Genomic DNA, 144,179 nt, shown 5'->3' on the forward strand with positions numbered 1-144,179 from the left:
CAGGTGTGTGTGTGTGTGTGTGTGTGTGTGTGTGTGTGTGTGTGTGTGTGTGTGTGTGTGTGTGTGTGTGTGTGTGTGCTACAGCATACAGTAGTACAAACACCGCAGTATTTCCTCCATTTGTCGTGAATGTCACACTAGGCCTCACATGCACACACACAAACACTGAATCAAAAATGAAAGAACATGAATGAATCATACGAGCGAAAGAAAAGTTTGTGGTAAGGCAGGAAATCTCTTGTGTCTGACTGAGCGGGGATTTCACAAGTGCACTGACACAAACAAACAGAAATGGTGTGTTGTTGCATGTGTAAAAAGCTTTAGAAGCTTTCCAGTTGCCTATATTTTTTATTATATATATATATTTAAATATATAAATATATATATAATAAAAATTTTGCAGGAAACTACACATACAACCTGATTGCTTGCACAAAAAAAAAGTTGATAATGAAATAGGTCTTCATGAAAGTTGTGTAAATTGATGAATTTGACTTGCTGACAATAACAACTAATTATACTTAGCAATTCAATGTATCTCAATATAACTGTATTGGTTATGTGGCAAAAATAAAAATAAATAAATAAATAAATAATATAAATATATATAAATTATCATGCTAAACCATATTCTTATTATCTTTGTTACCATTGTGATTTTTATTTTATTTTTAATATGTACATTTATGTAATATTAGGCTAACATATTTGTCTTATTTTTTATAGTGCATCATGAGCTTTTCATCAGTCTAAAACCATGTGTGGGTGAATTTACTTATGTTTCACTTTTGAAATGTGCAGCACATGGGGCCGTCCCCTCATCTTTTATATTCACTGACCTTTTAATTGCTTTCATAACAGCACATGTTAGCAATACATTTTGGGTTAAGTTATTACACTAATACTGACAACACGGGAAACAGCTTTACTGCAGATACTAAAGATTCTACACCCTGACTCCAGTACTGGCAAAGATAAACAAAGGTGGGCCGTTTTCTGACTGTCTGTTACTTTGACACATAGCAAAGTTGTCTGTCTGCTTATATACCTATGTTGACTGCAGTAGTCCATCAAATGGTGTGTGTGGATTCAGTCAGCAGGTGCAAGTATCACTGTGAGGTATGTTTTCAGCTTCTTATGACAGAGAAATGATGACTGTCTTCTGTTGAAGATTTTATTATTTAGAAAATAAGTAATTTAACTGTATTTTTGTACACTATTATCTCCTTCTGTGTGTCTTTTGATTGACTTTGGATTGACTTTGGAAGCCTGAGAGCTGTGCTGCTGCAGCAGTAAATTCTATTTCAGTAATGTCACATGGTACAAAACTATTTCTCAAAATACCTATAGAATGTATTACCATCATGTATTACCATATTTGGGAGAAGGATGTAGGTATATACGTTTGCTGGACAATCGTGCAGGAGGCGTCTTTCTGCAGAAGGACGTTCAGACTTTGCTTGTGAAATAAAGTCTAATCTTTCTGGCATCTGAGATCTTTGAGAAGTCATTTCCTCGATTGCACCTCAACATTGGCACTACAACATTTGGCACCCCAGATGGGACCCCTTAGGAGCTGGTGACGAACTGCGGCGGGCTGTGTTGGGACGAGCGGCACAAACTCTATTCTTGGCCAAGGTAAGCAGTTTTTGCTTAAGTTTGTGTGGTTCGCCCAGACATTTGTCCGTTACGGTGAGGCACTTAAAAAAGCTTCTTTAAATTTAACGAACTAAAAAAGAAAATTTTTTGAATGAAAAACTCAGACTCCAGAAATTATGCATGAAGTGTGATTTCTAATAAGAAGGCCTTGAGGATATCAAATGATATGGTAAAAGCGCAGGGAGCTCCAATAGACTTTGCCAGTGCTTGGAGTAATTCTGTGTGAATTATTTGAAGTACTGGTACTGCATATTTAGCGCTGAGAGTTTTTGACGTACGTACGTAAAAGTTTTGTGTTTGTTCATCAAGTGGGCCTTGAAGGATGATGAGCAAAAAGCATGCACACAGAGGGTTTGAATTTATTGATAAGGATATCAATTATTAGACTGTGGGTTCTTGTAAGTGGGCCTTGATGGATACAAGAATAGCATGAACACAGTAGAAGTTAGGTCTTATTTCACTCTGTTGTGTTGAGGAAGTGAATCACAGAGGTTTATGGAATAGGATAGTTATGTCTTACTTGTCAAGTGGGCCTTGATGGATGACAAGCGTACTGATATAAGGATATCAGTTATTGATGTTTTATACCTGTAAGTGGGCATTGATTGATACAGGTGTAGTTTAGCTTATATAGATGGTTGATCTGCAGACATTTGTAAGAGGGCCTTGAAGGATACAAATGAGCATGATTGCAGATTAAGTCAATTTCCGGGTACCTTATTACTCTAATAAGAGTTTGCTCAGGGGAATTAAGATCATATATGACTCTTTTCTGTTGAGGGAGTGAAGAGGTATATGAATAAGATAGTATAAATAGAGGTTTTAAAAGTGTATTGTTTTTCACTGTTTTAAGTAAGGCTGACAGGGAGTGGAGTAAATATTTGTGTGTGAGTGGGCTTTGGATGCTTGTGGTTAAAAATAAGCTCTGTCTCTTGTGGAGCATGACCCCTTGCTGACCTCACAGACTGTGGTCTGGTGGTGAGGGAGTTGTTCACTCGAGCAGAGATAAAGGAATGAGTGTATGAGTCCCGGGGATGAACAGCAATAAGCCCTGAGGAACAAGAATGAAAGAATAAAAATTGTCCCCAATCAATAAAGGACTTTTGGGAATGAATGAATGTTGAATGACTGTGAATGTGAGAGAAATTAAGTTAGAAAATTAGCTTTGCAAAAATAGATTAATATAATAAAGTATATAAGATATCCAATTCAGTGGTGTTAAATAATTAGTTATTCTGTTTATGCAAAATTTAATAGATGATAATAGATAAATACTATAGTCGAAATAAAAAGGTGGTGGTTTTCAATGATTGGTGATATTTGAATAAGAATTAAATAAATACAGAAAAATTTGTGTATGAGTAAACATTCAAATACAAGTTAAAGAAGGATAGAGGGAAAATAAATTAAACAGTATATTGGGTTCCTGTTGAGAGGAGAAAAGAAAAAAAAGATTTGGAACTTGGAATTTGTTTCTTAAAATAAATTGATTAAAGAAGAATTATGGCCTCTCCAGTGGAAATGCTGGGGTTAAAATACCCTTTGTGTAAGGAATTAATTGATAAAATGTCAATTAAATGGCAAAAGAGAACTCAAGATATGATGACAAAATGGCCAAAAGAAGGAACATTTGACGTAACATTATGCGAAGAAATGGAAACTTTGATAAAAAATCATAAGATAAAGAATAAAAGCCTAAAAAGAAAAAATAGAGAAGCTAAACGAGAAAAAGAACAGGCAGTGCTGGCATTGTTCAAACAAGAGGGAGAAGATTTATTGAAAAGCATAAAGCAAGCAAGGAAAATAATAAAAGAGACAGACAAAGAAACAAAGAAAAAAGAGGAAATCTTTGCCAAACCACCTTCAAAAGTAATACCAGAAGGTCAGTTTCCAATACTTAAGGGAATAGTAGAAGTATTAGGAGAAATGAAAATGGAGGGACAAGTGGAATTAGAAAAAGAAAAAGGAACAAAACAATATGTAAGACAAAAAATGACTCAAAATAAAACATCTAAGCAAAGCTTGCCCTTAGATTGTTATAAACAAGCACGGACAGCATTAGAAAAAATAAAAACACAATATGAGGGAAAGCAAATAGAAAAGGAAGAGGAGGAGATAGCACAAATAGAGGATGAAATAGAGGAAAGAATTAAAGAAACAGAACAATTAATAGATGATACAGATAAATTAGTCAAAAGCAGAAGTAGACTATTGGACAGTTTAAATGAAGGAAGTGAACAGGAGTTATCATTTGATGAGGAAAGGTGGACACAGGGAAGAGAAAAAGGAAGGCTTAGACCGATGGCAAAACAACTCCCAATTCTGATTAAGGGTACAGAGGGTCAATATGTGCCCTGGGCCTCACAGGACCTTGAGGGGTTAGTCACTCGCCTCCCAAACATTCATGAGGGGGCTGGAAAGTGGATCAGAGTGTTTGAAGAAGAAACAATGGGCAAATTGTTATCTGTGGGGGACATTAAAGCACTTCTGGCAAAAATCATAGGAGGATCAAAAATGGAAGAAATCCTCCAAGCGTCTGATTTAGACAGAGCTGTTGACTCTTATTACATGGATGGGACTGTTTTTGATGCATTCCGTCCAGCAGTATGGCAATCGCTGCGTGACGAGTATCCAACCAGAATAGACCCTAAATCACTAAAGGGGGAACAACTGGGAGATACAGAAAGCCCAATTGAATACATACAGAGACAATTAAAAAGATGGAAGCAAGAGACTGAAGGGAATCCAGAAGGAGACCCATTAATGGCTACACTTTTCAGAAATGCTGTGGTAGATGCTATGCCGCAAACAGTAAAGAGCAAGCTGGAGGATGTGGTCGGTCTAAATTCCAAAACACACAAGGAGTTTTGTGATTATGTGACTCATGCTGTAGAACAATACAGAAAAAATGAACTAAGACTAAAGATTCAAGAAAAAGAACTGCAAAGAAAACTGACTCAGTTACAGATTGAGCAGCTGACAAGCAATAATAAGAAAAAGATTCAAGCTACTGTAAAAAGAGAAGAGTCAGATCAAATGACAGTAATGGCTCCTATGGCTCCACAGACACCTATGCAGCTGCCCCCGCCTGTAGCAATACCTCCAAATGTACAACAGATCCCTGCACCCACTGTCAATGTCTATGCTCCACAGCACCAGCCAATGGGATGGAAAAGATATCCACCACAAGGGGGACAAAGAGGAAAAGGCAGGCCTGATAATATCCAAGTATGCTGGGGATGTGGAAATCCAGGACATAATAGAGACAATTGTCTCATCAATCCATGGTCACAGCCACCGAGGAGTGGAAGGGGGGGGAGATGGCAGCGCCCTTTTCGGGGTCCGAGTCAAGGCCCAGTAAACCCTTGGGGAGGTCCAAATCAGGGATATTAGGGGTGCCCAGAGAATCCTAAAGGGGATAATCAGCTGCCAATTTTGACAACTAATGCTGATCAAGAACCAATGTTAAAAATTAAAATAGAAGGTAAAACTACACCCATGCTAGTAGATACAGGAGCTGTTTATACATGTGTAAATTCAAATTATGCCTCACATCTCCCCTTGTCTGGAAAATTTGCAAAGACAATAGGATTCTCGGGACAAACGCAGCTAATTCCTATGACTGCTCCAGTTTGCTTACAAACTAAAAATAAAAGTGTGACACTACCTGTCCTCGTATCAAATCAGACTCCTGTTAATTTGTTAGGAAGAGATGCATTATGTAAATTAGGGCTACAAATTTGGTGTTCTCCAGAAGGAGTATATATAGACCTACAGGGAATAAGAACTCAAATGATGATCTCTGAACCAAAAGCAAATGTATACTGGATAGGACAAATAGAAAACGAAGTGAGACAAATAATTAATACATGGGGAAAGTTCATTGAAGCACAGATTTTTGAAGCACAATTTCCAAAATCAGAATTTCATTGCACTATGATATATGACCCCGAAAGAGATGAAAAGATAGAAAAAGCATGGCAAGAGAAAACTGAAAACCAAAAGATTGAACTAAACGTAAAAGACATTATAATTGGTAAACAGGGAGCAGCAATGAGTATAACAGAAAATGAATTTATAAAAAATTGGTTTAATGTACCAAACTCTGTTCCACATGTGTCCTTGTATGCAGGAAAGAATTGGGAGACAAAAGATTTAGGGCCAATGATGAAAAAAGCAGAACAATGCCAGTGGGAGCCAACAATAAATCCGTCGATTTTTCATTCGGTTGACAAAGATTTCATTAAAATTTTGTATACAACAAAATTAATGGGGTCTCCTCAGGAGATTGTCATTGATCAAGAAATACAAAAACAAATGATAACAACCAACAAATCGATAGAGACTATTGATGAGGAACTATTTAAGGAAGTTGAGCAACAAGTACCAACTGAGTTATGGTCTCAACATGACACTGATGTGGGATTGGTAAAGTCAGCTAGCCCAATAACAATACAACTCAAGCCAGGTGTACACCTGCCTCGTAAGTCACAGTACCCTTTGAGGCCTGAAGCAGAAGCAGGCATTAAAGATACAATTGAAGGTTTAGTAAAAGCAGGAGTGCTAATAGAAACAAATAGTTACTGTAACACTCCAATTTTGCCTGTAATTAAAGCAAACAAATCAAAATGGCGCCTTGTACATGATTTACGTGCAATTAATGAAATAACAGAAGATTGGCCAGCTGATGTTCCAAATCCACATACGCTGTTAACAAATGTGCCTCCTGATGCAAAATATTTCACAGTAATTGATTTATGTAATGCCTTCTTTAGTATTCCCGTGGATGAAAACAGTAGATATTTATTCGCATTTTTATATGCCGGAAAAAAATATACTTACACAAGAATGCCTCAGGGATTTAAACACTCTCCACATATTTTTAATCAAGTTCTTAAAGCTGATTTGGAAGACCTTGAGATAGATAGCACTTTGCTGCAATATGTAGATGATTTAATGATTTGCTCAACAACACGAGAACAATGTCATAAAGATTCTATAAAGGTACTTACAAAATTAGCCCAAGGAGGTCACAAAGCATCTAAAACCAAGCTACAATATTGTCAGCCTCAGGTTGAATATTTGGGTAGGTTAATTTCATATGGAACAAAAGCGATAGCTCCAAATCAATTAGAAGGCATAAGTAAAGCACCATTGCCACAAACAGTAAAACAAATGATGACTTTTCTAGGAATGACTGGCTTCAGTGCAGATTGGATAGAAGATTATGCAATAAAAACAGCTCCATTGAGAGAAATCATGAAACAAGCAGGACTACAAAATTTAAATAATCAATTGAAATGGAATACAGATGCTATGATAGCATTTGAATCTATAAAAAAGGAATTACAAAGGGCACCTGTAATTGCAAATCCTGATTATACTAAACAATTTCATTTATATGTATCAAACAGGACTGATGGCTATGCCTCAGCTGTTCTGATGCAAGAGACTTGCAGTGGCAGGAAAAAACAGCCCATAGCTTATTATAGCACCAAACTGGACAATGTAGCTCAAGGCTACCCACCATGCTATCAACAAGGCCTTGCAGCAGTGTACTATGCATATGAAAAAGCATCTACAATAACTATGGGGTACCCAATAACTATTTATGCACACCATAAGATTGTAGAATTAATCGAACAAGGAAAATTTGTGTTAACTCAAGCTCGTATTCTAGCATATTCATCATTACTTACGTATCCAGATGTTACCATTAAACGATGTGATACAGTGAATCCAGCAGAGTTAATTCCTTTGGACTATGAAGGGAAGCAACATGATTGTGTGGCCAATTCATTGGCATTCACCAGATTAAGACCAGATCTTGAATCTACACCAATAACTGAAGTAGAAGTAATTTACTTTGTAGATGGTTCTAGTTTTAAAGATTACCTGGGAAATCATACAGGATATTCAGTGGTAAGAAAAGACAAAGATGAATTTGTACCAGTAATATCCCAACATTGTGTACAGCCTTGTTCTGCTCAGTTAGCAGAATTAAAAGCTCTCACAACTGCATTTCAATTAGCAAAGGGACTGACAGCAAATATTTTTACAGACTCAGCATATGCTCATGGTGTATGTCATTTGTTTGGTGCAGTATGGAAACAAAGAGGTTTCAAAAAGAGTGATGGAACTCCAATCCAACATGCAGAACAAATAGGTCAATTAATTTCTGCTATGATGCTACCAAAACGATTGGCAATCATCAAATGCCAGGCTCATAAAAAAGGAAATGACTTTGTCATTAAAGGTAACAACGTAGCAGATTTAGAAGCTAAAAAAGCATCAGGATGTCAAGTAGCAATATTAAATCCAGTAGTTCTAATAGAACCACAACCTCAACTGGAAGATATTGTTCGAATTCAACAAGAAGCAGGCCCTTATGAACATTCAATGTGGCATCAGAGAGGGGCTAAAAAAGATGCACAAGATATTTGGCGTTCACATGAAGGACAAATTGTGGCACCAACTGCATTTTTAAATATTCTCATGGCGGATTCGCATGGTTTTGACCATTGCGCGAGAGGGGAAGTGATTAGGAAGATTAAACAGCAAGGATATTGGTCTCCATATTTGTATGCAATGGTGGACAATTTTCTGTCCACATGTGAAATTTGTGCCAAGAACAATGTTAGGAAAGGAACAGCGACACCAATAGGCCACATACCAGTACCAGAAGGACCATTCAGACACTTGGTAATGGATTATGTGGACATGATAAAGCGAGTACAAGGCAAAAGGTACATGCTTGTGATAATAGATCGATTTAGCAGATGGGTAGAGGCAGTACCATCAGCGGATGAGGGATCCGGAACAGTGATTAAATTTTTGACAAGAGAAGTAATCCCAAGATTTGGAATACCATCAGAAATAAGTTCTGATAATGGGTCAGCATTCATTCAAAAGACTGTAAAACAAGTTTTGCAGCAATTAAGAATAAAACAAAGATTAGGCTGTATTTATCATCCGCAGTCGCAAGGGATAGTTGAGAAAATTAATGGTACCCTCAAGACCAAACTCAATAAAATATGTGAAAGTACTAAACTTAATTGGGTTGATGCTTTACCAATTGCACTAATGAGCTACCGCATGCAAACTAATAGAATCACTCATCTAACACCGCATGAGATGCTTACGGGTCGACCCATGCCTGTGCCGTATTGCAGAGGTCCCTACAAAGGACCGCCGTTGGAACAATTGCAACTGGAATTAAGATCCTATATGAAAAAACTAACTGCAATACATAAAGCTATATATTTACAGGAATCGAGAAAGCAGCCCAGTGAGGAGACAGAGACACATTGTCCGGTAGTTCCAGGTGATCTAGTGTATCTAAGGGTGTTCAGGAGAAAGTGGAACGAGCCCAGGAGAGAGGGTCCCTACAAAGTAGTGACAGCTACTCCGACAGCAGTCCAGGTGGAAGGAAAGACCACCTGGTATCATCTGAACCACTGCACAAGAGTTCCAAAACAAAGACAGGAAAGAGAAGAAAATACACGTGGAACGGAGAGACAGGACGAAAGCGTGCAGAATATTGAAAGCTCAGAACAACAAGTCGGTGAGCAAGGTAGAGAAAATCATCAGACTGAAAGAAATGAGTCCGATAATGCGTCTGATAATGATCCTCACATGCTTACTGTATCTGATACTGCAAGTTCAAGCTTTAAGCATCAGCACCCAAACCTCCTTTCAAGTTCAAACTATAGACAACACCACCCAGACTTCCCTACAATTGACTTCTTATCCCTCAATAATTAGTGACAACTTAGCAATAACCTCAACAGAACAAGAAGTTACTGAAGAGCAAAAGCTATCAAAACAACGTAGAAATATTGAAGATGAAAACATTGAGGGAGGTAATGAAGGAGATATTTTATGGGAAACAGCGCAGAATAATGATTGGTATAAATGGGCAACGTTTACAGCAAGAGAAATAGGCATGAGCAATTGCTTAATGTGCTCTAAATCCCCCTTGAATAAGGTAATAGTAGTTCCAAATCCACATGACTACGTAAAATGTGCTGTGTTCAATAGTCACTTTTGTCATACAAATGACTATTTTAGACCTTACTGCTCAGCTGAATGTTTAGCTTTTTCAGGAAATTCTGAATTGCATGAACAATTTAATAGACCACATTGGGGAACCTGGTGTCAATATTGGGATGTAAATTCAAATATTAAAATAGAAAAAGGAAAAGTAGAAATCCCAAAATGGTACAGTATAGACTACACTCAAGAATATGAGTGCTTTAATAAATCTACAGGAATTCATAATTTAGGAGAATTTGATGGAAAGTGTGATACAATATGGAACCTAGACAAAACAAACGCTTGGCAATCAAATATACCTGTAAGAGCCCCAGAACTTCAAGCACTAGGAACTAAAAAAGGGAAAAAGATAAATCCAGAACAAGAATGTAAAAACCAAACTATAGCATTACCGTCAATAGAGCTATATGAAGATCAAACATTGGTAGTAGCAGATTTCTTTTGGGCTTGTGGAAAAGGACGGCTTTTAGCATCCTTGCCGCTAAAATGGAAAGGAATATGTGCTAGGGTAAGATTAATTCAAGAAATTACTATTGCACAGTGGGAACCAGAACAAAATGTAAAGGAAGACAAGAACAGAAGTAAGAGAGCTTATCAACCAGATCCTAATGTAAGTTTAGATTCAATAGGTCAACCTAGAGGTATCCCTAATGAATTTAAAGCTAGAGATGAAGTTAAATCAGGGTTTGAATCAATATTTATATGGATCACGCAAAACAAAAATGTTGAATGGATCAATTATATTTACTATAATCAGCAGAGATTTATTAATTACACTGATGATGCATTATCTGCATTAGGAGAACAACTACGTGAAACAAGTAAAATGACATGGCAAAATAGACAAGCCCTTAATTGGCTATTGGCAGACAAAGGAGGAGTATGCGTTATGTTTGGAGATCAGTGTTGTACTTTTATACCAAATAATACCGCTCCAGGAGGAAAATTTACTGAAGCTATGCTTAAGATAAAAGGATTAAGAGCAGAAGTTAAAGCAAATGCAGGAAGAGATAGCCAAATGTGGGACTGGTTTGATTTAAACTTTGGTGCAATAGGAGCATGGTTTGCAAAATTAGGAATGTTTTTAGGTGCTGCAATATTAATAGGAGGATTATTATTCTGTTGTGTACTTCCAATATTACGATCGCTTGTAGTTAAAACCACAGTTAAACAAATGGAGGTGCTAAAGTGTCAGGATTGTCCTGAAAAAACAAATTGGATCTTACAAGCATTGGACAATGAATCAAGTACCTCAAATGAGGACGAAGAAGATGATTGATGAGCCAGACCCTGGGTGTATGTGCTAGCCTAACCTCTGGCCCAAAAAGGGTGACCCTCTACGATGCGCAAAGTGTCTGGGTCGAAGAGAAAGTCTACACCTCAAGAAAAACTTTGGATAGTATAATGCATGATTTGATGTTTGATGTGTTCTACATAACTGTGACAACCACAGGCAAGGCTGAACAAAATACACGCTCACGCTTATAACAATGTTTGATGTTTGATTAGGGAGGATTCGGGTCTTTTACTTTCTCCATTGAAAGAAAAACAACTGAAAGAAAGAAAAATGTATGGAGAAAGATGTTTGGCTCGATTGCTCCTCGGAGTGTGGTGGCATAATTTCAGTCATTGGAAATAAGAATGAGTGACTTAATTTAGTCACTAGGTAGTATAACTGAGGGGACTGGATTTTGAAACTACACTCTGGAAAAGGGAAATGATTGTGGGGCTTGAGTAAGCCCCAGAGAGGGGAATGTTGAAGATTTTATTATTTAGAAAATAAGTAATTTAACTGTATTTTTGTACACTATTATCTCCTTCTGTGTGTCTTTTGATTGACTTTGGATTGACTTTGGAAGCCTGAGAGCTGTGCTGCTGCAGCAGTAAATTCTATTTCAGTAATGTCACATGGTACAAAACTATTTCTCAAAATACCTATAGAATGTATTACCATCATGTATTACCATATTTGGGAGAAGGATGTAGGTATATACGTTTGCTGGACAATCGTGCAGGAGGCGTCTTTCTGCAGAAGGACGTTCAGACTTTGCTTGTGAAATAAAGTCTAATCTTTCTGGCATCTGAGATCTTTGAGAAGTCATTTCCTCGATTGCACCTCAACATTGGCACTACAACACTTCACACACATAAACTCATGTTAAATGTCAGATATTAGCTGTTTCTGGAAGCCTGGGGGCTAAAATATTTGCAGCGTGTGCAAATGTGTGGGCAGTGCGTCTGAGTGTGTGTGTGAGTCAGAAGCGAAGCTCAGAGCGGCTCTCACATGTGTGTGGGCAGCTTCCAGATGGCTCCTCCAGCAAGCACACAAATGTCACTCTGATAACAAGCTGAAAGAGAGCGAGAAAAACAAGTTGTTGGAAGCATACAGACATCCCAACACATTCACAACACTGAATATGAAATATTAGCACACAAATATATGGGTACAGATATAGGTGACACATATAAATTATACACATCCTGAAGTTCAAACACAACTGATCAATTCAATATTTCAATTGCTTCTCCAAGCAAGCAATGGCATTAAATAAAGAGCAATTGGAGTTTTTTTAATTAAGTGGTTTGCTCCTCAGATGTTTCTCCTGACAAAAAAACAAAACAAAAAAACAGTGTTGCATCAGAGTTTGAGAGGATATTCCAACAATATCTGTGTGCTCATGCTTGCCCAGAGAAAGTCTGCAAGAAGGAGTAAGAAAATCTCAATAAGCTCAAACATTACAAACACTGTAAAGAGAACTAAACAAACACAGATGCATGCAAATATTTAAAGAATGAGATTTGATATGAGTATATGTGCATAATCTGTTTGTATGTCTTCCTATGGTCAAATGTAATTAAAGGATAATTAGCTATCCATGTGTTCAGTGTTATATTCAGTGATGCTGAGTTTGAGAAAGGCAAACAGTGTTGAATGTGAAATGCACCTGTGTTAATGCTGACACAGTCTCATGGCTCCTAGTGTTACACAGCGTGTTCAGCATGATCTGTGTGATAGCAGAAAAAAACACTTCATCCTGGGGGGAAAGGAGAGAGAAAGAGATGGTGTGATTCAGCAATAATTTACTAGAAGCGCCTAGAAACATGGATTAAGATGTCTATTATACTGAGATGCTAGTGCTTGAAGTGGAAAAAGTAAAGTGCCGGTGCTCCCCCTTGAGGGGGGGGGGGGGGGGGGGGGGTGTATGATTTAAAAACATTTAATATATTGTCATATTCATTCAAATTAATTTAGAATATAGACAAACCTTATATTAGTGTAATTGTCTAAACTGGCAATATGTTTAATATGCCCTATATTAAAACATTCCTTTTTGGTGGGTTTTCAAAAAAAAGAAATAATAGTACATGAATCGATTTGCCACTTCTATAATTCAAAGTGACATCAAAAAACACAAAACCCTTTACTCTAAGGCTATTAATGTCACAATCAGCTGCTGGGGCATTATTTAGTACAACAAAATAACTACATGTTGTTTCTCTGATAAGCAGTTTAAATCAGTGCGTTGTCTGAGTGCGGTTTGCCACTGCACTGTAAAAATATAAATATTTTAATGCTTTGCTATCACAATTTTTCACAAATCTTTTGTCAGTGCAGCTTAGGTTCACAAACATTCAGAAAACACAATATTTGTTTCTGTTGAATAAACTTATCTCGTTCTTTGTATCAACTCACGTTTGTTTTAACCCAACCAGGGGCCTCATGTACAAAGACTTGCGTTGAATTCATACTAAAACATTGCGTACGGACAAAGCTGTAAATATGCGTACGCACAAAAAAAAAACAGATGTATGAATCTCTGCGTACGAAGGATCCCACGCATATTCTCTTTGTACATCCCAATTAACGTAAAATTGAGCGCACATTCACGAGCACAACGCCCCACCCAGTCTCCTCCCTTAATTAAATCAATTTAAATATGGTAATGAGTCCACTTTGGCAAAAGAAAGCAGTAAGAAAATGGATAAAGCAATCGGCAAGAAACGAAACTTTACAGAAAATGAATTGGAGGTGCTACTGTCGGAGGTAGAAACGAGAAAAAATATTTTATTTGGAACTTTGTCCTCCGGAATTAATAACAAAAGGAAAAAATATGAGTGGGAGAGTTTGGCTGATGCCATCAACGCGGTATTATTATTATATATACAGTGTGTATATATATATATATATATATATATATATATATATATATTATATTATATTTTATATGCCTTAATATTTAATATTTTTATTAATATTATATTATATTATATTTGATATTATTATTTTATTTGACATTATTTTATTTATAGACTAAGGGTTGTATCAATTTGCATATGCTTTTATATGTTCTTACTTAATTGCGTAATTGATAGAATATTCCCATAAGGCTCATGTGACAATATATGTCAATTATTTTATAAATTGCAAATTAATAGCAATGCTTCCCACAGGTGGTGGTGCGATAGACTTGTAGAACAATTCGTTGTGTAATGTTTGCAACTTCACCTCATTGCCTGTGAGAGTCGCCAACGGACAAAAACAATGAGAAATGTACGTACGCCAGACATGAAATTGGCGTGGAGGAACACATTCTCACGTTATTCTCACTGTTAGTACATCCGACCGTGAGCGTGAAAGCTGGCGTACGCAAGATTGATACATGAGGCCCCAGGTTAGGCAACTTTATGTTAAACCAACAAATCATTTTTACAGTGTGATTGTGTCTTTAATTTCTGTGCATGATGTTAATCTAATGCCACATTCACAATAATACGTTTTAATTTAAAAATAAAACTTTCCAATGAAAATATTTTCTAAAGTGTCTTCACATTCGGTTATCACTGGAGGAAAACTAGTGTGATGAGGTCAACACAGCGAACTTTACAGTATCTTTACAGTATCGCTCCTGTATCATGCAAATGGCATTTATGACAAAGAACTGTAGATGCAGATATCATGACAATCTATCGATAAACACACACCTTGTTCTCTGCTTCTGAACTGAATGGACTGAATAGTGCCGACACACGTCAGCATGAAGCTCAACTTCCATAGGAATGAAAACGCTTGCTTTGCTTCGTGACATTGGACATGCACTGCGAAAGACGGGCCAAATCCTGCCGCTGTTTTCATATGAGGCGATCACAAATTCATGTACAAGTTGAAAAATGGCCTAGTGACGCCCCTGGTACCGGCAAAATGTGAGAAGTGCCGGTACGCAAGAAAAAGTGAGGGTATGCCACAGCTTAAAATAGAGAAGTGCCGTACCGGCCCTTCAAGTACAGTTTCTATTATAATATAACTGTTCAAAACCAGCAAAAAAAAATGTCTTGGTATGCTGAAGATTCTGACACAAATTCATCACACCAAGAAAACCCACTATCCAAAGAATAAAATACAATAAAAATAGAGACAAAGTTGTCAAGTCAAGCCCACCAGTCTTATACAAGTATAGAAGGGGTTAAATACTGTTTTTCTAAAGCCCAAAGTATACTAAGTGACATCATTTTTGTCATCAGGAGGGTCCACGGCGCACTTTTTCTGTGTGCAGCCCAAGTTTTGGAGAAGGACCTGGCTACCGCCCCACATTGCTCTGATTGGCTGATGTATGCCTATTGAAGACGAATGAGCCAATCAGAGTTAGTGTGGGGTGGGTCGATACGTGCAGCCAGGTGCACTTGAATTTTTGTGTCTGTGCAAACGGTGCGCGTACAACAGCGCTTGTATAAGTGACTTTAGCGCTTGAAAACAAAGTCCACTAGAGATCGTGTCTTTCTGAAATAAAATAAGGGTTAATAAATGTTGTAAATGTGCCTATAAACAATAGTTTAATGTGGGAGGAGTCAGTTGCACACTCAGGTACATTAGAAATAGCGATTAATATTAACCTCCTCATATTGGAGAGATAAGAAATATGAAGCAAAAGACAGAAGACTTGAGACACATTTTGGAATAGCTCAGAAGATAACAGAGAAATTGTCTTCTATTGATGAGTAGCTACCCTGATCTTTTTGAAAATGTACTCATGTTATAATCCAACTTCTTGCACTTTGTTCACCCTAGCTCGGTGGTTCTCAAACTTTTTTGGTCGCGCCCCCCTTTAAACCTTTAAAAAAATCTCACGAGCTTAGCTTCTTGTTGGTCTTTTCACCGGAACACGCACAGCGGCGGAGTTGCTTGCGCGTTCACAATAGCAGCTTGTGATTCAGTCCGCTGAAGAGGTGCTTTTCTATCATTTCTATGTTGGGCTTGTTCCATTGGTGACAAGTCAATGGTCTGAAGAAGAACGATTCAGTGTAATTGCCGTTCGATGCCACTTTAAAGGCATAGCGTTATTCACGCACTTGAACGCCGTTGCAACGGCTGTTTTGTTTTTACTGCAGTATCTGTGCGCCCCCTCAGGCAGAACCACTGCCCTAGCTAGGCTAGTGGTGATAAAAAAAATAAAGTGAAAAGGTTGTTTACTGTTTGAAACCGGTATCATTTTCAAAAACTTGCACTTGTTAAACAGTTGCTTAGACCGTTGCATCTCACCTGCTTTTTCAGTTTCTTGCGCAGCATTTAAGACGCTACGTAAAAAAATCCACCAAGTGCACGACTATAATGGAAAGAGCAGTAGCGGAAGATTAGACTAGCCTTTCTACAACACATCCTGACGTCACGTGTCTTTACGGGATGTGTGTGAACACACTCACAGATTCCGGAAAATCACTGGCAGTGAATGAACCAAAATCAAGCGATCCCAGGACACATTATCCATGTATTTTCTGGAATCTCTGTGTGAAAGGGGCTAGTAGTGATGTAGTACTCGAGTCCGGTCTCGAGACCGATTTCTGCTTTCTCGGACTCGACTCGGACTTGTTCTTACAAAGACTCGGTCTTGACTCGGACTCGACTCGGACTCGACCCTTCAAAGACTCGGTCTTGACTCGGACTCGGCATAGGCGGTCTCGTCCCCATCACTAGGGGCTAGACTGTGAACGCTCTCCACAACAGAACGGTTTATGTTCAAGGGAGTGTGAAGAAGAAGAAGAAGAAGAAGAAGAAGAAGTAGTTGTTTTATTTATATAGCACCTTTCCGTAGCTCAAGGTCGCTTTACATTATACATTACAAAACATTTACACATTACAATCACATAAGGACACATATAGTCACATTATCCAAAATCCACCTGTAGTAGACAACCGGAAACGAGGGATGGATAATAAACCAAATTCAGCTGATCTAAGGGACTGGGCAGGGCAGTAAGAGTAAAGCAGATCAGAAAGATATGGAGGTGCAAGACCATTTAATGCATTAAACGTTATAAGTAATACCTTAAAGTGAATGCGTGATGCCACGGGTAGCCAGTGAAGGTCGTGAAGCAGAGGAGTAACGTGAGAGAACGCCCGGTGGAGGAGAGAACTCTTGTTGCAGAGTTTTGAACATACTGTAATCTTGCAATCAGTTTTTTGGGCAGACCAAGAAATAAAGCATTGCAATAATCCAGATGTGATGTGATTAATGCCTGAATTAAGGTTTCAGCATCAGCTAAAGTGAGAGAGGATCGAAGACGTGCAATATTACGAAGATGGAAAAAATAGTTTTTAACAAGAGAGTTGAGTCGATTAAGACACCAAGGTTATGAATAGATGACGGAGGCTTAACATGAACTCCATCAATATCAAAGGACAGGTCCATCCTTTTGACTGAGGCAGTAGAGCCAATAGGGTTGGGTATTGGTTGGGTTTTATCCGATACCAGTACCTACTCGGTATTTTTCAAACGGTTCCGGTGCTTAAACGGTTCTTGAAACGGTACTTAAGAAAACTTAACCGTACACACTTTATCAAAAAAATAATACCTCTGTGTGTGTGTGTGTGTGTGTGTGTGTGTGTGTGTCTGTGTGTGTGTGTGTGTGGTGTGTGTGATTTTCTGAAAAAGATTTTCTGATTTCTGATTAAATGAAAAATTGTGCCCTTTAAAAGGCTACTGATGTAGCACAAAACACTTGAGTTAAGATCAAAATTTTGTCTTCTCATATTATGACTTTTACAAAACAGAGAAATATCTGACACTGAGCAGAAATATTTAACACACAGTATAGCCATATAAATATACTTGATAATGATATCCTTCATACTTGATATTTAAGATTTGCAGTTGGCATTAAAATACTAGACTTACCCGAAGAGGAACACTGGCAGCTGAACTTGAACTTTAGTCAAGTGAGTCAGAGGTTTTGGGTTCTAATCCGCATTCGTAGTTTTTTATTTTATTTTTTATTTTTTTTAAAACCGATTATGCTCATCAGTGGTTGTATATCAAGCAGGGACACTTTGTGTCCATTATATTTTGAGATTTCACCAGAACGAATAGATATGAGGCGCCGTCTAGGGCTTAAATCAAACTTCATTCACGCACATATGAAACCCTTGCATACACATGTACTAGGTAGTCACACATACATGTATACTACTGAATGCTCAAACTAATACATATGAAATGCACAACTTCCAAAGTCGCTCACGCACACACACGCAAACTCAACACACACGAGACGCGCGGAACTCTCCGCGCACATACTCATCTGAGACGCGAGCACACACACACACACAAACTCTCCACGCACATACTCATCTGAGACGCGAGCACGCACACACAAACTCTGCGCGCACATAATCATATAGACGGCGCCTCATAAATAGATCGATCTCCGCAACGTATTGAAGCGCGCGTCCGAGTGAAGCCAAGTGTGTGTGCGAGCCACACGAGAAAACACTGTATCCGCACCACTGATCGCAGCGGCAACGAGCACTTTGATCACTTGATTTAAAAAACACATTTCAGCGCTAGATCTCTTATTTAACAAACGAACTAAATGAATGCTCTGCTGGTTAACTGGAGATGTTTTATTATTGGATCATTCGTGCCGCGAGATGTTTTATAGGTGGTGGTAAAAAACGCCAGGCACCGAAATCAGGCACCGAAAGTTTCATTCTTATTCGGTCTGGTTACTACCGTTTACGTCGGAACCGGTTCCCTATTGGAACCGAGTTTCGGTACCCAACCCTAAGAGCCAATCACCAATATCTCAGTTTTTTTGTTATTTAATTTGAGTAAATTCAGGGACATCCAATGCTTGATGTCCCTGAAATACGCAGTGAGTGAGTCAGGCAGGGATGGCCTATTGGAGCTGGTGGTAAGATAAATTTGAATGTCATCAGCTTAGCAATGAAACTGAAGTCCATGCCTGCGTATGATGTCACCAAGTGGATATATATAGATGATAAACAATAGTGGGCCAAGAACTGAACCTTGAGGAACATCCTGTGTAAGTGAAGTGGCAGATCTAGGCTATATTCTTGTATGAGTATAGTACTTTGTATATAGTACTTTGTCAGAGTAACCAGTGATGCCAATATCAGAAAACCGAGAGAGTATTTCATGGCAGACTGTGTCAAATGCAGCGCTTAGATGGAGAAGCATCAAGATGTTTATTAACCCTGAATCCACGGACATAAGAATGTCGTTAACCACCTGAAGAAGAGCAAGTTTCAGTGCTATAAGATGATAGCAAATGCGAAGCCACAACCTTTTCAAGGATTTTGCTTAAGAATGTTAAATTAGATATTGGCCTGTAATTGTCCATGTTTAGATGGTCAAGGCCTGTTTTTTTAACCCCCTGAGGTCGGCAATCACGCCGGTGTGATCTGCTCACTTTTTTCCTTATCAGTGCAAAAGAGACTCAAAATACTCTGTTGATTTAGATCTTACATGTGTTATACATCAATCGATCATGTTAAGTGTGTATTTTTTTGTGTATACTCACAATAAAAACAAAGTGTTGTGCTTTTCGCCAAACAAAGAAAAATAAACATGATGCGAGTTCTGCCTACTCTCTGTCAGTGAAGTCCATTCTGAAACGCGTCCGAAAATGAACCGTAACTCAGCGAATACTCAGTCAAACAGGCATTCAAACACACAGGCATAAAGCTTGAATTATCTTCTTTTAAATGAAGTATTTAAAAATATATATATATATATATTCTCAGTTTATGTAATATGTATGAAAAGAGAGAGATGTCAGTCGTTCTCTTTCAGCTCATTATGTTTTAATGTGACCCCGCCCACGGAGAGCGTGCTATTCAAACGCAAATGATCTGAGGCGATCCACGCAAACCTGTGAACGCCCACATCAGCTGGATAACACACACAGCGAGTATTCAGAGTCATGTACTTTACGATGCTGTGAGGAATAATACTATCTTAATAATAATCCTGGAAAATTTACCTCAGAAGTGCTGGAAGTTTCATTTCGAGGAGCAACGGATCCAGCTGAGGAATAGGTCAGTTCTATATTTGCTTTGTTCTAATCGCAAGTGTCTGTACACGCAAAACGACTGTTTAAATATGAATCGCGTTTCTGTGTGTGAATGAATGAACAGCTTTTACCAAACTCTATTGCTATACTGAGATGAGTAAAAATCGACTACACAAATCGGATAGATTATAAAGTTTTAACTGTAAAATACTGCCACATCTATATATATATATATATATATATATATATTATGTTTTGTCAAAAATAAAGTCATCAACTAAGATGTTATTATAGTGTTTGTTCCAATGAAGGCTATATTCAAACTAATGAATCCTTAACTTTGAAATACGTATGATAAAATGTATAGTTTAGTTTTTACAAAGAAAGATTACACTGGAAATATTGTTAACATTTAAATGGTTAAAATAGCAAAAAAGATATATACAAGGATAGAACAAAATCTTAAAAGGTCAATATAAGCCTTCTCTTTAAATTATTTTTATTGTGTTTTATTAGTGACACATTTGGGTAGAGAATATATTCCAAAATTTTTCTGAAAATACAGTATGAGAACAATTAACTGCACAATTCCTAGAAATGTTTACCTTGGATTAGGGCTGAACGATACATCAAATTTTCATCGTCATCGCGATATGAACTCGCGCGATGAACACATCGCAATAGACAGCCTGACACGATGAATAACGCCTGGTTCAGATTACATGATTTTGACTCCTAAAATCTTGTTGTGTCGTGGACAAGAAACATGTCAGACTACGTTGCTTTCCGACCAGTAATCGCGTGCCGTCACACGTACACATTCACTCGCACGCACACACACTCGCTCACTCGCACACACACACACTCACTCACTGTCCCTCGCTCACTCACTCGCGCTCACTCGCACACACACACACAGACTCGCTCACTCGTGCGCACACACACTCACTGTCCTTCGCTTACTGACTCACTCCCGCACACTCACTCTCGCTCACATACTCAACCCGTCATGGAGGACCGTTAAAAAAAATAAACATGCTAGTCTCCACGACACCCTACGTCAAACGGATCGTGCCAAAATCGTGCTAAAATCATGTAACCTGAACCAGGCAGGTAATAAACGTTTGACCTATCACGCAAAGAACCTATTAAAGCACTAAGACATGGGAACAGTATAGCATTCACATTTGAATATTTATCGCAAGTCATATCGTCATCGCAATATTAAACAATGTTATCGCACATTGCAGCTTTTCCTCATATCGTGCAGCCCTACCTTGGATATTATACAATTTGCAAGCACAATTTGTGAAAAAAACAACAACTGTGTTATTTAGTCCTTGCATTCTTTCTTGTGGCTCAGTGACACACCTGAATAGAAAGGCTAATTATGAGTGAGCTGAATCAGATAACATCAAATGAACATTTGAGTCACTTGTATGAGGGGTGTGTCACAGGCAGGGGGCGCTATTCACCACTGACTCTTCCTTCTTCCCAGAGGAACAACACGTATCCCACCCACAAATACCAAGGCAAACGAATGTCGTTTAAAACAATGAGATTTTCTTTATTAAAGGTATAGCGGAGGATTTTCTTTTTCCGGGTGGATCATCAAGACTATTGGTCCTCCTAAGTGTCAATCATTCTGGTGATATGTTTATGTAAGGCTGTCGTACGTGCTCGTGCACACGATTCACACGATGGCGTGCGCTCAAAACACAGGTTGGGCTTCCCACTGATGCCTCAGTTGCGAAGTTTCTACTTGACAGGTAAAGTTTGGCATGCTATTTGGAGAAATCCATTTAAAATCACTGCTAGTAAAAGTTAATGTAAGCTATGATTAGCTCGTGCATGCTCTCTCGTGCACACGTTTAATAGGCGTTCCCTCTCTGGAGCAGGTAGAGTGTTGCGCATGTGCATTTTTTCAAAAAGTGGAGAGGGCGGTTCTTTTCTAAAATTCGGGAAAATCCTCCGCTATTCCTTTAAATAACTTTGCTTAAAAAAAGTCTGTGGGGAGTTGAAGGAAGGCGGAGCAATAAGGGCGGTCGGCCTGTGGTCGGATGGGGCTTTGGGTTCCGCAGGGGTGGGACAGTCGACTTGGTACCCCAGACGGGCTACTGGACTCACCGGGGGTGAGATAACAACAGGCAAGTTGGCTTGATGCGGTAGACGGTTCGTTGGGCTCCGCTGATGCAAGACAACAATGGACAGGTAGCTTGGTATAATAGGAAGGCCGACCGGACTCCGCTGGGGTGAAGCAGCAATGGGCAGGTGGGCTTGATGCAGCAGGCGGCGCTCTAGACTCTGTGGGTACATGGCGGCAATGCGCAGGTTACAGGTCAACTTGGTGCGGCGGACAGACTCACCAGACCGCTGGAGCGTAACGCAATGGGAAGGTCAACTTGATGCAGCGGCGGTTCTCTAGACTCTGCTGGTACAGGGCGGCAATGCGCAGGTTAACAGGTCAATTTGATGCGACAGGCAGACTCACCAGACCGCTGGGGCGTAACAGCAATGGGAAGGTCGGCTTGATGCAGCGATGGCTCTCTAGACTCTTCTGGTGCAGGGCGGCAGTGCGCAGGTTAACAGATGTGTTCAGTGTGATCTAATTAACAGACGATAGCAGGGATGGCTACTAGCCAATGCTCTCCTTTCCAGTATGGGTTCGCTAACGGGAGATAGCAAGGATGGCTACTCGACAGTGCTTACTTTAATAATTACTCCTGGGTACGTGACTCACTGTACAGTGGGGGAAACTACTCGAGTTAAGTGTCACTCGTGAAGAAAACTGCACTCAGAATGTTCATTCAGGGATGGCACTTCAACCAAACGTGTACGGCATACAACCACTACAAACAAAGCTCAATGCGATGCACACAGTGTAAACAAAGTATGGAGTAATTTCTCACACAGGGCTGAGTCACGTGGCTATCCTGTCGTGTCCGAAGTAACCAGCTAGACATAGGGAATCCCGGCAGACCGTCACACAGGGGCAGCTTTAATCACATGCCGGGAGAGCCAGAGAGCAAGGAGAAGAGGACAAGCCGGGTGTAGAGTGTTGGGAACTTTTATTCCTTCATCGAAGCAAAGACCAGGAGATGTTGGGATCACGTTCAAACAGAAGTTCTTCTTTATTGAGCGTGGCTGCAGTCCAACAATCTAAATCTAATACAGTATGCATTGTAGTTATATACATTCCAAGGGGGAGGGATTACATAGAGGTGGAGACTCTGAACAAAGCATGCAAATGAAGTAGGAACACACCCTACTCTGAGAGCACTACCAGTCCAATTGAATCAGCATAACTATTCAAATGCTGATACTGGCCAGGAACTCCGGTTCCAAGAGCCATCCCAGAGCCATTAAAGACAAAAGGTGAAAGTCTCCCCTACAGCTAATCCAATCAACCTAACGATTCAACATCTAGGCTGAAAGGTGAGAATCTCAGTGATCTGACTCATTTAAAAAACCATAGAGAAAACAGGACTGGCAGGAAAGGAGACTCTTGCTGGAGACTCAATAATCATCTGAAATCAGTCTACTAAACTGTATCAGTTTATATTCTATTGCAGTGGAAAAACTAAATTAAACATTTAATAAATTTGTAATCCTACAAGAGCAACGTTCAAAGGAATAATAGCTTCCTAGCGTAGCCTAGCAGTCACATCGGTATATAAAGTAAAGCACTTATCTGACGGGGGTGCTCATTCTCAGCCTCCTGGCGTCCACAGGACAGGTCGCTACAGGTCCAGTTCACAGGCTCCACATTTAGTCATATGTCCATACGTCTTCATCTCGTCCCAGCTCAGGGTGGTCCAGATATTTAGCTTCGCGACTTGCCAGCTCCACGACATCCTTACTCCAACTGATTATCAATGCCTGCCGCGCTGCCGTCTTCCTTCCAAAATCCGCGCCGTACTGCTGATTCCTGGGGTATTTAAAGTGCTCCAAACAGCATAGTCACCAATCACAAGCGTGAATCGATTAACCCGTACACCTGTTCCCGTTTCTCATTACGAGTTACTCGTGACTAGTTTGTTTACCAAAAAACAGAAGTTCAGCCATCTTGTCGCTGGCTATGTTTTATGCCAAAACGTTCCCCCAGGGACACATGTCTACATCATGGTTCCACCCCCAATTAACATAGTCACCCCGTGACAGGTGTCTTTGGTGATTGACTTTAATTTGTCTGAAAAGAATTGGAAAAATCTATTCACAAGCACCCCAGAGCCCGAAATAACATGTTGTGGTGGATTAGTGAGTTTGTTAACCATAGCAAAGAGTGATTTGGGCCTGCACATGGAATTCCTCAGTTTTCATCTTTCGTAGTTCAGGAGTGAAGCAGGGTGGGGCACGAGTAGATGGAACCAGTCTAGTTTTAACAGGAGCATGCCTCTCAAGTATTTGAGAAAAAGCATTATTGTAAATACAGCAGATTTCTGATGGACAGTTAGATAGTAAACATTCTGACAAGGTTGAAGCCCTTATTGAAGCAGAGAAAGACGATGGATTCACAGAATTGATATTACGATAGGTGAGCATTTTCTTCAGTGGTGATATAGATATTGGAAAACTCATGAAGTTTATGAGTTTGTGATAAGAGAAAGCAAAATCAGAGCCACTAACAAGACTATTATATAAGCCAGATGTACATATGAGATCCAGTATATGACCCCTGGAGTGAGTAGCAGAAGTTACATGTTGAGTTAAGTTGAAACAGTCCAGCACAGACATCAATTCTTTGTATTGTGCAGTGTTTTCATGTATATTAAAATCATCAAGCAAAATAACAGATGAATGACTACCACAGACAAGAGTGAGTAACTAATCTCAGAGAAAAAGTCAGAGGGAAATTTTGGAGGTCAGAAACAGGTTAAGATTACAGCCAGTGACGTTTGGCCAGTCATTTTCAGCGCTAGGTATTCAAATGCTGCAACATCATGAAACTCGATCCTTGATATTTTAATAGTTTCACGCAAACTACAGCTAGCCCTCCACCTCTTTGCTGGAGACACGGTTGAGAGAAATAGATGTACCCAGGTGGTGTTAAAAGGTTAAAGTTGAAAAGGTCATTAGGCACTTGCCAGGTTTCCGTCAAAAGTAGCATGTCTAGGTTTGTGTCAATGATTTTGTCATTCAACATTGATGCTTTATCAGTTAAAGAGCAAGTGTTCAACAGTGCACATCGCAAGTCTGAAGATGCACGTCTGCAGGTTCCGAGGTCGGGATCAAAACACAATGATCTTAGATTTCCAAAGTTGATAAGTCGATTTTCCTGCTGTGTTTTACCCGAAGCATGGGTGTTGGTACAGACAACCGGAATATTATTTGAAGACGAGCAATGATAAATCCGAAGTTTCTTCCGCGAATGATGTATGTAACGAGGTCGGCGTAAAACTCCAAGTCGTTCACACCATTTATAAGTGTCCGGAGCCAAGCGGAAAGATCCTTTTAATGTTCTGAGTTGAGCAGCAGAAAATTGTAAAGCCATGTCGGGAAAAGTAAGTTGATTAACGTCATCCAAAAACAGCACAAAAAGACCAAAAAACAAAACTTGCAACGACATGACCAGTGATGACCAATGTGACCCACATAACATTTTATCGGTTTAACTACGTTAGCCAGAACCGTATCAGATCCACAATCCACAGAAGGGAAGGCTACCCAACCATACCAAGGATTGACACCACAAAAAGATAAAGAGAGTGGAGACTCACTGTATCAGACGTCGAGAGGGATATAAGGATAGGAATGGAGAGGGCTCGCAGCCGATCTGTGTGACAGGATCACGGAGACTGCTGGGTCAGTTATCCAAAACTTTTGGGTGTGTAAAGTAGTCCAGGAAATAATCCAAGAATGTCGATTCCCAGAAAAAACATATCCAAAAACAAACGTAACAGTCAACAATAGCAGACAGACAGGTACCAGCGTGAAGCGGCAGCACAAGCGCACTTAGCGTTCTCACACCAGAAGTGTGGGTGACACAGGTTCTCCTGAAGTCAAACATGTCTTTCATTTTGTCGACATCTAAAAGCACATTTTGTTGTCGCTGCACCAGTCCACCAGCCAACTGACCTCTACTCTGTATGTGGTCTCATATTTGTTGCTGATAAGACCAACCACTGTTGTATCATCCGCAAGTTTGATCTGATTTGAGCTTTGCAGGGCAGCACAGCAATATGTGTGAAGGGTGAACAAAAGAGGAACGAGCACATTAACACTAAATGATTGATCTGATTGATGACACTATTGTCTTCTGTTAAGCTGATTTATAGCTGAATCTGCAACATCAACACTGTTATTGAACGTGTGGCGAGCGGTAAGTTTGATGACAGAGAGAGAAATTGGCAAAGAGAGGGAGACAAAGCGAGAAGAGAGAGAGAGCAAAGGAGAAAGAGAGTCGACTACGCCACCCTCGCCACTAAGCCAGGTAAATATCCTAGTGAGGACACACAGGTTCGATTTTCCCCTACACAGAGACTCTGAGACGTGGATATAACAAAGTGAAAAAAGATTCTTTATTGAACAAAGATAAAATGCTGGAGAGCAAGTCAATTAGGTTCGAGCATACAAAGGCTCAATCCCACTAACATAACCACAACACAATAACAATTAACAAACTCACAGGGCTCGTGATTATCAGAAGCAGGACAAGCTAGTGCCAGACTCGGTTAACGTCAGCGATGGTCAAGGAGCACCCACACGTGCACTACACTTCACACACACGCACACTTACGTCAACCAAAGATCAATCACTATGGGTTGTAGACCACACACTGTGGCTCATCTGGATCAACATCAAAATAGAGCAACTAGCCCTCCTGCTCCGGACTCCTGAAACACAAGAAATACATATTGAAAAGAAAAATAATTGTTCTTAAATGTGGGTACCCAGTTTACAAAAACACAAAATAACCAACGTAACTAAAAGAAAAAGACCGCAATCCACTCAAACCTGCAATCATCGGTTTCTGTGATTGTGAATAGTCCACTGTCACCAACCTGTCCAGGCTTCACAGGCCGGTTACAACTCACAACCCCTCTTTCCTTGGACAAGCCGAGTATCACTCGCAGTGACAATTGATGAAAAGAAAGACAATATTATTCATACACAACAAGAAAACAATACAAAGACAGCACCCAAAAATAAAAAATAAATCAAAGCAAGCAAAATACAGGAAAACAATTAATTAAACAATAAAAAAATAAAGCAAACACAAGGAGCAAAAGACAAAGCAAACAAAATATCAGAAATACACATCAACCAAACAAACAAACTAACAAAGCAAAATAACTAAAACAAACAAGCTAGCGAAAACAAACATCAACAATACTCAAGCGTACTCAAGCGCTCCTAAGCATGTTGATGAAACAAAATAATAGAAACCCAGCATTGAAATAGTAGGAACAAAACAGCAGCGGTAAAAGTCCTAAGCCAAGCAGCACAGTCTTCAAATGCCCTTAAAGCAACTTAAAATAATGTTTTCAAAATCGTTTCAGTGGTTCATCAAGTCGTAACAGGGTGAAAGGCACTTCTGCATTCGCTTTGCAGCCCTATATCTGCTATAACCACACTATGCAAGTTTGCCAAACCGAGTAGCGTTTCTGTAGTTCGAATGAGACATGAGAAAACTACAAATTTGACTTGCTTTACGTCAAGCGTTACAATAGTCATTATTTCGTTTTTCTCCGTTTCTGATGTCGCAATACATCATACTTTCATGAAATCATGCAACATACTCTACCTTGTCTGTGGACATCGTTCATTCCAAAGCCGGCGCTGGATAAACAGCGAGCGTGTGTGCGACAGTCGGCTGCGGTGTTTTACGTCTATATTATTTACGACAGCGGCAATGGACAATTCCGCTTCCAACCTGTAGGGCGACCGAAGAGGAAAAGTTCCTTAGTGTTGCTTTAAACATGCGGATTAATTCACCTGCAAAAGCCCGAATGTGAGCTAGAATATACGTAACATTAATTCATCATTGTTGTACAATGATCACACATACCAAACATGCGGAGATCGCGCCAACCAAAAGAGTTCACAAAGCAGAACTTGTCTCATATTTGATGAAGTTTGCATCATTATTTGTTATTTTCCTGTTTATTACTGAAGCTGCTTTGAAACGATCTGTATTGTATAAAGCGCTATAGAAATAAAGGTGTCTTGACTATACTGACAGACTAGGGCCTGTCTGTTAATAGGTTACTATGCAGAACAAACGAGTAGTACTACATTACCACTTCAGCTACTACTTTAACTGCTCGCGTCTCAGGCACATATTAATGTTGTGATTAGTAATTAATTGATTAATTGGAAATTCCTTATCATTTGTCATTTAAATAGTTCTTACTGAGGCTAATCTCTTTCAGTAATTATTGATTAATAAGAAACTACCACAGTCCTAAATGTACTATTACTTACTGAGTAGTTAATCTTGTTTCCAAATTAGTAGCATCTTAACTGTTAATATTGTACTACTCATTTGTCTTGCATTACGTCCTGCATAGTTACCTATTAATGACAGACCACTGTTCTAAAGTGTTACCGGGTGTGTTAGTCAGGAAGTCCAGGATCCAATTACAATCCAATTCCCAGCAGGCTAAATTTTCCTACCAGCCGTAAGATAACTACCTAATGCTGAAGTGAAGTCTATGAACAGCATTCTGGCTGTCCATGTGTGTGAGTGTGAAGAGATGGCACCACCAGCAGTCCGGTAGGAATGGTTTTACAACAATAAAGTGTTTGTTGTGGTTAGAAATTATACTGCTTTTTAGTTATAAGTTATAAACAACATTTTGGAATAACTAGCTGTGTGGTTGGGTCATTCTCATAATCCCAATCTCAAGGTCAGGATGCTCAAATCACAGCCTCAATACATTCAAACAGCACATAAAATGTAGACATGGACTCATCAGGCAGATGTCGATCTCTAAGCAAACGCGAGAAAAAAAAAAAAAAAAAATCGAATTTTTTTTAGGATCGCTTGAAAATTATAAGCAGGTGTGTTTGATTAAAGATAGGGCTAAACATTTGTTTTTTAACTGATTAAACAATTCATCAATTAACTGAAAATATAAAAGTATCACTGTACAGGAGCTAGTGTATGAGTGAACACCTGGCGTGTGAGAGAGAGTCTGGGCACATGGCTGGACTACCTTAGTATCATAGTACTATAAATACCACACCACTGTCAGAGTAATTGATCACTCCTGAAGAAGTCTTTGACTCAGCCACAAATACCTGACTGAAGAACAGGAGGGATACGTAGTGTGTTTGCCAAGGAGGCAACGAGGAACAGATCAAACAGACTCCTGTAAATTATTCATTTTCTTGAAGGAAGACAGCATCTTTTTGCTTTATTGTGCTTGTTCTCATTGCTCTGTGAATGCAAGACAAGTGTAGGATCTGAGGTCTAAGTAGTTGATGACTAGAGGTAAGGATGGAAAAATTAAGCCTCTTAAAGCTTTGAAGCTTTTCTATGATCGTTTCGGGAAAAGACTCAAAGCATCAAGAGTGTTTAAAATTATAGCAGCCATAAACCCGAGAGCGCAGCTCCGATGTGTTATCCATTAAGCACAAATAAAAGCCTGACAACGCTAAATGCGTATATGGAGAAGACCGAGTCCATGTAGAATGATCGCATTCTTTTATGCATCTGCTTACACATGATCTTGTTTGTTTCTGCTTCTTCTTTGCCTGTGTTTTGATCAGAAGATTCAGTACTATTTCAGAAGACGCGTAATAACGCCCCCTACCATATTACAGTGAAAACACGGAAAGCCGGAAGTTTCCGTCAATGGAGGGGAACGAGTTGAGAGTAATTCTCAGCTGTTGAGTTGACCTCAAGGACGAGGTCTGCAACACTTTGAGTACTAGACACTAGTCTCCTAGACAGACTGCGCTTTTTTTGAAGCCGCTTACCTCGAGGAAGGTAATCAAAGGAACAGGAAACCGGTGCGGCACTAATCAGGGACTATGGCAACTAATCAATCAACTAGAACTAAGGCAAAACAGACAATGAAGACAATTAAAACTAAACGAGACAAAAGCTAAGCATGACTGTGACAGGCTGTAAATGACTGAATTGCATCGTTCAATATACATGGCAAAGACACATCAACATCTCAGGAAAGGTATGATTTCCTTTACCGTGGTGTTGGGGATCCACACTGTAGAAATGATTTGCTGCTTGTTAAATTGATTTGATTAAATTGAGCACTGTTGTCACGCATTTGTTTTGCAGGAGGTGAAACTTCCATGGCGGCTCCGGCATGTTGTTCGGCTAGCGTTCCAAGCAGATGTTAGCTGTGACTTAGATGTGAACAAAAAAGGTCAAATGTGAGCCTACAGTCATTTTCCTCTTTGTAGAGTAATAATTTGATAGGAATACAATGTAATACAAACCTTAATTTCCAGAGGTGTCAAGAAACGAAGAACAAATACTTCGTTACCTTACTTAAGTAGAAATTTGTGGTATCTATACTTTACTGGAGTAATTATTTTTCTGACGACTTTTTACTTCTACTCCTTACATTTTCACGCAATTATCTGTACTTTCTACTCCTTACATTTTAAAAATAGCCTCGTTACTCCTATTTAATTTCGGCTTGTTTTCATTCCGGCTTGTCGTCGTTAAAAAAAAAAAAAGGCCAATTACACAAACGGTTTAGATCTGAGTCCCGCCTCCTGAACACACATCGCTAAACTGATTGGCGTTGTGTTTTCTTTCTAACTTGTGAGAGGCTGTAGTCACATTTGGTTGTGCGCAGCGCCAAAACTCCTCCGAAGGAAACCTAGATGCGGCAAGCGAGGGAGAAATCGGGGCAAATCGCATCAAATGATTCAGAGAGAGAGAGAGAGAGAGAGAGAGAGAGAGAGAGAGAGAGAGAGAGAGAGAGAGAGAGAGAGAGAGAGAGAGAGAGAGAGAGAGAGAGAGAGAGAGAGAGAGAGAGAGAGAGAGAGAGAGAGAGAGAGAGAGAGAGAGAGAGAGAGAGAGAGAGAATTAATTGCATTTTTTTCCTTACATAACTTTTACTTTTATACTTTAAGTAGTTTTGAAACAAGTACTTTTATACTTTAACTTGAGTAAAAAGCTTGAGTTGACACTTCAACTTCTACAGAAGTCTTTTTAAACCCTAGTATCTATACTTCTACCGGAGTAATGAATGTGAATACTTTTGACACCTCTGTTAATTTCATTCAGGAATTTCCCCCAGAACAGAACACAAAATTACCAATGACAAATGTATCCAGTTTGAACCGGTTTGACACAGACTACCCAACAATGGGTTGCACTGACCCAGTGCAGGGTATGTGATGACCCAGCAGCTGAGTTACAGAAAACCTACCCAGCATTTTTAAAAAAAAAATGTTTATAACCCAATAAAATGACAAGCAGGCTGAACCCAGCACTTGGGCTGAAAAAGAAATAACCCAAGATTTTTCAGAGTGACCCAGCACATGAGTAAAATAAAAATAAATAACCCAATACATTGACCCAGCAGGCTGAACCCAGCACTTGGGTTAAAAAAATAACCCAGCATTTTTAGAGTGTACAAATATACAATCAGGATACAACAACATGAACAGGCAGACAGACAGTTATCATATTGCATACGAGACAAAACCAAATCAAGCATGTGTAAAACTGAAGTTTACTTGATGCATTTGTGTTGAATTAACTGAAACTGGGCAGTGGATTTTCAGTTTCCAACATGCTTTGCACAGATCAGGAGAGTAAATGTTGGAATTAAGTGTTATTTTATGTGTTTTGTTTTTTTATTTAAGGGAAATGCCTGTTAGTGTTTAATGTTCAGTTATTGGCATTTCTGTAATGTTAGTTCTTGTGGTTAGCATTGTGCAGAAGAGGCTGTGGGAGGCTACAGTACATGACAACCACGACGCTCCTCTCGGCTCTAACTGTGCTCCTGCCAGCACTGAGACTGCTCTCTTCTTACATGCCCACCCCATTTACTTTACATTATTCACCTCTCTGGGTCACATTAATATCTTTGTAACGCATGATCCAATATTTCATATTTTAAGACTGTCAAACCACAATTCTTGTTTTCTATCAACTTTTCTTGTTATTATGCTTCATTCATGCTGTTTTATGAGTCAAAGAGTCTTATAAAAGCCTTACTGCTTTCACTTTTTGTCATGATTTTTCTGCAGTTCGCACTTAATGTCATTACACAAAATGAGTCATTCTGACAGATACCATTAAATAAAACATTAAATCCATTCATTTTTGTCGATTTATCATTCCATCCAGTTTCTGTAAACATACTTGTTTGTACACATGGCATATACTTTCAAAAGAATTTGTTTAAAATACTTTTTCAAACTAACAACAACTTTAATTTGTCTACTAACATGTTCAACAGTGAACCACTTTATCCCTTTGAAAAAATCAACCCATGTGGGATTCACAGAATTAATGAGAAAAACATTATGATTTTGGGTTATAAAATATGTATTTAAACTGTTGGCCATTGCTAGTAGATAAATAAAATCCTCTCGCTAGTTTATTTTCCCACAGTGCGCATACCTGAGGAAACAGCTATTTTTAGTTTTCCTTTCTCGGTTTAATAGGCTATAAGCAGTCATGCGTATACAAGCTGTATTTATAAGTGTGGTAACAGAGCGATTTTTCTGTTTTACTTCCAGCATTAAATGTAAGAGAGAACATCTAATGGACAGAAAAAGAGAACATACAGCACACAGCAATGGAGGAAACCTAGTTCTGAAGGAGATTGAAAAAAGAGTGTGTCTGTGTGTACTCTTCCCCATGAGAATATCAAGGTCAGTATCTTAGTCAAAGTGATACTTAGATCAGCCTATCTTGATACTTTCATTCTGAGTCACAGCCTTCGTTGTCAAAACAAGTACTGGGCCCGTGCACACACACACACACACACACACATTCATGCATGCTTGTTTTACTCTATTAGTAAGGACATCTCATAGTCTACTGTTGATTTTCTCTTAGGTTAATGATATGTTCTATGTCCTAACCCTACCGCTAAACATAACCCTGTGCAAAACACAAGGGTTAAAGAAACAAGCCCTTTTAACTAGTGAAGTTCAGCTGAAGTTTTACTATATTAGTGAGGCCATTTTGCATCTCACAGTCAAACCTGTATACACACACTCACATTGGGTTTAATGGGACTTTCCGTAGACACAATGATTATGTTATTTTTTACTTATACTCTGTTATCCGATTTATACTTAAGGCTATAATATGCTATACTGTAATGATTTACACTGTACAAACTGTATATTGTGTCCCATAAGCCTAGCCCAACCCCTAAACACAACCGTTACTCTGCTGCGGTTAAAGTCATTTTCCCTTTTTTTGTGCGCAAAAGCCTGAGAATAACAAGCTAAATTAACAGCATTTATTTAGGAAATTTAGCAATTAAATAAGATCTGGTTTTCTCTGAAATTCTAACCATGGATTGTAAAAAAAAAAAAAACCCTACACAAGGTAATGTTTCCAAGAAAAGTCACTAGATTAGTTCAGCAGATAATAGCTCACAGTGCTTTTGAGTCACTTTGAAGGGAACACATTTGGTCCACATACACTGATACCCTCTTTACCCCAATGTAAACAGCTTTATATAACACCGATCACTGTGCATGCACTCCATATGCTGAAAGAGCATGATGATGGTTCTGTGTAAAGGATGTCTGCTCAGCAGTGAGAATGAAGTTCTGATAAATTCAAGGTTGTACTGCCTCCTAGTGGTGTATTACACAACTTTAGCTTAATAAGAAGAGTCTGATCAATTAAACTGAACACAGTAACCTAAAAGAGGTTAAAGCTCCTGCAGAGAGCTCACATTCATTCAAAACACTGTATTATGTAAACACAAGTACTTCTTCATTTAATAAAATATTAGTAATATAATTATCTTACTAAATAATGATATTGTACTGTTGACCTTGCACTGATATTTTTAATAATCTGAATAAAAAGAATAGAAACTAATTATTTAAATAAAATAATCTGAATCAAATTCAAAATAAAAACATTATTGTATTATCATTTAAATGGAATTCGAAAGCAAATACTATATAATTTTACCCTGGAGTTAAACAGTCATTACATTTTAAATCAGGATTCGTTTAGATGAACATAAAGTAGTTATTTGACAAAACTCTTTTGTCACATTATAAATGTCTTTACTGTCATATCTTAAAAAACGTTTTAGACTCAGAACACATAATGAAGATCTTCTGTGATGCTGCTGAAAGAGGAGAAGATGGAGAGCATGAAGAGATGTGCCTATACAACGAGTTTGCACTTTCATTTGGAGTGGTAATTATATGCGTTCATATTATACGCAAAACCTTCCCTTTAACTTCCATTGATGAAAAATGAGTACGCATTGCATGCAGAAGTTTACTCTGTCAACATCATCATCGTCCCGCGAAGGGCCGATTTTCTTACGAAGATTCACGACTTCATCTCGCGCAGGAGCCGAAGTCGCAGTCACAACGGCATATGCAGATATATGTATTTCCATTCTTTTTACAGCAACCTATTGTACATACAAGTAAAAAAAACCTCTTTATCTATAATAATAATGTCTATTATAGTCGGGCGATTGGTTTTTATTGTTTCATTCTAAACAATCCATTTTAAACGGGAAACAAAAGCTTTCAGAACCTTCATTAATTCAATTTGAATAACTGATGCTAGTTATACTAGTTCTATATCTCTCTGCTTTGTTTAATCTGTGCTCTGCTTTGGTCTTTTTGACTTTACGTTTAATATTACACTTTTTTATCTTTAGAATAATAAAGGTATTTACTTTATATTAATAATAATAAATTGCAGTGCCCTGATTTTGTTGTCCTTCAGTCCTTCGCTTCAGGAGCCGCCCACTCCCGCTTGGAAACCAATCAAATACTGAAACATCTTCAGAATTTTCCCGCCCACTCGTTGTGTGAAGCTCGAGTTGCATGTGCTGTGTTGTGAAGGGACAGCAATGGGAATGTGGGTACCATGTACAGTGTCTTGATAAAAAGAAAATTGAATTGTGTACTGACTGTAACTCTGTTTATCTTTCAGTGAAGCCTCACTCATTGGAGAATTGGCCCATATCTTTAATGGTGAATGAAGTTGGCCTGAAGAGGTGTCTTTGGCCACAACCTGGCAAAAGTAGAAATCCTTAAGCCATGAAAGATGGAGGCCATGGTAAAGAATCTTTTGGCAGCTGAATATGTTCTGGAATCTGCCAACACTTTCCAACTAGTCAGGCCATTGTATGCCGTCTACCTAGTATTTATGCACCACACTGGAAAAAAGCCCACTCCAAAAATAAGCAAAAAATAAAATAAAAAAGAATACAAGATATTTTTGCTCGTAATAAGCAAAAAAAATCTGCCAATGGAACAAGTGAAAATTCTCATGGTAAGATTCCTTGAAATAAGACATTATATGTAAGCCTTACAAGATAAGAGTGATCTTGAAATTAGCTGGGAAAACTCATTTTTGAGTATTGTGATGTTTTGTGTCTCATAATGTAACGTCAACGGGTGGATGAAGAAGACGAAGGTCAAGCGAAGATACAAAATACTCAATATTTATTTCCATAGGCAAAATCCAAACAAACACGAAACAGTGTGCAAGCGCACAAACAATAACCGAGCATGAAAAGGAGTGAGAGGGGAACTTAAATACACAGATCATGACAAAGACAACAGGTGACGGTGATGATGATGATGATGAGGAGCAGGTGACGGTGATGATGATGATGATGATGAGGGTGATGAGGAGCAGGTGACAGTGATGATGATGATGATGAGGAGCAGGTGACGGTGATGATGATGATGATGAGGAGCAGGTGACGGTGATGATGATGATGATGAGGGTGATGAGGAGCAGGTGACAGTGATGATTATGATGATGAGGGTGATGAGGATTCTGGGAAGTGTAGTGAAGACACAGATGATGAAGAAGGCGGTGAATGTGACACGTAATAAGCTCAAAAATAGTATTTTCCCCTTAAAAGTAGCATCTTTTTTTTTGTCATCCTGTTTGTTTCAAGTGTATTTAACTAATTAGTTCTACACTGTTCTAGATTTAAGTCCACCACCTACTTGAAATAAGGTTAGAAACTGATTAGAAACACTGGTTTTATTGGCCAATCAAAGCTTTCCACTCAGCCATGCTCTTCTTGTAAACCGATGTGAGATCTCTCTCATGGATTCGGGCTAATGCTGCATTCACACCAAACGCGAATGTATGGCAGGCGATCGGGGTCAAAAGACTTTAAACGAAACGCGTAATTTTTGACCGTGTCAACACGCACCGTTTGTCCGTGTTAACGCGACAACATGTACAGCAGCCAATGAAATTGTTGTATTTGAGGCTACATTTGCATATGTGACGTGATGGTACGTTGGTATATATGTATACAAACATCAGACGTCATGTTTATTCATGAAGGATGTCGTAATGGTATACTGGTATGCACGTATGCAAACATCAGTTTGCAAACAAACACTTTTTTATGTGTTTTTATGTTCCTGACTTTTGTAATACCTAACAAAGGAAAGTAAATATCTTCCGGGAAACTCGTGTTTATTGAGTGTCTTCGTATGGTATCACATGGTGCCTTGTTGTACTTGGATCTGTCCTAGAAGGAGAGGGATTACTGCCGCCGGCCTGCTGAAAATTTGATCTGCTGAAAGATCCAGGGGAATTGGAAATCTACTCTGTCTTCTGGATGGTCTGGGCTCGGTTTGTCCCCCACGCCTGGATGGTAGTGATGTAAAAATAACAATAACTTGGATTTAGCGTGCCCATGCTTTTCCTGCAAGGATCACGGATGCTGTATGCTGGTTAACACATTGCATCTGTGAAGCGTCTCAGGATGGATTAAACCATAACAAGTTTCACGGATCACCGAAAAGTTTGCGTGTTGGTCAATATATTTGGACAAGCGAAAGCGTCTCAGGATTGTTCTACAAGACTCACAAAACTCTGCAGTGAGCCCTTGGAACCTTTTGTCTGTTCAGCCTATGTTTTATGTTTTATGAAAGTAAAATGCATCTTTTACTATTTTTACAGTAACACTTTAAAATACGGATTCTTCATTAATGAATAACTACACAGGAACAAATGAGTAACACAATATTAACAATCTAGTAACTACAGTTAACTAACAAGTAACTCTGATTAACGAATTAGTAAGTAATAGCACACAGATTTAAGTGGTAGTTCACTAATAACTAATCAATAACTACTATTTTTTAATACTTCACAGAGAACTACTGAATTTTTTTACAGATTTAAGTGGTAGTTCACTAATAACTAATCAATAACTACTATTTTTCAATATTTCCCAGAGAAATAATGAAAAAAATTCACAATTCATGCAAAACTAATTAATAACTAATGCAGGACAAATTACTAGCACTAGATTAACATTACTGCTAGATACTGTACACTAATTATAAATATGTAATAGCGTAGCAGACTTATGATTTGGGAAAGCTGTCAATAATAATGCACACTTGTCTGGAACACTTACCCTGTGGCCGATTTTCCGGCATTCCTCTGGACTGGCTTTGAATAACTAGACTCATCATGGTGAGTACTGGAACATACTGAGTCATCAGCCATCCAAATACCAGTTATTTTATTATAGCTGGAGTCATTTGAGACACTTGAGTCATTACTAGTTAGTTAACATGATCTTCACTTTAGAATACGGATCCAAATAATTTGTAAGTCCTATAAAAGTATGCATTAACACTTGAGTCATTACTAGTTATCATGATTCCATGCTGTAGTTACTAATGAAGAGCCAACTCGAAAGGGTAGAATCATCTAATCATTCACAGGATATATATACACACACATATATATATACATATGAACAAAGAGACATACATAAAAACAATTTTGAGAGGTAGGTTAAATAATAAAATAACTGGTATTTGGATGGCTGATGACTCAGTATGTTCCAGTACTCACCATGATGAGTCTAGTTATTCAAAGCCAGTCCAGAGGAATGCCGGAAAATCGGCCACAGGGTAAGTGTTCCAGACAAGTGCATTTATAAAAACAATTCTTAAAAATTATTTAGTTTATGAATAGTTCTCTAAAAGACAGCAGTGCATAGGCTAATTATTGACAGCTTTCCCAAATCATAAGTCTGCTACGCTATTACATATTTATAATTAGTGTACAGTATCTAGCAGTAATGTTAATCTAGTGCTAGTAATTTTTCCTGCATTCAGTGGCGTAACGAGCCAACATCGGGCCCTTAAGCAGGATTATCAAGGCGGGCCCCCCTACTACAACACGTGATGACGTTACGCGCACCAAAAAAATAAATAAAAATGCTGGGAACGGCGCACCATAATAACACATTGTTCCTGTTACTGTCACTGCTAATACACATAGGCCTAGGTCCAAATACATAAAAAAGATGCTCACTTACATTATAGCTGCATTTTCCGGGCTTTCCTCTGTGCAAAGTTGTCGATCATATCCTTAAGATCCAGATAGCGCGCTCGGGCATTCTCAATTGACAGTATGGCAAGTCCAGAGAGACGACTCTGTCCCATTGAGCTCCTGAGGTAGCTTTTTATCAGTTTCAATTTTGAAAAAGAACGCTCTGCAGAGGCTCACTTTTCTCAACCGAGTGTTCTCAAATGCAGTGCTCACTCTCCACTTCTCTGAAAGGCTCTTCGCTGTTTGTTTGGCATCTTCAAAATTTTCTCGGAACGCAGTTAGGTCTCTGATGGCACAGTCCAGTAGCTGGACTGCTGTAGCCAGATCCATGTCTTGGGATTGTAGAAGTTTTGATATCACATTAGTTCGCTCCAGGATTTTGCTTTGGAGGACAACAAGACAAACAAATGAGAATTTCTCCATTGCCTGTTTCAACGATGCAGCCTCGTCCCGTTCATCTTTCTTTCTGCTTGTCAGTGAAAGTTTTGCCAATGCTGTCATCACATCATTGTACCGATATCTCACAGCGGTTACTGCTTCGTAACGTGAGAACCACACTGAAAAAAGTGAAACATCAGTGCAATTCATTCAAAGTATATATTTGCATTGGTCCAATGGAAAATTGTGATTTTCAGTTTATACCTTCTGTTTTCACTTTGCCTCAAAGTAAGTGTTACACCCTCTAAAATGATACTTTGGATTAACTTAAAAAAATTGATGTAATTTGTTACAGCTAATTTTTTTAGTTTTTCTCAAATTGTATTTATGATTTAGTTAAAACCATAAATTTTGATTAATGTCAAACCTAAATTTTAATTTTTTCCAACTCAACGTTTTACCTTTACCCAAAGTACACAGCAAAAACTCCAGTGTTAAATTAACACTCAAGAGTGTTAAAGTTAATGAGATAATTAAGTGATTAATTGAGTGATGATTGACCATTATTGAAGACACCTGATGTTAACAAGCAGAATCACTGAAGGAGAAAATCACAAATTGTAAGTTACCATTATGGTGATGTGTGTTTGCTTTAGTTGGGCTCTAGACCATTATATGTTTACTTTAATATTTGTTTGGCTGTTATATCTGAATTAAAACTGCCAGATGAACAAAGAAAAAAAAAGTGATCTGATGGTGTTGGTTATATTATGACAATCATCATTTGAACTTGATCACTGAACTCATTAAGATCCTTATTTCTGACATAGGTTTATGTTGTTTATTACAGAATAACTGTGATTCTGCATAAATACCCAGAATTGTTGATATAATATAAAGGATTTCTTAAAAGTTGTTTTGGGAAAAAAAAAAATCTTTCTTTTAGGCACACGCAGACGTCAAGTTTCAGTCTATGCATCTCAACAATGGTGACAAGCAAAATATTCAATTAGGAAAAGGAAATTACATAGACAATTCAGATCATAATTTATTCATACCGCAATGCATGATGGGAGCCATTAATGAGTTGTGATTGGTGGCAGCCGCTGCAACATGCTTTATTATTGTCACCATTGTTGAGATTCACAGGCTGATTATTGATGTCTGTGTTTTTAAGTAAATTAATTCGAAAGTCTTTTGATTAGAAAAATGTTTATTAAATATTATGGGTTATATGAAAAATTCTGAAAATCATATGCTGTAGAATTACAGAGCTGATATAATTGACAAGTTAAACCAAACTATCTCAATAAGTTTCATTCTTCAGATCACAGCATGATTATGTCAAAACATAACCAACACCACACTTTTCTTTGTTCATCTGACTGTTATAAATCAATAACAGCAGACAAACAAAATTTAAAGTAAACATATAAGGGTGAAGAGCCCAACTAAAGCAAACACTATTCTCCCTAATGGTAACTTACAATTAGTGATTTTCTCCTTCAGTGATTCTGCTTGTTAACATCAGGTGTCTTCAATAATGCTCAATCATCACTAAATTAATCACTTAATTATCTCATTAACTTTAACACTCTTGAGTGTTAATTTAACACTGGAGTTTTTGCTGTGTACTTTGGGTAAAGGTAAAACTTAAAATTTTGGTTTGACATTAATCAAAATTTATGGTTTTAACTAAATCATAAATACAATTTGAGAAAATCTAAAAAAATTAGCTGTAACAAATTACATCAATTTTTTTAAGTTAATCCAAAGTATCATTTTTTTCAGTGCATCTAGTCGGGCATAACTTTTTCAGTGTTATGTTGGAGTCATTGTTTGTCTCGTCATTTGTCTCGTCACTGTGTGTTTTATTTGAGAGCATTGCCCATCTCTTTATGCTGTGCCCAAAGAACACATAAATGCGCTCAACAATGTCAAAGAACTGTCTTACTTCTTGTATCTTCACCGCATCATTAAGAATGAGATTCAAATTGTGTGACGCACAGTGTACATACACGGCCGTTGGCTCCTTTGCAGCTATCCTGGCTTGGACACCACTGTATATGCCGCGCATATTTGCGGCACCGTCGTACCCTTGCCCTCTGCACTTGGAAAGGTCTAAGCCGTTGTCCTCCACAGACGCAACAATCTCCCGAGTAAGCTCGCTGGCCGATGAGTCGCTAACTTCACGAAATCCAATGAAGGACTCTTTGATCGTCACATCAGTGGCAACACCGCGAGCATCTCGTTCAACTATGACATATCTGAAGATCTGGCTCATCTGATCAACTTTTGCCACATCTTGTGTTGTGTCCATAATCACAGAGAAAAATGGAGCTGATCGTATTTCGTCTAGAATGTCTTTCTGGGTGTGTTTTGCTAGAATTTCTATTAGCTCATTTTGTATGAGTGGGCTTAGGTACTTGATCGAGCGAGCAGGGCGGCTAATCAGATCTTTAAGTACTGGGTCGTACATTGCCAGGAGCTCAATGACAGAAAGGAAATTACCATTGTTAATTTCCCCTATTTTTTCCCTATGCCCTCTAAACGGAATGTTGTTCATTGCTAAAGTGAGCGTAACATTAACCACACGGTGTAGTACCTGTCTCCAAAAGCTGGCCTCATGAAGTATGTCCCTCTCCATATCCTTATCCATAGTTCTGTTCTGACGCCAAAGGTCGCATATCACACATGCAGCTTTATGTAGAGTGGATGACTCGTGTTGTTGAATTTTCTTTGATAAATTACGCCAGGTATTTGTCTTCCATGTTGACTTGGCAAAAAGCCAACAGGGCTCGCAGTAGGCTACATCTAGTGTGGGGGAGTAGCACAGCCATGTCCTCGGTATCTCCAAACCAGACTTGGTTTTGCAAACGTAATATGCCGTTGTAAAGGAGCGGTTATCCTGTGCGGGATCCCGTGGGAAAGGACCAGTAGGTTTGCACGACCCCGAAGATATTATAAATCGTTTGACATTTGAGTCTAGATACTCAGGAAAATGACCCATGTCGGTTGGATGCTCATGCAAGGAGATATTAGCAGTGGTGGGCATATCTACCTCGTTCTCCTCGATGCTGTTGGATGACCCGCTGGTGTTAGCACAGGCCACCGAGCGCGCAGTGAATGCCTCACTCCCTTCCTCCTCAACATTTTCACCTTTTGCATCGATGTTGCTTGATCCACTGGTGCTAGCATTAACCACGGAGCTGCTAGCTTCAGGTGCTTTACTCACTTCACTCAATTGCTCCATCTCAATCTCGATCTCCCCCTGTGTCATCTTTTTAAAGAAGCTTCCTATTTTTGGCAATTTATTAATTAATTTATCAAATTCCTCTTTTCGTTTGCGCTTTTGAAAGCCACTTTTGTGTTTCAATTTTGACGACTCCATATCTGTCTCAAGTTCAACGTTTTTTACTGTTTTGCACGCAATGCGCATGTTCACCCGGGGATTCCCCAGTCCCAATTCGAAACAAATTACACCAAATTCATCATTGTTCGTTTCAAACATTTATTTAATTATCAGTCAAATATGTTGTTGTCATTATTTATTCAAATCAATTCGCAAAAAATTAAAATGCGATCAGACTAAAAGTAGTAAAATGCGATAGGTGGACCCGGCTGTCAATCAATATCTTCCAGTAACGCGGGTGGCCCCTGATTGGTCCGGGCCCGTAAGCAACCGCTTACCCTGCTTACCGATAGTTACGCCACTGCCTGCATTAGTTATTAAGTTTTGCATGAATTGTGAATTTTTTTCATTATTTCTCTAGGAAATATTGAAAAATAGTAGTTATTGATTAGTTATTAGTGAACTACCACTTAAATCTGTAAAAAAATCAGTAGTTCTCTGGGAAGTATTAAAAAAAATAGTAGTTATTGATTAGTTAATAGTGAACTACCACTTAAATCTGTGTGCTATTAATTACTAATTCGTTAATCAGAGTTATTTGTTAGTTAACTGTAGTTACTAGATTGTTAACATTGTGTTACTCATTTGTTCCTGTGTAGTTATTCATTAACGAAGGATCCGTATTTTAAAGTGTTACCATTTTTACTACTCACAGCATTTAATGATGCGGCCAACCCCATTTATTGACGAGCAAAATCGGGTGAGTACATTGCAAATATCTCACTCCTCAACTAAGGAGGCATGCAGTTATCACCAGTTTATCCATCCTGCACAGCAACAAATACTCTATAATCATCTACTACAAATGAATCCCTCATTACACCTGCTAATAATGAACTTTTTAAATAACTACTCTACTGTGCAACATGGACTTTCATCACTCTTGTCAGCCAGTGATTGTGATGAAAAACACACAGTGAAATCTATTGTCTTACTACTTTTGCTGTTATCTGGGAACGTACAGCCAAATCCTGGGCCTGACTCACTACAAATGATATATTCCCCATGCGACTTCAAAAACAGATCCGGTCTTGGAATTATGCATTTTAATGTTAGAAGTCTTCTTCCAAAAATGGACATATTAAGACTGTGGGTTGATGCAACGGATATGGACATCATGGTCTTATCAGAAACCTGGCTAAAATCTACAATAACAGATAATATGATTGCTATTGATGGCTATAATATTTTCAGAGCAGATCGTTCAGGTAAGGGGGCGGAGTTGCTATATATGTTAAATCAAAATTCTTAAGCTCAGTGACTTTGTCAGTAAGTAGAGTCAAACAATTTGATTTACTGGCATTGAAAGTAAATTTATACAAGGACACATACCTCACTGTTGTTGGCTGCTACAGGCCACCCTCCGCCACAAAATAAACTATTTTCTCTCTTCATGATGTATTACTCAGCCTTAATGACTCTGAGGTAATTCTAATGGGTGACCTAAATTGGGATTGGTTTTCCCCTGCCTCTGAGAATATTAAAGACCTATTTGTCTCTTTGAATCTCACACAACTTATTGACACCCCAACTCTTATCAACCCGAGAGATCACAGCAAATCAACGCTGTTGGATGTCATGCCACATGCCACATAAATACACATCGACTGCTGTTTTTTGCAATGATGTCAGTGATCACTGTGCGATTGCTTGTATAAGAGACACAAAACTACCTAAACATAAATCTCGTTATGTTAAAAGGTGTTTTAAACGTTTTAATGAACAGGCTTTTATTCAAGATCTGTATAACTGTCTTGGGAATATTTTCATGATGCCTTTTCAGCTATTTGTAATAAGCATGCTCCTGTAAAGAAATGTAGGATTAGCCAGAGGAATAACCCATGGTTTACTGAAGAGTTAAGCTTTATGATCAGAGAAAGAAATGTTGCATGGGGTAACTTTAACTCTGGCGCGGCTCTGCTGGCCACAGGGAGTAGGGCTCTTGCTGCATTTTGTTTGTCTGTTTGTTATGGCCTCTGTTATGTCCCTCTCTTTTATTTTGTACTGGCGAACTCAGTGTGCAAATTTGCTGGATATCACTTGTGTTTTGAACTGTATGCTGCGTGTGTGCAAAGTGAATTGGATGAGAATGGCACCACTAGCACTAGCATGGCTAATCCTGTTTGGCCAAGTCGTCCAGAGCTCCGCTGACGGGTTAACCAGCGGACCGATATAGCCGGACCGAGCTGCTGGGACTGCGGGACAGCGGAGTGCTACTGCCGCCTGATCTGCTACACGAGGTGCCTGGGGAGCTACGACAACATCATGGACCGGGCCTCCGTCGAGGCAGGAAGGCCAGGAAACGGGGTAGGAGAGGCGGCCTTAGACAGCGCATCCGAAGAGCTGCCAAGCTGCCGCTACCACCAATGCTTCTCTGCAATCCACGATCCTTAAAAAACAAACTGGATGATCTGCGTCAACAGGTTGGAGCCTGCTACGAATATCGTGAGTCTGGTTTAATGGCTTTTACAGAAACCTGGTTCAGCGACGAAGTGCCAGAAGTTTATTCAAATTGAAGGTTTCTCCCACCTACGGTTAGACAGAGATGCGAACTCGGGCAAGACACGGGGGGGGGGTGGGTGGGGTGTGTATGTATATTAAGGACAGTTGGTGTCGTAACTTTGCAGTGAGAGACAAAATATGCAACCCCAACCTGGAGCTGTTATGTGTTACCTTGCGGCCACATTATCTGCCTAGAGAATTTACCAACATATTTGTGTGCGTTGTGTACGTTCCACCAAGTGGAAACGCCAGTATGGCAGCTAAGGCAATTACAGACTGTGTCCATCAGTTCCTACAGAACAAACCTGATGCTCCTATGCTGATACTTGGCGGCGATTTTAATCATTGCAGCCCGGATTTGATCAATATGTTGAATGTAACACTAGAAACAACAATATACTTGATAAATGCTATGGCAACATCAAGGACGCTTACACAGCCAGAGCCAGACCCCCCTTGAATAACTCTGATCATAATGTTATCCAGCTGCTACCCACATATCGCTCAGTTTTTAAGTCCAGCAAACCGCAAATCCAGTCTGTGAAAGTATGGTCTAGTGATGCTTTCTCTGCACAGACTGGAATATCTTTTTTAAGGATGCAGATATTGACAGTGCTACGGAATCAATTACAGCCTATATTTCTTTCTGTATCGACTCTGTCATACCCCAGAAAACGGTTAAACGGTATCCTAATAACAAACCCTATATCACAAAAGGTATTAAGGATTGTATTAATAGGAAGAAATTAGCTTTTAGATCTGGGAACAAAGCAGAAGTCCGAGCTGCTCAAAAAGACCTTAATTTGCAAATGAGAGCAGCCCGGCAGCAGCACAAGGAGCGGGCAGAGCAAGAGCTGTCAGACTCAAACACACTTTGGGACTCTATCAGAAAAATGACTAATATGGACACTAAGAAGAAGCCCCTGTTTGCCCATAATGAAATTGCAAAAGCAAATGAATTGAATACTTTTTATATGCGTTTTAATTCAGATAATACTAGGGAATGTGTTGCGGTGCTAGAAAATGTACTTTGTAATGTTGATTTGGATAGAATTGTAATTGAACCACACACTGTTATTAAGGTGTTTAAAAATATACAAACAACTAAAGCAACAGGCCCGGACAACCTGTCTGCCTTTCTTTTAAAAACTTTTGCAGAAGAACTGTCACCAGCCTGGCATCAGTTATTTCAGCTTTCTATAGATACATGCACAGTACCAAAACTTTGGAAGAAATCTATCATTATTCCAGTACCCAAAAAAGCATGCCCCCAGGAGAATAATGACTATCGGCCAGTGGCCATTACCTCCAATGTTTTTAAATCTTTAGAGAGGCTGATGATAGAGAAACTCCACACAGATGTGGAAAAAAACGTAGATAAATACCAATTCGCTTATACAAAAAAACGTAGCACAAGTGATGCTATATCAACAATAATGCACCTGACTTTGAAGCACCTTGGAAGTCCTGTTGCATATGCTAGACTGCTTTTTGTTGATTTTAGCTCTGCCTTTAACTCAATCCAGCCAGACATCATCCTTAGGAAATTAGCTCAGTTAAAAGTAAATCCTTTTTTAATCAGATGGTATCACTCCTTTTTGTCGAACAGGCCACAGCAGGTGAAGTTTAATGTGTAGCACTGGCGCCCCCTAAGGGTGTGTCAGTTCTCCTCTCCTGTTTACACTGTACACCAATGATTGTATCAGCTCTGAGCCAAACCAATATATAATAAAATTCTCGGATGATACTGTCCTTCTCAGTTAAGCAACACAAACATTCACCAATTTGCTGTGGACAAGTTTGTCAATTGGTGTGATTCACACCAACTTCATATTAACACAAGCAAAACTGTGGAAATGCTGGTAGACCCCAAATCAGCTGGAGATCAGAGCCCTGTGGCCATTCATGGTCATGACATCAGGCAGGTGACATCCTTTAAATACCTAGGAGTGTTTATTGATAATGACCTGAGTTGGCGCACATGTTACAAATGTCTGTGCCAGAATCCATCAGCGCCTCTATTTTTTGCGCAGACTTAGAGTGTTTGGGGTCTGTAAAAATATTATGTTAATCTTCTATAGAGCAACAATAGAGTCCATTCTTCGGTATGGTATCACCAGCTGGTTTGGAAATTTAACAGTTAAATCAAAAACTCAGATTTTTAATCTGGTCAAGACGGCAGGCAAAATCATGGGTACTCCAGCACCCCTCAACCCGCAGGAGCTTTTTGACCAGACAACAATCAGATAGGCTAAGATCATTATATCTGATAACTCTCATGTGTTGTTTTCAGAGTTTGAGCTTTTGAACTCAGGAATGAGGTGCAGGGTTCCTCTGTGCAAATATAACAGGTATAAGCGCTCATTTGTTCCTCTCTCAATTAAGCTTATAAATGATAAGTGATGAACGTGTGATCATGAATTTATTAATGTACTGTATATCTGTGATTGAATGTTATGTATAGACATGACATGATAGTACCTTTCCACAAGCAGTTTCTAGTAAATGGTTATTTGCAATTTGCACAGCTCTTTGAGTAGCCTTAATGTTCTATGTACTTTTTGTACTGTATATCTGTGATGGAATGTTATGTATGGACATGGTATGATATTACCTTTGCACAAGGCAGATTTTGGAAAATGGTGATTTGCCATTTGCACAGCTCTTTGAGTAGCCTCAATGCTATATACTTTTTTGTCTTAACCGTTTAAACCCTGTATTTGTTTTTGTCTTTGTTGTAATACTTTTTGTAGCAATCTCCCTATATCCAAAACGAACTTCTCCTTGGGGAGACAAATAAAGATACTTTGACTTTGAAGAAATAAATGCACAAGCATGACCAGAAAAGCAAAATCAGATTACTATCTAAAAAATGTGTCTGAAAATCTTAATAACCCCTCTAAATTCTGGAAGCAAATTAAGTCTCTGTCTGGTTCCAATTCTTTTTCAGGTCTTCCACAACATATTTTTGTAAATTCAGTTGAAATTAAATTAAACATAATTGGACATTTTAATAATCACTTTGTATCAGCTGGCTGTACTTTCAATGAGTCCAAATCAAGTTATCACTGCTCTGACTCCAGCACTGAAGCACTACCGGAAACTTTTGTTTTTAGACCCATTTTAAAAGAGGATGTCTGTATTGCTCTTAAAGCTATTGACCCAAAAAAATCAATAGGACCAGACAACCTAGAACCTTTCTTATTGAAGGTTGCAGCTGAAATTATAGCTAAGCCTATAGCATATATTTTTAATTGTAGTCTGCAGACAAATTTAATTCCCAAATTATGGAAAGCAGCCTATTGTGCTTCCTTTGCTAAAGGGTGGCGACCCTTCAGATCTTCATAATTATAGACCAATTTCCAAACTTTCTATTCTTGCAAAAATTTTGGAAGCTCAAGTAAACTGTCAATTAAAAGAATATTTGGCAGAGCATAACATTTTAACTGATGTACAGTCAGGTTTTTGAGCTGGACACAGCACTGTTACAGCAACTTTGTTGCTATTAAATGACATTATAAATGCCTTGGACAAAAAGCAACATTGCGCTGCCTTATTTGTGGATCTGTCCAAAGCATTTGACTCTGTTGACCATGAGCTATTGCTAAATAGATTAAGTAACATTGTGTGGCAGCTTAGACTAGAGGTATACTAAAGATTTAAGAAAGTTACCGACTACGCCACCCGGGGGACTCTTTCCGGGAAATGCCCTTTAATTAGATAAGGCTCAAAGGTTCGTTGTATCAGAGTCAGGTATCAGACATGGAGTAGAAAAATAGTACAAAACTTTATTTCTTCAATAAAACATATCAAATTTTATTTAAGACAACACCAATAAAACAAAAATAATCTGAACACAAAATCACACGGACGCTCACTTCAGAATGGGGCGCTGGCTCTCTTTTAGCAGAACGGATATAGCGATCATACGTGCACACTCACTGCACACTCACTTCACACCTCACTGTGAACACAGCATTCAAGCAAAAGAACCCACCACCACAATCGGGAAAAGACGCTTATTTTCTGCTACTGGCTGCCCCAATTCTGAAGAGAGAAAAGAAAAAAAGAAAACACGAAACACACACACACAATATCAAAAACATTGACAGAGCAGCTGGCAATTTAAGACACAATTTTAAAAGAGTTCACATCAGTTTGGCTCATCAACTCGAGGTGCCGCGTTCGGTCACCCCTACAATGCTGGGTGGACAAAAATGGGCACGACAACCAACAATGTTAAAGTAGAGAAACACCTCTTTTGGGCTGCCCTCAAGGTATCCACACAAGAAACATACACATACATAAACTTGGTCACACACCAAATATGTCACACAAAGTCCATACATATACATATGGGTAATATACCCAGCAAACTCAAAATCAATCGAAAAGAAAATATGTAAAATTAATCCGCTACACAATAAACAAGAAAATTATATAATGTTTAAAGAAAACAAAATGTAGAAGAGCTGGTGACAGTTAAGTGGTTGATCTAACACTTGAGCACCACTGAAGGTTTATGACTCAATTTATTTACTCACAGCACAGTTGATAAGGTACCATGCCAACGACCCACAGTCCTCGGACCAGCTGATGAAACACGCGCTGGACGTAAACAATGGATGTGGCGAGGGGTCGAGCAGCAGCGCGTCAACACGCGAATTTGAGCTAGAGTTGTAGCACGGTAACAAGTCGGATAAAGTCGGAAAAGGCAGCAAACACAATGCAGACAGCAAAAGGGAACATCCACACAGCGGTTTAGCTGCTATAACGTTATGAACCCAGAGAAAGCCCACTGTAACGTCTTGCGCACGTTGGCCCACACCTGTAGTGCGATTCACACACTCATTAAAATCACGACATCCCACAGAGTTCCTCTGTCCAACCGTGCAACATTCACGCGTCCCGCCGGAACACGTGTCTCGCTCAAATGACGCAGAGAGAGAAAGAGAACGCACACACGTAGCGACGCCCCTATATACACAGGGAACGTAATTAAAGGACACTCCCCCTTCACATGGAGTAACCCGACAGAAATAAACAATACTGCTACAATTGGAATAGGAAACACAGCTATTCATTGGTTCAAAAATGATCTTACAGAACGAAAGCAATGTGTTTCTATAGATGGTCTTAAATCAGACTTTTTAGAGATTTCCAAGGGTGTTCCTCAAGGTTCGATTTTAGCCCCTTTTTTATTTTCTATATTTATAAATAATATTGGAAAGGATGTGCAAACTGCTAAACTGCACCTTTATGCAGATGATACTGTGATATATTCAGTTGCCCCTTCATTGAGCCAAGCCATAAATTACCTTCAATTAGCCTTTCAACAGAGACTATATATATTCTGTTAGATGGTGAGATCATCGGCAATTAGATCGGCTGCTAGCGCAAACACAGACATGTCAAAATCAGTTGCATCTTCATAGGATTCGTCCTCCCCCCAGTACGCAACAACACACCTTTTTCCTTTCGCTTTCATTTTTACAATTCTTCCATTGTACACAATGCGTTTCCCTTCTTCACACCAAACATGGCACATGTTCCTTCCAACTGCTTTGCCAGACAACAGCTCTGTGATCTTTTCGAGTTTTGACTTTTCAAGCTCTGGAAATTTCTCTTCGAGATCTTTAATCTGGATATTCTTTAGTTTTCTTTCCAGCTTGTTTCTTGCGGTTATCTCCTTTGCTTGTTCTTTCATAGCTTGCCTTTTACTCAGCTCCTCCCTCAGATCATTTTGCTTTACTCTCCTCCTCTGCCTCTGGACCTGTCCCAGCTTCACAGCTTTTTTCAAAATTGCATCTCTCTTTTCTGTATCCATGTCTTCAAGGAATCCAACAGTTTTGTTCTTTTGAGCCCTCATCTTACATGAGAGAAAACAAAGGGTGGTATTTGGAGATCTTTTTTTAGATGCACTAAACATTCCCATGATTTCCTCTGCATCAATGTTGTGTGTTCTGGCGGACTTGGTTTCCTCTAAGTTTTTCGGTCAGAAAGACTATATAAAAAATATTTTGAGATAGACCTAAGACCTCGACAATGGCACCAAGACAAGCTTCCATCATGACCTTGAACAGGTCCTCATCTTTTGGAGGATCTCTCAACTTCTGTAGAGTTTCATCTGAGTCTTTAAGAGCATCTCCAAAAAAATCGTTGCTCTGTGTCAAGAGATCCAAGGGGCTCCTTTGCTCCTTCAGTCGGGTGACCACCTCCTTAACCACAGATATTGCTTCCACATGGTCAATTTGGTTCACTGCTGCCCTGTAGAATTTCTTCATCCATGGACCGGTCAGCAGTTTTCCCAAAAGGCCCAAAACCTGCATCTGAACGTGGCCTGTGGTTGACCTGAAGTCGGAGAGCAAGCTTGCTCGCAAACCGCCACATGATGTTCCTTTCTCCAAAAACTTCATGAAAACAGTGTAATGCTGAATGAAGACTCCACAGATGTGGAAAAGAATGTGAAGCCGATTTCCCCTATAACGAGGAAGTATGCCTCTGGGCAATTTCTGGTTGTCCAGGAATGTTACAAAGCCACGTGGATCTCCTTTTCCATCTTTGTATCTTAATTTATTCATTGCCATCACAATGTTTCCAGCAGAACAGTCGTTTCCCCATAGTTTTTTCAATGCCAGTGTATCCTCACATTCTTTTAAAGCGGAGCGGGTTTTGATTGCTATCGAATCTAAGGGATGCAAATGGCAGTTGAGCTCATTTAAAGTTTTATCCCATGATTCATTTACAAGCAGTATTGCAGCGTGGTTGGCCGCGCACCTGTCAGTTAGTGTGTTTGATATGTTGTCAATAATTTTACTTCGTGTGTCCTGATAATCTCCGTTGTAGAAATAGGAATGTACACTGGCCAGATTATCAATTGTTTCTATTATATGGGTACAGTAATCCTCAGCAGTCCCCCCAGGAAGTTCGTCAACAGCTGCAGCATAACACTTTGTTTCTGCTGTTTAGGCACACTATTTACATGGACCCCTTCTTGTGTGGTTGCGTCAAATCCAAGGGTGGTGTTTTTATTTTCGAGTATTTCCTCGGCTGTTTGAAGCTCAGCAATTGCACCAAGTTCACGGGTCATCGCTTCCACAGTGGACCTATGAGGCACATCAGTCAAGGCCACTCCAAAACGAGCAGAGAACTTTTTAATAAGCCTAGGGACATTGCTTGTGGCATTGCTTGGTTTCTTTCTGTTCTGCTTCCAATTCCTTAATTTTCTCTTCAAGCATTAGCTTTTTGTTTTGTAGGTGTATGATTTCCTCTCCTTTCAGCTCCAACTTTGTCTCCAGCTCTTGGATTCTCACTTCACTAGACGACTCTCCCTGTGCATGTGTTTTCTTCTTATATTGTCTTTTCAGTCTTTTGTATTTATTCCTCAAACCTGAAAGGGCTTTCATGGTGTCACTTAAGTTTTGTGCATTGGCTGAAGTGTCTAGCTTTTCTTTTAGTGCAGTAATTTTAGTGTCCTTCCGTTAAATTTTTTGGTTAAGATTTTTCACAGCCTCCCTTTTTTTTGAAAATGAAAAACGTCTAATTGTTTGTAGCTTTTCCCTCTGCATGGCAAGCTGGCGCTGTCGCATGATTTGCAGACTTTTCTTGTATACTTTACAGGACTCGCATTTTGATGTCCTCCTTGTGTTTTTTACAGGAGAAATTACAGAAACCTTTGCAGGAGTAGGTGATGGCTCAGGCTCCATCTCACTTGCATGACTGAGTTGCTTGGTTTCAGATTGCTCCAGTAGGAAGGAAAACTTCTCACGACACATTGAGTCAAATTTTTCAAACACAATCGGCCTCGAAAGCCTTTGAAACTACCTTTATAACCGCAGCTTCCAGGAGTCTTACTGGTCCCTGCTCCTCAAATGAAGACAGGAACTTAACAGTCTTTGCCCGGTTACTCTCATATGAGCAAAGATAAAGGTAGACCACATGTCCATTCAAAAGGTCATTTAATGCACCAGGCAGGGAGGAAAAATTGTCCATAACATGTTGCTTGGCTTTTCCTGGTCTGGCGTTGAGATTTGCATTTTGGCCTTTTCTCTTCTGAGGCATCTTGACATCTAAAAGGTAATAGAAAATCATTAACATTTTGTATTAAATACAGGCAATGGATAAGCACGGAAGCACAAGCCAATTAGTTTAAATAAGATGCAAATAAATGGCCCAGAACCTCATTATCTACAGGAAAAGACCACATTTTTAATAATTCAAATGATAAATAATTATGTCTTGTATTTTGGGCATTTTAGACAGAACATTTTCAGCTGGTCCTTTAGCTGTTCTAAAAAAAATTATTTGTGCTTTTGGAGTATTGACTTTTTTTTTAGCTGAGTCACAAATCAAATCCAAGTCTCTCCTGTTTCTCTGCTGCCTCATTCTCCTTCTCCGCTCCGCTTTCATTCATTCATTCATTCATATTTCATCAAAAAGGAGGTGGCCTTGTTTTACAGTCCATTGCTAAATCTTTTGTAAATTAGACACTCAGTTAATTAACCCCTATATTTCACATCAATACATTTCTGGCCCGATTAATACATCTTAAAAACTGACAGTGAGCAAACGATTCCGGCCACCGGCACACATTCTCCGCTCCTGCCTGCAGTGCGACTCGACTTGTGTAAGTATATACAGAGTTAACAATTCTAACGCCAGTGGAGGAAAGAAAGTGGAGGAGAGCACACAAAAAGTTGAGCGGACACGACGCACGGCATTTTGACAGCTCTTCTACAGGTAACGTTCAGTCATAAAAAAAGTGGGGGAGTTTAAATGGCAATGAAACTTTGTACAGCACACCACAAACATATGTTCTTTATGTCCACCTACCTCTGAGAAGTGTCCAAAATGAGTGAAAATAATTTCTTGACAGTTGAATTCTTCCGTCTTGTTTAAAATCGCCGTTCAGGAGGAAAATGCAGCCTGACTAGCAAAAATTGAAAACAAATGTGACCCGTCACGGAAACCAGGGACACAAGTCGGCAGCACAACTTTCGAGCAAAATGAGAAAGAAGCTTTTTTTTTTAAAATTTGTGATTTTCGTTTTTTTGCAGAATCTGTTAGTTGAGATCACGAAGAAGCCTCTGCATGTTTGAGATAGCAGTATTGGTATATTTAAAAGCGTATATTTTGAGTTTGAAATCGGCTTGTTTTTCTGAGATTCTAGCACACAGTAGGGGCGTGTCGTTGTCGGTGTGTATTTCCATACTGAATAAGCCGGCGTGGCTACTTATTATGCAGCGCTCTGGCCGGCTCTATCTGATTTCAAAATTCAATGAACATGGACGCCAATAACATTACGATGTCCAGCAATCGATTTAAATAGTAGGTTACATGGGGTTTAATTTGTCGTTTAATGAGATGTAGCCTAATACATGTTGTCAGTGCCAATATATAGATCCGCCAACTTATCTAACATGTATCTTAATGGTCCAGTGGTAGAGCTTTCGCCAGCCATGTTAGAGGGTCTGAGTTCGAATCCGCCCTCGTATAGATTATTATTTTTTTTTTCGTATAGTTTTTTTCTCTCATCAAAACGATTATGTTCAGCAGTGGTTGTATATCAAGCAGGGACACACAAACGTTTGCATTATGCTTTGTGATATTAAACAGAACGAATAGAGAGTATCCGCAACGGATTGAAGCGCGCGTCGAGTGAAGACAATGGGGTGTGTGCGCGAGCCACACGAGAAAACACTGCATCTGCGCCACCGCCGCGGCAACGAGCACTTTGATCACTTGATTTAAAAAAAACACATTTCAGCGCTAGTATCTTATTTAAAAAACGAACGAAATGAATGCTATAGCCTACTAATAGCCTACTCATACTATATATATATACATATCACATAGCACATCCTGTTTTTGATTTGAACATTGTCTAGAGTTTATCTTATTTTTTATTCAGTGTACACAAGAGTTGCCTATACAGTTTTATCGGTAGATGCTAAGAGACATTTATTTATATATTACCTGCAAACTTTATTTTTTATTTTTTATTTGATGGCACATTTTCCTGGCCTTTCTGCTCCCCCCGTGCTTACAGCTTTACAGGGGGGTATGGCTTATCTAAATGAGATGTAAATGAGCCCTATTGTCACTCCCAGCAGGAGAGAGGTGAGAATCTTTAGACGCTGTTTTCTCCCCTTTGTGCGTTTGTGAGTGCCTACCTTTAAATGGCCATAACTTCTCCAAATATTATCAGATTTCCATGTGTTACACATCGTTGGAAAGCTTGGAGACTACACTTTCAGAATCTGTGAATAACTCAAAATGCCCCAGAACCGACTTGTGTCCCTACTTTCCGTGACTGGTCACAAATGTTCAGCCGAAAACCCTAATGACATGATTGGCTAAAAATAATCAAGGATTCCCACAGCGAGCCAATGAAAACAACGCATTTTGAGGAGACCCGCTCAGAGTGATGAGGGAAAATCCGCACAGAGATTTGGGACAAAATGGCGGCCGCTATTTATTGATATGTCCACATACCTAATTTTATTTGGTGCTTTTTGTGCATTCACGCGTTTGACACGAATTCGCGTCTGACGCCCGAGTTGAAAAATCTGAACTTTGGCATCAGTGAAAACTGAAGTGATGTGATAAACGGGGGCAGTCCCGCTTTTCAGTTTATAATGTTATTTGATGTTTGGCCTCAATAACCTATTTTATATGTCTGGCCTCAATACATTATTTTTGTAATATGACTAATTGTAAGTTGTGACTGTAACTGCTGTCCATTCTTGGCCAGGACTCTCCTGTGAAAGAGATTTTTAATCTCAGAGAGATTTTCCTGGTTAAATAAAGGTAAAAAAAAACCTCCGGAGGGTCTGGTGGACCCAAGTACGGCGACGATGACCCCTACACCGCTGTTCTGCTCTCCAGAGCAAATCCGAGCGGTGACTCTCTCGATGAATGCTCGATCAACATCAGCCATATTGCAAACAGACAAGCACTTGCCCTCCCACAAGAAGCGGATTTCGCCTCAGACACGCGTCAATTTCGCTTCAAACTTTTGCTATGCGCATCAATTTCGCTTTGGACGCATGAATGGATTCAAAATGTTAAAACGTCCAAATAGATGCGGTAGACGCGAATTTGACGCTCTATTAATGTTTGGTGTGAAAGCAGCATAAGAGGACCTCCGTCTGTATGACTGAAACCAGAGTGGCTACACACTTTGGATCAGTCAGGTGTAGGGTATAATAGTAGGCCATAAGGTATAAAGCAATCTCGGTAAGCTTGTCTTTTGGAAAGGTGGCTATTGCCACATCTCCTTCCGCTAGGAGGCAGTTGGACGGACCGACAATCAGCACTGGCCAGGAGAGAGGGCGTTTCTTCAAGTAGAAATTGGGGTCTTCTGGTTCCTGTAACACATAACACAGACATCCTTCTGTCAGGATAATGCATTTTGGTCATTTGGAACCTTGGGTAGAGGATTGTTTACAAACACATAACTTTACAAAGCAAAATTCTGACAAAAGTTACAGTACTGAGAAAGCTCCATCTGAAAGTGCTGTTTTTAACTATCCCCAATGCATTTACTGTTTACACACGTCTAGCCTTCCAAAAGAAGTAAAAACCAAGGCTAGGCTAGTCTTTGTTGGTTATCATTAGGGTGATAAAACCTGCTACCATGTAATGCACCCATTGTACATACTGTGACATAGCCAAGACATCTACCCACTGAAAATCCTCTTCCTAAAAACAAATGTTTTAGGTGTCTTTGAAGGCTTAGAACATACAGTATGTGAATAGGAAATACATTGGGAGTCGTCAGGGGCAGCACCTTCAGTTATAATTTTTTCCGATACTGCAGTCAAAATGATCCTGCAACATTTTACACGGCTCACCTCGAGGACATGCCTCACTCGCATCTCGTACCCTCTGTGGAGGAGCAGACGTGGAGGGGAACAGTGATGGCAGCACACGTAGGATCTCAAGAGCCTGTTCAGCTGTACAGGAAAAGATTCATTACTTAAACACTTGGACAAAGTGCACAAGGTCAAATCTGATTAAAAGGTATACAACAGACACAATGGGACACAAACAGCAAATAATGGGATAGCCATCATAGATGAAAAAGAAGGATGACAAATCACCAGCTCATGTACTTGACAATTAACATGCCTGAAGGTCCACCCTAAACCCTATTCACTAATAACACCAAAACAGCATTCCCTACCTTTGTCCATTCCCATTGGGGGTTTCAGCCATACACCAAAAAACTGCACCTTCTGGCAGAAGTCATGCCATCTTCCCTTCAGTTCATCGATGAAGTTGGTATTATCCTCCTCCAAAATGCATTTAAGCTCCTCCATCACCTATGAAATATCAAATATACCAATACAGACATTTGAATATATCATTTAAGAGGAAATTGGTATTTTAAACATTGTGTGTGATACCATGGTTTTAATCATGCACAGTCAATAATGACTTACATGTCCAATGTCCTTGAAACAAGGATATGCTTCTAGAACCTTCTTGTGTCTGGCCTCCTCGCGAACAGTATTTGAATCAATGCTCTTCTGGCTACAAATTCCAAACCCAAGTGATGAGAGACATCCTGGTGGTTTGGATTTTTTCTTTTAGACAAAGTTTGTAGGGTCTTTTGTAGTGCTTGGCCAAGGTTGCTGGACTGGTGTCAACATCTGCAGACTTGTTAGCTGTAAGACACAAAAATACATAATTAATATGCCTCAGTTTAAAACAAAGTTCATCTCATGTTGTTGCATGACAAAAAATATGTCAAAAAACTGCCATAAAAATCATATTAGATTAAACTTTCATCTAATTTTCAAACTATCAAATATTTTTTGTATAATAAATGCATGAGAACTAAATGCTCGAAACGCATATGGTCATGCAATCACATACAATTGCATGTAGGCACACAAGTACACCCCTACAAAGATGCGCAACAAATTTCTACAATAATGTTAATAAATTGATAATACAACAGTACAAATGTAGTGTAAATACCTATCCTCTGATGTCCATTTTGTCATGTCAGGACTGTCATCGTGACCAATAAAGTGGGTTTATTAGTTTATCTAAAATATAAATACCTCACAAGGGCAAAAATGTAAATGCAAAGTTGAAACTCACCTTCTAACTCACTTTCTTTACTCTCTGAGCCTGGAATGATTGTTGAGTCACTTGAATCCATTTCATCTGTGTCTGTTGGCGACTCAAGACAGCGCCTCTTTGTAGAGCTACAAAGATTAGTCAGTCAATCAATTAGTTGTCAACTACTAAATCAATCAGTCCATCTGACTTTATTTGTATAGCACTTTTCATACAAACAAAATGTAACACAAAGTGCTTCATAATAAAAAGCAATATCCCCCACACACATCCAAAGCAATTACTTTGTAGTCAAACACTAAAGTAAGAGCACTCATTAAAACCGAGAAGTGAGGAAACACTAGAGACAGATCACCCAGGACATTGACATGATTGATCATTTTGAGTATTTTTTTTATTTTTATTTTTTATTGTCCAAATATGATTTAAGCTTCTCAAATGTGAATATTTTCTAACTTCTTCCTCTATGACAGTGAAATTAACATCTTTAGGTTGTGGACCAAACAAGACTTTTGAGGACATCACCTTGGACTTTATATTGACCAGACAACTGATCAATTAATCTTGAAAATGATTAACAGATGAATCTTTGATGAAAATAATCATTAGTTACAGCTCACCTCTTTGAATGTCTCTCACATTTTGCAATATTTTGTATAGCTGTGTGTACACAGTGACCTGCACAAGACATTTAATCTGTAATGTCTTATGGTAACTCCTAGCTAGCTGTTTAGGCTTAACACTTAGGAAAACACAAATATAATAAAGAGAAGACACACCACGAGTTGTTCACTGTCAATGTCATTCTTGTTCTGCTTTACTTGTGATAACAAAGATATATGTACAGGTCTCCACCTAGTGGCAAGTAACAGCATACATCACATCTTCCTTTTTTTTTTTTTAAACACAACTATAAACTTGAACTCTTATTTCTAATTAGAAAGCCAGTATTGCAAACTTGAGATCTTTGAACAGATCTCAACCTCTACTTTACTTTAGGTAACTACTTGCTTACTTTAGCAAGAATAACGCTTTGGAGGTCTAACCACTCAACCAGAACGAGTCACCTTCACAGTTTCTTCAGCAACACCTTCAGACACCGAAGACATCTTTGCAGGAGATGGCACAGGCAGCAATGCCTGCTTTGATTCAACGACATCAGGAACACAGTCATTTATAACTGGATCGAATGAGCCCTGAATGTGTGAATTCTGGAAACTCAGCTCTTTGGTCTTTAGCAGGTGTTTTCGATTTCTTCTGTAGATTTCTCCACCCTGTGTTTGAACCAAGAATGACCTCGGTTTGTCAAGACTTTTCACCACTACAGCTGGCTGCCAACGATTCTCAGCTCTCAGCCTCACCATTTCTCCTTCACTCAGAGTAGGCAGGTTTCTAGCCCCACGATCATAGTAGAACTTTTGCTTCAGCTGCCTGTCTTTTAGGCTTTGCTGAACACCTTTGTGCAGCTGCGGCTGTAACAGTTTACTCGCTGTTGGTATTCTGGTTTTCAATCTACGGCCCATAAGAAGCTGTGCGGGAGATAACTTCACTCCACCTAGCGGCGTATTCCTGTACTCAAGAACAGCAATGTACGGATCTCCTTGACTTTCTTGCACCTTCTTGAGTAGGTTTTTGATGGTTTGTACAGCTCTTTCACTTTGACCATTAGACTGAGGATACCTTGGACTTGAAGTCGAGTGTTTGAACTCCCTGTTATCTCTGAAGTTGCTGAATTGAGCACTGACAAACTGTGGTCCGTTATCTGAAACAACTTCATCTGGAATCCCGTGTCTTGCAAATATTGACTTCAGTGCTGTTATCACATGCTGGCTTGTTGTCTGTGTCAACTTTGTAATTTCAGGAAATTTTGAGAAGTAATCCACACATACCAAGTAATCTGCTTTGTTGAAGTGAAAAAGATCAACTCCTACCTTTGCCCACGCCCTGTCTGGTAATTCATGACTGACAAGAGGTTCTTTGGTATTGTTCCTTTTGAAAGTGTTGCACACAGCACACTTTGACACCACACCTTCAATTTGTTTTCCCATGCCGTGCCAAAACAATACATCTCTTGCTCTCTCTTTACACTTAACAACTCCCAAATGAGCTTCATGAATCCTCTCCAGCATTTCTGCTTGAAGACTTTGTGGAACCACAAGCCTCGTGTTTTTGAACAGCAGTCCTTCTGAAATGGTCAGCTCTTCTCTGAATGTCCAGTACTTTTTCACTGCATTTGGCACATGTCTGATTTGTTTAGGCCATCCTGTCTTGACTACTGCCATTACCATCTGCAGTTCTCCATCTGCTTCTGTAGCTTTCTTGACTGCTTCAAGTTTTTCTTCTGAAATTGGTTGACACTCTGACAACTGATGAACTTCCAAGTCACTGTCCAGTAACTGTTCTGCTTCTTCTTCCAGGTAGGCTCTGCTAAGTGTATCTGCAATTTTCAACTCCTTTCCTGGTTTGTAGGTTACCTGCAGATCATACGGTTGAAGTTTCATCAACATCCTTTGCAGTCGTGTTGGCGCTTTTTCTAGAGGCTTTTTGAACACTGTCTCCAGTGGCTTGTGATCTGACTGCACTCTTACTGGTTTACCATAGAGGTATTGGCTGAATTTTTCACAACCGTACACAATGGCTAAAAGCTCTTTTTCAATCTGAGCATACCTTTTCTGGCAGTCAGTCAGTGATCTTGAACCATATGCTACAGGATGTCCATCCTGCAAAATGACAGCACCTAAACCCTCTGAACTTGCATCCACAGAAAGAGTCACGTCCTTGTTGACATCAAAGAATTTGAGAACTGGGGCGTTGCTCAGTTGTGTCTTCAGCATCTCAAAACTCTTTTGCTGTGAAGTTTCCCAGTGCCACGCTACACCATTTTCCAGGAGTTTCCTCAGCGGCGCACTGATCTCTGACAGGTTTGGAACAAATTTTGCAAGATATTGAACCATGCCAAGAAACCTCATCAAGGCAGCTTTGTCTTGTGGCTTAGGCATCTCCACAATTGCTTTGACTTTGTCTTGGTCTGGCTTCAAACCTTCTCCACTCAGTACATGGCCTATGTACTTTATTTCAGACCTTCTGATTTTGCATTTCTCCCGATTTAGTTTCAGATTTATACTCCTGATTCTCTCTAAAAGCCGCCTGAGCCTTTCATCGTGCTGTTCCGCATTTTCTCCCCACACGAGTATGTCATCCATGATATTCACGACTCCCTCCAGGTCTTCGAGCCTTTGTGCTATGCACTTCTGGAAGACTTCTGGGGCTGATGATACACCGAAAGGTAGCCTCTTAAAACAGTACCTACCAAAAGGTGTATTAAATGTACAAAGCTTGGAACTTTCTTCATCCAGTTGAATTTGCCAAAAGCCATGGTTAGCATCCAACACAGAAAAAACTTTTGCATTTGGCATTTCACTCACTACTTCTTCAACTGTCTTGAGTGGAAAGTGTTCTCTTTTTATAGCTTTGTTCAAATCTTTGGGATCAATGCAGATTCGAAGTTTGTTCGGCTTCACAACCGTCACCATACTATTGACCCAATCTGTTGGTTCTGTCTGTTTGACGATCACTCCAAGACTTTCCATTCTGCTTAATTCAGTTTTTATTTTGTCTTTTAGTGCGATCGGCACTTTTCTGGGTGGATGTATCACTGGAGACACTGTCGAATCAATATTGATATGATGCACCCCAGGTATGCACCCCAACCCATTGAACACATCATCAAATTCTTTCAGAATGTCAGTGTTTTCTTCACAGTCCACCTTGTAGACTCTCTTGACTAGTCCTAACTCTGTGCATGCTGACCTTCCCAGCAGGGGCGTAACTTTCATCTAAATGTTGGGGGGGACAATTAACATAACTTTCCTCAAGATCAATTTTTGAAGGGGACACCAATAATATAGGCAAAATTTTACTTTCTATGGATATGTGTAGTACACAGAGGAAAGTCTTACTACTATTATTAGTGTAGCTAGCATGGAGACCGTGCCATTATCCTTCTTCTCAAAGTTTCTCTCTGGTTCATTGAAAAAGCTGACTAAATTGACCAAAATATTCTTCATTGGTGTGCGAAATTGACAAAAAATTATATTTTCAGGGATTTTATCGATAACGATAGGCTAATTAGACAATATTTTGCTGCGTGTGTTATTGTGCTGGTAACTTGGCATGTTTAGGACTGCCGAGGACAGCCGATGATGCATGCATCATCTTTTGTGACAATTTCATACATTTAATTAAATTGAATTATAATAATAAGACACAATAGGGCTGTTACCAATCAAATTAAATAAGTATCAACAAAATCTTTGCAATGGAGAGGAAACACAGAAGCTGCATTTGAAATGGCATTTAGATGCTTTTGCACATATTAATATTGATACTATATAAAATGATTTAAAACATGAAAAGATCATTTAAATGTGAAATTAAAACCGCCAGTAGATGGCAGCAATTCATTGTTAATGAGTGAGTCATTGCGATTAAGCTGATTCATAATTCAGTAAGGAAATACCTCGTGTGTTTCTCAGAGACGCAAATACAGTGCTATGGCTTAGTTTTCAACTATTTTCGTAGGCGAAATAGAGTTAAAACAGGCAAGATGGTGTCTAAAAGTAAACTTTTCATTTATCAATTTATTAAATCACATTTATTATCATGTTAATATCTGGAGAAAAACTGCACTCTTTGTGTGATATTATTATTAGATTAACTATATTAAATGATATAAACTGACTAAATCACACAGTGAAAGTGTGAAAATCTAAATGCGCACCTGCACTTGTCTAACAGTTAATCTACAAGACTAACGTTACACATAGTGTATGCGTACACTTTATGGCTGTGTGTGAGGGAACGGTTTTAAACGATCGCGGTAAACGCACAGACTGTATAAATTTAAACAAGGTTATAATCGCCAACATAGCGAGGCGGACTACATCGGTGACAAAAGTAGGCTACATTGGTTATCATAAAAAAAATTGTCATGATTTATTAATGACACAGCATAATCTGTATTAAAGAAAAAATAATCACTTCATCCTAGGTTTAAAGTGAATAAAATAACCTTGACTTACTGGAGTTTCACAACTGAAAAACCTTGTTCTCTCCCACAGTGGACCAAAGCACTGTGAGGGAAGGGAGGGGGACTCAAAATGTAAAAACGTTTTTTGTTGTTGCCCCGTTTGCATTTTTATTGTTTTTACTACTTGAACAATTATTTTAAGTATATATCATTATATTATTTACAATACACATTTTAATTATATTTTTAGGAGGGGACAACCCTCAGTTAGGGGGGGTCCTGACCCCCCCGACCCCCCCGCGATTTCCGCCTATGCTTCCCAGGATAGCAGGTGAGTCTTTCTCTAAAATCTGGAACTCAATTTCAGCTTCATTCTCTTTGAACTGGCAGATGAGCTTTACTTTGCCCTTTGGCTCCATCTTGTGGCCTGAGTACGCTACTAACACACAGTTAGACTTGCACATTGACATGGACTTTCCTGCAACTGCTCTGAAGTCTTTATATGAAATCACGTTGCACTCCGCTCCAGTATCCAGTTTAAAAGAAAGTGCTCTTTTGTTTACTTTAAGTGTTTCTGTCCACTTGTCTTGTCTTCCAGTTGCTTCGCTAACTTGTGTCTCCGTTTTCTTTCCAGTCTGCTTCTCCTCAAGGGCACCCACGAACAGTTCTGTGTGATCCTCTTGTTCAATTTCATGAACTTTTCTCACTGTGAACCTTGTTTTGTCGTTTTTAGTCGAACCCTGCATTTGCGTTTTGCACATCCTTCCGAAGTGATTTTTTCGACGACACACTTTGCATATTTGTCCATATGCAGGACACTTCCTCGGTTCATGCCTGTAACCGCATCTGGTACATTCCTCTTCTTTCTTTGACCATGCGTTCGGAGCAGAACTATTCCCAGGTGACTTCTTAGTTAGCTTTAGTTTGCTAATTTTGTTCACAGTCACTTCATTTTCCTCGTGGAGTGCTTTGATTTGACTTTTTGTGACTTCACTCGCCCTGCAGATATCCACAGCTTTGTTCAGATCCAGATCCGGTTCCCTTAAGAGTCGAGCTCTAATTTGATCATTGTTAACGCCACACACTATGCGGTCTCTGATCAGTGAATCAGTCAGCTGTGCAAATTCACATTCTTTGGCTTTGTTTTTTAACTCAGTCACATAAGCATCAATCAATTCAGTTGGTCCCTGAGCTCGAGTGAAAAACATGTCTCAGATATGTTAAGTTTTTCCTTGGTTCACAGTAGCGCCTGAATTGCTCTTTCAGTGTTTCATTATCATTCGCTTCCTCCTCGTCAAAATCCATGGTATTAAATACCTTTATCGCTTCATCTCCGGCAACATGAAGAAAAGTAGCACATTTTATCTTGCCTGATTTCTCAGATGTTCCACTTGCAACGAGATACAACTCAAACTTCTGTATCCAGGTTCGCCAGTTTTCTGCGGCATTTCCTTCAAAGCTCAGTTCGTTTGGAGGTTTTAGCTGATCCATTGTGAACTTCTGACACCATGTAATGTCTTATGGTAACTCCTAGCTAGCTGTTTAGGCTTAACACTTAGGAAAACACAAATATAATAAAGAGAAGACACACCACGAGTTGTTCACTGTCAATGTCATTCTTGTTCTGCTTTACTTGTGATAACAAAGATATATGTACAGGTCTCCACCTAGTGGCAAGTAACAGCATACATCACATAATCAATTTTTCAAATCGCTACTAAAAATGTCCAACATGAAACACAGTCATCACCTTGGGTGCATTTCACTTACCCATGTATGGAGGCCTTGGTCCTGCAGCATGGGGTAGTACAATACTATTCTCTTTGCCATTGCTGTGATTTCTGGCTTTGATGGGTATCTGTGTGATTCTCCATCCCCCTTTGCCCTCAGGATCGCAATCATACTGGTCATGGTGTTTCGAAAGAGCCGGCATCTGAGCTCCTATGACATCTGGCAGTTGCGCTGTTCGCCTCTCTTCGACAACTCAAAGTACTGCTGTCGGACTTGCTCAAGGTCTGTGTCGGTGTGCAATACATATTCTGGAAAGGATAACTTCACAACCTTTTCAGGGGTTGTGTACTTTGCAGGACTTGCGTTCACAGGAGTGGATGTCTGTCGCATGGGTGATGCATTAAAGGAGGAACTGCCCGATAATTTTGAGTGTTCTTGGCCAGACTCCTATAAAATAAAAGATAATGAACTACTGCAAAAAGCAACATTTTTGTTTTTTTGTGACAACACAAAATACAATGTAGCATTGACAGCTCTGCACACGTATAAATAAGCAATGTTCCATTTTAGGGGTGAAATCTATAACTAACTGAACACCTATCAATTAATCTAAACTGAATTAACCCTAAAACAGGCAACGTGACTCAAGAGTCACATCATTTTTATTGTCTTTTTTGAGGCAGAAGAAAGATTTTTTTCATCAAATCCTTGTATCATTTATCACAGCCTGGTCTGTCTTGAGTATGCTGGTCACATGATTTGCTTCAAGTTTTTTGTGATAAATTAGTCAGCCTGACCTAAATCCAACATGGCTACCGGTGGTGCAGGACATTAAGATTTTGAGGAAAGTAAATATATATTAAACTTACTTTTCTTCTGGAAAAATAATAATAATAATACTGCTAACATTAATTGTGAACATTGTCTTAAGGTGCTGAAGAAGAAAATTAATTAATATGTTGTTCATGTTGTTATTTAGCACGTTTTGAAATATATGTGACTCCTGAGTCCTGTTGCCTGTTTAGGGTATAAAAAAGGGATTAACCCTAATTTTGACTATCTGTGTATTTTGAGTTTTTAATTCACTATATTACAATTAAATCCTAATCTAATCATGACAAACTATATATCGTTGGAAAGGTCTAAGACTCCTAAACAGATATTCTAGCTCTGTTTTTTGTTTCGAATTATGTAGGAACAGTAATAGATGGATTTATGACAAGAGTGCGCCTCAAAAAATCTACATCATAACAGGAGTTCTGGCGTTTGTCACAAAAAGTCGATGCACACACTTTTAATAATTGAAACTTTGGTTTTCATGCTAAAAGTTCATATTAAAACATATAATCTAGTATTTGTCAATAAAAAATGATAAAATAATGTTATCCTCTAAAAAGCATAACATATATATATATATATTATTCTCTAAAATATAATATTATCTTTTTATCACCTTTTTTATTACATCACATATTTTAGTAGTTATCATAAATTAGGTATCATTTGAAAGCTTACAAACTCAGAATTCATCCTGTGAAAACCGCTTTGAAATTGGACGTTGCGTTACCATAGAAACGGTAGTCTAAATTCTTTTCTCTGGCTCCACCCCTTTTGGGCGTAATCATGTTTCATAATTTATGATCAAAACCTTTTCTAATCTTGACAAAATATTGTCAGAAAGGTCTGAGTCTCAAGGTTTGATATTTTGTGACAGAAGTGATATTTGGACAGAAATGTATTAATTTGTTACGGCAGAATGCATACAATTAAATTCAATGGAATGTATGTCACCTGGTGGCTATTTCTGGTATTACGCCTAAACAGAATCTCAGTTTTGTGATATCAACTTCAAATTTGGAACAAAACATGGTTAGATATATGGCTTTGATTTTATATTAATTTTAGAGTAAATTTTTTTTTGTAAAATAGATATTTTATATAAAAGAATATTAAGTACAGTATATTTGATTTACTGTAAATTTTAACTTCCATAACTTTTTCATACGTTCATTTTTTAAGTGCTTTCACTTCAGTAATAATCTGCTGAGTGTTTTCTTTAAAACAAGACCAAACTTAGGTCTACACCCAAAAAGCATTCTTGAATTACAACCATTTAAGTTTGAATAGTGCATTTTAATGTCCATTCTCAAAAAGGGGGTGACAGTTAAGGGGTTAAAGTACCATTTTTATGGTATCGCAGGGTCCGATTTCAAAACAGTTATCACAGGCTGAATCTTGAGTTTGTAAGCTTTCGAATGATATATAATTTGTCAACATTAGATCAGGAGAAGTATAGGATATAATTGTTTTAAACATGCAATGGCAGTTACAGTTATAGATTTGGTCCTTTTTTATACCCTAAACAGGCAACGTGACCTGGGAGTCACAACTCATAAAATCCAAAATATATCAAATATTTCAAAAATTCTTTTGGATATGTTTTACTTAAGTCCAGATGATATAAAAACTTACATGAAATTATTTTTTGCTTATCATTTTCTACTCTTGCCTGTTTAAGTGCCAAAAACACTGTGCTGTTAGCTCAATGTGCTGCTGCCAGCTTAAATAGGTGGTTAGTTTAGGCCACTTAACTGAGAAACTGACCTCCTCCGACGCACCATGACAGGCACGCCAGACTGCTTTTCTCCGTATAAAGTTCTCTGGGCCTGGGAAAAGATCCCGCAAGTCTTCACGAGACAGGGTGCTCATCATTGTCTCTGTGATGTTTGCAGCTATGAAAACATTGGAAGACAAACATAGCAAAATGAAACAGTGCCCTAGAAATGAAACTGCATGAGATTATTAGAAGTTGACACTTCATTCAAATTAGGTAGCTAGTGCTAACCAGCTTAGTATAGAAATGTAGATACCTCATTGGCTACTGTTGTATGTCATATAGACGTTATTAGTATAACTAGAGCTACCACCAACTAAGAATTTTTCTAGTGACCAACAATTGTCATTTGTCGCCATTAGTTGACTAGTCTTCATAGTTTATGAATTTAGTGGGAACAAAATAGCGCGAGTAACGGGGGGCGAAAATTCACTTTGCTTTTGGTCTGAACACAACATAATATACAACATAATCCACAAAGCGCATTTCAGTTCCTACAGTTCACAGACCACACATAACACTTCACACTTCACACAACAGGTGACAGGAGCGTGATGTGACAAATGGGAGAAAGAGTTTGAGGCTGATTGATTAGCTTCTTTTTTTTAGCTTCAATTAGGCTTCTGCATTCGTACGTTCATATATGATAAAGAATAATATTTGCATACATTACCCCTTAAAATCGACACTGCGACATCATCCAATTCTTCCATGCTGTTAGCTGACTTAGCTAGCTAGTTAGCTCCGCTAACGTTAGCTCGCCTCGCTGTCTCTGTTCGGCTGCAACTATACACAATAAACACTGAAAACACATTGAAACATTGATAACATTCAAAGGGTATGCGATGTGAACTACAAAGAATGAGCACTGGATACAGCACTTTACTTGCAATGAGACACGTCAATCCTAGTTCAAATCCAAGTCGGTCCCATATACCGTTAGTTTACGCCCACATTCTCATTTGCAGCAGCTAGCTGAGGGGTGTAACCATAGTAACGAGTTTTAGAGAACTGTTTAGAGAGTTTTAGAGAACTGTTAGAGAACAGTCGTATGAGTTATCTTCAGCCATGCAACAACCAGATCAGAGTGAAAGAGGTATTTGGTCAAGTGCCTAAACCTCAGCATTATCCAGCACCAACCTCCACCCATGGCTCAATGATGCTCAGACTGCTTGGGGCAGACTGTCTTTGTTCGTACTCCCGACGACCACAGACTCGCTCCATCCATGGAGGATCTAGAGTTTTTGAAGATAATGGAGGCTGAGTGCTATCAGGACAGCTCCAAAAGTTGGCTTGCACCTTTACCCTTTTGGTCGCCAAGACAGCGGCTGCCTAACAACAGGAAACAGGTTTTCGACCGTCTTGTCTCACTCCGGCGCTCATTGGAAAAATGACCACAGATGAAAGCCAATTTCCTAGAATTTATGGAGAAGATGCTTAAGAAGGCACACGCAGAAGTTGCCCCGCCAGTGCAGCCTGGACAAGAGTGCTGGTACCTGCCCCTGTTCGGTGTGTACCATCCTAGGAAGCCAGATAAGATACGTGTGGTCTTCAACAGCAGCGCGTCATGTGAATGAGTGTCGCTCAACGATGTCTTGCTCACTGGCCCTGACCTTAATAATAGCCTGCTAGGTGTTCTTATGAGGTTCAGGAAGGAACAGGTGACGATCACCACCGACATCGAGCACATGTTCCACTGCTTTGTCGTTAAGGAGGACCACCGTGATTTTCTCCGCTTCCTGTGGTATAGGAACAACGACCCTACCTCCGACATCGTGGACTACAGAATGCGAGTTCACCTTTTTGGGAACAGTCCCTCGCCTGCCGTTGCAGTGTATGGTCTGCGACGGGCAGCTAAGGAAGCAGAAGCCGACTATGGCAGTGATGCAAGAAGATTCATCGACCGCGAGTTCTACGTTGATGACGCTTTAAAGTCCTTCGGCACAGAGGAAGAGGCCATCAGCGTCCTTGGGCGAGCACAGAAGATGCTTGCAGCTTCTAACCTCAGGCTGCACAAAATTGCTTCAAATCGACTAGCAGTCATCGAAGCATTTCCAACCGAAGATCGCACCAAGGACGTCAACAGCCTAGATCTCTTTGTTGATGATCTGCCCATTCAACATAGTCTTGGATTGTTCTGGAACATGCGCACAGACACCTTCATGTTTCAAATCAAAGATGATCAGAAGCCATTCACTCGCAGAGGGGTACTCTCAACCGTGAACAGCCTCTTCGATCCTCTAGGGTTCCTTGCACCCATCACGGTTCATGGAAGACTGATACTCAGGGAACTCACCACACAATCAGAGGACTGGGACTCACCTCTTCCCAAAGACATGGAGATTGAGTGGACTAGATGGAAACAGTCACTCCAAGACCTAGAAGGGCTCCAGATACCACGCCCTTATACGTCCTTCTCCACCACAGGTGCGCTAAGAAGAGAACTCTGTGTCTTTGCAGACGCATCAGTCAAGGCAATAGCAGCCATTGCCTACATCAAGGTGACAAGCCACCAAGAACAGACTGAGATTGGCTTCGTCTTCGGGAAGGCAAAGTTGGCCCCCCAGCCTGGCTTAACTCTCCCTAGACTTGAGCTCTGTGTGGCTGTACTCGCCATCGAGATCGCCGAGATGGTAGTCACAGAGATGGACACAACATTCGACAACATCACCTACTACACAGATAGCAAGGTTGTATTAAGGTACTTCCAGAACCGGTCGAGGAGATTTTATGTCTACGTACACAACAGGATCCAACGAATCCATCAATCACCTTGTCCCGGCCAGTGGAAGTACGTCCCAACGCACCTCAACCCAGCTGACATTGGGTCAAGAACTGTGACACCAGCTTTGCTTAGCAGCACAACTTGGCTCAAAGGACCAGCTTTTCTCCATGATGCATCTTCGCATTCACCTGAGCTTCAAGAGACTTATAACCTTATTGACTCTGACACTGACTACGTTTACATGCAGCCAATAACCTGTTCAAAACCGGAATATTAGCAATAACCCGGTCGCGCACGGCCATGTAAACACCGGCAAAAACCCGGATATGCTCATATCCCGGTTTTTAAAATCCCGGATATTATACCTGGGGTACCCCTTTTCTAACCCGAATATTTGGTCATGTAAACGCGTATCGGCATATCCCCATCAAAAGGAACATTGATTTGTGTTCTGCGCATGTTCTATTCGCAAGGAATCTTGGTCTTTTGAGTAGAGACGGCGCATACAGAAACCCGTGTGCAGTATACCGGAAGTAACCAAGAAGTAGAGGTTAACATGGCGAGACGCAGCACAGCACCACACTTTTGGAGCAAGGAGGAAAGCGCAAACAAAGGCGATCGCTATATGCCCCGAACTATTCATTATCCGCGTGCTGCTGCTGTTGTTGTTGCCTTTGGATACAGGAAGAAGAATCGGAAATGACGCATATTGCGTCTTAAGGTTGTCCGTACGTCCAGACGCTAACCGTGCGTCGCCGTTTACATCGGGATATTGCCAATTGATTACAAATTCCATGTATACAGGAGTAACTCTCTCTGCTCACGCATGTAAACGGGTTATTCCGAATGTTTCAGAAACCCAAATAGTGACCTTAACCCGACCATAACCCTAATTTTAACAGCTTGTAAACGTAGTCACTGACTCTGAAGTGCGTCCTCAGGTGGTGACAAGTATCACACATGTTAACAGAGATGTGGTGCACCCACAACGCTTTGAACGCTTCTCCAAGTTCAGCATTCTCCTCACAGCTATAGCGCACCTCATCCACGTGGCTCGTTCCTTTGCCCACTCCACCCAGAATGAATGTCAGGGCTGGCACATCTGTCGCTCTACAGAGGAAGAGTTGCTAAGGGCTAAAGTGTGCATTGTGAAGAGTGTCCAGAATGAGTGCTATACAGAGGAACTTAAGTGTATCAACTCAGGATCCAACATCCCATCTTCCAGCAGTCTGTGGAAATTGCACCCCATCATGGACCAATATCAACTTCTTAGAGTGGGAGGTTGGATAGGACAGTCAGATCTGAGCACGGACGAGACTCACCCCATCATTATTCCTGGCCGACATCATCTCGCAACCCTGCTTGTGTCTCACTATCATGAAGCAGTGAAACACCAAGGAAGACATCTGACCGAAGGTGCCATTCGAGCGGCTGGGTTCTGGCTGGTGGGAGCTAAACGCTGCATCAGCAGTCTGCTTCACAGATGTATCACTTGTAGAAGGCTGAGGGGAAAGACCGAACATCAGCAGATGGCAGCTCTGCCAGCAGAACGGCTACAAGTAGCACCTCCTTTCACCTACGTAGGTGTCGACGTCTTTGGACCATGGGACATTGTCTCACGCCGCACAAGAGGAGTCTCCAACTCTAAACGATGGGCTGTGATGTTCTCATGCATGTGCTCAAGGGCAGTTCACATCGAGGTAATTGAAGCAATGAGTACCAGCAGCTTTATCAACGCCTTGAGGAGGTTCTTTGCAGTCAGGGGCCCTGCAAAGCAGATTCGCTCTGACTGTGGAACTAACTTCATCAGTGCCTCTCGTGAGCTGGAGATGGACAAGACTAATCTAAGCTTCAACAGTGTGGAAGAGTACCTGAACACACAGAGCTGCACCTGGGTATTCAACCCGCCCCACGCGTCTCATATGGGTGGCGCGTGGGAACGAATTTTGGACTGCATGCTGCTTGAGCAGAGGAGGTCTCACCTTACACATGAAGTTCTGACCACACTTATGGCCGAGGTAGCTGCAATCATGAATGCTAAACCGCTCATCCCAGTATCATCAGATCCGGAATCGCCTCTCATCCTCACCCCAGCAATGCTCCTGACCCTCAAGACAGGCTCTGCACCTCCTCCTCCGTCAGGAAGCTTTGAGGAAGCGCATCTCATCAGAGAGGAGTGGAAGCGGGTTCAGGGCCTAGCAGACATATTTTGGAACAGGTGGAAACTTGAATACCTCAAAACATTGCAGCTTCGGCACAAATGGCAAGGAAAAAGGCAGAACCTCCAAGAAGGAGACATAGTTCTCTTGAAAGACAATCAGGCAAAGAGAAATCAATGGCCTAAGGGCATCATCACAAAAACCTTTCCAGGAGAAGATGGATTGGTCTGGAAGGTTCAAGTGGAAGTCGTCAAGGATGGAACCAGGAAGACTTTTTCTTGGCCCATTAAAGAAGTGGTTCTGCTTCTCTCTCCAAAGACTGATTCTGTTAATTAATGTGAGTTGTCATGCCACTTGAAAATGTGTTTGTTTCAGCAGTTCAGTGTGGTTTGTTCATCTTGTAACCATAGTAACTTAGTACTAGTGCATGTTGGGAAACAGGAAGTAAAACTGCCATGCGGTAATCAGTTACAGGAATGTGTGAGCTCTATCAGTCGTCAGTTTCTGAGTCGATGGCTTTTCCTTCTCCCTTTTTGCTAAGGCAACGTCTGTAAGTATTTCTCATCGTGTAACATTAGGTTACTGCTTATTTTTAATTTTGTAAGATTATTGAGACGGCTAAATTAGCTTTGTTTATTGCTGCTGGTTGTTTTTACTAGCTTGATTGTGTTTATCATATAGGCTACACTACTATGTTATCTAAGTGGTGCTATTTACACTGTTACTGTGTATTTGGGTTTGATTAATAATCTCATTGTACTGTATTGCAGTTTCACAGAATTCCCAGTAAACTTCATGGAAATTAATCAACTATGTCCTGGAGTTTATTGGGAGTGTTTAAGCTGAATGGAACATAGCCCATGACACAAAGTATCAGCTCTGTTAAGTTTCTTCTAGGGAAAGTGTGATTTTTTTAGATGTAAACAGTCAAAAAAATGTGCACAAGCTGTTTACTTTTATAAATAAGTTCCTATGTAAATTCCTATTCTGTGTACTCTGTAAGCATACAAGAACTATACTTGCCATATACATGTAATTACTATTATCTGTGAACTGCAAAAAGAACATCGTTTATGTATAAGCTCTAAAAAAAAAACTCCAAGTCAACTGGTTTAACCAGATGAATCCAACAAGAGCAGACATACTTTAAAGTATTGAACATGCCAGAGATGTGACGCATTTTATGGTGAGTGCATTATCATTTTGTCGCTACATTCACTCTGCATTATGTACAGTACATATTGAACATTTAAGTTAAATTGTATCACTCGTAGTTCATGAGGTTTTTGCTTGTTTCACAAAGGCATTTATAGATGATAACATGTTAACAATTGAGAGAACCACAGAAATAGACTTTTATTAACTAACTACAGAGTTACAGCTTTTGATTGAGTTGTTTTATTTGTTACTATGTGTCAGACATAAGTCACATTTTTCTTAACAAACATGTAAAATCAAAGAATTTACTGTATTTTCATACATTACATGTTAAATCTGTTCTTTTCAAATTACCTTTCAATCATACAATGTGATATAACCATAGTTTGTTTCTGCTTTAATTTATAGAAAGCAGTTTTTGGTTGTGTAAAGTACATAACTATGAGTTGGAATGCCTGGAAAACTTTAATCAATTCACAGAGATAGAAAGAAAGAAAAAAGATTGATTGTATCTGCATCTAAGGGAAACGATTGGCAGATTGTTGTTGTGTAACTAGTTCTTGTTTCTTTTCTGGCTTCTTCTCAAAAATGCCTAAGAGGAAATTGACACAAAATGGAATCATTTTAAATTCTCTATCATTTTATACTGTATGCTTTTTTTATTTTTTTATCAGATTTGGTGTTGTTGGTTTTTTGGGGGGGTGGATTTTTCCGTTTTCACTAAATGTTCAGAGTAAATGTGGTTTGTTACAAAGGATTCAGTAACTTTGTTATAATAATAATAATAATAATTCATTACATTTATATAGCGCTTTTCTCAGCACTCAAAGCGCTTTACATAGAAGGGGGGGATCTCCTCAACCACCACCGATGTGCAGCATCCACTTGGATGATGCGACGGCAGCCATATTGCGCCAGAACGTCCACCACACACCAGCTTGCTGGTGGAGAGGAGACAGTGATGAAGCCAATCAGTATATGGGGATGATTAGGAGGCCATGATGGACAGAGGCCACTGGGCAAATTTGGCCAGGATGCCGGGGTTACACCCCTACTCTTTCGAAAGACATCCTGGGATTTTTAATGACCACAGAGAGTCAGGACCTCGGTTTTACGTCTCATCCGAAGGACGGTGCTCTTTGTTATATAATAACTTTCTGATAATGTCTACATTTTATAAATGTGACATTACTTTTATAACGTGGAATGTGAAAGGCATGAACAATGCAACTAAAGGAAATACGATTTTTTCTCACTTACGGCAGTTAAGCGCAGACATTGTTTTTCCTCAAGATGCCCATATAATTAAATTCAGGCAGAGTTGGAAAGGACAGGTATTCCATTCGAGCTTCAGTGCAAAAGGGAGAGGTACTGCTATTATCATCATCAGGAAAAGCATTTCTTTCACCAGTGAAAAGGTTAAAAGTGACTCTCCTCGTTCTGAGCGAGTCTCATCGACAATAAAATCAGCCTCATCCAGCACATTTACACATAATGTGTTTTAATAGGTCAGCTGATCATTTATTCTGATAATAGCTTGTGTTCATGTGTGCCAACAAATTTTTGAAATCCCGACCGGCTGATGTTTTATGGCCATGTCTGGAATAAAGAGTAGGCCTATGTATGGTAACCCTAAGTGAGGGTGATATTAAAGGACATAAACCGTGACATAAGATTTTGACCATATTCCCCATCTCGAAGTCATTAATTCCCTGCATAACCTGTACAGGCATGTCCACAACCCTCTTGTGTCACTGTGGCCTCAAAGCTTCAGCACTGCCACGCTGAGCTGGATTGCTATGCCTGAGGTAAAACACGCCCCCTTATTAACATACAGAGGAAGAAATAAATAAATGTGGAAAAAATACAATTATACTGTAACGATTCCACTGAAACAGAGTCCGTTTTCTGAGCCCAAATGCAGTTTATTCCATAATAGTGTATCAACATATTAACTTAAATATAAACTTGAGTAGGTAACGCATGGCATGAATAAGAAACTCACAGCAGTAGACTACAGCATCAAAAGAGGACAAAGCTAGATTTACACACATGGTAAAATCAGGGGTATAAATACACAAACTACTAATGAGCAACACCTGAATATAATGAGACCAATAAACTAATGAGAAAGTAACACAAATGAAGACAAAAGGCTTGTTCGACTTGAACCGGCACTGCACAGACTGATCGGTTTATGACATCAAAATACCGCAAGAGCAATTCAAAAGCATAAGGAGCCGTCTACTTTCTATTCACTCTCGCGGTACTTTGATATCATTAACCGATCGGTCTGTGCAGTGCCGGTTCAAGTCAAACAATCCTAACAGCCCATGGCATGAACACTAGGGAAACGTAGGGATCACATGACACATGAAAACAAAGAGCTCAACCAAACACCATCCTTACATATATATAAATAAGGAAATAAAAGTATAAATACTTATTTGTTTTAGTTTTTTTACATTTCTTTGTATATTTATTTATTCATGTATTGATTTATTTATTAATATGTCAGGTCTGGCATTCCATATCTGGTTGCTATGTTATCGTCACAGGCCGCCTTCTAGACAGACAAGTTATTCTTGTTAACATTTATGCCCCAAACCTTGATGATAGCAACTTTTTCAGTTAAGTATTCACATCTACTCCACCATCCACTTGGGGACTGTGGGGACTTTAACTGTCTTCTGAATGCATCTCTGGATAGATCCTTTTCTAAAGTCATACAGCCTTCTAAGGCAGCTATAAACTTTAAGGATTTCAATTAGACCCCTGGAGATTTCTTTTCCCCTCCTCTAGAGCATTCTCCTTTTTCTCTCCTGTTTATCACTCATACAGCCGCATTGATTTTTTCTTAGTGGATAAGAGGTTCATGCCCTTTGTCTCATCTAGTATGTATCATAGCATTGTTATAATTGATCATGCTCCTTCCTCTTTTGTGCTTAGTTTACCAACTCAGCATTCTTCCTTTAAACCCTGGAGACTAAATCCTTTGCTTTTGGCAGATGTATAATTCATTACTTATCTAACCGAAGAGATACATATCTACCTAGAGTTAAATGACATGTATGATATGTCTAGATCTTTATTATGGGAGGCATTGAAAGCATACTTGCGGGGAAAAATAATCTCTCTTTCCTCTTATGTTAAAAGACAAGATCTAAGCTCAGAGATATTTCAGAAGCTATCGACATGCTGGATAAACAGTACATGTATCCTCACCCTCACTTATTCTTTCTTTATACAAGTCTTCAGTCCAAATTAGGGCTGCACGATATTGAAGAAAAATGTGATATGCGATAACTCATTAAATAATGCGATATTCGATAATGCTTTAAGTGTGTAAAATAAACTTGAATTATCTTTCAGACGAGACCACTTTAGCAAGTTACTTGAGTTTATTGAACACAATTATCTTTGGTGGTATGGTTCCTTATGGGGGTTCTTGCTCCATAATTAATGACATACATAGCTTTAGCATTAACCCCCCTAGAACAGTTTAATAATGTCTTTAAGCAACAGTTTTAACATGTAGACGTAGCAGTGAAATCCGGGACGTCTATACTGTAGCTTGGCTATGAGGATGAGTGTCTCTCACGATGATGTCCGTGACGCTAGGACTTGGAAACCTTGATAATCTGAAACAAAGAAGACAACAGCCAGAAGGTGCACAGAAATATGCTTGATGATACTTATAGTGGTGAGGGTGGGAGGGTTGCGAGCAGCTTAAGCATATTTCCTGGGCAGTAGTGTCACGTATATATATCCTTCCCGTCTGACAGGAGAATGGTAGTGGTTGGAGCATTTTGACAGCTGACCGCATCAGCTGATCGCAGCCTATGCCTACGTGGCCTGTCTGTACTAACGCTGCGCTCGATTTAAAATACATTTAAAATTATATAACCTACATACGTGTTTCACATTCTTTTTGTGACAAGAAAACATCCCTACAACTTCTGAAAGTGAACATCAGTGTTTTACTGTAGCATAAGAAGTGTTATTTTAACATCAGTATAAACCACTGGGTTTAGGGTTTCAGGTAGGCATACATTAGGTTAATTAGGTTTAACAGAAACTGAATAACCAAATGTAAAATAAAACACGGCTTAGTTTTTACAGTATGAACTAAATATATACTGATTCTTATTAAAGCTACAAAAGTTATTCAGCCAAGAAGAGCAGTGAGTGATTTTCTCTTTGTCTTGTGTTTATGACCCCAGTTATTGCAAGCCGTTGCGATATGCATATCACAATATATACATTTGCGATATTTCGATATATTGTGCAGCCCTAGTCCAAATATAACTTGCTGTCAACTACACATGAAAATAAGAGGTTGTTAAAAACCCGGCATACATTTTATGAATTTGGGGACAAAGCCAGTAAATTACTGGCTTTTCAGTCTCGTCATTAAATAATTTGAAAATGATAATTCATTTTAAGGCCCCATCAGAATCCATGGTATATACTATGAAACAGAGGTATTCAATTAAAGTTCTAAGAGATCTGGTCTCTGTATTTCCTTCCCAGCGGAGGTCTTTTTTGTAACAGTTATACATTTCCATGAGGGCAGCAGTAGTACTACAGTAGTGCATTCAAAATAGTCAATCTTGGGCCCCAGAAGCCAAAGCAGTGATGTCTAAGAAATTTTACCAATATTTACCAAAAAAAGTAAATATTTCTCCCAACTGGATATGAATACCAAAGGTTAGATCAGATGCTTAATCAGGTGGTTAGATCAGATGTTGAATTTTTTTACATTTAGACACCTACGTGAATGGCTGTAGAAGGCCTTGGGACTGAGAAAACATACTGGGGGTGCAGGGTTTACCTCTTAAGAAAAGTATGTTTTATATTTCTCTCACAGGGGGGATATAATATGAAATGTAATATAATATGACAGGGGGGGATTAGTGAGAATGGTATAGGAAAAGAACCTGATGAGCTGAAATGCAAACTCTGTGCACATGCATCCCAATAGGCTGCAGCCCAAGCATAAAAAGTTAAGAGGGAAAAACCACAGGGTGTCATAATAAGGAAATGACCATGGCTCATTTTCCTTATTTTTTTCCTCTCTTTTTTTATTTAGATGTGATTTTACCCAAGTATAATAATTACAGTAACATACAGAGTCAAGACTACACCCAAAATGAATCTACATGAGAGGAAAGAAGAGGGGGGTGCTGTCAGCGGTGTCTCTATGAAGAGCAACTGTTCTCGTAAACAACCTATTGGATTTAATGATAAATCAGGATTCAGTAAACCAAGGTAAGCATTGTTGAATTGTTTTTGTTGAGGATTTTTTTTTTTGAATAAATATAGAGTAGTAAAGTGTTTACAAATAATTTACAAATAGTTAATTAATAGTTTATGAACTGTAGTTAATGCAATAATAAACTATATAAATAGCGAGTTCTTCATTTATTGTCACTGTAATTAACAAAGTGTTATTGTTTAATTAGCTCATATGTTAAGAGTTAAATAATGCTTTGTTAACAACGTATTAACTGTAAATAGTTATCACTATCAAAATAGTTATTTACATTAGGTCACGGTGCTTTAAACCTTTATTGGACAGTAATTGCGTTATTATTAAGAGTTCATTCAAATGTTTACAAATACATTAAAGGGGTCATGACATGAGAAATCTAATGTTCCTTGATCTTTTGGCATATAAGAGGTCTTTGTATTAATACATCCTGGAAGTTCCATAACTTAAAACGTCCTTGTCATCAACAAAGTATATAAACAAGCTGTAAAAAGCTTCGTTTGAATCAGATGTGGCATGTGACGTCAAAGGCACAATCATTTGCATACGACTGCCTCTGGACCAAGACAACAATGACCACTTTTACATAATCACATCGTTGGCCCCGCACGCTGGTGTTCAGTCGATGAGCAGTGAGTAGATCTAAAGTAGTTGTTTACAATAAGATTGTGATAATAACAAGATTGCGATACTATGCAGACGTTGTGCTGTTCCTGGCTGTGGAAAAACATCCTCTTGACTAAAGTTGACTAAACGGTCAACTTCACATTGTTTTTCTTAGTAGGATTTAAAAAAATTAAATAAAAAAATCTGTTATTTAATCTGTGGTTAAATTATACTGTACATAGAAAGTGATCCCAAAATGCTCCCTTTACAATCGCTGGAGCTGTCAATCAAATAGCGCAAGTTTATCAGTGGCTGAGTACTAGACTCTCGCCAAAACTCCTGTTATAACAAAGTCCCTTTTGTCTATAGTAAAAATCTAAAAAACTGGATGACTAGTTATTTCCTACTACTTAATTCTGAAAAAACAGAGATTCTAATTATTGGACAAAAAACGTTCTCACGCTTAACAAACTACAGCTGGTCCAAAATGCAGCAGCTAGAGTTCTTACTAGACCCAGGAAGTATGACCATACTTCTACATTAGCCACGTTCCCTTTCAGTCACTCACGTTCGACATAGCCTGTCATTTTCGAGTATTGTAAAAACGAGCCAGTGCACATTGGCGTGCGAGATTTGCATCTCACGCTCCGCCCCGCAGTGTGGGTATAAATACGGAAGCTGATGCATGCACCAGTTGTCTTTCGTTTCGGAGCCTATCATTTTTAATGTCGATGTCTCTGAAGAGTGTGTTGTATTACAACGAGCGAGTGTGTCGGTGCTTCTTCAGGAAGTCTCTCCCGGCGCTGGTGGTTCTACAGCGCGAGTGCAGCGGTGGTCGCGAGCTTTCTGAGCTCTCAACTGCTGTTTTAACATTATCACATTTCTGTTTGTGTTTGTTTGTCTGACGGCCGGTTGAGGGCGAAGAGAGTGAGTGCTTCACTGTTACAGGCTGCACCATCCCTGTCAGTGTTGCAGTGATCATTCCCCTGTGTGCTCCGGCACTGGTGAGAGCGTTTCATTTCTTGAAAGAGCAACACATACTGTGTACTGGTCGCATGTACTGGTCCATACGGACAACACTGCGACCGTTGCGTACATTAATCATCAAGGTGGTCTATGCTCCCGTCGCATGTCGCAACTCGCCCGCCACCTCCTTTTATGGAGTCAGAAGCACCTGAGGTCACTTCGTGCCATTCATATCCCCGGCGTGCTCAATCGTGCCGTCGACGAGCTCTCACGGCAGCATGTGGCCCCCGGAGAGTGGAGACTTCATCCCCAGGTGGTTTAGCTGATTTGGGACCACTTCAGAGCCGCACAGATCGATCTGTTTGCCTCTCTGGACTCGTCCCATTGCCAGTTGTTTTACTCCCTGACAGAGGACACCCTCGGCACGGATGCACTGGCACACAGCTGGCCCCGGGGACTTCGCAAATATGCGTTTCCCCCAGTGAGCCTTCTTGCACAGACACTGTGCAAAGTCAGGGAGGAAGAGGAGCAGGTCTTGCTAGTTGCCCCTTATTGGCCCAACCGGACTTCGTTCCCAGAACTTATGCTCCTCTCGTCACCACCTCCCTGGCCCATTCCTCTGAGGGAGGACCTTCTCTCTCTCCCTGGCCCATTCCTCTGAGGGAGGACCTTCTCTCTCTCCCTGGCCCATTCCTCTGAGGGAGGACCTTCTCTCTCAGGGACGGGGCACCATATGGCACCTGCACCCAGACCTCTGGAAACTTCATACTGGTCCCTGGACGGGACACGGAGGTTCTAGGTGATCTACCACAATCAGTCGTAGACACCATCCCTTCTGCGAGGGCATGCTTACGCATTGATGTGGAACCTGTTTGTTGATTGGTGTTCTTCTCACCGAGAAGACCCCCGAAGATGCTCAATCGGGACCGTGCTTTCTTTCCTGCAAGAGGGGTTGGAGCGAAGGCTGTCTCCCTCCACCCTCAAAGTGTTTGTTGCCTCTATTGCCGCAGACCACGATGCAGTGGATGGGAAATCTGTGGGAAGGCACAACCTGATCGTCAGATTCCTTAGGCGAGTGAGGAGATTGAATCCGCCTTGTGCTCCCTCTATACCCTTTTGGGACTTATCACTGGTGCTGACTGCACTTCAGAGACGTCCCTTTGAGCCTCTAAAAGACAGTTCTCCTGCTTGCATTGGCCTCCATCAAGAGGATAGGGGACCTGCATGCATTTAACAGATAAATGTGCCCAAGGTTCCTACCACCCTTTCGGGACCAGGTGGTGAACCTGCAAGCGCTGACCCCAGAGGAGGCAGACCCAGCCCTGGCTTTTCTCTGTCCTGTCCGCTCCTTGCAGATATATGTGGACAGAACGCAAAGCCTCAGAAACTCAGATCAGCTCTTCATCTGTTACGGAGGCCAGCAGAAGGGAAATGCTGCCAGAGGTTGGCCCACTGGATAGTGGATGCCATCATCTTGGCGTATGAATCCCAAGATGCACCTTGTCCCCCAGGACAGCGAACTCACTCTACACGAAGTGTAGACACTTCCTGGGTGTTGGCACAGGGTGCCTCGCTGACAGATGTATGTAGAGCTGCGGGCTGGGCGACACCTAACACGTTCGCTAGATTCTATAGCCTACTTCTCGAACCAATTGCTTCCCGTGTGCTCTCTTCACATAGAAGCCAGTTAACACCGTAAGCATGCTCTGTGTCGGCTTGCTGCGCCATTCCCCTCCTATGGACTGGATACGTGCGCCATTCTTGCTCCAGTTTAGTTCTCCTTATTAGAACCCTGTGAGTTCCTCCACACCTCTTCGGCATTGGACGTGGCATAACATCCGATGCTAGGCCTACCAGTTGTAAGCTTAGTGGAACTTGTGCTAGGCTGGGTCCATATGTTGTGATCCCTACGGTGATCCCATATGTGTGTTTCCACGGTACAGCTCCCTGAGCCGTGTCTTCCCTTGGCAGAGTTTGCTCTGCCGTCGCTGTCGGTTGGGTCTCCCCCCTGTTTGGCTGGAGCCACCTCAGTGACATTCCATATGTTGTACTGCCCGATAATTCGCCCAGTCAGTATGTGTATTCTCCACTTTACCTCCTGCTGGCTGGTTGTGGGCTACTTAGTGTCCCTCCTTCCATCGAAATGGCACGCTTTCCCAGTGTTATCCAAGTCTACTGAGTGGGTTTTTGGAACAGCAGTGAGTTCCTGGCCTAAGCCCTGTCCTACCTCCGCCCCAAAAAGCTGCGGGAGGATTAGGATGCTTTTGTCTAGGCACTGGAAGGTGGCAGCTTTAGTGGTGTTTTAATTGGGATCCCAATCAGTCGTAACGTACGACTACGTCGAACGTGAGCGACTGAAAGGGAACGTCTCGGTTACATATGTAACCCTCGTTCCCTGAAGGAGGGAACGGAGACGTAGTCCCGTAGCCACTGTTGCTGTACCACCGCTGACCCGGGGTCCGCTCGGCTCCTCAGCGAAAAACAACTGGTGCGTGCATCCGCTTCATATTTATACCCACGCTGCAGGGCGGAGCGTGAGATGCAAATCTCGCACGCCAATGTGCATTGGCTCGTTTTTACAATACTCAAAGGTGACAAGCTCCCTAGCGCGATCCCAATCAGTTGTAACGTACGACTACGTCTCCGTTCCCTCCTTCAGGGAACGAGAGTTACATACGTTACCGAGACGTTCTGTCAACACTGTATTGGCTCCCTATTAAAGGGATACTTCACCGCTTAGCATTAAGCTTTGTATCAGTAGAAACCCGGTAGTATTTTCTAATGACCGTGCTTCCCTCCCTCATGTCCCCCTGAGACAAGAGATTTCTGTATTTTCTGTCTGGAAAAAAACCTCAGATGACGCAAAAATTGTAATTTTGCGTCATCTGAGGCTTTTTTGGCCAGAGGCTAGAGACTACAGCCAGTCGGAGGAGCTGGTTTCCTCATGTTTTCAACCCACCCATAGGGGGTGGGATCTCACTCACAGAATGTACAAATAGTGTCAGCCATCTAACAGGCTCTTGCTCTGTGGAGAAAGCTGAGTATACGTCCATACGTCCTCTTTTTCCCTCATGTCCGGCCATGATTTCGAGATCGCCCAGAATGTCTGGGATTTGGCTTTTGCTTTCTACAGTCGCCATTCATTATGTTTACATGTACACCTTTTGTTTCAATCAGACTGAATTCATTCCGATTGGTGAATCTGAATGTAGTGTTTACATGAACGCTTAACAAGTGATTGGTTGATGTGCGTTTTAGCATTACCAAGAAAATTCCAGTGTTATCGTCTCGGTCGGGATCCATGTAAAGTAGAATGCATGACCTGCAAAGCTGACACGTACGTGTCAGTGTCAAATAATATAAACATAATGAATGCCGACTGTAGAAAGCAAAAGCCGAATGCCTGACATTTTGGGTGATCTCGAAATCCCGGCTGGACATGTCTGAAGAGCCCGGGCAGACTCGAGCGATAAAACTCACGACTCATGATAAAACGGTGTCATTTCAGTTTCGAGTCAATTAGTAGCCTAGTTGTATTATGTCTTCCGATACTGCTCTCTGTAACCGGTGGGCGTGGCTTGGGAGTGGCCTCATAGGGCAGCAAAGCAAGTGCATTCTGGGAGTTGTTGGCTTTTTTCAGTCTAGAAGGCACCAACTTCTAAAATAATTTCACATTTCTACTACATAAATGACCCAATTTAAATACACATTCATCTTTCCAGCGGTGAAGTATCCCTTTAAACATCGCATACATTTTTAACTATTTCTGATTACTTACAAAGCACTAAATGGTTTAGCTCCGCAGTACTTGAGCGAGCTCTTAACGCATTATAGTCCTTCACATCTACTGCGATCACAAAATTCTGGCCAGTTGATAATACCTAGCATATCAAAATCGACTGCTAGCGGTAGATCCTGTTCCTATTTAGCACAAACCTTTGGAGCAGTCTTCCTAACATTGTCCGGGAAGCAGACACACTCTGTCAGTTCAAAGCTAGACTAATAACACATCTCTTTGACCTAGCATACACATAACACATTATAAACTTCTATAATTCAATGTTAGAATTATATGTACAGAGCAGTTATACTGAAGTATACTGAATATCAGAGGGCTAAAATCAGCGTAGGAAAAAAGGCCTTTTATTTCTAAATTATGACAATGTTTTATGTAAAACTCATACTAACATTATAAGTGCACGCCAGGAAACATTATAAAATAATGCAGTTCCTGACCCTTTTTTGCCTATCCCCAAAGCTAAACATAACCACTTAAAAATAAACGAATAAATAAAATAATGTGAATAACTTACAAAAACTTTTTTTTTTTTTAACAAAAAAAATAAGAACACTATGTTAAAATACATTAGTAAGGATTAGTGGTAGGTTTAGGGGAAATAATGTACAGTTTGTACAATATAAAACTCATCATTTCTATGAAAAGTCCCTATAAAACATGGAAACCCACTGTGTGTGTGTGTGTGTGTGTGTGTGTGTGTGTGTGTGTGTGTGTGTGTGTGTGTGTGTGTTAATGCATTTTTAAACATTTGTAAACAACACTGAGTATGAATGCAATTAATGTGCAATAAAGGTTGGTTTAAAGCATTTAATTAATATAATTTTCCAATTCATTATTTCAATCGTTTTTTTCAATGATTCTCAAACGACTTTTTAAACTCCTCCTTTTGGAAAGCTTTTTCTGCTCTGTTTGGCCAGATGGCACAGTCTGTTGTGATTGGTCTACCGCGTACAGCACGTGTCGGAAGCTACGCGGCCATTATCATAACTGAACGACAGCTCTGTCCGGAGGCTTCCTACAGCTCAGCGATTGTACACATTGTAAAGACAGTAAAAATGGCATTGATTTTACCATATCAATCAGAGAGCAGGTCGATGATGATGCATTGGAAGAATTAGTAATTCAACCCGAACCTACATCGCAAGAACGACTTCAGCAGGACGTTTCTCAGTGATATGCTACTCAGTTTGAGGGACATTATGAGATGTTGCAACTGTAATTCCTCACCATTAGCATTAACAAGTGCATGTCCATCAACAAACCAATGTGTATATTTATCATTTATTGCGGTGCACATGCAGGAACTATATCAAGAACAGCGCATACATTAGCCCAGCACTAACGTGAATGACTGATGTAACATTGTAAAACAAATCTTGCTTCACCCTTTATCTTTCCTCAAAGTAGTAAGAATGACGGACAGTCTGTATTAATGGGCACAATTTGAGGTAATATTGGCCCACAGCTGCTTAGCAGAAGTATTTCAGTAAGACTGGTTCAGCTGATTACCCGGAAACTTACACAATGTAAAACACAAAACTAAGTATTTTGAACACTAGGTAGAAAATATATTATATCAATAATTATTCACACATACAGGTTGTGCTTCTGAAGAGCAAACTGGTCCAAACAAACTGAGTACTGACCCATATTTCAAGAACAAGCGTTTTGCGAATCCCATGTTGAACTCCCACGAGATTTGAGAAGTAGTCGTCAGTAAAATGACCCGGGCTGACAATGTACAACATAGGCAGGCATTGTGCAAATATATTTTCTAGTGACATAGAACCGTAAAGCAGTATGATTCTAAACACAAAAGATTCTTTAAGGCTGGTCAGAGTCGATTCTTTCTTTTGGGAGACAATAACTTTATTTATTGTGCACTTTCGACTTTACAACTTTGCAGAACGTTTACATTCACAAATAGCTATATTACACACTGCATGAAAGGGAATAATAAAGGGGCACTTGAACTACAGTTTATAAAATATGAATTGACTTAAAAATAATAGTTTGCAAATGATTTGTAAGTACTTTATTACACTATAGTCATTAAAAAAGTGTTACTGTTTTTTGCATGCATACAACAATTGTGGAAAATCTTTTTCTGGGTTTCTGCAGTGTGGTGAGGGAAGATCTAATCCAATGTCAGTCCAGATGTGGAGATTGTGAGCAAGTTCTGACAGATACAGTCTATTTTACCTGTGGCGAGGGATTAAGCAGACTGTGTGTCAGCTGCTACTCAGACAGAAACAGATCTAGAACAAGCCCTGTCATGGAACAAGCCCAGATTGAGGAGACTGGAGATCTGCAGCAGGATTCTCACCAATCAGATGGTGTTCTTCAGAAAGTGAAATACCAACACAAAATCATCATGAAGAACAAGTATGAGAGCTTATCCGAGGGAATCGAACTGCAAGAGAATCAAACCCTCCTGAACAGAATCTGCACACAACTCTACATGTTACAGGGAGAGAGTAAAGGTGTGAATGAAGAACATGAGGTTTTACACATGGAGAAAACATGGAGAAAACAGGCACAAACAGACACTCCAATCAACTGCAGTGACATCTTCAAAACCTCATCTGAACCAGGATGTGAGGAGAAAGAGAAAATCAAGACCGTTCTTACTAAAGGCATTGCTGGGATTGGAAAAACCGTCTCTGTGCAGAAGTTCATTCTGGACTGGGCCGAGGGAAAAGACAATCAGGATGTAGATTTCATGTTTGTGCTTCCATTTCGAGAGCTGAACTTCATTAAAGATGAGCAGTACACTCTTCACAGACTTCTGCTGGACTTTCATCCTGAACTTCAAGATCTGGACTCAAAGATTTATGATGAGTGTAAAGTTGTGTTCATCCTTGATGGTTTGGATGAAAACCGAATTCCACTGATGTTATCAGACAGTGAGACAGTTTCTGATGTGACTGAGACTTCATCAGTGGGTGTGTTGATGTCAAACCTCATGAAAGGAGAGCTGCTTCCCTCGGCTCTCATCTGGATCACCTCCAGACCAGCAGCAGCCAATCAGATCCCCTCCAAATACATCCACCGTCTGACAGAGATTCAGGGATTCAATGAGCCTCAGAAGGAGGAATATTTCAGGAAGAGAATCAGTGATGAGCATCAAGCCAGCAGAATCATCTCTCACATCAGAAGAGCAAGAAGCCTCCACATCATGTGCCACATACCCCTCTTCTGCTGGATCTCCTCCACTGTGCTTCAGAAGCTCCTGGAAGAAGATCTGAGTGCAGAAATCCCTCAAACTCTGACTGAAATGTACATCCACTTCCTGCTGATTCAGATCCATGCGAGTCAGAAATATCAAGAGAGAGATCCAGAGAAACCCTTGCATTCCAACAGAGAAGTGATTGTGAAACTTGCTGAAGTGGCTTTCAAACAGCTGATGAAGGGCAATGTGATGTTCTATGAGGAGGACCTGAAAGAAAGTGGTATAGACATCAATGATGCCTCAGTGTATTCTGGGATATGTACTGAGATCTTTAAGGAGGAATTTGTGATTCATCAGAGCAAAGTCTATTGCTTTATTCATCTGAGCTTTCAAGAGTTTCTTGCTGCTTTTTATGTAGTTTACTGCTATTTATGTAGCACTAGAGAAGCACTTTTTGATTCACTACATAATTTGCATACACGTGTATTCAATAAGGTTCGAGAAAGAGAAAATGGACAGTTGGATCTTTTCCTGCGATTCCTGCTGGGCATCTCACTGGAGTCCAATCAGAGACTCTTACAGGATCTACTGACACACACAGAGAACAGCTCAGAGAGCATCAAGAAAACTTCACTGTATATTAAAAATGCAATTAAGAACAACAATCTCTCCACTGAAAGATCCATCAATCTGTTCCTCTGTCTGCTGGAAATGAAAGATCTGTCTCTGTGCAAGAAGATTCAGGAGTTTCTGACATCAGACAAACACTCAGAGAAACTCACTCCTTCTCAATGTTCATCAATCACTTACATGCTTCAGATGTCAGAGGGGGTGCTGGATGAGCTGGACCTGAAAAAATACAACACATCGGAGGAGGGTAGAAGAAGACTGATACCAGCTGTGATGAATTGCAAAAAAGCTTTGTGAGTGTTAATTATATATTACAATGAATAAAGTGTACAATAAATAGCGTGTAGGGAGACATAACCCTCCCTGAAAGGTTTAATCTTTTGAAAATGTAGCTGCTAGCAGCACTGCTGAATTTAAATCAGCAAAGGCACAATGGTAAGACTAGATGAAGCAGGGTTTGAACTAGAGATGCACCGATTGATCAGCTTGTGACCAGAATTGGCTGATTTTCAGGTGATCGTTCATGACCGGCGACCGGCCAGTCAGTCTGACATATGCCGAATTTATGCTGGTCAAATGCACTAGGGCACCGCATGATTAACATCGCGCAACATCAGCATCACACGTGCACACAGAACGCACATGTAGCATGTGAGCGGAGCGGTTATATTTCCTCCAGAGCGGAGAGCGCCTTTCTGAAGAATCTGCTCCGCTCACTCAAACATAGTGCAGCAAAAGGTGAGCTATAGGCCTACGATAATACATTAGATAAATAAGCTATTGTGTTGTATGCTAAAATTAGTTTTTACATGCATATGATATACGCAGTTTTCGCACTTGGACATAAATGTGTGTTGGCAGTGTGTGTACACAATCAGCCAATAGTGATAAAAATCCACTCACTCCTTTTTTATTAATCCCCATAAATCATCAGCAGTGTCTCCAAACGACCTGTTTTCAGAATGCTGTTTCAGTGACGTCACTTCGCAAAGGCCCCGCCTGGTTTATTTATATTACTATAAATACTATACTATACAACCATTTATATTACTATAAATTACAGCAACACCTCCCCCTTTGCCCTTTCAGACGAGGTTCATGTTTATAACAGTAATCTTGCGGGGTGGACTCATTTAAAGTAATGTCATCGTTTGGTTTTAGCCAGGTTTCTGTCAAACACAGCACATCTATAGTCTGTAATCATATCATTAACAATGAGTGCTTTTGAAGTAAGGGATCTAATATTCAGCAACCCAAGCTTTATCATTTGCTCATTTGTATTATATATGTTTTTTATTTGTTGAACATCAATTACATTTTTACCCTTAGATTGGTTTGGAAGTTTTTTGCATTTCCTAATTCAGGGAACAGACACAGTCTCTATATGATGATATCTAGGTGAAAGAGGCTCTATGTGATGGGATTTATCTGACCTTGGTGACGTGAGACAGCTAGCAGACGGTCGGTTTAGCCAGTCTGTCTGCTTCCTGACCTGAGCCCCAGATTGTCATGTTTGAGCTCTAAGACTATGTGCCATATTACTAGAGAGAAGAGCAGCACCATCCCAGGAGGGATGAATACCATCTCTTTTCAACAGGTCAGGTCTGCCCCAAAAACTTTTCCAATTGTCTATGAATTCTATATTATTTTGCGGACACCACTTAGACAGGACAGTCTACTAACTATCTCATCACTCCTGCGAACAGGAAGGGGGCCAGAGCAAATTACAGTGCCTGACATTGTACTTGCGAGTTCACACACCTCTTTAACGTTAATTTTGGTGATCTCCGACTGGTGGAGTCGAATATCATTTGTGCCAACATGAATAATAATCTTAGAGAATTTCCGATTAGCATTAGCCAGCACTTTTAAATTTGCTTTGATGTCAGGCGCTCTGCCTCCCGGCAAACATGTGGTTGGTGTCTCTATTTTCACGTTCCGTGTAATAGAATCGCCAATAACTAGGGCACATTCAACAGGATTCTCAGTGGGTGTTTCACTGAGTGGGGAGAATCTGTTTGATGTTGTAATCGGAACGGAAGAGCAGTGTTTTGTCCCGCGACTAAAGCGTCTCATCCTCATCCAATTGCCCTGCTGCATGGGCTCTACCTCAGCCGGAACCGAACAATGTAAAGAGTTCACTAAGCTAGTCGCATCCAAAGCAGTATCTAAAAGCAGTATCTACAATTAACCTCCATTAAAGCTTGGATGTGTGTCTCTAGTTCTGAAATCTTCCCTGTAAGCTTTACTATCTCCCTGCATTTATCACATGTAAATCCTGTGCTGACAGAGAAGGATATGCTAAACATGTTGCATGAGGTGCAAGTAACAATAAGAGGAGAAGATGACATGACTTACCGTGTTTGTTGACTGATCTTATTCACCTAAGTTGTTTGATGGACTCGTAAAAGGCGTGCGAAAAATAAATAAATAAAAATAAATATATAAAAAAATAAAGAGCGCAAAAATTAATGGTCACTTGTCTGAAACAATCCATTTGGAAAGAGGAACACGTCAGGGCTGCCCCTTAAGTCCGGCTTTGTTTGCCCTGTTCATTGAGCCTTTGGCCCAAGCAATAAGAGAGGATTGAGAAGTAAAGGGGATCTCGATTAGGGGAGATGAACATAAGATCTGTATGTATGCAGATGATGTCCTGTTGTTTCTGACTAATCTAAAGTCGAGTATTCCTAAATTGATGACTCTTTTAAAAACATATAATTTATATTCTGGATATAAAATAAATATACAAAAAACTCAAACCCTTATTTATAATTTTAGACCCAATCTGCATATAAGAAGACAATATGATTTCAATTGGAAATCTCGGTCAATAAAATATTTGGGGATAACTTTAACAAAAGATATAGCGAAACTCTTTGAAAGTAATTATGGTCCTATTAATAAGGAGATAAAATCTGATATTTCTAAATGGACCCTGCTCCCATTAGATATGAGTAATCGAATAGAAATAATTAAAATGAACATGCTACCACGGATACTTTATCTTTTTCAATCACTGCCTCTGGAAGTATTGCAAAAACAATTTAATGAATGGGATGGTATGATTTCAAGGTTTGTCTGGAATGGTAGAAAACCTAGAATAAAGTTTAAAACTTTGCAGTTGACAAAAGAAAAGGGAGGGAGAGCTCTACCATGTCTTCAAGACTATTATTATGCTGCTCAATTGAAACCCTTAGTAAGTTGGTGTATACCCAGCTATGAATCAAGATGGAAAACCCTAGAAGTCTCACAGATAGATACACCTATACAGTCGATACTTGGAAATAAAAAACTAGCTGAAAGGAGCTATAACAGATTGAGTACTTGGACTGTATTTTCACTGAGGGTATGGTTCAGAGTATTGAAGAAACTGCAATTAGAGGATCAAACTGGAGTTTTAAGTTGGATAGCATTTGACCCAGGTTTTGAGCCGGCTAGGGTAGATGAGAGATTTAAACAGTGGGTTTGGAGAGGTATCACATCTTACTGTTCAGTCATCTCTAATGGGAAATTACAGAGTTATCAGACACTCTCAAATACATTTGGACTAGAAAAGCAGGATTTTTATAGATATTTGCAGGTCAGAGATTATTTTAGCAAAAAAATTAAACGTACATTGCCAGAAGATCATAATCTAATTACAATATTCTCAAATGCGTACACATTAAAAGATAACAAAAAGCTGGTTTCTAGATTGTATGGAAGTATGCAAGCTTCCAAGAATCATTCATCAATATACATTAAACAAAAATGGGAGAAAGAGTCTGGCTCACAAATAACAGATGAAGACTGGACAGATATATGTGTGATACAGACAAATACCACAAACTCAAGATCCTGGAGGGAATTTGGATGGAAGAATTTAGTAAGATTCTTTATAACTCCCAAATTAACAGCACTTCATACAGGCTCACAGAGCCGTGGCTTTTGCTGGAGACAATGTGAAACCCCGATGGCTAATCACTATCATATTTTCTGGGCATGCCCAAAAATAAAATTATTTTGGCAAGAAGTCGTGGCAGAGATTGGGAAAATATTGGGAGTAGAGGTTGATTTTTCGTTCACTACTATATATTTAGGTAAAATACCAGGAAATGTTTTAGACAAGGATAAATATTTATTAAAAATATTGCTAGCAAGCAGTAGGAAAGCAATAACCCGTAAATGGTTGCAGATTGACCCTCCAACTAAGGATCAATGGCTAGGGATCATTAACGAAATATACAGTATGGAGAGACTTACATTTATATTAAGGCTCAAACTAGACAAATGTAACAAGTTGTGGGAAAAATGGATTATGTATGTAAACCATTGAGGAAAGTGTGATATTGTATATCAAGATGTTGGAATTATTTTGTGATACTGTCTGATATTGTAGCATCCATGATAACTTTGTGTTCTTTGTTCCAATAAAAAAAAAGTAAAAAAAATAAAAAATAAATAAAGAGCGCACAGATGGCACGCTAACAGCCAAATCGCAATCGCCAAATCGCAATCAGTCCGCCGTATCCAGATCCAATGAAGGACCTGCGCCTGGACACAATGACAACGCAGTCCTGAAGTGTCAACCAGTCCCTCTCCTGTTTACTGAAGTCAGATGGATCCCGGCCGTATCCAGATCAGATGGTGGACCTGCACCTGGACCCATCCATGACGCATCCCTGAAGTGCCAGCCTCATCAGCCCTGTGAAGGCTTCATCGACACGACAGGCATCGGCACTGATCCTCAAAAAACTCGTCTCCATACCGGCGTGATGACTCCGACTTCCAACCAGATAGAACTGGATGATATTCTGAATGTTCTGATCTGTAATGCTGCCAGGATCATAATCATACACTGTTCGCTCGTTGGCCAGAGGAGAACTGGCCCCCGACTGAGTCTGGGTTCTCCCAAGGTTTTTTTGTCCATTCTGTCACTGATGGAGTTTTGGTTCCTTGCCACTGTTGCCTTGGCCTTTGGCTTGCTTAGTTGGGGACATTTAATATTCAACAATACAGCGGGGGAAATAAGTATTGAACACGTCATCATTTTTTTCAGTAAATATATTTCCAAAGGTGCTATTGACATGAAATTTTCACCAGATGTTGGTAACAACCCAAGTAAGCCATACATACAAAGAAACAAGCAAAAATAAGTTCAGAAATTAAGTTATGTGTAATAATGTGAAATGACACAGGGAAAAAGTATTGAACACATGAAGAAAGGGAGGCGCAAAAAGGCATGGAAAGTCAAGACAACTGCTGAAGACTTACAGTAATTAAAAAGCAATCCAGCCCCCTGTCAGTGGAAATTAACAACAGCTGGTTCAGTCCCAAATGATGGCCTACAAAAAGGTCTCATTGCCAAGGTGTCACACAAGACACATCTCATGATGGGTAAAAAGCAAAGAGCTGTCTCCAGACCTTCGCAACCTAATTGTTGCAAAACATAATGATGGCATTGGTTATAGGCGCCATTCTAAGCTTCTGAATTGAGCACTTTTGTGGCCATAATACGGATAATAATAATAATAATTATTATTATAATCAAATATCATTATCATGATCAATAATCATTATAATAAAAATAATAAAAAGAAACCATAATAATTTCACCATAAATTTGCCTCGACCAGGTGCTCCTCGCAAGATTTCTGATAGAGGAGTGAAAAGAATAATCAGAAGAGTTGTCCAAGAGCCAAGAATCACTTGTGGAGAGCTTCAAAAAGACCTGCAGATAGCAGGTACTGTTGACTCAAAGAAAACAGTAAGTAATGCACTCCACCGCCATGGCCTGTATGCACGCTCACCACGCAATTCTCCATTACTGAAGAAAAAGCATGTTGAAGCTCATTTAAAGTTTGCTGCACAACATTTGGAAAAGCCAGTGAAATACTGGGAGAATATAGTGTGGTCACATGAGAGCAAAATTGAACTGTTTGGATGCCATAATACACACCATATTTGGAGGAGAAATGGCAGTGCACATTACCCTAAAAACACCATACAACTTGGTGTTGGCTCTTGGACAACTCTTCTGATTATTCTTTTCACTCCTCTGTCAGAAATCTTGCGAGGAGCACTGGTCGAGGCAAATTTATGGTGAAATTATTGTCTTTCCACTTCCGTATTATGGCCCCAAAAGTGCTCACTGGACCATTCAGAAGCTTAGAATGGCGCCTATAACCAATGCCATCATGATGTTTTGCAACAATTAGGTTGCGAAGGTCTTGAGACAGCTCTTTGCTTTTACCCATCATGAGATGTGTCTTGTGTGACACCTTGGCAATGAGACCTTTTTGTAGGCCATCATTTGGGACTGAACCAGCTGTTATTAATTTCCACTGACAGGGGGCTGGATTGCTTTTTAATTACTGTAAGTTTTCAGCAGTTGTCTTGGCTTTCCAAGCCTTTTTGCGCCTCCCTTTCTTCATGTGTTCAATACTTTTTCAAAGTGTCATTTCACATTATTACACATAACTTAATTTCTGAACTTATTTTTGTTTGTTTCTTTGTATGTATGGCTTACTTGGGTTGTTACCAACATCTGGTGAAAATTTCATGTCAATAGCACCTTTGGAAATATATTTACTGAAAAAAATGATGACGTGTTCAATACTTATTTCCCCCGCTGTATTACTGATCTGCCTTACTTAAGGTGGATGATCACGCAATTTTCTTCAAGAAACAAACTTTTTTTGTATTATTTTCATGTTATCACTGTGAAGCTGCTTTGATACAATCAGTATTGTAAAAAGTGCTATATAAATAAAGGTGACTTGACTTGACTTGACCGAAGGAAAGAGAAACAACAAGAACAGAAAAAAGAGAAACACAAGAACTACAACTGATTCATTATCTTTAATTCTAATTCAGAGTTATTTTAATTCTCTGTAGAGTGGGACCAAATGTTCTCTAAGCAGAGCTAATTTAACTCTGGGGATTTTGCTGTGAAAGAAAGTGTTACCACAATTGTTTCCATTCCTTATTCTATAAATTAGTTGACATTTGACTTTGGTGGCCATCTCAGTGATACAGCAGGTTTTCTAGTGTTGTCTGAAAGTGGAATTTGTTCAACGTCACTGGCAAACTTATCTCCAAACATAGTTCTACAGATGGCCATTGCTGCTGGACGAATGAGGTTCTCTGCAATTGTATGAGGCTTTTTTGCCTTGGCAACTAAATACGCCACCTCATATGAAGCAGTAAGCGCTTTGACTGCCACAGTAGTTTGGCTATTCATAATTTTTGGGGGATTTGTTAATCCTGATTCTTTACGGCGAAAAAAGTCAACCAGTTTATCTTTTAATGTCGGGTCTTTGGTTTGTAAGTGATGTCTTAGTTTCACAGGTTTCAAACTGTCATTTGCAAGCACCTCAGAACATCCAAAACACTGTGGACGTGGTTCGTTATTAAGTGTGATGCACGTGAATCCGTATTTTATGTACTGTTCATCATACTTCTGTAGTTTTGATTCACCCAGGTCTTTGCTTTTTGCAATTAATCCCCTCTGTGTGGAAAGGCCCATTAACGTAGAGAGTTCACCATCAGTCACTATTGGCTGTAGCTAAATTTACGTTTCATGAATGACACACACATACAAGCAGGTTGCAAGATTTACCAACGTTAAAAAGAAATCGCTATACTGCTTAGTGCGATTTTAATTAGATAAATATGTTAGCATTGTGTTTCATGAAGCGCACGCGTGCGACTATACGCGTGATTACAATTTTCAGCGTCTCAGAGCGGTTTGGTTCATTAAGCGGTTCGGTGCGCATTATTAACTAGAAGAAACTCATTTACTCCAAATCAATGCTCTGCATTCTGCATGAGATCGCATTGCATCGGAGAATTGAAATGTCACGAAAGGCTGATTCAAGTGTGGGCTGCGTTTCCGAAAAGCATCGTGAGCTAAGTTGATTGTTGAGACCATTGGTGGCAATGGTTCTACGATCTACTTAGGCATATGATGCTTTTGGGAAACGCATTTATCTCTGTCGTCTGTTCAACACAGCGCTGTTGTCTTTCAGAGATATGGTCGTCGTAAAAGTGCATTGTTTGCGTTCCCTAGCATGCATTTTGCAAGGAAAGTATAAATGTAATAAGTATTTCACATGTACACACACAAGCACAAAAGTGTTTTCTGCGCTGAACAACGCGATGAGTTTAACAACACTCGCAGGATAAATTAGTTAGTTAGTTAGTTAGTTAGTTGTCACTTCCAGTAACATCATTATAACTGGGTACTCTTTCAGTCCACCTCCAGCAGTGCAGATCGTGGTTGAGGCTTTATTGGAAAATGCCTTCCTAAATTCTGCTCTTAATTCCGGAGTGACTTTCGCCAGGAGCTCTTCTTGCTTGCTGGTCAGTCCGAGGCCTTTTCTCTCCACCCTTTTGGTACCTTGCACCTCTCTGCCAGCGTCTTTCTCTTGAGCGATGGACTTGGGGCAGAGCAGATAGTGGTGAGGCTCTTCTTTGCGGCAGTCCATTTTACTGCAGAGGAACTTCGGGTTGCAACGGCCATCCTTTAGGTGGAGGCACAGGCAACGATTGCAAATCCCATGGGTATTTAGATGGGTCTTTCTCCTCTGGAGATCCATCTCCCTGAAGGTTTTGCAAGCAAATAGCCTGCCAGCGTGAGTCTCATCAGCACAGGCAGTGCACGAGCCCAAACGTAGCTTCGACTGAGCCTCTCTACGGCCTGAGGTAGCTTTGGAGAATGCTTTCTTGACTCCTCTTTCTAGTTTGTCTGCCGGGCCTTTCACTGAGGAGCTTCCCTCCCTAGGGCTTACCTCCAGCTGATCCAGCTCCTCCAGGATTGCCTCCTGCTTCTTCAGGAAGCACAGTAAGCAGTCGAAATGATTATGTGGAGCAAACCCATTCACAGCCTCAGTCTTGTGTGCAATCCATTTCTCCTTCAGAGAGCTTGGTAGCTTGCTTTCAAGGGACTGCGCTACCCAACGGTTCCTTATAACATCTTCTTCTCCCAGGATCACAAGGTTACTAAGGGCCCGCTCCACTGCTTGGATCAGCTCAATTGCTTTCCTAGGGTTGTCACCCTTTACAGGGGGTAGGCCCTGAACCTCCTCAGATATCTTCAGGACGATTTTCGCCTTGTTCCCGAAACGGTTGTCGAGGCGCCTGAACATTTCATCCGCCGACGCACAGCTGGACAGAACCAAGTCTTTCTTAACCCTGTCGCTGAGACTTGCCAGGAGGTGGAACCTTGTAACACCAGCCGTTCTCTGTGGGTTTCCCAGCTGTTCCAGCTCTTCCCACTCAGCCTTCCACCGATAGTAATCGGTCATGTCTCCCGAGAACGTTGGCAGGCGTGTTCTTTCAAGACTGATCTGTGGTCTGAAGCCGTATGCTCCGGGATGCAGGCCAGAGATGCTTTGTGGTGGTGCATATGGAAACGCAGCTGCTCCAGTACTGGATACAGGTGTTACACTGGGGATTTGAGGCTGCGTGCCAGCTCTAGTGGGCCCCTCTTCGGACTCGCTATGCTCTTCATTAGCACCTGCTTCTTCAACCTCTTCTCCTCCGTCGACCTCTTCTGTCCGCTTCAACTTTTGCCAGCTCCGCACCCAGTCATGCAGTTTGTTGACCAGCTTGTATAGCTGCTGCTTATACACTGTTGTCTTGGCTCCAGGGACAAGACCTTCCCATTCAAGCACCTTCTGCTCAAGCATTTTGATTCTCTCCACCAGGCCCTCTCTCAGGACTTGAAAGTCTTCATCTGCCAACTCCTTCAGATCAGTGTTCTCCACTTCAGCACATTTCTCCTCTGCACCATCGGCGTACAATTTAAGGTCAACATAGGCGAATTTGGACCATAACGTCTCTTTAGCGAGCCGGAGCGTTTCTGTATAGGTGGTAAGGCACGTCGCCATTTTCTCCTCTACATGAGCCGCTTCTTTTTCTGCTTTTTCTTCCTCACTTTCCACTTCTCCTAGAGCATCAACATATTCGAGTCCAGTGTCGTGCAGCTTTCCAAAGTCCACACCAAGTGCTCTGATCTCGTCGATGAGCACCTTTTTTTCTAGGAGGTCTACAGTGAGGAACAGCTTTTTGGCTCTCTTGCTGAAAGAGCTCTGTGCTGTTGAGCGCTTTCCTTTTAGGGACACTAATTCTGCCAAATCCATCTTCCTTTCTTTGCACTGACCAAGGCGCTATTGACAGAGGGGTCTATTTGGCCTATTCCTCTTCCCTTGGTGCTCCTTCACTGGTCAATGCTGATATGGCAGTGGCAGACTTGGCTTAACGCTCTTGGGCCGTTTGGTTTATTACTGTTCCGTTTTCTTCCCACGGAAAGGGCAACCCCGTGTACAAAGAGGATATTACTCGGTATTCCACATTTGTTTGTTTATTTCAAAAAGGATAACCAGGTAATAAACCTGAAATAACAAGAAATGCAACGTTTCAATTTCCATGTGCATACTACAACCAGCCCCAGTTCTTTACCTCAACAGCCCAATAACAATAAGCAACACTAAATAACATTAATCAAATACAAATAGAAAATAATATTAATATACTATAATAATAATAATAATAATAGTTTCATAATTTAAACGTACACAATTCACACTTTAAACATTATGCATCATACTTAAGTCCTACCACAACTCTATGCAAAATGCATACAATCCTTTCTGTAAGCAGGAAACTACAGCTCCCAAAATGCCCCGCGGCAAACCAGGAAGTCCGCGATTCCTACTTCATCAAACATTATAAAACGAAATAGAGTAAATACAAATGAATACGTATAGTAATGTTATGAATCAAAATGTTAATCCCACGACTTCGCCACTTCGCCAGTTTATAATTTATACAGCGCATAGCGTTATCTCTATCAGTAAACTAATCTGCTTTGATCTACCGGAGAATAGCGAAATAGCGTTATTTTTAACGTGCAACGGACATAAACACAGTACAACAGCATAGCATGGCGACAGCAGACAACATAAAGCATACATCATTAAAGTAGACAAGAAAACATTTGAGATTAAGAGAGCTTACCAAGTGGCTGCACACCGGGTTGAAAGTTACTACAAACTGAATGAATCTCACGCTTCCTTTTCACGTAGTAAATACCGGTCACATGTGCTCACAGCACACTCCTCTCTTAAAGAGGCACTACACTATTGTGCTGCTAAAGTGTTACTTGCAACATTGGTAGCTCTAGTTTAAAGCAAATTTAAACATTAAACATTTAATTAAACATGTAAATAACAAAACTTCACAAATGACAAAACTTCACAGAAAACACAACAATTAGTATTGAAATTCTAGGTCCTGGGCCTACTGTTCAAAAAAATGATTAGTCTATTATTTTATTTATATTCAGATTTTTTTGTCATATCAAACCTTTGGTTAAGGTTAAGCTTACTTAATCTTTGTAATTTCTTTAAATTTGTTCTGCCATGTCTGGGTAAATCAGTTGAGGCAGCAGACAAAAACTATTCAGTATTCTTCACATTATTTCAACAGCCATTAGGCTGCTATTTAAATTCTCAACATTTTTGATAATGTACCATATGTTTGCATTGCAATTAAACTTATATGTCATTCATACTATGACAAGGAAAAAACTGCTCCAAAGAGAACTAACGCCTCCCACCCCACATTCATGCTTCAAAATTATTTTGGTGGGTCTTGAGATAGATTATTCTTGTCTAGGTGGTTCCTGGAATGGAAAAGTTTGGGAACCCCTGCTCTAGTGGATGATTAAAGATTTGCTAGCTTACATTCACAGTCGTTTTACTTAAGCCTCTGAATTAAAAGGTGCGTCCCACAGGTTGAAAACCCCTGTTGGGTATGAACCAGTTGTTGTAGTTCTGGTTGTTTTCTTCTTTTGTTTTTGTAGGTTTGATTGGTGACTGGGGTGTGACTTGAGCGCACCTGAATCTCTTCATGGCACCTTATTTAATTGAATGATTTTAAATTCTGATAAAAATAAATAAATAAAAACTTTTTAGATTTAATGTTCGGTACGCCTGCCCTGCCCAAGTTGGCAGAGTGACTGAGCTTGAGCTATGCTAAATTTGTAATATATAGGGCTAACTGAAACAAGCCTGGCTTATTTGGTAAACCTGTTTTACATTTACATTTACATTTATTCATTTAGCAGACACTTTTATCCAAAGCTTCTGGAACAGTTTTCCAGTGTCTGGAACCTGTTTTATGGAACAGACCTCTCAATCATGTCAAATGTCAACAGTAAAATCCATATAACCGAGTATGAAGATGTACGAAGAATGGGCTCCTGAAGTGGATGTGCCAAATCAGAAAGACAATAAAATGTGTACTGTTGATGTGCCACCAGGCAACAGTTTTTAAACACTTCTGTAGAGGCTTTGGGTTGGGGACTCTAATGTTGGGCTGCTGAGAGTCCCATCATCATGGACTGACCTGAATCTTTGTTTAACTTAGAGCACTTGTAAAGAGAAATCAAAAAGGCAAAAGCCAGCAAATGATAAAATGATGAGAGCACACACAGAAGGCTCTTCTCATTGTCCTTCTTTTTCTGATATGAACATTCCAATATGTATTTGATATTTGTTTCATGTGTCATGTGTGGGCCTGAAAATAATGAAGAGTTTCCTTTGTGCTAACAGTGTCCAGAGAGTGTCCAGAGCTAGCAACCTTGTGCATTTGTTCCAAGCTTGTCAGTTAATGAGTTATATGTGGAAATCAATGCAATAACAAGACAGATATTAACAATATTTGCATAAAAATAGTTCCTTAAAAGCAGTCCTCAAATTTGCATGCTTCCTATTAAGTTTACACTCAAGTAAAAAACAAGAAAATCTAAAATCAGCCAAATATAATATGAACATGATGGATAAAGCAATAAAAAAGATCCCATTATGGAATACTGACCAACAGGCTCCATCATAGACTGTGCTTAAGAAATAATAGTAAAGAAACACTAACAAATACAGTAGTATTTGTCAGTAGAATAGTAAATTATTAAAGGCGAGACACGGCAGTCAAAAACATAGATTTTTCATGCAATGGTCAGTTTTGAGATTTTGGGCTAGTTTACTCCTTCATTATGTGTTCTTTCAAGCTGCTATAAAGAAAACGTTGAAAATATACATTAAAATGTTTATTGTATTACATTTTGTTTACTTGCGGCAGTAAGTTTCTCCCGAATTTACCAAGAAGTTAGCATTCCAACGCGACATGGCGAGTTCTGTCTGTTTATTGAAGTCTGTCATGACCGGTATTCGTTGTAAAGCTCTGAGTCTCCTGCACAATGCTATGTAACCCAAATATGGGCATTTCCTTTCTATCAGCAACCAATCGTGAATGTCCAAAGGGGGATTTAAAGCTAATGACGAAATCTCATTTAGAGCTATTTAAATCTTTAACTGCCGTTTTCTCAAAATTAGTTTTTTGTCATTCTCCAGTACAAACATCTCAGCCTATGTAACGCCTATGTAGCACCTATGTACACACAACTTTCCAGTTATACACTTAGCAGTATTCTGAAGATATTTTCAGAGGGATTTGTTAATAAATCATTCCTGGCCTGATTTATGTGACATTTTAATTAAAAAAGAATATATTTTTTTAAGGCTATGGACAGTATATTTTGATTTCCTAGATAATGAAAGCATATCTCCTGAAATCCCTCTGAATTTTTTTTTTTCATCTTGTGTGTAAACAAAATGAAAAAAGAATTTTGCACCTGGCTTTATCATATTCAGATCTATCTACCGAAAATAAATGCAAAATCACGCATATTTAATGAGATAGTGCATAATTTGCATAATGAAACATACAAATTTCAAAAACTTGTAATACTTTTTTTTATATACTTGTGTAAGTAATCAACTGAGGAAGTTTAACCCTCTGGGGTCTGAGCTGTTTTCTGGGCCCTGGAGGTGTTCTGACATGCTCTGACATTTGTGCTTATTTCTGTTACTTGTGACATTTTCATGGCTAAAGTCTAATTACACTGTATTCAGCACAAACTCTGCTACAATAATATATCAACAGCATGTGTGTAAAAGTTTGTAGTTTTGAGATAATGACATTTATGCGTGGTTTGTGAAAATACAAAAAAAAAATCTCACTGAAATAAGGTCATGAAACCCATACTGATTATTTCTTAACAAGACTTTTGAAAATTGTATGACGTAGCCTAGAATATTTGCTCTAAAACTATGTGAAAATCACCCTGACTGCTCATTCAGAGAAGACAATATATTGATTTAAAATTTTTACGACGTGTTTTGTGTGAAAAAGCAATATGCGAAGGGGCGGATCATCTCATTAGTATGTAAGGCTTTTTACACCTGAGAAAGACAAAGACACACCCTAATGGCCCTATTAGGAGCTTATCAGGGCCCATCATTCTGACCAACCTTGCACAAAGAATGAGGAGATTAAAAAAAGAATGGCTTTTAAAATTGTTTGGATTTATTTACAACATAATCCAAAGATACACAACAAAAAAAAAAACACTTATTGATAACAATGATCCAAAGAAAGAGACCTTTGTGCCATTCCTAAAAACATTGTACATACCTTTCATTTCCAAGGTGTTTGATTTTCACTTTACCATGTTCATGTACAGAGACATGTACTGTGAATGTTGAAGTCAGCAGGACTCAGTGGCATCTGGGCCCTGAAAAAAAAGAAAAAAAGGAAAAAGTGAACATACTGATATCAAGAGAAAGGCCTGCACGATTTTGGGAATACATTTGAGATTTTTCTGGTTAAAATTGCTTTTTAAAATTCACAGAATACACACACACACTCACACAAATGTTTCCAACAATATATTATATAATGAACACAGGTTTGTTGTGCCTTGTAGGTATAGGCTATGCGCAGTGCTGCATAAAATAATAACAATATAGCAGCCTATATACATTTTCAAAAAGATTTCAGTAACAACTAAGCTAGAGAAAAATATATTGATTATCATGTTACTTCAAATGTTTCCATTCGTTATGATGATATGAAATGAGATAATAGTAAAACATGAAGCCGTTTGGAGCGTTTTGCTTTTCCAAAATATGATGCATTCAAACGCGATCGCGTTTAAAAATATGATACATTCAAACGCGATCGCGCTCAAATATAATTATGGTTAGGCCTACCATATACATATCTACGTTTGAGCAGATATCCACAAACACAGTAACAGTAAACACGGGTCTAAATATTATAATATTCACCATATATCTAGCAACAGTTCAACTGCAATGTGAAATTTATGCAACAATAACAAACTAATATGTAAGAATTTCTTACCTTATCTTTCTTGTCTTGAAATCGCATTCTTCTTCTGGGGTAAAGCCAATGTAAACTCACGTCTTTCAAACTCGACGAAAAGCAGAGACTGATGAAGTGTTTTGTTTTTGAGGTAACGAGCGCGTTCGCGTTCCATGTGGAGATTTGCATGTGAATATCTTTTGCGCGAGTAGGCGTGGCCAAATTAAAAATAATTAGGAAGCGTTTGAGAAGCTGGACATCTTGTTGGTTTTATACAAATTACTTAAACAGAAAATATTTGTTTTCAGTTTGAGTCCGATCATTTAAAAGTACACACTTAAATGTTTATAAAGGTATATGGCTCATAAATGTGTGACAAGTATTCGCTGAGTTTTGTTTCAGTTTATAGACGTGCTCAAGAAAAAAAAGTTCACCGCGACGGAGAGGCAGAACGCACACCCTGTTTATTTTCTTTATGTTTCAAAAGCACAATGTTTTGATTTGATTGTAAGTGGACACATACAAAAGTAGAAATATCACAGATTCTTTTTTTATATTTATTTTTTCTGTATGACCATAAATGACGGAGTAATTTAAGTTTAAAGTGCTACAATGTAAAAAAAGTCCAGCAAAACGCGGGGGCGCGTTTGCCGACCTCAGAGGGTTAATGGTGATATCTATTATTTTACAAATTTTACTCTATTCACCTGTAGTGTCTTGCCTTAATTATACTTTAAATATCAATAAAAGTTCCAGAGTCAGGATAGGAATTTATTCTCTTCTAAAATTGTATTTCATTGTCTTTCAGTCTTACTTACTCTAACATCACTGGTCAATGCTGTGAAATTGTAACTTCAGCTCTGCAATCTTCAAAGTCCCTCCTAAGAGAGCTGGACCTGAGTAACAATGACCTACATGATTCAGGAGTGAAGCTGATCTCTGAAGCACTGAAGACTGCAAACTGTCCCCTGGTGATACTGAGGTACTTAAAAGTATTAAAAACCTTTCATTTTTTGGACTCAAAAGTAGGCACGAATTGAACACAAATATAACATCTAAAGTAAGTTACAAGGTCATGGTCAAACCCGTCATAAAAAGTGCAAAGGGGAAATGTTGGTGCCCAATTCAAAATCAAATTACTTTGTTTTTGAAGATTATCTGGCTGTATGGTGACAGAGGTCGGATGTTGTTATCTGGCTTCAGCTCTGAGGTCAACTTCACACCTGAAAGAACTGGATCTGAGCTACAATCACCCTGGAAAATTAGGAGTCAAGTTACTCTGTGAGAGACTGAATGATCCAATCTGCACACTGGAAAAGCTCAAGTATGTTGAACATAAGTGAAATAATTTACAGTGTAAGGACAATGGTAGACATATTATTCATAATAGTTACAAAGCCATATGAAATGTACTTAAGTCTGCTCTTGCTTTTTCAAACCGTTTTCACAAACTAGCAATATCTTGCAAAATGTTTGCATGTGTACTCTGTACCAGAAAAATAACAGCCAAGGTGTTGCCTGGTGCAGATAGATAGATAGATAGATAGATAGATAGATAGATAGATAGATAGATAGATAGATAGATAGATAGATAGATAGATAGATAGATAGATAGATAGATTCATTTAACTAATCATGACCCTTTTCTGTCATTATGTGTGTTCCTTTAGTCTGGACCACAATGAACACTTTAGAATCACACCAGGGCTGCAGAAATGTAGGTACTCTTTGTTTCTTTCTTTTTTACAGACACACATCGTTATTGTAGTTTTAGGTTCTAATTGCTGTTCTTGTGTTCAGATGCCTGTGATCTCACACTGGATCCAAATACAGCAGATACTCGTTTCTGTTTGTCTGAAGAGAACACAAAGGTGACATATTTAAAAGAAAATCAGCCATATCCTTATCATTCAGAGAGATTTGATAAATGTTCTCAGGTTCTGTGTCGGGAGTGTCTGACTGGACGCTGTTACTGGGAGGCTGAATGGAGCGGGAAGGGTGCTTATATATCAGTAGCATATAAAGGAATCAGCAGAAAAGGCGAGAATGATGACTGTGTGTTTGGATGCAACGAGAAGTCTTGGAGTCTGGACTACTCCTTTGACAGATTTAGTGCCTGGCACAACAATAAGAACAATTACATACCTTGCCCGTCACCTCCCTCTAATAGAGTAGGAGTATATATGGACTGGTCAGCTGGTACTCTGTCCTTCTACAGCGTTTCTGACACACACACACTCACACACTTACACACATTCAACACCACATTCACCGAACCCCTCTATTGTGGACTTGGTATCTATCCTTATTCTTCAGTTTCTCTCGTCAGACTGAACAAAAACAACTGAGAAACTGACTTATGACATGTCCACACTTTCTTCAGTGCAACCATGTCTTTTCAAAGCTGTAGTGTTCTATGTTTTAACCTTGTAAAATGTGTGGAAAGACTTGAGGACAGTGTATAATAATGCAAAATATATATTTTTAAATAGCACATTTCTGTCAAGCTCCTGCAGTTTACAGATGACACTGCACTATACACTGATAAACATTTTGAGATTTTGAAGCAAAAGCTAGTAACAAACATTGCCAAAGGTGAAACATTTTTTAGAAATGATGAGGAAGAGGGTAATTGAAATACATAAATAAAGAAAGAAAATAAACAGGGTGTGCTTTCTGCCTCTCCGTGAACCTTTTTTCTGGAGCACGTCTCTAAACTTAAACAAAACTCAACGATTACTAGTCACACAGGCAAGAGCAATATACAGTATCTTTAAATTTATTTAAGTGTCTACTTTTAAATGATCTAATTCAAAAAGAAAACAAATATTCTCTGTTTATGTAATCTTTATGAAAAGAGAAAGATGTCAGTCGTTCTCATGGCAACTCATTATCTACTAATGTGAACACGCCTACTGAGAGTGTGCGCTATTGAAACGCAAATGATCTAAGGCAATCCATGCAAACCTGTCAACGCCCACATCAGCTCGATAAAATCATCAAGTTTAATCAGTTTCATGTACTTTACGTCATCTTGTGACGCTGTGAGGAATAATAATAGCGTAATAGTAATAATAATCCTGGAAAAATGTACCTCAGAAGTGCTGGTTTCAGTTTCATTTCGAGGAGCAACGGATCCAGCTGAGGACTGTGAATAGTAAGTTCTTTATTCTTAAGTGCTTTGTTCTAATCGCGATAGTGTCTGTAAACCGCAATAAGATGTGTCTATGTGTGAATGAACGGCACAGATGAGCGCTGTTGTTTACTACAGGCACTTACAACATGCTATTTTTACATGAACATGAATACATCTACTTTAGCTTTTCCCAAACTATATTGCTATACTGAGATGAGTAAAAATCGACTGAAATACTGTATGTTGAAATAAATTGTCTTTGTATGTACAACGTATTAAACTGCAAATTAACATTGATATGCCCTATATTAAAATATCATAAAAACGATATGTTGCAGACGAAATATTAATGTTTAAACAAGATTTCGTTAACTAGTTTTGGATAATTATAAAGGTTTTACAGTAAAATAGACTACTGCCACATCAAATAAGCTTTGTTCGCCAATTTCTGCTCATATGCAGTTTTGTCAAAAATAAAGTAAGTATATTGAATTATCAACGAAGATGTTATTATAGTGTTTGTTCCAATTCAAACTAATGAATCCTTAACTTTGAAATACATATGATAAAATATATGCTTTTTAAAAAGAAAGATTACACTTAAAAATATTGTTAAAATTTTAATTGTTGTTGATTTACATGTGAAAACTATTTAATAAAATAGCAAAAAATATATTTACAAGGTAGATGTAAACAAAATCTTAATAGGTCAATATAAACCTTCTCATTCAATTATTTATAATTGTGTTTTATTAGTGACAAATTTGGGGAGAGGATAAATATTCCAAAACTTTCAGAAAATACAGTAGGAGAATTAACTTCACAATGACTAGAAATGTTTAATTTGGATATTAGACAATTTGCATGCATACAAAATTTGTGGAAAAAGACCACACATGTTTTCTAAACAAAACATTTCTAGATGTTTCCAACTCTAACTTTGAACCCATTGTCTAGAATTGCCCAGATAACATATTTGAACAGGATTTGTTTCCAGGTATGACTGTATACTCAAAATGTGCTTTTGACTTCCATTTATATTTGGATTATAATGTTAACTATATTCTAAATAAATTAAAAGCAATATATACATACCCCACGCATATTGCATTTCTAAACAAACAGTGTCATGATTCCTGTATTGTGTTCCTCTTGTTATTTCCTGTATTGTTTCCTGTATTGTGTGACTCTTGTTATTTCCTGTTCTGTGCCATGTTTTGTAGTCCTTTGTAGTTTTTCTTGTTTATTAGTCTTCCTAGGTGTTTCTAATTAGCCACGCCCCCTTGTTATCTTGTTTAGCTTGTTTGCCTTGTGATCATGTGTCTCCGTCAAGGAAAACGTCCCATTGAGGAGTATGTGAGAGACTTTATCGAACTGGCAAATTTGACTTTGATGGACTCTGTATGCATCATGATTTTTTTTAGAGGGGGGCTATCTGAGCTGCTTGGTTCAACCATGCCACTGCACAATCCTCATTGGACTTTAGAATTGTATATTGACTTGGCCCTGCAACTGAGCGGCTCAACTTTTAGTGTGGGTTTGGTGGACGAGGAGCCCTGCAACCCCACAGTACCTGCCGAACCGGAGTCTCTTCACGTCATGCCTGCCAAACCTGAGTCTTTTCACGTCATGCCTGCCAAGTCTGAGTCTCTTCACGTCATGCCTGCCAAACCTGAGTCTCTTCACGTCATGCCTGCCAAACCTGAGTCTCTTCACGTCATGCCTGCCACGTCTGAGTCTCTTCACGTGACGTCTATCGAGCCAGAGACTGTTCACGTCACGTCTGCTGAGCCAGAGACTGTTCACGTCACATCTGCCGAGCCAGAGTGGGTCCCTTGATAGGACCATGGAGGCCACAGCCGGTTTCCGCCCTGGCCTCCCGTCCTGCCGCAGTCTCCAGGTCCTCTTCCACTCCACGGTAGGCCCAGTAAGTATAAAATAATAATAATAATAATAAAAAATGAAGATATACATCAATATAATTAGTTGTAAATTAAATATTTCAAACATTAATACAAAAAGGAAATAATAATTTATTTCCTGTGCAACCTGTGCAAGCTTATGAGGAGAGGAGTGACGTGTGCTCTCTTCGTCTTGTTAAAGACCACTCTTGCTGCAGAATCCTGGATCAATTGCAGAGGTTCGACAGTTGATGCTGGAAGGCCTGCCAAGAGAGCATTACAAAAGTCCAGTTTGGATATAACAAAAGCTTGGACAAGGAGTTGTGTGGCATGCTCCGATAGGAAGGGCCTGGTCCTCCTAATGTTATAATCTGCAGGTCCGGGCTGTTCTAGCAATGTTGTCTGTGAAGTGAAGCACTATAATACCTCTAGGTGGCGGCGCAATAATCACAGATTTTGAAAAGTGAGTGTGTCAGATGTGATGGATTTAAAAAAAAACTGTATTTTAAACTAATCATAATTATTATAACTAACATTTATTTTCCTTGCAGGAATTACATTTATATGCTTTTGAAACCTAAAAGTTTCCAAACACTGGTCAAAGTCAGTCAGTGTTAGTGAATCATCTCAGAATATAACTCAAAGGGGAAATGAAACTGGATAAAATGAAAATTCTTGAGTTGTAACTGTCCACAGAATCAGTCACAGGAAGCTCAGCAGTATAGCTAAAGAGCAACTGGGGATCAATGTTCTTGATATTCCTAAATGTTATGACATGCTCTTTAGAAGCTTTTAAAGAGGCAGAGGGGGTAAATTCACAGGTTAATAAATGATGATCACTTAAGGGTAGCTCATCATTTCTAAGTTGGTCTACATCTATACCAAATGTGCAGACCAAGTCCAATGTGTGTCCAGATTTATGAGTGGGGAAATCAACATGCTGATTAAAATTAAAACAGTCCAATACATGCATAAAATTAGCTGTTTGAGAACAGTCTGGGTTATCAACATGGATGTGCATGTCCCCTATTAGCAAAATATCTGAACAATTCAAACTCAACAAAGTCAGTAATTCAGCAAGTTCAGAAAAGAAGACTGAATTTACCTTAGGAGGACGATAAATAAGTAGGATAAATACAGGAGAGTTGCCATTAATTTTCACCACCAAGCACTCAAAGGAAGACATTTCAGATGTAGTGATTAGAGCAACAGACAGTTCAGATTTGTATAAAATCGCAAGACCACCACCTTTACCGGTAAGTCTAGGTTTGTCAGTAGGGGTGGAACGGTACATGTATTCGTATTGAACCGAAACGGTACGGGCTGTAACGTCTGTCAGAGAGTTTGAAGTCTGCCCAGATGAAGAATACAAGACAGTGCAAACGAACTGGTAGTTCCACGAGACTTTTATAGATGTTTCCTCTCAGTTAAGCATACTCTTCACATACAGATGGTACTCAACCAGAATAATACTTTTACCGCCGCGGTAAATTGCGGGTGTGTATTTGCAACCTCTTACCGCTAAGTGGTGCTACAATCACAGACCTTGCAAAGTGTCAGTTTATTCTCTCTATTGCGTAATCTGCCGCCGCGCCGTGGCTCATTGAGAGCGATTGAAAGCTGGTAGCAGATCAATTCAAATGAAACATTTAACGAATTCATAATCACAATACTGAAATTACTGAAATTGAATTGAATAAATTTAATAATGAAAACATTTTCAACATAAAACATTGCAATAGAAAAATATTAGGCTACATCAATGAGGCTTTGCACGACCATAAGACGTTATCATAACAGCGTTTAGACGATAGCTCTGTGGTCAACACATCAACATGAGCCTCTCGGAGCTTCAAGCGATTCAAGATCGAATCTCAGTGTAGCCGACAGCGTGTACATTTTACCATTCTTGATGCTTAAATATGCATCTGTTTATTAAAGTCAAACGTTTTGTTAAATTATCGATTGTAGGCTACACTACAACATACATTTTCTACATTCCAGTAGAGCCTCACAGACGACAAAACTTATGAAGGAAGATTGTCAGCCGATCGCACCAGAAAATGAAGATTATGAAGCTCGTCTTTAATCTGAATCTGCTAAATTATTGTTTTGTGAATCATTCACGAAATTGAGATGACTGACAGTGATACCCGGCCATAGCAACGGAAGACATTTTTCAGAACAGATTGAAAAAAAGAGAAGACTTTCAATCCTACAGTATTGCTTTCAATAAAAAAATGAAAATGTAAGAGAACACTAAATGAATTAAGTTTGAAACCCCATCGAATATTTCAAGGTATAAATAAAGTGTCGGGACAGTTTATTTATTTAAAACAGGGTTGCATCAAGTTTAGAGTTTATTCCCTTTGCGATGCAAAACACGGGATCTTATTCTTGCAACATTTTAAATTTGTATTGCCAAAGAAATTGCAGCCAAGTTAACCCTCTGGGGACCAAGCTGTTTTTGGGGCCCTTGAGATGTTCTGACATGCTCTGACATTTGTGCTTTTTTCAGTTATTTATAAACATGTTAATGGCAAAGGTGTAAATTCACTCTATATAGCACAAACAGGCCTACCATAATATGCGAGCAACATGTATGTAGATGTTTGTATTTTTAAGAGAATAATGTTTATGCGTGGTTATTTAAAAAAATAAAAATGAAAGTTGCTGAAATAAGACCACAAAACTCATACAAAATATGTGCCCACAAGACTTTTGACTAATGGATGTTGTCTCTTCGAGTTCTAGCTTCAAAATTATGTGAAAATAGTCTTGCTTTATCGTTCACAAAAAAAAAATACATTGATTTAAATGGTGTAAAACAGGTTTTGCTTGGAAAGCCAATATGCAAGGGGGAGGAGTAGTTTACACCTTAGATTACAGTGTCCCACCCACTCTGCATAATGACTCTGCATAATTAGCCATTCATTCAGGTGTGACCCTGACTGAGCCACAATGCAAGGACAAAATATATATTTTGAAGAAGACTTATATTGACCATTTAAGATTAATTTGCTTACATCTATCTTGTAAATATGTTTTGCTATTTTATTAAAAAGGTTACAATTACAACAATAATTACAATTTCAGCAATATTTCTGCAAAAAAGTACTCTTTCTTTGTAAAAAAAAAAAAAAAAAAAAAGATTATAGGCCTACATTTTATCATATGTATTCATTAGTTTGAATATAGCCAACATTGGAACATCTTAGTCTATGACTTTATTTTTGACAAAATAGTATTTTATATATATGAGCAGAAAAGCTTATTTGATGTGACAGTATATTCTACAGTAAAAACTGTACCCAAATCTAGTCAACAAAATATTGTCTTTCATACTTCGCCTGACTGTAACGTTGTTTTTATGAAATATTAGGGCATAGCCTATAAATGTTAATTTGCAGTTTAATACGTTGCTTATACAAATACATTTTATTTCAACATATTTCAGTCGATTTTTACTCATCTCAGTAGGCTATAGCAAAGCAGTTTATTCTTTCACACACAGACGCGCGATTCATATTTAGGCTAAACAGTCTTTACAAATATGTACCCTTCATTCATCTCACAGAAACGCGATTCATATTTAGGCTAAACAGTCTTTACAAATATGTACCCTTCATTCATCTCACAGAAATGCGATTCATATTTAGGCTAAACAGTCTTTACAAATATGTACCCTTCATTCATCTCACAGAAACGCGATACATATTATAGAAACGCGATTCATCTTTTTGTTTACATAGGCCTACAACGTTATTCCATAACGTTTTTCCACATTAACACTTGAGAAAGGATAACTTAGCCTACCTCACTCCTCAGCGGGATCTGCTCCTCATACTGCTCCTCATATCAGCACGGAAACTTTTCTCCATAAGGTAGGCTATATTATGCCTCTTTGTTTACAGCTGATGTGGGGGCGTTTCACAGACTGAAATGGTTCTCAGAATTTGCGTTTGAATAGCACGCGCTCTCCGGGGCGTGGTCAAATTACTGTGAATCATCTCGTAATGAGCTCGACTGGAGTCGCTCTCTTTTTATACAGATTACAGAAGCTGATAATATTTGTTTTTTATATAAATTACTTCATTTAAAAGCTGCGATCTCAAGCTTTATGCCCGTGGGTCTGTTTGCCTGTTTGCCTGAATTTTCGCGGAGTTATAGATCATTTTCGAACGCGTTTCAAACGGGAGTTTACTGACAGAGAGAAGGCAGAAATAGCATCATGTTAATTTTTCTTTATTTGTCAAAAAGCAAAACACTTTATTTTTATTGTGAGTATACAGAAAAAAAATAGAAACTGAACAGGATCGATTGATGTATTACACGAAAATGAAAGATCAAAATTAACAGAGCATTTAGTGTTTATTTTCATTGCTAAAAAAAAAAACCGAGCAAAACGCGCAGGCGCGTTTTTGGTCCCCAGAGGGTTAAGCAGAGAATATTTGTTTTCAGTTTGAATCAGATCATTTAAAAGTACACACTTAAATGATTATAAAGATATATGGCTCATAAATGTGTGACAATAAATGTGTGACAAGTATTCACTGAGTTTGGTTTCAGTTTATAGACGTGCTCAAGAAAAAAAGTTCAGCGAGACGGAGAGGCAGAAAGCACACCCTGTTTATTTTCTTTATTTTACAAAAGCACAATGTTTTGATTTGATTGTAAGTGGACACATACAAAAGTAGAAATATCACAGATTCTTTTTTCATATTTCTTTTTTCTGTATGACCATAAATGACAGAGTAATTTAAGTCTATTGTGCTACAATGTGAAGAAAATCCAGCAAAACGCGCGGGCGCGTTTGTCAACCCCAGAGGGTTAAGGAAGGGCGAGTATGGTGAGAGGCACACATTTATAAAACATGGGTTATTTTCAAACCACTCACGAATTCTAGGACCACGGTGAAAGTTCACATTGTCCCAGATTACCACATACATGGGATGCTCATCACCTCTCTCTTCACGTCTCAGTAGTGCTTCCTGTAGAGCAAACAGAAACATTATAAGATGGGCAGTGTTGTAAGGCCCTAAAGTCGCATGGCGGTGAATAACCCTGTAGCTGCTGATGGCAGCACATATGGTCACGTTGCCACCACACTGCCCTGGCAACTCTACAATGGCACGTTGACCAATAATGTTGCGGCCTCTCCTTCTCCTCTTGGTGAGATTGAAGCCAGCTTCATCCAAGAAGATGCACTCATGAGGTCTCTCCCTGGATTCCAGTTGAAACATTCTCTATAGAAATGAACAAAAATACATTTTTGAAGTAACGTAAATGACATAGCATTCCAGGCTTCATGCCTCTGTATACATGTGCTGCATTACATTCAACACAATAAAGATGTACAGTAACTCAATAGTGCTGTATAATCTCTGGACATGATTACTTACTTGTGCATATTGATATCGTAGCTCTTTTACCCTTTCAGAATTTCTCTCAAATGGTACTCTGTAGGCTTGTTTGAGACTTATCAGGTTGCGTATCAGGACACGGTCAATTATGGAGAGACTCACACTGTTGATTCCTTCAAAGTTCATGTTGTCTTCCTCAACTCGCTGTTGTATTTCACGCAGACAAATGAGATTATTTTGAAGGACCATATTGACAATAATGGTCTCCTGCTGTTGTGAGAACATACCTCTCCTTCCACCGGCATGTGGCAGTCTTTCAATTCTAGCAAATAAAACCTCTTGTTAGAATTGTACAGACAGGCCTAATGCATTGAAATGTCACCGAATATGTACAATACATAATATACTATTCATTTTAATACTACTATTATTTTTAATACTGCAAGAAAAGGGCCAATTTTTAGAGATATGTTACAGTAATTTACTGAGACGTTCCACAACTGTACATACTGTACTGTAAGTTTGAGGGACCCAAATGATAGTACACTTACCTGTTCTCTTCTCTGAATGTCCTGACAATGGAGGCCACAGAGAACCTGCTTATATTTGGTTGAACACGTAGTCCTGCTTCCATCATACTCACTCCATGAACCAGAACATGGTGTATGATTGTTGCTCTAATTTCATTGGAAATTATGGCTCTTGTTCTTCCTCCTCCTCTGTCTCCTCCTCCTCTCTCTTCCTCCTCCTCCTCTATCTCCTCCTCCTCCTCTGTCTCTTCCTTCTCCTCCTCTGTCTCCTCTGTCTTCTCTGTCTCTTCCTTCTCCTCCTCTGTCTCCTCTGTCTTCTCTGTCTCTTCCTCCTCCTCTGTCTCCTCCTCTGTCTCTTCCTCCTCCTCCTCTGTCTCTTCTGTCTTCTCTGTCTCTTCCTCCTCCTCCTCTGTCTCTTCCTCCTCCTCCTCTGTCTCTTCCTCCTCCTCCTCCTCCTCTGTCTCTTCCTCCTCCTCCTCTGTCTCTTCCTCCTCCTCCTCCTCCTCCTCCTCTGTCTCTTCCTCCTCCTCCTCCTCTTCTGTCTCTTCCTCCTCCTCCTCCTCTTCTGTCTCTTCCTCCTCCTCCTCCGTCTCCTCCTCCTCCTGTCTCTTCCTCCTCATCCTCCTCTGTCTCTTCCTCCTCTGTCTCTTCCTCCTCCTCTGTCTCCTCCTCTGTCTCTTCCTCCTCCTCCTCTGTCTCCTCCTCTGTCTCCTCCTCTGTTTCCTCCTCCTCCTCTGTCTCTTCCTCCTCCTCCTCCTCTGTCTCCTCCTCCTTCCTCTCCTCCTCCTCCTGTCTCCTCCTCCTCCTCTGTCTCCTCCTCCTCTGTCTGTCTCCTCCTCCTCCCTCTGTCTCCTCCTCCTCTGTCTCTTCTGTCTTCTCTGTCTCTTCCTCCTCCTCCTCCTCCTCCTCCTCTGTCTCTTCCTCCTCCTCCTCCTCCTCCTCTGTCTCTTCCTCCTCCTCCTCCTCCTCTGTCTCTTCCTCCTCCTCCTCCGTCTCCTCCTCCTCCTGTCTCTTCCTCCTCCTCCTCCTCTGTCTCTTCCTCCTCCTCTGTCTCCTCCTCTGTCTCTTCCTCCTCCTCTGTCTCCTCCTCTGTCTCTTCCTCCTCCTCCTCTGTCTCCTCCTCTGTTTCCTCCTCCTCCTCTCTCTTCCTCCTCTGTCTCTTCCTCCTCCTCCTCTGTCTCCTCCTCCTTCCTCTCCTCCCTCTGTCTCCTCCTCCTCCCTCTGTCTCCTCCTCCTCCCTCTGTCTCCTCCTCCTCCCTCTGTCTCCTCCTCCTCTGTCTCTTCCTCCTCCTCCTCCTCTGTCTCCTCCTCCTCCTCCTCTGTCTCTTCCACCTCCTCCTGTCTCTTCCTCCTCCTCCTCCTCCTCCTCCTGTCTCTTCCTCCTCTGTCTCCTCCTCTGTCTCTTCCTCCTCCTCCTCTGTCTCTTCCTCCTCCTCTGTCTCTTCCTCCTCCTCCTCTGTCTCTTCCTCCTCTGTCCTCCTCCTCTGTCTCTTCCTCCTCCTCCTCCTGTCTCCTCCTCCTCCTGTCTCCTCCTCCTCCTCTGTCTCCTCCTCCTCTGTCTCTTCCTCCTCCTCTTCCTCTGTCTCTTCCTCCTCCTCCTCCTCTGTCTCTTCCTCCTCCTCCTCCTCCTCCTCCGTCTCCTCCTCCTCCTCTGTCCTCCTCCTCTGTCTCTTCCTCCTCCTCCTCCTCCTCCCCTCCTCCTCTGTCTCTTCCTCCTCCTCCTCCTCCTCTGTCTCTTCCTCCTCCTCCTCCTCCTCTGTCCTCCTCCTCTGTCTCTTCCTCCTCCTCCTCCTCTGTCTCTTCCTCCTCCTTCTCTGTCTCTTCCTCCTCCTCCTCTGTCTCTTCCTCCTCCTCTGTCCTCCTCCTCTGTCTCTTCCTCCTCCTCCTCCTCCTCCTCCTCTGTCTCTTCCTCCTCCTTCTTTGTCTCTTCCTCTGTCCTCAGTTCTGCAAACTGTGATTCAATCAATAAAGTGGTTTGTACACTTGCAACTTTGGTTTTGCAAAAGAGAAGATAAGGCAATGTGAAAAAGTTTTTTTTTTTTAGCACAATTCATACCCAGCGGTAATTCAGGATAAAAATATCCAAATGCTCCACGTGAAACTCCCGGTCTCCTGGGTGTGTTTGCTCAGATCCAAAGATGGCGGTAGGTAGCGGCAGAGTGGCAGGTACTGCTGTCTTACCTCTCCTAAACCATACTGGGAGACCGCCAGGTTATCATAAAATACGACATGAAACTTGGGCGCCTCGGCGATATAAAAACTTTGTTAAAATCAGTACGTCCTTACGCCATGTTACCTTGCTGTTGCACCTGCTTTTTCTGATGGGCACACAAATGTGGGGGAGCTGGTGTTCTACTTCTAAACGTGCGCTTATGGACTCGCCTGGAAAACTTGCTATCGGACTGCCGGTGGATTCGTGGAGCCAGTACATCCTGTACTCAAATATTCTAGATGATGGTCGATCGAGGCGTGTGCAAAGTGAGCTGCATGGACACTCTACAACATCTGTGTCAACAAAGCCAAGCCCAGCCATCGTGCTTTGCGCATTTCTCCTTTTGTGCGGGGATGTCCACTCAAATCCTGGACCGAGGTCTTTGGACATTTGCCAATCAGCTGATCCTGACATCCCTAGACCGGCGAAGTGTGCTGCTTCTACCGGAGCAGGAATTCGAGGTAATATTCCTCCAACAAACAACATTAAGCCTGATAGCAATATTGGCCAAATGGCAACAGTTCCTGTTGCAGTACAATAACAAAGCAGTGACTGGATACAAGCAGTACAAGGATAGTCCACCCAAAAAATTAGAATTCACCTTCATGCCATTCCAGATGTATATGACTTTCTTCTTCACATAAACATAGACAAAGATTTTTAAGGAAATAATCCATCTGTGAGTCCATATAATACAATTGGATTGTAACCCATGTACGTAAGACAGTTGGTCGGAAGTGATTTTTAATAGTTAAAACAGTTTACAATATTAGTATTTTTCTTATCTAGCCTATTGTTGGACTTCAGAAGGCATTGACTCATCCACTGAGGTTACATGGATTCCTGTCACGCTCACTGTGTGTGGTTTTTAAAGCGTCTTTAGGACTCGCAGAGATGGATTACTTTCCTAAGAGTGAGTAAATAAGTGAGAATTTTATTTTTGGGTGAACTATCCCCTTAACATTCATATGCTGTTGGTGTGCTAATCCATGATCAGCATAGACTAATAAGAATAAAGTGCAACCTCTTGTGTACTTGTGAACTGTGTTTGTTTTAATCTAGAGGAAATATTTGCTAGTTTATATTAAAATAAAATAAATCAGGTGTCTGAAGATCAAGATCCCAGTCATTCAAAGATGATGTGTCTGAACAAACTAAGATTATTGTCTGATAGGGACAGTGGATCTCTGGTACTATCACTCCATCCTCTGTGTCAGCATCAGAATTTTGTTTATGAAAAAGTTGCTCCACTCCCTGGAAAATGAGAGAGGAAATGTATTATAATCTAACAATACAAACTGCTTTGAACTCCCACATAAAGTAACAAGTTGCAGACTTAAAATATTTATTTCAAACAAATTATACAAATGTTTTAAAGGATTTTACAGTACTAAATATTTACCTCGGAGTCATGCAGCATTTATCATCTGTAATACTGTTGTGTAACCAGTAGATGGCTGTATAGCACTATATATAAACATATATCCATGGCTGTGTATTCCCTAGTTGCTGGATGTTTTCAGTCATAAATACTTGCATGTATTAAGTTTTTAATTTGAACATATATTTATTAAGACTATTAAACATTAAACATTTTTCTCAGAAATGTTCATTTGAAGTGCAATTTTTTGCATTATTATTAGTCAAATATGGACATAGAAAAAGCATTTTGTTACTCATACTAGCTACATATAATAGCTTTATCAGTCATCTTTATCACACAAAAGTAATCAGAACAGTTAAATCAAGACAACACTGCTGTATAATGTTATGGGCTCTCACTGAGCTCTGAAATGCCTCTCCACCTCCACCTGAAAAAGTACTGTATTATAAATAGTATTATTATAGTATTAATAAAAAAAAAAAAAAAATCAGACTAGGCTATCCAGTATCCTGATAGCGACGATGACTAATGATAATGATATCATTCGTCTGTACTATTCCTTCTATAAGAAATCATCTCAACAATATAGTGTAGCAGCAAATAAATACAGATATAAACTTAAAGGATTAGTTCACCCCAAAATGAAAATTTCCTAATCATTTATTCACCCCAATGCCATCCAAGATATCCATGTCTTTCTTTCCTCAGTGGGAGAGAAATTATGTTTTTTGAGGAAAACATTTCTGGATTTTTCGTCAACAATTTTTCGACTTCACTGTTTACAATGCGACCGTACGTAGGAGGATAGTTCAAATAGTATTGTTTGCTATTATATATATATAGTAATAGTATTCAGTGAATATGAATATGAATAGTATATGAATAACATTCTGATGAATATGAATAGTATCAAATAGTATTGCCGGCGCCGGCGTGACCTTTCAACGTGATGACGTAGTTCCCTGTCCGTTTGTTAGATGAAAAATCCAGAAATGTTTTCCTCAAAAAATACAATTTCTCTCCCACTGAGGAAAGAAAGACATGGATATCTTGGATGGCATTGGGGTGAGTAAATTATTAGGACATTTTCATTTTGGGGTGAACTAATCCTTTAATATCACTCAAATGAAATAGAAAGCTGCACTTACAGACGCTCACATCCACACATGTAAACACAACACTGACGTCTTCCCTTCCTGGGGCCCGTTCTTCGTACGTCGCTAACTCAGTTAGCTGGATTTGATTGTTGGCGATTTGGCATGATCTTGGATTGTTTGGTTCTTCGACGCTCATCCTGGACTTGCTGTCATAGCAACAGGTGCGTAAGCTTAAACCTGCTCGTGAGCAGCTTATTTCATGTTATCAGGATTAGACTGCGGCTTTATAAGCGGAGCTGATACGGGAAGTCCAGCGCAGCGCGATAGTGCACTTTCTGAGATATATATTTTTTCTCGTGACTCGTGAGATTGTCGTTTACATTATTAATTTGTTGGAAACGCACATTTATTTTCGACTTGTCGGAGTCGGGCTTTAACTACAGCACAAACTGTTTGCATTGCCCTAAGATTATTTGCGAGTGGCCCCTAACTTTACGCTATTGAAGATGCAGAAAACTTGATGGAAAGTGCTGTCTGTCGTGTCATTCGGAGTTTACCTGGCGCTTTTAGGTTTAAAAAACAGTTTTAGTTTTTTTTTTGTGGCATTTCCAAGCCACTTAAGACCCAATGTTGTAAAGCAGTTTTTTTTTTTAAAGCAGTTTTTATTTTTTTTCTAGGCTATCACAATTTTTTATGAAGATCATGCAATCATGACCATGCCTCAATGAAGGGGATTACAGTATGTGAACAGAACGGGGGTTCACAATGTAAATGTGCAGCCCAGTTACTATTGTGATTCTTAATATTCCAGATTAGTAATATTATATCAAATAAAAAAAAAGGCAGTTGACTAAAATCTTCCACAAATGTGAAAGCAAAATGGCCAGGATCTGTGCATGACTTAAGAATATTCAGAGATTCAGATTTATGCACATTATTTGAAAGTGGTAAGGAAAGTTCCACAATTAAATATCAAGCTCACTGTATTACATACACTTATGCTGATCCTAACAGAACTGCATTTTTTCATAGGTGATTATGACATGTTCCTGCAGACAGGTGTTTTATGACCCCATTCCCTGACCCAAACCAGTTACAATGCAGCTGTAGCCAGGACAAGGGCACACAATGAAATGAACTTTGGCTAACTAAAGGGAAGATGTCAGTGTCTGAAAAGTCTGAGGGTTGCAGGGCCTGTGACATTGTTGCATGTGCCATATTACACAACATTGCAAAAAAAAAAAAAAAAAAAAAAAACACTTTTCATTAAATGTTTAATAAAAGACAAATATGCTTAGTTCCTTGAGTTTTATTTCAATTGTTCTTTGTAAGAAAAGCCAGTGGTCAAGTGCCTGCAACAAGAGATATTAGACACATGCCTCATGCAACAAATAAAAAGGAAAAGTTGTCTATACACTGCCCACCTGTAGGCCTATGTGTCCTCTGTCTGTGCAGACTCTTCTGTAGGCCTTTCTGTAGATGTGGAATCCTGCAACTTATATTGCAGCCATAAAGCATACAAGTATAAATGAAGTAAAGTTATTTATGCACTTGCAGGTAGGCTAGTTCCTCCATATGACAGTTATCTGAGAGGGTTTATTCACTGTCCAGTGCAATGGAAACAAATGGACATTACAAAGTCTTATACTTTCTTTCCTTTGGAAAGTTAGAAAATGTCCACTTACTGCACATATTTCAGCTCCACTTTCTTGGGAACAGATACAAGTGTTGGTGTATAATGTAAAAGTGCACAAAAGAGGAAAACACAATGTCATTACAATGAACTACACTCGGGAAAAATGTGATCAATAACTCATGGCAAAATATTTTTACATTACCATAAGTTTATCAGTTTTCACTTTCACAAGTCAGAGCAATTCACAGATGAAATGACTATACGGCCTCAATTTAATGCAGAAATTTTTTTTCTATATTTTAATATTTTACAGTGTAGGCTACTAAGATCTTTATTTATTTTTTCTCAGCCTTTTTCTTGATTGCTTTTATAATCAGACAACCATTTATTTAACAGTGCCTTTTATAGAAGAGACTATAATATAACAAAAAATTACCATTATGTAGAATATTTGTAAAATACTTTTATTTGTTCCCATGTTCTAGTGTGGTGACTCTGACATTACAATGAACAAAGTAATTATGCAATTATTAAAATACAAAAATATAGGCTAATAAGTGATAAATATCTAACATGGCCACTTCTAACGGATTTAAATTGTCTGCCTCTCTTTGCCAGCCCTCTCTCCTGGCTTTTGCAGACTTTGAGGTGTTCCCTGGCGTTTTGATTAAACATTAAAATTCCGATAACTTCATATAATGACCTTGTCTTGATGTCTCTTCTGCTTTCTATGCTGACTATGAGTTTTCCTGGGAATATGGATTAATAATCGAATAGACTTTAGTTCTTAGCTCTGCTGAGAGAAAAACTGTGCGCGCTCTTTGGCCACGCTGAACAGCCAATAGCAGTGTTGCTGATCAATGTTTCTACTATCGATACATATCCCCTTTAAACCAGCGCATGAACGCGCAATTATCTCAGATAACTCAATCCAGCGATACTAATCATAAACAACACCTGTGTGTTCGAAGAACCCAATTAGCCAGATCATGATTAGCACGATGATATCATCTTGGATGTCTCATTTGATCTCAGATGTTTTAAGCAAGGTACGAAGAACGGGCCCCAGGTCAAGAAGCTGTCAATCAAAAACTCAGTAGCCAATGAGAACACACTGCTGCTAGCCCCGCCCCCACGAGAGCTATGTGTCAAAACCAAGCGTGCCGCACAAGCCCTGAAAAGTGAAGCCAAAACGTCTCGATCGCCCCCCGGTGACTGGTCCTAGTATAGGTCATAAACCCCGCCTCCCCGTGTTATTCAACGGGACCTGAGACCAACTAAACAATTTAATTACACTTCAAATATCTTTTTTCTGAAGGTGGTTTCTGTCATTTACTGTAGTTTTTATCACGCTGGTGTAAATTCAAGTGTTTGTTTTTAAAATAAGTTTGTTTTTAGTTATTTGATGCTATAAAAACGGTGGTGTGACGTCATGATTGACGGCTGTGATTGACAGGTTCTCTGAGCGAAGTAGTCACTGAAGCACCAACAAACTTTTTTTCGGGATCTTCTGAGGACTGAGGAGACTGGAGCTTTAAAATTAATATCTAAATTTCTATAATTAATTATTTCACACCGAGAGTGAGGGCGGGGCCTTGATTTCGCGGCTTTACTTCCTGCTCACTACTGCGCAGGTCTGGTCTCGAAATCGTTACTGCGCATACTCAAACCCCAAGATGTCAGCGCCATATCGGGACACTGGCGGCTTCGGTTCTCACCAATGGAAGAGAGCGAAGGGGCGTCGTCCATATTTTTTTACAGTCTATGGTCAAAACGGCGAACGAAAACTCAGGGAGCGTAAACAAAAACTTCAGAAGCGTAAATGAAAACTTTGGAAGCGCATTTGTAAGTTCAGATCAGCGAAAGAAATTTGAGAAATAGTTAGCAAAACATGCAGTGTATTAAAGTAAAAAAAATTGCTTTTTCAGTTTCAAATATATATTTTTTCAGTTTCATTAGTTCCTTGAAAATTTACGTTCATTATTATTGGCATAAAAGTAATTTGATAATTCTCTTGCACAGATGGACGAACGCGAAATATGCTTGATGCTAGCTCTGTGATATATATATATATATGCACAGTTCGCCAAACATCACCATGACTTTGAGGCGGAGGAGGACGAAAAGTGCCATCATTGCAGCCTGCGCATATGCTTCAGTTATTGTGTGCGAGAGAGATCTCAGGACTGGTGGGTGCATATTGTGTTTAAATATTGGCTTTAATGAGGAGCAGTGGGTCCGAAATGTTAGGATGAGCCAACCTTTGATATGTTGTGTCAACATTTGTCCACATTCCTCTCCTACAACGACACAACGTTTCGTCGGGCCATCCGTCCCTTTGCAGATGCGCGTTGGGGTTGCTCTCATTAAACCACAGAGATAGCCTAATGCCTCAGAAAATCTGATCTGCCCGTTGTAAGAACTGATTTTCCTGCTAAGACAAAAACGCACCCTGGACAGCAGATAGCAAAGACAGAGCACAGGACGTTGTCTGTCCAAACTTTTCTTCTTCCTTATCTCTGCATCCCCCTCTCTCTCCCCCTCTCCCTCCTCTTTTCCCTCCTCAAGTCACTGAAAGTTCATTAAGAATGTCTATATAACACATATGGTGTATCTTGTGAATATATTGTTTTTTCCTTTTCATGTTTGGTATCATTTTAAGTGTCTCAGTGCGATTGGTAAAATGGTCTTAATTTCAGTGCAGTCATTGGTTTAATGAGAAAGGTTGAGAACTTAGGAGAATCTGGTTCCCCTCTCTGGGTGATATCTCTTTACTATATCTCAAGAAACCAGGTGCTACCCCCTGGGGTGAATGGATTGGCCAAACAACTCTAAACAATATTTGCATAACCCTTTTTGTTCTGGTATTTAAGGCGAGGTGACAGAGCAGTCTTTGGGACTCTTTACCAGGAACCCCCATACAGTGATGTTTCAGTGTTTTCCTGTTGGAAAGCCCTGACACATCACTGTGTGTCTTTGTCAGGAAAACATTACTTACTTTTAGAGTCATCTTTGAGTAAATGATGTCATGTATTTATTATTTCTGAACTGGATTTTAATCATTTACTTCTGTAATTGGCATGATACATTTTTACCTGACAAATAAATGTTACATCTTGATTTATTCTGAAATCATTATTTTAGTAGACTATGAGGAGGCTGGTGCTCCCGCAGCTCTGTGTCCAGGATAGGTCAAACTAAAGGCGCATATGAACGAAGCAGTAGGCACGTCATCTGAAGACCTTTTGATTTCTGTCTATCACTGACTTGGCAAGTTGTACGGAAGTGGCTAAATAAACTACACATTTTTGTATGCGTGAGCAGTAGGCAACCAACTTAAGAGGTATTAGCAAACCCTGCACCCTCTGACCAAGATCAGACTGGCGAGGCTGTGTCCGTGAAATCTACGTAAACCCGGGGCGTGTGACTCTGTGCGGCATCGGGTCCCTTAGTGAATTAATAATTGAAATGATGACATGCCCAGAATAATCAAAGATCTAAATTAATTCATAATCAATATTTATGATTATTTTCTAATCAGAAACACGATCTAAATTTGATTATCATTTGAAATTGGAGTCAGATTACGCATAGAGCTAAAGTAATACTAAAACTAAACTCCAATAAATTAAGTGAACTTAACTGGAGCGCTGAAAAGGCATACACGCATTATTCCTTCGCCCAGGCCGACATTGTGTGTGTGTGTGTGTGTGTTGTGTCAAAAGGGAGGCCCACTGTCTTAGACTTTGAAAACCCCTAAACTAGACAAATCTCTCTGCGTTAATAATATAAAATGCATTAATAATATAAAAATTTCAGTAGTCCATGTTTGTTCAGGATTTGAACCCGTGTCATCTAAATTATCGAAAATTAAACTTCAGCATAAGTTCTGCCAGAAAGACTTAATTACTACGTTACTTATTACCTTCACATCTATCCAATCATGTCCTTATACTTGCTGTATAAAAGATCGGTACTTACACATGTTTGAGTTCGCAGATGCTGACGCAACAATCATTGCTCGCGCTCAGCTGCTAACCGCCATGCCTAACGATAAGCCATTCTTCTGTGACTACTCGGAATCTGATGACGAATTTGTTCCACCCTCTCCTCTTCCAACACGGCGGGCTTTGGAAGATATAATCAGCACTCTGGAGGCAGCCGGCATTCCCATCAACCAAGGTCTGTCCAGAGAGGATTTAATTCTACTGGTCCAAAATATTTTGGGTAATCCTCCCGAGTATGTAACTTCTAGTCCCGCAACCTTTTCTGCATCTGGCCACGCAAAACAAGCCGGAAGAAAGAACTGCCAAATCATCATCACCACACCCTGCAAAAAGAACCACGCTGCATGCACGGGCATCTACTTCTCTGGATTCCAGCCCCCTGGAGTTAATACTCAACTTCTTCAAGCAGTTCAAAGCCTCTCCCAAACTGTCAAAGTTCTGGAATCGAAGATATCAAAATTTGAACACTCCTTCGATAACTCCAACAGCTCGATTCCAGCCATCAACTTCTCAGCAATCCCTCAGCTTCATCCCCCTGCCATCAGATTAAGCGATCCCTCGACAATGCCTTCTACTTCTTCAGCCCCACCAACTTTTCATCAACCAGCACAGACACCATTCCAGGATGTCTCCGCTCCACCCGAAACTTCATCTTTCAACCTTTCTACAGCAGCCCAAGCTCAGTTTTTTGGTAGGCGTTTTGTTTCACCAGCCGCTGCTACGGTGTCCACTCATATTAGAGCGAACATTATCCAAGGTAAGGATATTAACCTGGCTTCACTTTTGCTGCTGACAGGAAAATGGTTGACTGTGGTGACGTGGCAGTCCTTCATAAAACTTCAGATTCCGAGATTACAACAAAATCGTTCATTCAGAGAATTTGTTATTGCTTTCAGCATTTTCAGAGACATTTTGTGTCAGGTTTTTCCAGATCGGAGGGAAGAGTTGGATCTTTATTTAGCTCTGATGGCTGACTTTAATCAAAGGTACGGGGGAACATTATTCTACGAATATCATAAGTCCTTCTCTGCCAAATTTGCTTCATTCATTTCGCTCTATAACTCCAGACTAGACAGGTCTGTTACCGATACTGAACTGCTCGTTCTTTGGCCAAAAAACGTTGGCCTGTACCATTTGTAGCGCTCACAGACACTAGGCTCCATTTTGCCCGAAAGCATTCGCCAGTCAAGATCACAGATCCCAAAGGTGTTTTTCCTTGTGTTAATTTCAATGAATCTGTTTGTTCTTTTCCTCAATGTAAATCAATCACATCTGCAGCTTTTGCAAGGATCCGCACCCAAAATTGGTCTGCCCACGCCGGTACAAACCTGCAATCCGAGGAAAAGCCCCTTACCGGAAAAAAATCTGAAAAGCCACCCTTCAACCCCCATTAATGTTCCTAATCTCTCAAGCTTCCTCTCTTCTCACCCTGATCCGATTATTTAATCACCGATTTGTCTCAAGGGTTTCGGGTGGGCATCCTTTCCCATCTTACCACCTCTTTCATAGCTAAAAATTTGCAATCAGCTATACCTGAACCAGAAGTGGTCACTAATCTGCTAGAAAAAGAGGTCAATAAAGGATATGTTATCGGCCCTTTTGCTTCCCCTCCTTTCTCGACTTTCCGCATCAATTACATAGGCGTTGCAACGCAGAAATACTCCGGTAAAAAATGTCTCATCTTTGACATGTCTTCTCCTCATTCTGCCACTACCGCGAGCGTTAACGAATGTATACCTCTAAAACCATTCTCTTTACATTACGCCTCGGTAGACAATTCTATCCATCTAATTAAGATTGCCGGACAAGGCCACTTTTCGGAGTTAAATGGAATTCTAAATTCTATTTTGCAGTACGGCTCACATATTTTCAATAGCCTTTCTGAAGCTCTGTGTTGGATCCTGCTGAACGTCTGCAAGCTTCCATTCGTCTTACATTTGCTCGATGATTTTCTGCTGATTGATTTTCCATCTTCCCAATCTTCAATTCTCGATATACTCAAATACTCAATACGCGTTCCCCTCTCCGCTGAGAAAACCATGGGCCCTTCTAGTTTGTTAGAATTTCTAGGAATTTCCCTCAACACAGTTCTAATGCAAGCTTCTCTTCCCTCCGAAAAGCGTCTAAGAATCAGGTCTTTTCTGGAATCTTCATCCGCGCTTTACGAGATTTATCCTCTAGCTGTTGCTAGCGTCATCTGGGATCATGCGTGGTCACGTAAGCGTATCATGATGTTCTGCGACAACGAAGCCACAGTTGTCATCATTAATAAAGGTAGATCATCTTGCCATTTGATCATGCCTTTTGTGAGACGGTTAATCTGGCAATCTGTCGTTTTTAACTTCATTATCAAAGTTGAACATATTCCATATTCCAGATTTTCAGATGGCTTTGCCCCTCAGCCAACCCAGATCCAACACCCTGCCCTCCCCTAACAGCCATAATGTTAAATTAAACGATCTGCTCACGTCGGCTAGACATTACATTTCTAAAGGCGTTGCTCCCTCCACATTTAAAGCTTGTACGTCCGCATGGTCAGCTTTTATAATGTTTTGCTTCTCCTTCCAAATTCCCATTTTTCCCATTTTAATTTCGACTGTTTGCTCCTTCCTCGTCTTTCATTTTGAAAATCGCAATCAAAAAATTTCTTCCATCCGCAGACTCCTAGCCGGTATTCAATTCTACGCTAAATATTTTAATCCCAATTTTCCCAAGTCTTTTTTCCGAAACTTCTATTCGTTTACTACTTAAAGGTTTAGCTAAATCTTCCAGTAAACCAACAGATAAACGTCTGCCTATTACTCTGCCTTTATTTCAAAGATTAATTACTCTCGTCCGCAATGGCCTCTTTTCCACGTATATTAATATTAATATCCACGTATATTAGTATATTAATATTACCATTACCATTAGTATATTAATGTACCTTACCATCAGCACTGGTGCCCCCCAAGGGTGCGTTCTCTCCCCACTGCTTTTCTCCCTCTACACAAATGACTGTACCTCCAAAGACTCCTCCGTCAAGCTCCTGAAGTTTGCAGACGACACCACAGTCATTGGCCTCATCCAGGACGGTGACGAGTCTGCTTACAGACAAGAGGTTGAACAGCTGGCTGTCTGGTGCAGTCATAACAACCTGGAGCTGAACACGCTCAAAACTGTGGAGATGATAGTGGACTTTAGGAGAAACCCCCCTGCACTCCCCCCTCTCACCATCATGGACAGCACTGTGACAGCAGTGGAGTCATTCAGGTTCCTGGGCACTACCATCTCTCAGGACCTGAAGTGGGACAATCACATTGACTCCATTGTCAAAAAGGCCCAACAGAGGTTGTACTTCCTTCGTCAACTGAAAAAGTTCAACCTACCACAAGCGCAGATGACTCAGTTTTACTCAGCTGTTATTGAGTTGGTTCTGTGCACTTCTATAACTGTCTGGTTTGGGTCAGCCAGCAAATCAGCTATAAGAAGACTACAACGGACTGTTAGGACAGCTGAAAGGATCATTGGTGTACACCTCCCCAACCTTCAGGACTTGTACAATGCCAGAGTGAAGAAACGGGCAGGGAACATCATCACAGACCCCTCCCACCCCGGCCAAAACCTGTTTGCACTTCTGCCCCGTCAGGCAGACGTTACAGATCAGGCAGACAGATCAGGCAGACCGTCAGGCAGACGTTACAGATCTCTGCGCACTAGAACATCTAGGCACAAAAACAGTTTTTTCCCCCATGCTATCTCCAGCTTAAACAGCTAAAACAGCAATTAACACCTGCTGTATAATTCATTCAGTACTTGAGAGAGAAGCAAGAGGTTTTTTTGTGTAAATACATATACAAATTTTATTTATAGAGCTGTACACACAATGCACAAATCTGTACATAACTGTTTCAGATGTATACTATAACTATTATTATTGTTTATTCTATTTATTTATGTTCTCATTTAAATGCCTGTTCTAATGTCATATATGTATGTATGTACCAAGAGCTCCTGTAAAAACCACAAAAAATTCCTTGTGTGTTTGTGCACACTTGGCGAATAAAGCTCATTCTGATTCTGATTCTGATTCTGATATTATATTAGAAACAGTGTTTCTATCTGCTTTTTATGGTTTCATGCGTCCAGGGGAATTCTCCTCAGAAACTAATAAATTTGATCTTGCTCATGGTATTTCCTTTTCCGATCTATGCTTTTCACCTAATTTCTTCACTCTATTTGTTAAGCACTCTAAAAATGACGCTCAAGGCTCCGGCGTCACTCTAACACTTTAAAAAATGAATACAAATTTTTAATACAAATTTCTTAAAATCCGCCCTAGAACTTCAAATCACGCCCCTTTATTCATATTACCTAATGGGGCACCTCTTTCTAAGGCCTGGTTCAGAACTCATCTAATTTCTGTTATCAAAAGCTGCAGTCTATCCCCTCTCTCTATACCGGCCATTCCTTCAGAACTGGGGCAGCTACAACAGCAGCTGAACGAGGAATCTCTACATCCGCTATAAAGATCATGGGCAGATGGCCTTCCTTGGCTTTTGAATCTTATATAAGACCTGATTCAAAAACCATTCTTGAAGCTCAGCAAGCTCTCCAGTAACAAATCAGGTAAATACCTATTCAACTACTGGTGGTGGTGTTATGCTCTTATTTTCTCATTATCCTGTCATTAGTCTCGAGCCTGCACTCTATAATGACTGAGTCATCGTCCATGTGTGGCCTAGTGGCTTTGTCTTAGTTTGGCCTTGTCTCTATGTGGCTTAGTAGCCATTGTGGTCTTGTTCCATGTGATCTTTATGGTATATTTTAATAAAAAAATAACAATAATTAAAAAAAAGCATTGCTTGCGGCTTTATTCTATGTGATATACATGTTCCGTGTGGTCTACTGTGACCGTGTAGCCTAATGTGGCTTTGTCCCGTGGTCTTGTGGCCTAAAAAATGGCATTGGTTCTATGTGGCCTAGTGGCCGTTGTCTCTGTGCGACCTCGTCTCAGTGTTGGCTTTTGGTATCGTGACCATTCTATGCTCTGTGTGGTCTACTGTGAACGTGTAGCCTAATGTGTCCTTATCCCGTGGTCTTGTGGCCAGTAATGGCATTGGCTCTTTGTGGCCTAGCGGCCTTGCCCATAAGTGGTTCTGTCTCTGTGTGGCATTAGCAGCCTTGTGGCCCAGTGTGCCTTGTCTTTGTGTCTGTTTGTCTCTTAGTGGCTTGGTCTCGTCCTTTAAAAGATGCCTATGGTTGGCCAGTGGCCCTTCGGGGAATAGGTTCTGTGTGGTCTACCAAGGCCTTGTAGCATTCATTGCTTAAAAAAAGAAAAAAAAAAAGAAAAAAAAAGGCCTGGGTGACCTTCGTTTTATTTGCTCGTCTAGTCTTACCTGGTCTTCTATGTGGCAATTAGCAGCCATTGTGGCTCATCGAGGCCTCGTCTCTGTGGTCAAATATGGCCGTGTGGTCCAATGTGGCCTGCTCTGTGTGGTACAATGAGGCCTGTCTATGTATAGCCCAATGCGGCACTGTCTGTGTGGTCCAAAGAGGCCTGTCTATGTATGCCCAATGTGGCACTGTCTATGTATGCCCAATGTGGCACTGTCTGTGTGGTCCAATGAGGCCTTGTCTCTATGTGTCCTTAGGAGTGAACTGGCAATGCAAGTTGAAATTAAAATAAATAAAAAAAGTCTCCCCATAGTACTTAAAAGTCAACGTTTATACTAAGACTAAAGTGGCTTTCTCTCCTAATTAAGCTATAGGCCTATGTTGTATGTTGGTCCAACGTTCATCATGCTATTTTATGGTAACTTCCTTTCCTATTTTTCAGGAACTTCAGGATTCATGACCGGTGGGTATACTCTCCGTTACAAATTTTTGGGGGAGGGCGGGCCCCGTCCCAGTGTATCCATCCTCCACCTACTTTTGGGGGTCGGCTGCGCCCCTGCCTTCGTTTTCAGGCAGGAAATGCAGATCCGCTACCCTCGGATTATGCACTACGGACGGGGCCCACGCCAAAGAACTTATAAGAACAAATAATTGCTTGCTGGGCTGTCAATAAATGTATGCTTTGTTACATTATTATTTCTTCAGTTATTATTATTAATTCAGAGTCTTTCTGGTAGTAGCTAAGTTCTACCACTCGGCCATGAATTTACTCACTGAGTAATGCCCAAAAGTTAATTTGTCCAGCAGTGTGTGTTCGCTCACACGAGCGTGAAGCGCTCTTCATTAGTCTCATTAGAATAGTAAAAATAATCAACTTCATTGCACCTAATTTATTTTTGTTTGTTATTTTTGTCATTAATTTGTTTTTGTTTGTATGTTATCGCACTATGAAATAAATATAGGCTATATTGTTGTTGTCAAGTCAAGTCATCTTCATTTATATAGCGCTTTTAACAATGTAGATTGTTTCAAAGCAGCTTTACAGAGATAAACGTATAATTTAAGGTAACAGAGATTGTTTTGGCTTTATAGCGGTTCTTTAATAAAGTTATTTTCCAGCTAAAGTTAGTTTTGATTGATTCGCTTCCGTCGCAATGATCATTTGTTATTAAATTAGGGGCCGCTGAGACGACACCATTCTCTCTACACAGACTTTAAACGCGAACCTGTGATAAACGCTGATGACGTTCAGATGCGCATTAAGAACGGGTTCCATAGTTATGTGCGTTTGAATATATGTGCGCAGGTTTGTAATTCACTACAAACCAAGCTTAATCAAAGGACTGGTCTTTCCTTATAAATTTTGATACACAATTTTATTTTATTTTGTCACTTCGGGGCAGGTACGCGAAACGATTTTTCCCGACAACGCTTTATCTATAGAGTGGTAAAGGGATCCTCCATAGGGAGAGACCAGTTGGCACTTCAGCACTGTGTTGTCCAGGCGAAGGTCCTTCGTCAGATCTGGATATGGCCTGGATACGGCAGGCTGCGGGAAAACCTCGGGATAAACAAAGACACTAAAATTAGCGTAGATTCTATTCTTCTTATGATGTAACGAGTACATCAGGATTTATGGGAAGTGTTCCCGGTTCCGGCTGACCTAATCTATGCAGCCTAACATTAAATTATAGAAGTCTATAATGTATTATGTGAATGCTAGGTCAAAGAGATGTGTCTTTAATCTAGCTTTGAACTGACAGAGTGTGTCTGCTTCCCGGACAATGGTAGGAAGGCTGTTCCAAAGTTTTGGTGCTAAATAGGAAAAGGATCTACCGCAGCAGTCGATTTTGATATTCTAGGTATTGGCTGGAATTTTGAGATCGAAATAGACGTGAAGGACTATAATGTGTTCTGAGCTCGCTCAAGTATTGCGGAGCTAAACCATTTAGTGCTTTGTAAGTAATCAGCAATATTTTAAAATTGATGCGATGTTTAATAGGGAGCCAGTGCAGTTTTGACAGAACTGGGCTAATATGGTCATACTTCCTGGTTCTGGTAAGAACTCGAGCTGCTGCGTTTTGAACCAGCTGTAGTTTGTTTATTAAGCGTGCAGAGCAACCACCCAGTAGAGCATTACAATAATCTAGCCTTGAGGTCATGAACGCATGAACTAATTGTTCCGCATTTGTCAATGAGAGCATATGGCGTAATTTAGATTTATTTTTAAGATGGAAAAATGCGGTTTTACAGATACTAGACACGTGACTTTCAAATGAAAGATTGGTATCAAAGAGCACACCCAGGTTCCTAACCGACGACGAAGACTTAACAGAGCAGCCATCGAGTGTTAGACAGTATTCTAGGTTATTACGTGTGGGAGTTTTTTGTCCAATAATTAGAATCTGTGTTTTTTCAGAATTTAGAAGTAGGAAATTACTAGTCATCAAATTTTTTATATCAGCTATGCATTCCGTTAATTTTGTGAATTGGTAAGTTTCGTTAGGTTTTGAAGAAATATACAGCTGAGTGTCGTCAGCATAACAGTGAAAACTAATGCCATGTTTCCTAATGATATCTCCTAATGGCAGCATGTACAGAGTGAACAGCAGCGGTCCTAGTACTGAGCCCTGTGGTACACCATACTGAACTTGTGATCGATAAGACATCTCTTCATTTACTGCTACAAACTGATAACGGTCAGATAAGTATGTTGCCTCTATTGTTAACTTTTGATTCTATTTTTCTGTTCTAAAAAAAATTTCTATTCTGTTTACCATAGTTGTAGTATTTCATCATTACTGTTAATTGACTTTAACCCCACTTACATTTCAAAATGCGCCAATTGCTTCTGTTTTGCACAATATCCCTTTGTGCCACCTGGCGGTCATTTCCCGATTACTTTGAAATGCGACTGGTTTATTTTTGCCGCGGTGGTTTTGCCATGCCGGCTAGTGCTGCGGCAATAGGCATTCTGGTTGACTACCTACTGTATCTAAAAAATTTCTGTCTGGATTTAGCCCCATCATAGCACAGAAACTGCACTCGTTTAAATTACAAATGACTTACTTCTAGCTTCTGACCAAGGCTATATCTCTATACTAGTTTTACTTGATCTTAGTGTTGTGTTCGACACTATAGATCATAAAATACTCTTAAATCGATTACAAAATTACACTGGTATTCAGGGACAGGCATTAAGGTGTTTTAGATCGTATCTATCAGACCGTTACCATTTTGTGTACATAAATGAGGAAAAAATTAAGATAACATCAGTAAATTATGGAGTGCCGCAAGGATCTGTTTTAGGCCCTCTGCTATTTTCAATATATATGCTGGCACTTGGTAATATTATAAGAAAACATTAAATTAATTTCCACTGTTATGCCGATGATACTAAGTTGAACTAAGTTGACAGAATGTGGTAAAGTTATAAAATATTGGACGACCTTTAATTTTCTTCTGTTAAATTCAGCTAAGACTGAGGAATTACTTATTGGACCAAAAACCTGTACACAGAATCTCTTAGAATACAATTTGCATTTAGAAGAATGTACTGTAACTCCGTCCTCTACAGTTAAAGACCTGGCTGTTATATTAGACAGCAACTTATCTCTCGAAAATCATATTTTAAATTTGACAAAAACAGCCTTTCTCCACCTCAGAAACATCGCTAAGCTCCGGAATATGCCATCTGTTTCTGATGGAGAAAATGGAGAAATGCTTTCATGACCTCTAGACTAGATTACTGTAATGCATTACTAGCTGGTTATCCTGCATCCTCAATAAACAAGCTACAATTAGTCCAAAATGCAGCTGCTAGACTTCTTACTAGGTCAAGAAAATATGATCATATTACACCAATTTTATTATCTCTACACTGGTTACCTATTAAGTTATCAATTACAAAGTATTGCTACTGACCTGTAAGGCCCTAAATGGTTCAGCTCCTGTGTATTTAACTAATCCATCACGATCTTTAAGATCTCAAAACTCTGGGCATTTGGTAGTACCTAGAATATCTAAGTCCACCTAAGGAGGGAGAGCATTTTCACATTTGGCTCCTAAACTCTGGAATAGCCTTCCTGATAATGTTAGTGATGGGTCGTTCGCGAATGAGCCGGATCTAAGAGCCGGCTCTTGTAGGTGAACGACGGGAGCCGGCTCGCATATCTGAAGAGCCGACTCTATTTTTAAAAATATAGCGTATAGAAATTAAATCATTATGTAGGCTAATAATGAAATAATGAATGATTTTAATTGTATTTAAAATAATTGACTAATTCAAAAAACAACAAAAACATAATTATATAGGCCTAAAGGCACACACACATTTGTTTCGACTGTCTGATCAGCCTCACATTCTGTTCCTGTCAATCATACACGCGATGTTGTCAACCAATTAAACTGCATGAGGGAGGGCCGAGCTAACTCACACACACACACACACACACACACACTAGAGATGCGGATAAACCGCGGATCGGGCGGATGACGTAAAAAAAATAAAAAAAAATAATTAAATTCGGGCGGGTGGCGGTTGAACCAGTCAAATGAAAAAAGTTTGCCACTAAGCAAACCTGCAAACTATGAGCAAAAGCTGTCAGTAGGCCTACTATTGGAGGAGGCCTAAACGTCTCTTAGATGAGACTGCCTGGGTTATTTTGTTATTTTGTTTCGATATTAGTTATATTTTAAAACAGCCAGTCATAGCCTACCACTCATGGAATAGGCATTTAAAAGAGAGACAGATTATGGTCTGATATGACTCAGAAATGACATTGGGCAATGGCAGCGCAAGATGTTCAGAAGAACGCAAGAGCTAAACTTCTACAAGCTCAATAACATCCACATAAAAAATAAAAAAAGAAGGTAAGAAAAATAGTCAGTCATAACTTTGCCCATTAATTAGATGTGCAAGGCAAGCAGACACGTTTTTGGGTTGTTATGGACAATTAAAAATGTGAATATTCATGTTGCACAGTTGTGCGGTGGACTTTCATCGAGTTAAAACATATATTTTTTAAAGAGCCGTTTGTGAGTCAAAAGAGCTCTTTTCAGTGAGCTGAGTCAAACGAGCCAGCTCATGAAAAAGAGCCGGAATGCCCATCACTAGATAATGTTCAGGGCTCAGACTCCCTCTCCAAGTTTAAATCAAGATTAAAGACGCATCTCCTTTGCCTATATTCTTATAATGCATCTCCTATCCTTATACTGTTATATCAGATCAAATGCACATGCTTGATGCATCCTTGCTTGATGTTATGAACAGCAGGTACGCTAATTATTTTCTATTTGCTGCTCTGTTTTATCTTGGGATGCCCATCCTGAGGTAACTAGAGAGTATGTCAGCTCCAGTTTGGATCCAGCCTGTTATGAAGACTTCAGATGCCCAAAACCTATGAAGAGACGTCGCCAACACCTGCGAAGACTTCAGATGACACAAACTCTGAATCAACATGCACCAATGCTATATTTTCTAAATGGCATAATCATTTGTTATCAAACAAGTATTCAATACTTCAATGAGCTCATTGTATCGGCATTCAATTATTACTTTCTTTAAATTAATACATTTTTAGCTAACTGTGACTTTGTATATGTACATTTCTGAAATACTTAGACAATTAGCTCTGATAACAGAACACTCTAAATTGTAATATGGATTTATGCACTTTCTGTAAAGCTGTTTTGAAATGTGTATTGTGAAAAGCGCTTTACAAATAAACGTGTATTGAATCTCTACAAGTGCCGTGAGTTTGCTTCTTTCTTCTCTGAGAAAATCAATAATATCAGAAAGGTGATCAGCACATCCTTGAGTTGCTCTGGGGTCAGACAGATCAAACCACCTGAGAAAGTAGTTGCTATGTCTGATTTCAAAGAAATTGATGGCAAAATTTTGGAAGAAACCGTACAGCACCTTAAAACATCAACCTGTGCTCTTGACACACTTCCCACATCGTTTTTCAAAAGTGTGTTAAACAGTTTAGAAGCAGATCTTCTAGTAGTGGTAAATGCTTCACTTCTCTCTGGTAGTTTTCCAAACTCCCTGAAAACTGCAGTTGTCAAGCCCCTCCTGAAAAAGAGCAATCTGGATAAGACCATATTAAGCAACTATAGACCGATCTCAAATCTTCCTTTCATAGGTAAGATCATTGAAAAAGTTGTCTTCAATCAGCTGAACAAATTCTTATGCTCGAATGGATACTTTGACAATTTTCAATCTGGTTTCCGACCGCACCACAGCACAGAGACAGCGCTCATAAAGATAATAAACGATATTCGCTTAAATACTGATTCAGGCAAATTATCAGTGCTGGTACTACTCGACCTCAGTGCTGCATTTGACACTGTCGATCACAACATACTTCTGGACAGGCTGGAAAACTGGGTGGGGCTTTCTGGGATAGTCCTAAAATGGTTCAGGTCATACTTAGATGGGAGAGGTTATTATGTGAGTATAGGAGACCATAAGTCTGAGTGGACATCCATGACATGCGGAGTCCCTCAAGGCTCAATTCTTGCGCCACTCCTGTTCAACCTGTATATGCTCCCAATGAGCCAAATAATGAGAAAGAACCAAATTGCTTACCACAGCTATGCAGACGACACACAGCTCTACTTAGCCCTATCGCCCAACGATTATAGCCCCATTGACTCCCTGTGCCAATGCATTGATGAAGTCAACAGTTGGATGTGTCAAAACTTTCTTCAGTTAAACAAAGACAAAACTGAAGTCATTGCGTTTGGAAACAAAGATGAAGTTCTCAAGGTGAACGCATACCTTCACTCTAGGGGTCAAACAACCAAAAATCAAGTCAGGAATCTTGGTGTGACACTAGCGTCAGACCTTAGTTTCAGTAGTCATGTCAAAGCAATAACTAAATCAGCATACTATCATCTGAAAAATATTGCAAGAATTAGATGCTTTGTTTCCAGACAAGACTTAGAGAAACTTGTGCATGCTTTCATCACCAGCAGGGTGGATTATTGTAATGGACTCCTCACTGGCCTTCCCAAAAAGACCATAAGACAGTTGCAGCTCATACAGAACGCTGCCGCCAGGATTCTGAGCAGAACCAGAAAATATGAACATATCACACCAGTCCTCAGGTCTTTACACTGGCTCCCAGTTAAATTTAGGATTGATTTTAAAGTATTATTACTGGTATATAAATCATTCAATGGCCTAGGACCTCAATACATTGCAGATATGCTCACTGAATATAAACCCAACAGATCACTCAGATCATTAGGATCATATCAGCTTGAAATACCAAGGGTTCACTCTAAGCATGGCGAGTCCGCTTTTAGCTATTATGCCAGCCGCAGCTGGAACCAGCTTCCAGAGGAGATCAGATGTGCTCCTACAGTAGTCACATTCAAATCCAGACTCAAAACACATCTGTTTAACTATGCATTTACTGAATGAGCACTGTGCCAATGTTCGTCCGACTGTTTGTACTGTATTTTATTTTTTATTTCTCTAAACTGTTTTAATTATTCTTATTTCTTTTTATTATTTTAATTTCTTCTATGTAAAGCACTTTGAATTGCCATTGTGTATGAAATGTGCTATATAAATAAACTTGCCTTGCCTTGCCTAATATTTAACTGACGTTATGATTACAAATGCCTTTATCTGAATTTATTTTTATCCACCGGGATGATAGAATTGACGTCATTATGTGAGGACGTTAAAGAACTGGTGAACCGTTTTTTTTTAACCGGTTCATTGAAACAAACTGTCTGAAAGAACCGGACTTCCCATCACTAGAAGATATTACTATAGATTACAGCAACACCACCCCATTTTCCTTTCAGACGTGGCTCGTTTTTATAACAGTAATCTTGCGGGGTGGACTCATTTATAATGTAATGTAATGTAATCGTCTGGTTTTAGCCAGGTTTCTGTCAAACACAGCACATCTAGGTTATAGTCTGTAATCATATCATTAACAATAAGATTTGGGAGTTTTTAGTATTTCCTAATTCGGGGAACAGACACAGTCTCTATATGATGATAGCTAGGTGAAAGAGGCTCTATGTGATGGGATTTATCTGACCTTGGTGACGTGAGACAGCTAGCAGACGTTTGGTTTAGCCAGTCTGTCTGCTTCCTGACCTGAGGCCCAATTCGTCACGTTTGAGCTCTAAACTATGTGCCATATTACTAGAGAGAAGAGCAGCACCATCCCAGGAGGGATGAATACCATCTCTTTTCAACAGGTCAGGTCTGCCCCAAAAACTTTTCCAGTTGTCTATGAATTCTATATTATTTTGCAGACACCACTTAGACAGCCAGCCATTGAGTGAGGACAGTCTACGAAATATCTAAGTACCAGCATGTCAGAACACCTCCAGGGCCCAGAAAACACCTCAGACCCCAGAGGGTTAACGCATTATAGTCCTTCACGTCTATGGCGATCTCAAAATTCTGTCCAGTTAAACACATCTCTTTAACCTGGCTTACACATAACACATTATCAACTTCTATAATTCAAATCATGTAAAATGTTAGGCTGCATAAATTAGGTCTGCTGGAACCGGGAACATTTCCCATAACACCTGATGAACTTGTTACATCATAAGAAGAATGGTGTCTATGCTAATATTAGTCTCTGATTATTTTTATATTTAGGTTTACTGTAGTCCACCGGATCTGGGCCATTTCCAGATCTGATGAAGGACATGCGCCTGGACATGACGACAACGCAGTCCTGAAGTGTCAACTAGTCTCTCCCCTGTGAAGGCCTCCTTCCCTTGCCTTTACCTCTGTACAGAAACTTATAAAACGTATCAAATAAAAGCCAGACAAGTAATTTGGCAATGTCACTTTGTAAAGAAAGACGTGCCTGTACACATACATATTGAAATGCACATACCTATACACTAAACACATTATATGCATGTGCACGCCGTCACCGTTTTCACAGATTCATGTTTTTGAAGTTTACACAGAGGTGATAACGTTTTTTCTCGAGCCACCAAACACCGATGTCATGCAAATGAACAGCCAGAACGCATGCAAAGTTTTCTTTTTTCAGATTTTTTTTTTACTTTTAGTTAATAACTAATGATCTTTGCAACGGAAGTCCATCATTTAAAAACTTACTTTAGCTGGACAATAACTTCATTCTAGAGCTACTGTAAAGCCAAAACAATCTCTGTTACATTAATTTCCTATTATTATTGTAAAGCTGCTTTAAAACAATTTTATAAAAGCACTATGTAAATGAAGGTGACTTGACTTGAATCGACTCGACTCGATTTTCGGGTATTTTGGATTTTTTGAAAAAACATACTTGTGCACACTAGTCTTAGGTTTTTTGCTCGATCTGACCCAAACCAGTGCAGAAACATTCTCTGGAGTCTGACTGTCAATAGCGATCGAAAAAAATTCCGATTCACGTTGGCGACAGGACTCCAAAACATTCGGAGTGGGCAAGCCGGGCTTTACTTAAATGGCTATAACTCTTGAACGGAATGAGACAATTTCACCCAAGTCGATACACCTGTGTACGGCCTCAGCCTTTGGTTACGTGAAAAAGGACATGAATATGCCTATAGCTGATTGAATATCACGTTATTAATCAGGTGTCCCTAATCAAACACAAACCTGATTCAACTCAACAGCTCGTTAGTAAAGACTCCAAGACTTCAGGTGGTGCGTCAGATAAGAGAGACATCAAAAATGTGCCCACAGGGATGGGCTTTTTTTTCTTCTATATTTATATTGCTGCCCTGTTGCATTATTTTAATTTTGTTTTCTTTGTAATATTATTATTGTGTTATATTTTGTTTTTGTATGATTGCTTTGTATGTCTACACTTTCCTTTTACACTGAAAGCTCCTGTCACCAAGACAAATGTATGTGTATGTAAACATGACCCTCACTTTCTTCCTAGTAAAGCTCCAGTGATATTCGCTCTGCTATTAGCCTCAAGAATTCGCAGTCCCCAAAAAGCGGAAGCACAAGCGTACCGTGCCTGGAAGCACTGCAATGTCATGTTTTTTTCCACAACCTGCAACCAAGAACAAGCACCACATTTCTCAAAATTTCTAATATAAAGCAAAACATGGGAACATCAAAAACACATCACGTTTTGAAGGTTCCAGTGCCTGATGGATTTCCGTCCGAATTTTATTGTCTTTTCTAATTTAAACCCAATTTTACTTTTGGGGTTTTCAGAAGTCTTCAGAATGCTTATTTGTCTGCAAGTCTCTATCAAGCAACTATTTCACTGCTTCTAAAGAAAGACAAGAATCCACTAGAATGTAGTTCATATTGTCCCATCTCTTTCTTAAATTGTGACTATAAGATCTTAGCAAAACTTTTATCTATCTGTCTTAAACTCTGTGGGTCAAATTATTTCACCTGATCAGACTAACTTTATTCTTTTTCTAATTTTAGGCGCCTTTTTGATATATTGTATTCTTTCCATTCAAACAATCCAGAAGTGGTACTGTCACTAGACGCTGAAAAGGCGTTTGACTGAGTTGAATGGAACTATCTTTTTCAGGTCATAGGAAAATTTGGATTTGGTCCTACATTTATCTTTTGGATTAAAATTTGATATGTGGCCCTTAAAGCTTCTTTACTTACTTATAATGTCCTTTCAGAGTATTTCAAACTACAATGGGGTATAAGACAGGGTTGTCCTCTTTCCCCATTGTTAACTACCATAGCCATTGAACCCCTTGCAATTGCCCTACGGTCCAGTGCACAGGTCTGTGGTATCACCAGTTTTCTTTTTTTTGTCTAACCCTCTTATTTCAATTCCTAATTTTTTTCTATACTAGATATCTTTAGTAAGTTTATTTATATAGCACATTTCATACACTATGGCAATTCAAAGTGCTTTACAAAGAAATTAATATAAATAATCACAATATAAAAGCAAGGGAAATTAAAACAGTTATTCAAAATGCTTTACATAGAAAGGAATTAAAATAATCACACTATGGCAATTCAAAGTGCTTTGCTCAGTAAAAAGATGATACATAGAATAAACTTTTCATCTGGCAAAACACCGGTGTATCTTATTTTGCATATAGTTTTACTCTTACACTGTGTCTGTGGTGTTTATTCGGCACACCTAAGAATTCCATTGGACCCGATTTTTCCCTAAAATCGGACAGGAGGACTGACCTCGTGTTCACCTCGTGTTCACCTTGAGAACTTCATCTTTGTTTCCAAACGCAATGACTTCAGTTTTGTCTTTGTTTAACTGAAGAAAGTTTTGACATATCCAACTGTTGACTTCATCAATGCATTGGTACAGGGAGTCAATGGGGCTATAATCGTTGGGCGATAGGGCTAAGTAGATCTGTGTGTCGTCTGCATAGCTGTGGTAAGCAATTAATTTGCCTGTATCAGTATTTAAGCGAATATCGTTTATTATCTTTTTGAGCGCTGTCTCTGTGCTGTGGTGCGGTCAGAAACTAGATTGAAAATTGTCAAAGTATCCATTCGAGCATAAGAATTTGGTCAGCTGATTGAAGACAACTTTTTCTATGATCTTGCCTATAAAAGGAAGATTTTGAGATCGGTCTGTAATTGCTCAATATGTAGCTATCCTGATTGCTCTTTTTCAGGAGGGGCTTGACAACTGCAGTTTTAAGGGACTTTGGAAAAGTCCCATAGAGAAGTGAGGAATTTACCACTTCTAGAAGATCTGCTTCTAAGCAGTTTAGCACACTTTTGAAAAAGGAAGTGGGAATTGTGTCAAGAGCGCAGGTTGATGTTTTCAGGTGCTGTACGGTTTCTTCCAAAATTTTACCACTAATTTCTTCAAAATCAGACATAGTAACTTTCTGTAGATGCGATCTGATCTGTCTGACCTCAGTGCCACACGAGGAAATGCTGATCGCCTTTCTGATATTATTGATTTTCTCAGAGAAGAAAGAAGCAAACTCACTGCACTTGCTGTCTGAGAGCATTTCACTGGGAATCTGGCTTGGGGGGTTTGTCAGTCTCTCTACAGTAGCAAAAAGAGTGCGTGTGTTGTTTAAATTGCTGTTTATAATATTTGAGAAGAAAGTCTGTCTAGCTTTGCCTAGTTCCATATTGAAAGCATGAAGGCTGTCTTTGTAGATGTTATAATGGACTACAAGTTTAGTCTTCCGCCACATGCGCTCTGCTTTTCTGCATTGTCTTTTCATATTTTGCACTGCTGTTGAGTTTCTCCAAGGTGCTTTTTGTCTGCCACTCTTCTTCCTGACTTTAACAGGAGCAATATCATCAATTACACTCTGTACTTTTGAGTTAAAAGAATCAAGGAGAAAATCAACAGAGTAAGCAGATATGCTTGGTGTTAAAGGTGCATTGCGCGAGAGTCTGAGTTTTCGCAGAACTACGCCCCCTCTGGCGGCAAGCGAAACTGCAACCAGAGGTGTGCACGCTCACGGACCACACGCACACGCACGCTTGCACGAGCTCGAGCTGGTCATAACCCAAGGAGCATCAGCCGCACAAATCTTTTGTTTACAATCATAATGTCTTCAGAGGTAATAAAGTTTTAAATCTGCAAGTAATTTAAAATATGTGAAAGGAAAGGCAATTGTACGGAAGCCCTAAGAGGCCATGGATTGTTATTTTTTTCTATCTTGTTTTCTCGTGATCACGACTTAATTTTCTCGTGATCTCGAGATAACAAAAGTTGTTTTCTCGTGATCACGACTTAATTTTCTCGTTATCTCGAGATAACAAAAGTTGTTTTCTCGTGATCACGACTTAATTTCTAATATATGATCTCGACATAAAACCGTTTTCTCACGCCGTAATGTGTATGTATCGCGATTCGCGAGAAAATCTCGCTCCTTAATTCTGAATGTTGTGTATATCATGATGTAGCCTACGTGCGAGCTGGCTTCTTTGATTTTGAAATCTACTTCATAAAAAGCCCGCAGAAGAGATGGATTTTATAATTGCTTTGAGAGAGAGAGAGGTGTCCCAGAGGAGAACCTGGCCAGACTTAACTGAACCTCTCTGACCATTTCTCGGGTCAGCCGCAAAAAAACATTAATCTAAATCTTTCAAACATAATTCTGGTAGACATGCAGACGTCAACTGACAGCCTCCTCCTTCTAAGTGTCGGACACTAATGTGGAAGTCGCCAATCACTGACAGACATAGAACTATTTCATTTTGAGTGATCCTGTTATCAAAGTAAAAGCGAATGCGATCATCCATGATGCTGCTTTATTCTGCGTTTGGTGCTTATACTGTTCTTGCCGACTACGCAGAAAAAAACAAGTCGTGATCACGAGAAAACAACTTTTGTTATCTCGAGATCACGAGAAAATTAAGTCATTATCACGAGAAAACAACAGAGAAAAAAAATATTATCCATGGCCTCTTAGGGCTTCCGTACAATTGAGTAAATAACACACTTATGTGTGAGGGAAAAAATGGGGGTAGTAGAAAACTTCGTTTTTTATTCCCATCTATCTCCATGTTGAACTGTGTTATGTGTTTACTGTATCCACTTATGACTATTATTATGGAAACACGTTCATGAACAATATAAGTTATAACTTTGTAAAAACTCAAAATTGTAATCATGATACCATACCATACACAGTCGGTCAACAAAGTACACCCAAATGTCTCAAGGTAATAAACAATCAAGTGGCACTATGACGTTACCATAAAAGCCAAACAGGCTAATCCGCCGAAGATTTGCGGGGGTTTAGCCTGTTTTATTGATCAGCTAAGTAGCATATTCCAATAGCAATACATCGTAATTAAGCAGTAATTTGCTCAAAATTTGTGTCTAAGTATCTAACTTATATATCAGCATTTTATATCACAATCATTCTGAACCTGATCACTGACAATGGTAAGTCAGTAAAACCTATTCCGATTGTACATTTATCTAGCTTACGCTAAAGCATTACACATTTTATGGATCGTCATTTATTGTCATTATTGGCCGTATCAGACATTAGAGAATGGGATATATCTTACCTTTTTATCAAGAAAAAAGCCAACTGAGGATCCCGTTTGAGCCCTAGAGCAGACCGGAGATCTCTCCATTTGTTGAAAGCCTTCCCTATGTTTACTCTCGTCTTACCCCGACGCCTGTCTGACTCCAATTTGGACCTTTTGGTTGCACTAGACAAAAGTTCTCTTTTTTTTTTATCTTACGTGGAGTTTGCGTTGGTGTTTGAAATGAACTACAAGCCGGTCTCTTAGAATCCATTTTCTACGGAGAATGGCGGCGTCGGCGCATACACAAACCTGCCACACTGCAAAAACTCCCGATCTAGCAAAGATTTGCAATCTTATATCTAGCTGTAAAATCTTATTGATCTTGTTTTAAGAATAAAATACTATATAAGATCAAATTGTGTAAGATTATTCAGATGGTTTTAAGATTATTAATCTTTTTTTTCTTACTTGGTTAGTAAATCTTAAAGTTAGTTAGTTTACCTGCAAATCAAGCTCAATTAATGTAAGAGACATCGTTTGAGGCCAGCCTTGTGTATTTTAAGACTTTTTTTTAGTTTTAAGAACTTGTTTTAAGGTTGCCTAGTAAAAAAATGCTCAATCACACACAGGACTTCTTAATTA

At 39.6% G+C, this 144,179-nt stretch overlaps 1 protein-coding gene across 1 annotated transcript; it reads left to right on the forward strand.

The window, feature by feature from the left end:
* Positions 1 to 78,453: 78,453 nt before the first annotated feature.
* On the forward strand, positions 78,454 to 105,636 carry LOC311302995 (NLR family CARD domain-containing protein 3-like; the record flags this gene model as incomplete). The annotated part of the gene is made up of 6 exons (XM_084429198.1): positions 78,454 to 78,572; positions 86,066 to 88,039; positions 103,768 to 103,941; positions 104,113 to 104,283; positions 104,630 to 104,676; positions 104,760 to 105,636. The coding sequence occupies 6 exons, from the start codon at positions 78,454 to 78,456 to the stop codon at positions 105,305 to 105,307; spliced, it is 3,033 nt and encodes a 1,010-aa protein (XP_084285324.1). The 3' UTR covers positions 105,308 to 105,636.
* Positions 105,637 to 144,179: the final 38,543 nt, after the last annotated feature.

The sequence above is a fragment of the Rutilus rutilus genome (genome assembly GCF_951802725.1).
Source record: "Rutilus rutilus genome assembly, chromosome: 13".
NCBI lineage: Eukaryota > Metazoa > Chordata > Actinopteri > Cypriniformes > Leuciscidae > Rutilus > Rutilus rutilus.